General features: G+C 38.8%; 1 protein-coding gene and 1 long non-coding RNA gene across 2 annotated transcripts; one reads left to right on the top strand and one right to left on the bottom strand.

Annotated features, from left to right (window-relative positions):
* Window positions 1–4,402: 4,402 nt before the first annotated feature.
* On the bottom strand, window positions 4,403–97,622 carry RXFP1 (relaxin family peptide receptor 1). The gene is made up of 18 exons (XM_072974902.1): window positions 97,439–97,622; window positions 71,610–71,747; window positions 51,660–51,764; window positions 47,984–48,170; window positions 40,548–40,619; window positions 37,953–38,024; window positions 35,714–35,785; window positions 35,552–35,623; window positions 34,756–34,830; window positions 26,815–26,886; window positions 24,870–24,941; window positions 23,118–23,189; window positions 19,984–20,055; window positions 18,999–19,070; window positions 16,577–16,806; window positions 14,502–14,912; window positions 13,616–13,834; window positions 4,403–4,756 (listed from the first exon to the last, which is right to left on the bottom strand). Exons 1-18 carry the CDS (start codon window positions 97,485–97,487, stop codon window positions 4,455–4,457), a joined length of 2,364 nt encoding a protein of 787 aa, XP_072831003.1. The 5' UTR covers window positions 97,488–97,622; the 3' UTR covers window positions 4,403–4,454.
* LOC140700736 (uncharacterized) lies at window positions 85,021–87,275 on the top strand. Its single transcript, XR_012079347.1, has 3 exons — window positions 85,021–85,102; window positions 85,306–85,473; window positions 86,928–87,275. It is a non-coding gene; the product is annotated as an uncharacterized lncRNA (long non-coding RNA).
* Window positions 97,623–116,192: the final 18,570 nt, after the last annotated feature.

Genomic DNA, 116,192 nt, shown 5'->3' with positions numbered 1-116,192 from the left:
TTACATTTTTAGTACATATGTATGTTTCAGAAAACTACAAAATACTGTGCTGAAAGTAATATTGTCAATCAACTATACTTCAATTGAAAAAGTACTGTTTTGTGTTGGTAGTAACCAGCCTCCGGTTGGCCCCAGTGGCCTCCTGCTTCTTGGTATTCATGCCCTCAGGATAGTCTCCCTCCTTGACTGGTGCTGACTTGTGTAACTACCAGGATACCGATGAAATGCAGCGTGTGATTTCTGAGACCATTTCTTTTCCGTATGGACTTACAGGTATTACATATTTTGAGTACTAACTAATGATGTATTATGTATGTTTCAATTATCTTCTGTAGTCTGCAGTTTATCTTTGTGTTTGATTATAGAATCTTCTTGAATAAAAGTTTTTAGTTTGAATGTAATCTTACCAGTCTTTTCGTAACAGTGTTTTTTGGGTCGTGCGGAGGACATGTCATAAAGATACTCTCCTATCTGAGGTTTAAAAAGTTTGTTTTTAATGTTTAGGTCTTTAATCCACCTGAATTTATTTTTGTTTACAGTTCAGTGTTTGGCTCTTCAGTGCTTACTGTTGTATAGTTGTTCCTCCAAATACCTGTTTCAAATGCTACATGTCACTCAAGTACTATGTAAATGCCTAGTTCTGAGCTCCCTGTTTTGTTCTTTTGATTTATTTGCTTGACCCCATGCTAAGTTCCCTATAACCCCCCCTGTTTTAGCTGTGTCATAAGTGTGGTCTGTACTACTAGGGTTTTGTGTGTGTGGCTTCCTCTCACTGCCCACCTCCCCTGTATGTTTTTTTAAGTTAGAAAAAACATGTTCATTGATTTCTAATTTTATTTAATTGCCATCAGCTTAGGTGTACCGTTCTGGGGACACTTTTAGTTAATACCTCTACCAAGACTCGTAGCTGCTGGCGTCTGAAGTCCCCAGTCCCACAGTTCAGCTCTGCTTATAGTTTCTGTTGCCACGTGTGGTCCACGGAGAAGTTCATCTTATTTCCAAGAATGGCTTTAAAAAAAAAATCCCTATTAAAATTTCTTTTTGCTCCGCTTCATGGGAGAGGTTAGAAAAGAGCTCAAAGCATAAACATTTTCTTAAAGACTTAAGAAAAAAATTTTAAGCTTAGTAGCTCATTACCAGTTCTACACAAACCTCAGTGGACAGCTTACCATTCTGATGATGTAAATTTTTAAAAGCCTCAAGAGGCTGAAGTCAGTAAGTTGGAATTTTTAGCAATAATATAGTGTATTTGGTTTCAAAAATTCTGCGTATGAAATATGCACTATCAGACACTATGCTAGGAGCTGTATCAACATAATTTCATGTGACCATTTTAGCTCTTTGAGGAAAGTGATGTTATTCCTGTTGACAGAATAGAAAACAGGTGGAGATGAAATAATTTGCCTGAGAATCTTTGATGTCAAAATTCGTATGCTTGTTTATACCACACCTAACTGCCTAGCTCTTGGTTAGACTTATTAATATTCAAGGCTTCAATTTTATTTACTCTCCCCATACGTGACGGCTTATTTTACATGTCAACTTGGCTAGTACTCATGTATTTTGCTTAGACATTCTGGGTGTTTATGGGAGGGTGTTTTGGGATGAGATTAACAATTACATTGGTAGCCTGAGTAAAACGGATTGCCCTCCATAATGTGGATGGGCCTCAGTTCAATCAGTTGAAGGCCCTGAAACAATGGCTCTTCCTGTCTGATCACTTTGAATTTGAACATTGGCTTTTCCTGGTTCTACAGTAGCTTCTGGCCTTTGGACTTGAACTGGAACATTGACTTTCCCAATTTTGAACTTACCAGCCTCCATAATCACGTGAACCAATTCCTTACAATAAATCTCTTTATGTATATAAATATATATAGTTTTGTTAAAAGTACCACATTCTTCATGTGGAAAACTTATTGGTATCATGTCAAGTAAGAACAGAAAGGACTACAAGCAAGCTATATTTTTAACAGGATTAAATTTCAGGTAATTTATTTTAAAAGAAATCTATACAATTATGTAGTCAATAAATTTGTGTTTTTTATTCCAGTATTTCATGTTACAGACTTTTTTTTTTGGTGTATGTAAAACTACCTGAAAATGTTTGATTCCTGTGTAAATTTGCAAATTATGAAACCAAAAAATTTCAGTAGTTCAGAGAGTGAAAGAATAACTAGCTAAAAAGTTCATATCTGATGAACTGACCAACCACGTCAACAGAAGGCAAATTCATTCCTTGATGACATCTAGTTTCTCGGTAGAGTCAAAATGGATCATAGAGTAGAGTAAAACAAGCAAACCTTTTTTCCCCGAAGTTCAATTCCTTTACCAATGCATCCTAGGTTTTCTGTCTTTTTCCTTAACTGCTTTATTAACATATTAATCCACATAATGTAAAATTCACTATCTAAAATGTGTAGTTCAGTGGCTGTAGTATAATCTCAGGGTTGTCTGTCTACCACTCCAATCAATTTTAGAACTTGTTTTTGCCTGGGAAGATAGTTTGTACTCCTTAGGCCTCACCTTCCCAACTCTCCCACCCCAGGAACCTCTAATCTACTTTCTGTCTCTATGAATTTGCTCATGTAAATGGAATCATACAGCTATTTGAACTTTTATGCCTGGCTTATTTCACATTCATCATGTTCTACCATGTGTCAGAACTTCATCCCTTTTAATGGCTGGATAATATTCCATCATATGTATATACCGCGTTTTGTTATCTGTTCATCAGCTGATGGGCTCTTGGGTTGTTTCCACCTTTTGGCTACTGTGAATAATGCTATAGTGAGTATTTGCATGCCAGTATCTGTTTGAATCTTGTTTTCTTTGAGGTATATACCCAGGAGTGAAATTGCTGTATCATTTGGAAATTCTATGATTAGAGGAACCACCAAACTGTTTTCAACAGTGACTGCATCATTTTACATTCCTACCAATGTAGAAAGGTTTCAGTCTCATATCCTTGCCAATACTTGTTATTTTCTATTTTTTAAAAAATGTAGATAGCCCTCATAGTAGGTATGAAATGTTACCTCATTGTGGCTTTAATTTGCATTTTCCTAATAATCAGTAATATTGAGCATGCACATTGGCCATCTGTATATCTCCTTTGGAGAAATGTCTACTCAAGGCCTTTACCCATTGTTAAAATTTGGTTGCTTGTCTTTTTTTTGTTGAGTTGTAGGAGTTCTTTACGTATTCTGGATATTAAACCCTTCTCAGATATATGATTTGCAAGTATTTTCTTCCACTCTGAAGGTTGTCTTCACTTTTTTGGATACTGGTCTTTGATACACAAAAGTTTTAAATTTAGGTGAAGTCCAGTTAATTCATTTTTTCCTTCTGTTGCTCATACTTGTGTTGTCATTTCTAAGAATCCATTGCTAAACCCAAGATTTTGAAGATTTCCCATGTATTTTTTTCTAAGAGATTTATGTCATAGTTAAGTTGTTGATTCATTTTGAGTTAATTTTTGTATATGGTATAAGGTAGGGGGTCCAGATTCATTCTTTTGCATGTGAATATCCAGTTGTCTCAGCATCATTTGTTGAAAAGACTACTCTTTTCCCATTTGATTGTCTTGGCATCTTAGTTGAAAATCAGTTGACTGTAAATATGAGGATTTTACTTCTGAACTATCAATTCTGTTCTACTGATCTAAATGTCTATCCTTTTAGCTTTTCTGATTCATTCATTTGCAATACTTTTATTCTTTTTACATTCCCATATAATGGTGATCATTTAAAGCAAAAAGACAACTGGGCAGGAAGTGACAGAGAGGTGCTGTTTTGAGTTACTATCAAAGCATCTTCTCTCATAGTAACGAATATCAGTATTCACTCTTAAGTGTATGGAGACTTGAAGAGAGGTAAGATGGCTTCTTAAAACAAAACATCTATATTTTGCAAACAATCAGGCATTTTCTCTGATGCTAGTATTTGATTATTCTGAAACCTTAAATTTTTATTTAAAAGTGTCCATGATTCTTATGTTTGCTGATAAGCAAGACAGACAAAGCTCTAACTTAAACTAGGAGCTGCCGGTGGACTTTGTATATTCTTATAGTTAAATACAATTTAACATTGGAGATTTAAAAAATTCTGTAGTGTCTCCTCCTAGGAATTTACCGCAGTGAATACTCAGTAAACGAATGTGTGCATAGTGAGTACTCAGTAAACGAATGGTAAAAGAATGAATGAACCTTCCTGAAGTAGAATTCTCTTAATTACCTGTCCAAAATATGTACTAGAATATACACATTATCAATATAATTTATTTGCCTTTTTATGGGCATCAGTCATTTTGATTTTCCCCAAATAACCTCATGTCCTTGTAAGCTAATTTACTTTAGCCATTATTATAAATTATTTTGTGTCATTTATTTTATACTAATAAATCCATCATGAAGCATCCCACAGTGTTCTCGTAGAAATGGGTTTCAGAGTCAGTTATGAATAGGAATTGAGTCTAGTTGATTGAGAGATTAGTGACAATTCACAGGGGTCTGTGAAGAGAGCTGGCTTCATTAACTCAGAGGGCACCTCCTGCAGGGGCCACATCTCTACCCAGATGAACGATGGAGTATATGTTTTCTGACTTCCTTTGCTGTCAAGAGATCTTCTTTGTCTATAGTTGTACCAAAACTGATGGATCATTTCTTTGAATGGTCTTGTGGTCAGGGTATAGAGAATTGGGTTCAAAGCACTGTTGATAGGCAGAATAAAAATCACCACCCAAGAGGTTATGGTACCTGGAGGAGAAAAATGAAACACCTTAAATGTTTATGGATGTTTACAAGGTATAGAAACACCTTTTCCCTGTTTCTCCCTCAGCTGTCTTTTGAGTCTTAATTTTCCCCCTTGATGTCACATAATTAAATACCAAGTCTATATGTGTTTCCAGAATATATTTTTCCAGGGTGCCAGTGTTTTGAGGGAGGTGCTGACACTGCAAAAACACAGGTTTTTGCTAAGTAGCTTTTCTTGAATACACCAACAAAAGTATTCCATTAGATAGAGATATTTTCTGCCAAGTGATTACATATTAGTCTGATATGATTCCAGTTTAGGAAAAACAATGTTTAGCATTTAAATCATACTTTTTCAAATGTTTTAATTACTAGATGGTACATGTAGTATTTCTCAAAAATATGTAGGTATATCTCTAATAGATTTTTTTTCTACTGTTTGTTTGGTTTCTACTGTTTGTTTGGTTTTTAAACAAGTATGCATTTTTAGGCTTTTGACCAGATATTTGTTTCAGTAAAAACATCTTTGGCTAACCTTATCTTAAAATCACTGTAGTATATATGCAACTACCAAATGCTCAGATTTTTATTGTAATTCAGTGTATGCTATCTTCCCTCTTTATAACTTACAAAATGTAAGGCACTACCACCAACAACCATGGGATAAAGCAAAACTAAAATTGTATGTTTATAAATTTTTAAAATGTGATTATATATCGCATTATACATACAGTAAAGAGGATTTTACACTTTTTTTATCGTGGTAAAATATAAATAACATAAAATTTTCCATTTTAACCCTTTTTAAGTGTATAGTTCAATGGCATTTCATTACATTGTTGTACACCACCATCCCTCTCCTGAACTTTTTCATTTTCCCAAACTGAAAAGTGAAACTCTGTACCTTTAGACAGTAACTTCCCACACCCTCTTCCCCTCAACCCCTGACAGCACCATTCACAAACTTTTTGTCTCTGTGAATTTGACTACACTAGTTACCTCATATAAATGGACTCATACAACATTTGTTTGTGACTGGCTTATTTCAGTAGCATTGTGTCTTCAAATTCTATCCATGTTGTAGCGTGTGTCAGAATTTCCTCCCTTTAAAGGCTGAATTATAATTCCTTGTGTATATGTAACACATTTGGTGTAACTTTGTCCATTGATGGACACTTGGGTTGTTTCCATATTTTGGCTGTTAGGAACATGCATACATGAATATGTTTAATTCCCTGCTTTCAGTTCTTTTAGGTATATACTAAGAAGTAGAATGGCTGGGCCATATTGTAATTCTACATTTAATTTTTTGAGGACCCACCATACTGTTTTCTTCAGCAGTTGTGCTATTTTACATTCCCACCAGCATGAGTTCCAGTTTCTCCACATCCTCATCAATAGTTGTTTTTTTCTGTGTTTTTGATAACAGCCATCCTAGTGAGTGTGATACACACTATTTTTAAATATCAGGAGTGCTTTTATCATCTCTCACTCTGGGGTAATGTTCTCTAAATTGCTCTGTATTCTAGGAAGAAAATTTTCCTATGTTCTGAAGAAAGTGAAGTAACTATTTGATAATCACTTTGACCTGTTTTCTTTTCTGGTTGTCCCAAGCACGGGGTTATCAGAATTTCAACACTGAGCATAACTTATGTGAGTCGCTGTTCCTTTGCTCCCAGAGTGATTGTGTTTTTGGCATCTATGGAAAGACTTGGACAAGGCAGCAGCCACTGGCATGTGCCGGGGGATTCTGGCCCCACCACACCCCCACCCCGTGCTCTGGCTCTGGCCCCTCTGGCTCCAGTCCCCCATCCCCAAAGTAGCAGCTGCCAGTGTACCCCGGGAGAAGTCCCCTGGCTCACATGGGACTCTGACTCTAGCCCCTTCATCTCTAGCCCCCAACCCTACACCAAGGCAATGGCCTGGGCATGTTCCAGAAAAAGCTCTGCCCTATGTTTGTTTCAGACCCAGCACTCCCACCAGGGCCACTGGGCACACATAAACCACATAGGGTGCTCCCGCACGAGGACACATGGCAAAGCCAGAAGTAACTGTTACAACTGATTTCACAAGGTCAGGCAAGATGAGGAGACAGAGGAATATATTCCAAATTAAAGACCAAGATAAAGCCCCCCGCCCCCAACTCTAAAAAAAATGGAGATAAGTGATTTTCCTGACAAACAGTTCAAAGCAATGGTCATAAAAATGCTCACACAACTCGGGAAAAGAATAGAGGAACACATAACTTTAACAAAGAATTAGAAAAGATAAAAAAGAACCACTCAGAGCTGAAGATTACAAAAGCTGAAATGAAAAGTACACAAGAGGGAATCACAGTAGATTAGATGATACAGAAGAATGCTTAGCAACCCGGAGGACAGAATAGTGTAAATCACCCAATCAGAACAGCAGGAAGAAAAAATAATTAAAAAAAATGAGGCTAGTTTAAAGGGCCTCTGAAACAATAACAAGTATACTAATATTTGTATTATAGGGATCCCAGAACGAGAAAAGTGAGGGAAAGGGGCAAAAAAAAGAAACACATTTGATTAAATAATGACTGAAAATTCCCCTAACCTGATAAAACATATATCCTGACCCAGGAAGCACAGAAAGTCCCAAACAAAATGACCCCAAAAAGATCCACACAAGACATATTATAATTAAAGTGGCAAGAGTTAAAGAGAAAATTCTGAAGGCAACAAGAAAAAAACCCAAGAGTCACATAAAAGGGAACCCTTATAAGGAAGGCTACTAGCTCATTTTTCAGTGGAAATTTGCAGGTCAGAAAGAAGGTGCATTATATAGTTAAAGTGATGAAAGAAAAAACTTGCAGCCAAGGATACTCTGTCTGGTAAGGTTATCATTCAGAATTGAAGGAGCACTAAAGAGTTTCCCAACAAGTAAAAACTAAAAAAGTTCATCACCACTAAACCATCCTTGTAAGAATGGTTTTTAAGTGGAAAAGCAAAGGCCATAATAAATAATAAACTAGATGAAGGAAAAAAGTCTCACTGATAAAGGCAAATATATATTAAAGGCAGTGGATCAGCTACTTAAAAGAGCTAGTATGAAGTTTGAAAGATGAAAGTTGTGAAATCAACTATAAGTACAATAAATAGTTAAGGGATGCACATAAAGATGTAAAATATGACATCAAAACAAAACTCGGGAGGGGGATAAAACATAGAGCTTTTAGAATGTGCTCTAAGTTAAACCGTCAGGTTACAAGTCTCTCAGCCTCTCTCTCTTTCTCTCTTTAATGGTAACTACAAACCATAAATCAATAACAGATACACAAAAAACAAAGAGAAAGAGACCCAAACATAACACTAAATGAAATCATTAAACCACAAGAGAGGATGCTAAAAGAAGAAAAGAACAAGCAAGAGTTACAAAACGACCAGAAAACAAGCAACAACGTGGCAATAAGTACATACTTATCAACAATCACTTTAAATACAAGTGGACTATATGCACCACAAAAAAGACATAGAGTGGCTAAATGGATTAAAAGCAAGCGCCATCTAAGTGCTGCCTGCAAAAGACTCACTTCAGAGCAAAAACACATATGGACTGAAAATGAAGGGATGGAAAAACATATTCTATGCAAATGGAAATGAAAACTGGATTAGCAATACTTAAATCAGACAAAATAGACTTTACAGTCTATAACAAAAACCAGAAAAGGGCATTATATAATGATAAAGGGGGTAAACCCAAGAAGAGGCTATAACATTTGTAAACATATATGCACTTACCATAGGAGCACCTAAATATGTAAAGTAGCTTTTACTAGACATAAAGGGAGAAACTGACAGTAATACAATGATAGCAAGGACTTTAATACCTTTAATTAATACTTTAATTCACATCAATTGCTAGATCATCCAGATAGAAAATCAACAAGAAAACTGGCTTTAAGTGATACGTAATACCAGATAGACTTGATAAATGTCTACAGAACATTTCGTTAAAAAACAACAGATTATGCAGTCTTCTTAAGTGCACATACAACATTCTCCAGGAGATACCACATGCTAGGCCACAAAACAAGTCTCCAAAAATTTAGGAAGATTGAAATCATAATATCAAGCATCTTTCTAACCACAATACTATGAAAGTAGAAATCAATTACAGGAAGAAAACTGGAAAACACAAACATGTGGAGACTAAACAACATGCTACTAAAAAACCAATGGGTCAACAAAGAAATCAAAGAGGAAATAAAAAATACCTTAAAATGAGTGAAAATAGAAACACAATACTCCAGAATCTATGGGGGACAGCAAAAGCAGTTCTAAAAGGGAAGTTTATACTGATTCAAAGCTATTTCAAGAAACAAACAAAAAAATCTCAAATAGACAACCTAACCTTACACCTTAAGGAACTAGAGAAAGAACAAACAAAACACAAAGTTACTAGAAGGAAGGAAATAATAAAGAGCAGAGCAAAAATAAATGAAATAGAGACTAAAAAAAAAAAATAGAAAATGTCAATGACACTAAAAGCTGTTTTTTTTTGAGAAGATGAAAGATGGATAAATTTTTAGCCAGACTCATTAAGAAAAAAAGAGACAGAACTCAAATAAATAAAATTAGAAATGGAAAAAGTCAAAGTTACAACTGATATCATAGAAATACAAACAATCATAAGAGAATACTACTAACAATTATATTCCAAATTGGACAATCTACAAGAAATGTATAAATTCCTAGAAACAAACAATCTTACAAGAGTGCATCAGGAATATATAAGGAAAAAGGTATTCCATGCAAATGGAGATCAAAAGAAAGCTGGAGCCACAATACGTATAGCAAATAAAATACACTAAAATATTGTTATAACAGACGAGGACACTACATAATGATCAAAGGATCAACCCAAGAAGATATAACAATTGTAACTATATATGCATCCAGCAGAGGAGCACCTAACTGAATAAGGCAAATATTAACAGACGTGGAAGGAGAAATTGACAGTAACACAATTATATTAGGGAACTTTAAAACCCCACTTACATCAATGGACACATCATCCAGATGAAAAATCAATAAGGAAATACTGGCCTTAAATGATACATTAGACCAGATGGACTTAATTGATACATAGAGAGCATTCTATCTGGAAGCAGCAGAATACACATTCCTTTCAAGAGCACACAGAACATTTTCCAGGACAGATCACAAAACAAGCCTAGACAAATTTAAGAATATTGAAATTATATCAAGCATCTTTTCTGACTACAATGCTAAGAGACTAGAAATCAACTGCAAGAAAAAAAATGCTGAAACCGCAAACACAGGAGGCCAAACAATATGCTATAAAAACCCAGTGGATCACTTAAAAAGTCAAAGAGGAAATAAAAAATACTTTGAGACAAATGAAAATGAGAACATAATGATCCAAAACCTATGGGAAGCAGCAAAAACAGTCCTAAGAGAGAAGTTCATAAAAATACAAGCTTACCTCAGGAAACAAGCAAAATCTCAAATAAACAACCTAACCTTACATGTAAAGCAACTAGAGAAAGAGGAATAAATAAAACCCCAAGTTAGTAGAATGAAATAAATCCTAAGGATTAGAGCAGAAATAAATGAAACAGAGACTAAAAAAAATAGAAAAGATCAATGAAACTAAAAGCTGTTTCTTTGAAAAGATAAACAAAACTGATAAATCTTTAACCAGACTCATCAAGAAAAAAAGGGAGAGGGCCCAAATTAATAAAATCAGAAATGAAAAGGGAAATGATATAACCGACACTACAAAAACAGAAAGGATCTTAAGAGAATATTATGAACAACTATATGCCAACTTAGAAGAAATGGACTAAATCTTAGAGAGGTACAATCTTCCAAGACTGAGCCAGGAAGAAATAGAAAATATGAACAGGCCAATTCTCAGTAATGAGATTGAACCAGTAATTTAAAAACTCCAAAGAAACAAAAGTACAGGACAAGCTGGTTTTATAGGTGAATTCTACCAAACATTTAGGGAACAGTTAACACCTATCCTTCTGAAACTATTCCACAAAACTGCAGAGGAAAGAACACTTCTGAAGTCATTCTATGAGGCTAGTGTCACCCTGATACCAAAACCAGACAAAGATATCATAACAAAAGGAAAATTACAGGCCAGTATCACTGATGAATATAGATGCAAAAATCCTCAACAAAATATTAGCAAAATGAATCCAACAACACATTACAAAGATCGTACACCATGATCAAGTTGGATTCATCCCACAGTCACAAGGATGATTCAGTATCTGCAAATCAATCAGTCTTGTACACCACATTAACGAATAGAAGAGTGAAAACCATATGATCATCTCAATAGATGCATAGAAAGTATTTGACAAAGTTCAACTTCCGTTTATGATAAAAACTCTCCAGAATGTGGGCATAGAGGGAACATACTGAAACATAATAAAAGCCATATATGACAAACCCATGACTAACAGTATTCTCAATGGTGAAGAGCTGAAAGCACTTCCTCTAAGACCAGGAACAAGACAAGGATGCCCACTCTTGCCACTTTTAGTCTACATAGTTTTGGAAGTGCTAGCCACAGCAATCAGAGAAGAAAAAGAAAGAAAAGGAATCCAACTGGAAAGGGAGAAATAAAACTGTCACTGTTTACAGATGACATGATACTATACATAGAAAATCCCACAGATTCCACCAGAAAACTACTAGATCTCATTAATGAATTCAGTAAAGTTGCAGGATACAAAATTAACGTATAGTAACCTGTTACATTTTTACACACCAATAATGAGCTATCAGAAAGTGAAATTAAGAAAATAATCCCCCTTACAATCAAATCAAGAAAAATAAAATACCTAGGAATAAATTTTATCAAGGAGGTGAAAGAAATGTACTCTGAAAACTATAAGGCATTGATGAAAGAAAATGAAGACATCAAATAAGTGGAAAGATACACTGTGTTCTTGGATTGGAAGAATTAATATTGTTAAAATGTCCATACTGCCCAAAGCAATCTACAGAGTCAATGCAATCCCTGTCAAAATATCCATGGCATTTTTCAGGGAGCTAGAACAAATAATTCTAAACTTTGTATAGAACCACAGAAAAACCTGGAATAGCTAAAGCAATCTGGAGAAGGAAGAACAATGCTGGAAGTATCACACTCTCTGACTTCACACTATACTACAAAGCTATGGTAATCAGAACAGTATGGTACTGGCACGAAAGCAGATAGAGCGATCAGTGGAACCCACGCACTTATGTTCAATTAGTCTATAACAAAGGAGGCAAGACTACATATGGAAAAGAGAGTCTCTTCAATAAATGATGTTGGGAAAGCTGGACAGTTACATGTAAAAGAATGAAATGAAAACAGTTTCTCATGCCATACACAAAAATGAACTCAAAATGGGTTTAAGACTTAAATATAAGACCTGAAATCATAAAAGGCCTGGAAGAAAATAAGATGTATGCTTTTTGCCGTCAGTGTAAGCAGAATTTTTGGATGTCTCCTCAGTCAAGGGAAACAAAAGCAAAACTAAACAAATGGGACTTACTTAAATTAAAAAAAGCTTTTGCACAGCAAAGGGAACCATCAATAAAATGAAAAGCAGCCAACCGAATGGGAGAAGATATTTGCAAGTGATGTGACCGATAAAGGGTTATTATCCAAAGTATATAAAGACCTCATACAACTTAACATCAAATAAACAAAAATCTGTTTAAAAAATGAGGCCACCTGAATAGGCATTTTTCCAAAGAAGACATACAGATGGCCAACAGTCACATGAAATGTGCGCAACATCACTAATCATCAGGGAAATGCAAATCAAAAGCACAATGAGACATCCCTCACACCTGTAAGAATGGGTATCATCAAAAAGACAAGAAATTACAAGTATTGATGAGGATGTGGAGAAAAGAGAACCCTTGTACACTGTTGGTGGGAATGTAAATTGGTGCAGCCACTATGGAAAACAGTATGAAGGGTCCTCAAAAAATGAAAAATAGAATTACCATATGATCTAGCAGTTCCACTCCTGGGTATTTATCTGAAGAAAATGAAAACACTAGTTGGAAAAAATACATGCACCCCAATGTTCATGGCATTATTTACAGTTGCCAAGATGTGGAAGCAACCTAGATGTCCATCAGCAGATGAATGGATAAGGAAGATGTGGTGTATATACTACTCAGCCATAAAAAAGAAAAAAATCTTATTTGCAGCAACATGGATGGACCTGGAGGGTATTATGCTTAGTGAAATAAGTCAAAGAAAGGCAAATACAGTATATTTTCATTTATATCTAAAGAACAAAACAAATGTAACAAAACAGAAACAGACTCACAGATATAGAAAACAAACTAGTAGTTACCAGACAGGGGAGGGGGTGGTAAAATAGGTGAAGGATATTAAGAGTTCCAAGCTACCAGTTATACAATAAGTAAGTCACAGAGTTACAATGTATAGCACAGATAATATAGGTAATATTTTATATTAACTTTGTATGTTGGTAATCTATAAAAATATTGAGTCACTATGTTGTACACCTGAAACTAATGTAGTATTGTAAGTCAACTATACTTCAATACATTAAAAATTTAAAAAGAAAAGTGTATTATTTAAGACAAAAATTTAATTTACAAGTAACTCATATTAATCTAAAAATAAAATGGAATGGCTTAGGGAAAAAAAAGAACTGGACAGCTTCCTGCCAATAAACATTTTATTGATGAACAGAGCTTTAAGTATATATAACTCTGACTTATGCTTCTTGAGGTGAGTTAGTGTTAGGGATCATAAGTGTCTTTCTTAGAGAAACTCTGTAGAAAGAGATTTATTATTTCTTTACAGAAAGAAAAAAAATTATACCTGGTATTTCTACCTGAAGCAATGAAAGGAATTTCAGTACAAAGATGGGCATCCAACATAAAGCATCAGTAAATACAATAAAGAAAAACCGTTTGGCTAAGATCATCTCTTTTCTAACTTGATTCCGAACTTCAGTGGCTGTTAGGGCGCTTTGATGAACGCTGTAAAACATGCTTCCGTAGGAGAAAACTATGATGATAAACGCTGCCAAATTAATACCTATGAGGGACACAAAGTTTACTATTCATGAATATGAACATTTTCAAAACAAATAAACATTCTCTTAGCTGTTATTACAAAGAAGTTACAAAGACCACAATGTGTTTTCTGTTCTTCGTAAGAATGACTTAAGTACAAAAATCATGAATTAAAAAATTTAAATATCATTGGAGTAATAAACAATGATGAAATGTTTAATTTTAAAATGGCATATTAAAATTAGATTATAGCCATTCAGTGAATATCTTGGGCTTATTAAATTAATCTTCCTCGTATTAATTTTTTGCTAATTCAACTATTTTAAGTTTTACTTTGAAAATGTTTTCACAAGAGAAAACACTTGTTTGTCTACTCTCAAGCCAAAGAGTTGTGTGACTACTTTGAATTTGTTCATGTTATAAAGGCAGAGTTAAAATATATTTTGCTTAGTATTGTTAGAGTGAATGCGTGACAGGCAAGTGTTTAGTAGCTTGCCTAAATTAATATGATGAGGTGGTAATTTAGAAGACAGATCCCTTCAGGAGATTCTGATACAATCCACCCCAGTGTCGCTTTCGCTTAGAAGATCTGCGATAAAAAGCTGTAAACGTTAGAAGGCGTCATGAGAGTCCTACTGGGATGTATTCTAACATTAGAATGAAAGTGCTTATCAGACAGAATTTCTTACCAAGAAAAATTGCCACGGAATAAATCTGGGCTCCAATACTTTCTGCATCTTCTGAATGAAGAGGGAAACATACTCCATTGGTGCCGTAGTAGTTTTTGAAAAATTCCTTATTGCTCAGTGGGACGAAAGCCACGATGAAGCCAACAATCCAGATAAGAATCAGAACGGTGATGGTTCTGCACTTTCCAGGTCTCAGACATCGAAAAGGGTACACAATGCAGATGTACTTCTCCAGCGTCAGGAACGTCAGGAGCAGCACCGACACTTCCGTGGACAGGATGGCCACGGAGCCCAGCAGCTGGCAGTGCGGGCTCTCCGTCCACAGCTGCGCGTGCTTGTTGTACTCGCCTCGGAACTTCAGGTCAAACGCCCCGATCGAGAACAGGTAGATGCCCATCAGGCAGTCGGCACCTAGAGCGATCAGGACGTTTCACAGATTTAGAGAGAAAAACAGGTAAAATGAAGTTATCAGTCAGCAGTCATATTTTTAAGATTAGCTAAAAAATAGCCAAGTTTCTTCTGTCATGGTGGGGAGGTAGTTTTTATTCTAAGAATTTGTTTGTCGGTAAGGACCACTTCACCAACTCTCTTTGGTCCCCACCAGTAGAGGCCCTCTGCAGCTGATTGTGTAATCAGTTCTCTGCTTTTGACTAATGGACAGGTCTGTGAGAGCAGGGATCTTGTCTGTTTTGTTTTCCATTCTAGCCCCATCACTTGAAGTGTTGAATAAATGAGTAAAATGCAATTATGTTGAGCATCCGATTAGGGACAAGATGGGGAGGTTATAATTGGGTCCATCTCTTCCCCTGAGATTCTCCCGGCTTAACAAGCTAAAGGCATCGTTCAAAAGCCCAGAGGAGGTGATTCAGAAGTTGCTATAATAATGACTATGAATTTTGAAGTCTATAATTTAGAAGACACGACTAATGATGAAGTGCTTTGCAGTCAGTGTAGTTTTGCGGGACTTAAATGATTTACCCAGAGGTTCTCTCTGATTCTCTCTTCCCATTTTAACATCTTCCTCTGTCTCTTTAAACTTCTCCAGCCCCCAGATCAGCTGTTAATGTGATACACTTCTTGCTTAAAAAGCAAATACTACATATCAGAAAGCAGGTGATTTTTGTTTGTTTGTTTGTTTGTTTGTTTTAACATATAAGCATTCTACACAAAGATCCTAAAAATCACATCATGGCATAAATCATAAGGCTGGCCCTAATCTTCAAACACAGAGGCTATATTCTAGCTTTTATCAGAGAATTTGAGCATATTCAAAATGCTGTAGCTAACAGTACAGAGTAGTAAACAGTTTCTGAGTTCTGCTTCTTGGCTAGCTTGCAATGAAAAAACAGTTAAGACATTAGACTTTGAACAGGGTGCGGATAAGATGTGGAAGGGCACACGCAAGAGTAGAACATGGCATGGGTTGATGCTTGTTTGAAGGAGGATGGCTAAATCACAGGCCACTTGACCCAGACTGTACACCCCCTGAGAACTGGCTTATAACTTTAATCTATTTTTTTGTATTCCTCATTTAACAAAATACCTTGCAACCACATTTTCAGAACTTAAAAAATTTAACTCTCTTAAAAACACTTTCTTATTTAAATGTTTCAAATTATGAGTGGAAAAGATGCTAGCAGCTTAAAAATAACTATACGTGGAGTCAGTGTCTGTGAACTGGCTGTGCAAACAAGAAGGTAACAGCAGGTCTGGATGTGAAAATGTGGCTATGGAAGTTTCTCTTTTATTAATTGTAAAAGATTTTATATGCTTTAATAAAATATTATACCTTCAGAGAAGACAGAAAATGAACCAAAGCTTCTTTATGAGACAGAATTCATGAGTGGGAGCTTCAGTCATCTGTGTGAAGTGACTTGAGTTTTCTTAGTTAAAAAACTTTCTTACTGCTAAAGTAATTTTATTTTCATTGTAGTGAATGTGAAAACAATATACAAGCCAAGAGGAGAAACTGTAAAGATCTCATAATTCTGTTACTCTGTTTCCTTATTTTCTAGTAGCAATGCTTTTTATGTGTTTTGAAATGGTAAATTCCTCATTAGCCAGGAGGAACTCACAGCAGAGAGAAATGATGGACATGGCGTGCAGTCTGTTCTCAGATCTGATGTAAGGTCGCGTACAAATAACAAAGATGTTTCCAAAGCATGTGACTGCAGACACAACCCAGACAAACACCCTCTGAATGATGCTCGCCAGGAGATTCTCTAAAGATGAAATGCCATCAGTGTTCGGTTTGCAGCTGCGGACATGCGGGGTGTAGCCACAGTACTGGAATTTCTTAAAATAGCTGAGGTACAAAGAGAAGGGGAAAGAAGATTGTAAATTTGATTCAGTGTCACTCTACATGCATATCAGTTGTCTACATTTTCTCAGTAGAAAGAAAATGTCTTAAGATGTGAGGCGAGAAAGAGAAAGAAAAATACCATATGATATCACTTATATGTGGAATCTAAAAAAAGAAGAAAAGAGGACACTAATGAACTCATCTACAGAACAGAAACAGACTCGCAGACAGTAAACAATCTTATGGTTACCTGGGGAAAGGGGGGGTGGGGAGGGATAAATTTGGGAGTTTGAGATTTGCAAATGTTAGCCACTATATATAAAAATAGATTTTAAAAACCCACAAATTTCTTCTGTATAGCACAGGGAACTATATTCAATATCGTGTAATAACCTTTAATGAAAAAGAATATGAAAACGAATCTATGTATGTATATGCATGACTGGGACATTGTGCTGTACACCAGAAATTGACACATTGTAACTGACTGTACTTCAATTAAAAAAAAAAAAGACGTGAGGGATACTGCAGCTTGAAACTTAAGTTTAGTTCTCATTAACATGATTTTACTGTAAAAGAATATGTGAGAGCAGCAAACAGGCAAAATGAATATACAAATGTTAGGCAAGACTTAGAATATGAATCAACTGTTAACATGTGATCCAGGCAGCCCACCCAAGGAGACAGCTATGGGGTTCTTAGGGTTTGGTGTATGTGAATGCACTGTTACCGAACTCCTATGATCACTGCAGCTGACTGCTTTTTCACACTCAAGGGGAGAGAGTTAAGTTCTTTGTCCTCTGTGCTTCCATGACTTTCCTATTACAGAAGTTAATCATGTGATGTGTAACTACTTGCTAACATGCATATCTCTGACACTGGATTTTGGTACACAGTAAGGTGTTCAGGAAGTATTTGTTGAGTGAATTCTTTCACCAGCAGAGAGACCTCCCTTGTTAACAGTCACCACCTGAATAATCAGTAATTACTACTGTGTTACCACCAACACCCACACCGTTTTTTGAGCATCTTCTAAGTATCAGGGGCAACCCCTCACATCAACTCCATGAGGTTGGTGTCAGTATCACCATATGAGGAGATGAAGCTTCAATGGAGGCAAATTATCTGCCAGGAAATTTTCTAATAAGTGTGGAAATTAGGATTCAATTTCGATCTATTTGCCCCTAAAGCCATGTACTCTGGCATAAAATAGAAATGATGTTTATCGTATAAAGAGTTGCAGTAATACAAGGTAACTTGAGGATTACAGTATATCATCCTGCAGTTTCACTCTTGCTGCCTGGATCCCTGTATCTGACATGGCTTCTGCCCAGTTCAAGTCGCCTCCATGAGTTGTTTCTCGGGTTTTGTGAGCTATGCCATTTTCTCCCAATAAACTCTGCTTTGCTTAATTCAGTCAGAGTGTTTTATGTTGTGTGCAACCAAGGGAATTTTATAAGCATTCTCTCTGAGGAACTATGGAAAGCAAAAACAGTGTCCTCTGTTGGATTTAAAATACAAGTCAGATGATAGACTGGTGGTCGCTGACATGCCACTTTCTAAATTATTGAGAATTAATTACCTTGGCATGGAGGTCATTCTAATCCTGGCTATAAGATCGCATTCAATTAAAGAAAATGTTTGTAAAGCATGTAATCAATGGTGCGATGAGACACACTGTTTGAATGAAAGATTTTTCAAAGTTTACCCTTCTGTCCATGTACCCTTGCCCCAGTCATGCCCTGATGCTCTGGGCAGTTTTCATTGAGGAGGGCTTCTCTCTTCCTTCTTCCTTGTAGAGCAGTTATTTATCTATAATTATTTTATGCTGTCTGTATACACTCCTCTTTCATCTGGTCTCATTCATGCCACGTGTACAAACGACTAGCTCATCAGGCAAACATCTGTATTGGGAGTGGCTGCAGAGTGGAGGGGGCGAACGAGGCTGAGTGGGTTCCCGCCGCACTCCTGTTCTCTGCCATCCAAACACATCTCCTTTGACGCCAGGAAACTACGGAAAACTAAAGTCACCCTAGGCAACGTCAGCCATTTAAGAGTTAATCGTTGTTTAGGTGAATTAGTCCGTAGGAAATACTAGCAGATCGGATGCATTGGGTGTGGCGATATTAGCACAATACACGTGGAGACAGAAAAGATTAACATCGAAGTGAAGAACAAGAAAAATGTCTGCTTACATGTGAGAGAGATTCACGAGAGGTCTGAACATCCTATGTTGGATATTGGAAATTTCAATTCCTTCCAGGCTGCTAAAAATATCAAATTGATTATCAAAAAAACGTGTTGTGCAGGGTATAATAAAATGAGTTTTTGTGAAGGAAGATTTAATAAAGTGCTGTTAGTTAACACTCCGAACGAAACATTCGTACTCAATCTTCCCGAGGCACTTCCCCACCTCCTTTTTCATTCTGTTATTTATGCACATACATGTCCCCTGTTTGGGATTTTTGCTTCTCATAGATCGTGGCGCAGTAATACTCAATAAGTACTTGATTTTTTTTTTAACAAGTATACTCAGTTACAGTGCTCAATAAGTATTTGTGAAATAAATGAGCGAGAGTTATCTTCTAGACAATGTTACAATAGCAGAGGCATTTTACATTCTTGAAATGTTTCTAATAAGTTTTAAAAAATAAATTTTTTCCTAATAAAATGCCATTTTACTGAGGGAACATTTAAAAGAACTGAAGCTTATCTTCATAAGGCAGTTCTTAGATCCTAACAGAATTTGTGTGTGTGTGTGTGTGTGTGTGGTGTAGGTGCTGCAAGTAATGATTTCTATAATCTAGAATGTTGCCCCTTGGGATAACAATGGCTATAATACATTCTTAGATATCCAGTGCTAATGAAGGAGTGAAACGCATGCATGCCTGTAGAAGATCAAAGCGAACCATCCAACATAAGCTCCTGGTGATTATAGAGAATATAAAATAATCATTATCTAATTTTTGCTTATAAATACAGAAGATTAAACTAACAGCTATTTGTTTGTTTATAGCCCAGCAAGCACTCATCTTAAGTTTTTGTGGAGCTTAAGTAATATCCTGGGAATAAAGCTTCTGATTTGAGAGGATCCATAAATCTTATTTTACAGAATTTATTAGTTATCAATATATAAATAAAAATTCCATCATAAAACTATCCCCATAGGTTTATACTTACAGAGACTTGAGTTTGACAAGATAATCAAATTGGTTTGCTTGAATTTTCTGGATTGGGTTATAGGAGAGATTCCTGTTTTTTAAAAAAGGCAGCAATAGGTCATTTCTAGAAACTACTTGAGTAAAGAGGAAGGGTATCTGTTGACTTAGGGTTACCTTTAAACATTAACCAAAAAGGACCATACTGGCACTTGCCCCTATAGGGCTCACTGGACATTTAAATATAGTAATAGAGAAAGAACACTTGGACAGTGCATGGCCCCTCTAAGTGCTCTGTGACTGTGTCAGTAAGAGAGAGAAAGAGAGCCAAGACCACGTGAGCATGAAGGTGAGACTGTCAGGAAACAGCTCCCACCAGAGAGGCGGTAGGGTACCCAAAGGGAAGACATACCTACTTCTGGTTTTCTACCCTATAATCAGATGTGGTTTCAATTAAAAAATAATCCCATTTTGTTGAAATTTATATTAATGAAATCACATTGAATACGTTTTACAATAAATCATGCGAAGAGTGGCATATTGTATTAGCCATTTGTGAGACACAAAATGAAAAGTAAAAAAGGCTGTAGTTGGGAACAAAGAGGTGTAGATGGAGTGACAGTACAGCTGAGTTTAAATGGAGAAAGTTTCAGAATCTTTGTAAAACAACACCTTGAAACAAGGACTATTGATTAAAGGGGACTTCTCAAGGCAGGTTCACTTTTCAAGATTAGACCATTAGTTGGGAGGGAGGAGCTGCTGGAGGGTGGTGATTACAGACAGAAGGACAGAGAGGAGGAATGACAATGAAACATGAGTTGTGTGAAAGAAATGAAGGGGACCCAACCACCTGCGAATAAAAGGAAACTATCTTAGTATAACAAAGGTTGTATGTGAAAGTCCAAAGCCAACGTCACACTCAGTGGTAAAGGCAGAGAGCTTTTCCTCTAAAATCAGTAATAAGACAAGGATGCTGACTTCTGCCATTTCTATTCAACATAGTACTAGAAGTCCTAGCCAGAGCAATTAGGCAAGAAATCAAAGGCATCCAAGTTGGAAAGGGAGGTGTAAAATAAGCTCTCTTCACAGATGACATGATTTTATGTGTATAAAACCCTAAAGATTTCACACACACACATACCCACAAAAACTGTTAGAACTAATAAACTCAGTAAAATTGCCAAATATGAAACCGACACACAATAATCAATAATCAAATGCAACAACAAGCAATAATCAAATGCATTTCTATACACTAACATGAGCAATCCAGAAAGAAAATTAAGAAAACAATAACATTTACAATAGCATTAAAAGAACAAAATACTTAGAAATAAACTGAATATAGGTGAAAGACTCGTACTTTGTAAACAAACTTGCTGAAAGAAATTAAAGAAGTAACCAATAAATGGAAGGACATTCTGTGTTTATGGATTGGAAGATTTAGTATTGTTAAGATACCAACACTACCTAAAGCAATCTACAGGTTCAGTGTAATTGCTGTCAAAATCCCAGTATTTTTTTTGCATAAATAGAAAAATACATCCTAAAATTCCTATGGCATCTCAAGGGAACCTGATAGCTAAAATAATCTTGAAAAAGAAGAACATAGTTAGAGATCTCACTTCCTGATTCAAAACTTACTACAAAGCTGCAGTAATGAAAACAGTGTGGTACTGGCATAAAGACAGTTATAAAGAAAAATGGAACAGAATGTAGAGCCCAGGAACAAACTTTTGTATATATAATTTATAATTTGTTTATATAATTTGTACAGATAATTTTTAACAACATGCCAAGAAAGTTCAATGGAGACAGGTCGATCTTTTCAAAAAATGATGCTGGGAAAACCCAATAGACATCTACATGCAAAAAAAAAAACCCAAAAACAATGTGCTTACACCATGTACAAAACTTACTCAAAATGGATCAAAGGCCTAAATATAAAAGCTAAACTGTAAAACTCTTAGAAGAAATCATAAGAGAAAAGTTTCATGACATTGAATTAGGCAGTGATTTCTTGCATATGATACCAAAAGTATAGGTAACAAAAGAAAAAAATACAAAAATTGGACTACATCTAAGTCAAAAACTTTTGTGCATCAGGAAACACTATTAACAGAGTGAAAAGGCAGCCTACTTAATGGGAGAATGTATTTGTAAATCGTATACCTGAAAATGATTTAGTATATAAAATATATACACTCCTACAACTTAACAACAAAAAATCAAACAACCCAATTTAAAAATGGGCAAAGACTTGAACAGACATTCTGCAAAGAAAATACACAAATGGCCAACAAGGACATGAAAAGATGCTCAATATCATTAATCATTAGAGAAATGCAAATCAAAATCACAATGAAGTACCATTTCACATCAATTAGATTGGCTAGTATTAAAAAATAAACAAGTGTTGTTGAAAACATGGAGAAACTGGAATCCTTGTGCACTGACAGTGGGAATATAAAGTAGTGTAGCTACTATGGAAAAGAGTATTATGGTATTTCCTCAAAAAATTAAAAACAGAATTACCATATGATCTAGTAATTCTACTTCTGAGGCTATAAACCCAAAAGAATTGAAAACAAGTTCTTGAACAGATGTTTGCACCCCCATGTTCATAGCAGCATTACTCACAACAGCTGAAAGGTGGAAGCAACCCAAATGTCCATCAATGGATGAATGGATAAATACAATGTGATATAGACACTCAATGTACTATTATTCAGAATAATAATATTCAGAATTTTTAACACACGCTAAAACATGGATGAAACTTGAAGACATTATGCTAAGTGAAATAAGCCAGTCACAAAAGAATAAATATTGTGTGATTCCACCTATATGAGGTGCTGAGAGATGTCAGCTTCATAGAGACAAACCAGAGTGATGGGTGCTGGTGTGTGCAAGGGGGTGTTGATGGGGAGTTACTGTTTAATAGATATGGGGTTTCATTTTTGAAAGATGAAAATTCTAGAGATGGATGGTGGTGATGTTTGCACAACAATGTGAGTGAATTTAATGCCACTCAACTGTACAATTAAAAATGGTTAAAATGGTAAATAAATATACATATGCCCTGTACGTTTTATCACACTTTAAAAATAAAATATATTTAAAAATAAAGGTACAAAATTAATATATCAGTCTTACAATTGTGAGAGCTCCTTCAGATCCTTAAACACATGTGGTGAAAGATTTTCAATCTTATTACTTCCTAAATCCCTAGGGAAATAATTGCAAACATGTCATATTATTTTCTTAAGACTTTATCCATAGTTCTGTAAATTATTAGAAAATGAGAATACAACTTTCAAACAATGCTATTAGTGAGTTATATTAATTAATAGAAGTCAAAACTTTTAAAAAAGGGAGTGAAATGGTAAAAGATAAAAATGTTTTATCCCATATTATTACTCAGAGACAATACTTGATGGTATCTGATCTGGTTCTAATAGATACAATTTTCTAATTCCATTAATATACATGTTGTGCCTTCTTCCTTTCTCTTTTTCCTCTCCTTCCTTTCTCCCTCCCTCTCTCCCCTCCCCTCTTCCTTTCTTCCTTCCTTCCCTGTTAAAGTAGAAATGTGGTTTGGAGCCTTAATGTTTTCTTTTGCTTGGGTTTGTTATGATCTTCAGATGGAAGTGGATTATTTCAGGTGCCAGCTTCTCCCACAGCTGACATACACAGGGTCTCATACCCTTCTGGGGTGGGTATGTCACGTGTCACCTCCTGTATGTATAGGGATCAGGCTGCCTATCACAGTGTGACCTTGCAGCCTAGTTGTGACAAGATTTGACGGTAGCAGCTCTTGTGGTAGCTTTGACAGTGACAACTCTCATGAGAAATGCCTTGGATTCTTCTAAACGAGATAATCTTTCAACAGGCTGGAGTTCTCCAGTGTGATCAAGAGATACTAAAAGAAAGCCTGCGCACTTGTCCTCTCCGTCTCCAAGTCCTGTTAGTTGCCACAGGGGGAGGTAGGAGATGAGACCTATTTGTTACATAGCTTGGAGTGCTTATAAATCAGAAACTGGATTATTCAACTTTGAAGGGCAGCATAGTTTTAGACTAAGTTTTTCAAAACTAAAAATAACTAGCTAATATAATCAATATTATAAATGTCTTTGCTGTTAATGTTTTGTTTTCATATTGTAAACATGTAGCTCTGTCCACACTCCATCCTCTTTTCAGAAAACACAAAATCAAACTAGTTGCTAACCCAAACTTTAGCAAAAATCAAATTGAAGAAATTAATACTAAAAAATAAAAATTGTGTGAGGGATTTGCACTCCATCCATTGTCCTGCATATACTTTATTTGGACAATCAGCTGCTGTGAACTTGGACCACAAGGCTTTGGTGTATCAGAGAGTTGTTTTAATGTCCTTTGGAATTGTGTCATTGATCTTAAAAAAGGGACATTATAGATAGCTGTCTTAACTCATCTCTCTTTTCCACTATTACAGGTTGGAATGTTATCCATGGCAGGGTCTCATTTCCTCGCAAGATTATCCTTTGGATTCAGAATTAGCAAAGTGTTGTCTTTTTACCTGCTGGTCTCTGAATCATAACTTGCTAGGCAACTTAGAGATAACTCTGCTGTCCCTCTCTAGCAGTGGGTCAGAGTGGTGTAGGATGTATTTCATTTATGAATTTTCCATGACTTTATTCTTTCTCCACAGCTATGTTTCCTTTACCTTACTTTACTAAAATATTTATTTTATATTTTTCTTTTACACATATTTTTAAGCTATCAGAATTCCTTTGTGGCTCAAGGTGTATATACATAATGCTAGGAAAAGAAAAAGTAAATATTGCTTAAATGTATAAAAAATGTATAACAGGTATGAACTGAAATAATAGAAAGAAAATTCTTATCAATATGTGTAATCGAACTTACAATTCATGTAGTTTCTGGAGAGGTGCAAGCGTGTTTTCATTTAGGTAATTAATTTTGTTCTTCGTCATTACCCTGAAAGTAAAAAGAAAAATCTGTTGTAGCTTCTGGGGGTAACAGATAAATGGGTCATTGGAGAGGAGATTAGCAGCCTGCAAAAGCAAAGATAATTATATATGGCGCATTTTCACATCAAGATCCTTTGAAGTAGTAGCATGATAAATTACCCAGTCTAATTTTAATCTTAAATTTCCCAGATCTTTTAGTTATGATAAAAACAAAATATTTTTGGAATCTTTAAGTGAAGCAGGGAAGAACTCGGCAGAGGAAATAGGGAAGAACTTGGCTCTCGCAAATCCAGACTGTCACACAGCGAAGAGCACGGGGAGCTGTCTCGGTCGCCCCTGCCCTCTGCGGGGCACACCTCTCTAACAAAATGCTCCGCCGCCTCAACAGTAGCACGCATGCTCGTTTGGCGGTTGATGTGATTCAGGGTGGAGATGCCGGAGGAAGTCTAAGCTGGACCAGCTCAGAAGACCTCTCCTTTGGGATGTCAAGTCAGACTGTACCTCCTGACAGTTCATTGCTGCACTGATCCCATTTTATGAGCCAGCATAAAGGACTAACTCAGAAAAACTTTGAAAGGATTTCCAGTTTTTGCAACATCGTGGGACATGCCTGGAAGTTGGCCTCGTCCCATCCTGAAGTATTTATTTCCTCCCAGCACTCCAAGCCATCACCATTTTCTCCCAGTCTCCCTGGACCAGACAAGCTCAGGCACCTGCCAAGAGGAAACTCACAAATGACTGCTTCATACACAGGTTTCCTTGAAAACAAATACAAGTGCAACAGAAAAGAAGTGCTGCGGTTTCTAAATATCTGTTCGGTCTATGCCCTGTAAGTGCAATTCGGTTTTCTTTGGGTAATTACTATGAACCATTTTGCATGACTAAGGGAGAGAAGCCTGCATCTGAAGACTGCTTAACTCACCGCAGAAAAGTTCAAGCATTTCAGTGGTTTTGAGCCCGTTGGAATGGGCGAGGAGGGGGAGTAATTGGAGAAACATTATTGTTGTATTGCATTGCCTACACACAGGGGTTCTGTGCATTCTAGTACGATTTTCAAACTTTTCCCATGGTAACCTACAGTTAGAAAAATGCATTTTACATTGAGACATAACATACACCCACACAACCCCAGAGTCATGAAACAATACATTTAATTATCTCAGTTGCACTCTGAGATTTTTATTCAATGCAATTTCATTTAAAAAATGTGGCTCAAGACATAGTATATTGTTTTTATCATCCACTTGTGAATTTCGACCCACAGTTTGAAAAATACTCTTCTGGAAGAATAAACTGCAAAGGAGCAGTTGTATTTTTAAACTGAAGGAAGCCCCAGCATCCTTCACTTTCAGGAAGAGGCAACGTGAATTTAACATCAGCCAGAGAGGCATAAGGAGAAATTAGACTTGGTGACATCCTAAGGTTTATCCTGGTGTCCACAGTTACATCCTCAGGGATGTGAATACTCCGCAATTTTTCAAAATTACAATTAACTTCTCCCTAATCTTTGCAGTAATAATTCTTATAGTTTAGGACTTTAACTTAGTATTTCTCAAACTGAGATCCAAGGATAGATTCTAGGTGGCTTATGAGAAATTCGTTCCATTAAGTTGGGAATTACTTAAGTTTGAGGAAAACAGGTCTCGTATGATACAGTGTCATTGTGATGATTGATTCCTATATGTTGTGACTCTGTGGTTATGCCTGGTTTGAACTTCAATAATTTTGCCATTGTGCTTCAGTTTCAAAAAACTTCAAGCTGAGAGGGAACATTTGCTGTAATTACTTTGCATGTTTATGCTAGATTATACTCACACAAATGATTCATTTTGTTTGTAAAGAGATATAACATTGCTTCCAAAGGACAAAACATTACTTACAAAACAGTTAAGTTACTGCAGGAAATAAAAGTCAAATTTCTTAAATTATGGATATGGTTGCCTTCAAAGTCCCTGAAATAGAAAAACCAAAAATGAGAAAGCTAAGTTTTAATCATAGACAAATAAATTGTTTAAGAATTATTTGATTTCTGCTAAAATATCTTTTTTTCACATACTGTTTATTTCCTATAGATTCTCACATGGTGGCCACTTACATAACACCTGAAATTGTATAATATAATGCCTCTTTTGTTCTGTGTTAATGTAAAAAGGTTTTAAAAAATCACATTGAAAACATTTGTTATGGTAAATACCAGCTTTGTAAACAGACATCTGGTGGTGATCTGTATGAAACATCTGTCCAGAGTTAACCAATGGCGTTTTGCTAAGTGATGTGAATCTCTTTGCTACAGAGGATGCTACTGCCCAGACGATATTTAACCTCCACCTCCTTTGCCCAAACGCTCCGTAGAGAAATATTCTCAATAGCCCTGGACCACTGAGAACCCCTCCAGTTGCTTTAGTACATGGCCGCCCCAGCCAGGGCAGACGCTGTCCTTGGTGCTGCACTCCCACTTCAGGGCGTGCGTGCAGACCCTCCTCCAGGCCCCTTGCTGTGTGATCGCAGGTCACCAACAGGAGTCTGGTCTGAGCAGCAAAATCTGCCAGAAAGTTTATGTGTGATCGTCTCTTCTGCATGGTTACCACAAACGTGTTCCTCTATTGCCCATCTTTTATGGTATCGTTCGTTCACAGTGGAAGTTTGTAGAACAGGGTTAGCTGGGCTTAGGGATACACTTTCAGAAGTAGATGCTGGTCTTCAGTCTACTCAGTCTGCCCCCACACTGAGCCTACTGGTCACCATCCAGCAGAGAGCCATTCAGGAACAACTGTGACTAAAGTACGGGAGCTGAAGGGTGACACGACTGCTCAAATCTGTAAGGGAAACTTGAGGAGCATTAACAGAAGTGCCTGTATTCTGCTGGCCAGGCTACATCTGGGATAGTCAGTTCTGTTTTGGCACTGCAGTAAAAATAGATGCTGACAAATCAAAGTCTGTCCGGATGTAAGGGTTCTAGAGATCAAGTCAATGGGATGTCAATGAAATAGGCATGTTTATAACAGAGAGGAGCAAGCCAGAGAGCTATATTTTAAGTCAGGGATGGGTTTTTCTCTGTTGCATCAGATTGCAAAATTAGATTAACTGGTTAAAGGACCCAAAACATTTCAAATTTACGCTCACAGTCAATGGGGTCCGGAGAGTGAGCTTCCCACCGCTAGAGTGACTTAGCAGGGGCATTTATCGTAACTCAGACGTTTTGTAGACAGGATTTCTGTACCGTACGGAATATTGTATTAAAATGTTACACCTTGACTCTAGATCATCCTTCGAAAGAAAAACATCTATTACTCTATTAAGTTGGACACCTACAGTACTACTTTTTTTGGTTGTTAGGTTTGGCCAAGGCATTTTGGTCTCCTATAAATGGTATGTTGTCAATGACAAGAGACTTTCTTTCCCCAATTTTGTTGTTGCCACGAACCTGCCACCAGGTGGTGACGCTCGCCTAAGCCTCACAAAATAGCTTTAGGTGCACTGATATTCTTTTCTTGTTAACTACTTGTGAAACCTTTTTTTTTTTTTCCTGTTAAGGTAGCAAAAATATTTCAGTTGCTCTTAATTCACTAATTGGTAAAAATCACTAAGAAGCACAGCTTGAGGCATAAATTAGGGACTTTTGATTAAACTGTCAAAATTTAATGCTGAGTTTATTTTCGCCTTTGTGAATTTGCTTCGGCTTTCTTCCTAAAATTAGAGGTTTTGTCCCTGAGACGCAGGGGTCTGGCTTGCCGCACAGGGTTACCCGAGGCGTACGAATCCGCTGCTTGTTCCAGAGCTCCCAGCAATCTGGGACCTGAGAGCCTGTTTTGCTTACTTCGTGTCTGGCCCACTCTTCCAACTGGATGAGCCTCTGAACCTAACCATTTTATTTTCCCCTTTATACAAGGCAGAACTGGCTGAAAATGAAAAATGTGCTTGTATCTGAAAAACGATAACAAAAAACAAAAACACCAATAATCTCACCTGTTCCCTCTCCACTTCCTCTCTTATCCCCTGGTGGCGCTCTAAACATGCAAACCTCCCCTATGTCTGCTTCCTCACCTGCCTTCTTTAGACATCTCTGGTTCCTACCTCATAGAGAAAATTGAGGTGATGAAGGATGGGAAAGCCTTTGCCCTTCTGCCCGACATCTGTAACTTACCTGTATGTGCGTCTGGTCTCCTAGTCTCAGAGGAAGTTATGAGCCACCTCCTGCTTTAGGCTAATCCTGCGTGTCATAAGTTTGGTTTGTGAACGTATGTATCTTAAAATATATGATCAATTTTGGTGAATGTCTTTGGGCATTCGTCACTATCAGGTTTATATTTATTGGGATTTTTAGGTTCAGGTGCATACAACAGAGACCCAACTAAAACAGCATAGCTACACAAGAGCTTTTTTTTTTTTTCAATTAAAAAAAACTAGGGTTAGGTAATTCAAGGCAAGTCTGGGAATTTTACAAAGTTGTTAGAAACCTAAAATCTTTCATATTCACTGTTCACATGTCCTTGTCTTCATGGTCCAAAATGATGCTAAAACTCAAGCCATCGCATCCATTTTTTTTCTGGATGAGGAAAGAGGGGGAGGGTCTGCCTGTTTTTTTTCAAGGAGATTTCCTGGAAGTTCCACACATACTTCTTCCCCCTCATTAGTTAGGGCTCAGTCACGAGGCTCCTCTCCATGCAGGGAGGCTGGGAATGCAGTATTTTAGCTGGGCTCATTTCCCCAAGTAAACCGGTTCTGTTGTTGGGAAGGGACATCGCAGTTTGGTGTGGATCAATGTTAGCTTGTTAATTATGTATTTAGTTCTCCATATCCTCTTTTGGTTTCACTTATCTTTCATGGACTGGAAGAGGTGGATTACTATCTCTTACCACTGTGTGTCTATTTTTCTTTTTGTTTTGGTTGCTGTCTGAATCTCTTTGGGGCACATATACTTCTAATGTAATATCTCATATTGGAAACTGCACACTATAGCGTTTAAATGTCCTTCTTTGTACTGTTTAATCCAAATTGGCCAGAATTCTGCCTACTTGGCCCAAAATATATGATGCCTGTGTTTTATTTGTTTGTTTGCATCTACATGGCATACTTTTGAGCAGCGTTTTGTTTTTAATCCCTCTTAATCACTCATAGTTGCAATGTTTTGGTTAATAGTCCTGAGTTAGGTTTTACTTTATAAGCCAATTTGAAAGTCCTTTTTTTTCTTTAGTAGATGAATTTAGTCCACTTGTATTTATTGATATGACTAATATATCTGACCGTAACCTGCTATTTAAAAATATTATTATATTTATAGGTTGCTATGTTTATATGTATTATATAACCTATATATTATATAGATATTGGTTGCTACATTTATAGGTTAAAAATCTTTCAACAAATGGCTTAAAATTTTTACTTCTTCCAATATTTAAAAAGGCTGAATATTTTATTGGTTATCTTGATAACTACCCAATAGACTGTATCTTCTCCTTCTTAAGAGAATAACACTAGTACTCATTAATTTCCTATTAAAAGAAATGATGAAATTAGTATATATTGTCTTCCTTTCTGTTCTTCTCTCTCTCTCCCACCACAGGATTTTGATCAATTACATGCTATTTATTAGTGTTCACCTTAAGAATATCAAATATCCACATATTGGTAGATCTGTTAGTTTTAAATGACATGTCTTGACTCCTAGCTATTCTATTTTTATGGTTCTGTGGTTTCCACTTTATCCATTTTGAGACTGCTCACCCATCTAAGATTATTATGTCCTCTTGCCGAATTGACCCCTTTATCTTACATGTTATCTCTCTTTATCGCTGGTGATAGTCTTTGTTCAGAAGTCTATTTTTTTCTAATATTAACACAGTCCCTCCAGCTTAAAAAAAATTAGTGTTGCATTTCTTATCTTCATTTTACAGCATGTAGTATCTCCATTTTTTCTGGTTGCCCCAAGGTTTTTTCTTTATCTTTGTTTTTCACCAGTTTGACTGATTTGTCATTTTTTTTTTCTTTTCTACTTCTGCTTGTTTTTTTCTGAGGTTCTTAGATTTTTGGTTTATTGTATTCTATTAATTTTAGAAAATTCTTGGTCATTCTCTCTCCAGGTACTTCTTTGAAACTGAGCAGGACCCTGTGAGACAAGCCCCCTGTGTCCCCTGACCTGCCTCTTGTTTGTAGGAAAGCTTTAGCCTCCTAGGCCTTCCCCAAGTTCCAAAGAGAAGATTTAATCAGGAAAATGAGAAAATGCAGAAACAAAGAAAAACAGTCAAAATAATAATAGTTTAGCCATAAGACAAAGTCAAGGGCCTTTAATTCCTCCTCGGGGGCTAGAGATGATATCCTGAGCTGCATCCTTAGTCATTTTCAGATACTGAAACCCCCACCAGGTGGGAGAAGTTAACTTTGTGCTGACCACTAACACGTAGACCCCAGACTGATGGGAACCAGAAGGCTGATGAATAAGATTCCCAAAATACCACCCGGTTACCTTACCACCAATGAATCAGAAGAATGTTCACAAGCTGGTCACACACTCTGTAACCACCTCCCTCACCTTGCCTTGAAAACCCTTCCCTGAAAGCCATCAGGGAGTTTGTGTCTTTTGAGTATGCTCTGCCCATTCTCCTTGTTTGGCACCTGCAATAAACACTGTACTTTCCTTCACCACAACCTGGTGTCAGTGCATTGGCTTTACTGTGCATCAGGCGAGTGGACCCAAATTTGGTTTGGTAACATCATCTGTCCTGATTTCCCTCTCTCTCTCTTTCTTTTTTCTGTGACTCCTTTTACACATTTTTAGACAATCTTATGTTATCCCACAACTTCGGGATTCTCTGTTCTGTCCTTTTAATTCAAATGAGAGCTTTCTGTCGGCCTATCTTCAAGGTCATTGATTCTTTCCTCAGTTGTGTTCAGTCTGCTGCTAAACCTGTTGAAGTAATTCTCTGATTCACTTTAACAGCTTCCCTCTTTTTGCAGACATTTCCCATGTGTTCATCTATATTGACCACCTTTTCCACTAAATTGTTTAACTGATAAATCATTAGTATTTTAATTTTAATTTCCTTGTTTGATAGTTGTAACATCTGAGCTATCTCTGGGTCTGGTTCTGTTGATTGCACAATAATTTGACAGTGGAATGTTTTTCTTGCTCTTTTAGGGATGGGGCTTTCTCAGCGATGCTGTCCCCCATACCCCAGGTGCCCCAACCGAAGTGAGCATCACCCACTGCTTTGTAACAGGACAGAGTGCTGGGCTGGAGAGGTTTATCTGCCCCTACCACTGGAGCAGACAGCTTTCCCTTCTGATGCTCCTTTGGAAGCAGTAGATCTCTGCCTGGTCCCTGGCTGCAGGACTTTCTATCGCTCTTCTAGTGTCATAAAGCTTTTATTCATAAGAGGAAAGAGTCTAGGGAAGAAGGTGGGTTTGTGCCCCTGTCCACCAAGGAGGACTCTCTCTGGTTTCCTTACCTGTTCCCATCTTCTCTTGTGAGCTGGGGGAGACCAGAGGAGAAGTGGGAGTAGCTGGCTCCCCTTGAGTGTGGGTTCCCAGTTATTCCAAAATTTTACATGAGCCCACACTTAACCTTCACAGGTTTAATGAAATTTTAGCTAGTTTCTTTGTACCTGCTCCATGACAGTCAACTCTTCACCCTGTGCTCTGCCAAAGATGAAACGTGTATGTCCCGTCTCTCCTTGTCACTCCTTAGGATTCAGTTCACTTGCTTGCCTTACGACTGTAGCTCTCTGACAGGCTCGAGAAAATCCTGATTGTGTAGATTACAAAGTTCTTTCTCATTGGTAGAGGGAGCAGTAATGTCTTGTGACTTTCTATACCTTTAGCAGTAATGTTGGAATGTGGGATTGTAATATACAATACATACTCTTCTGTGACTTTTTCTTTATATTATATTTTATATTATGGTCTTGACGTTGAGCCATGTTGATTGAAGCGAGGAGTTCACTCATCTTCACTGAGCCCGCGTGTGTATCACATTTTATTTGTCCATCATTTCCATGGTTTCCAGGACCTTGCTCCATAATGTATCCTTGTTTTCTGTATTTTCAAATTCTTTATATCAGCTCCTTCTGCCTATATATAAACTTGCTTAGTCTCATCCTAAAATTAAATTTACTTTATTCTCTTGATCTTTAGCTCACCTTTCGCTATTTTCCCATCTGCTTATTTATTACTTATATTTCTTCCTTTTTGAATTTCACAACTTTTATTGTTGTGTTTATAGTTTTATTTATTGCTTTGAAAGAACAATAAAAAGTTTTAAGCACATGTAAAAATATATATAAATATATGAAATTTATATAAAAGGTTTTAATCTGTTGTCTGTCATATATCTTGCAAGTATATTATCCTGGGCTGCCATATGTCTTTTTATTTCACTTACATCTTTCCACTTAATCATAGTTAAAAAAATGTTTGCCAACACATCTATCAGATTTTCTAGTTGATACTTTACTAAACAAAATTCATGTGCAAGGTAGAACTATTGTAATTAATTTTTTAAAATGAATACTTATAAAGCAAAAAATAATTATTACAAGCATTAAAATTGGAATAATGTTCACTATCAGGAATACATGTGGAATGATTTGTTTTGGAGAGCTAAAATTTAAAGATTATAATTTTAGTAATGAAATTTTTAAAAGTCCACCTCTTTAGTAATAAATCCTAATCATTTTTATTTTAATCTGAAATGTACATATGACTGCCTTTTTAAAAGCAAAGGAAAGATTTATTATCGTACATGCGTAATACCTGCCACATTTGCTTCTGGTCTCAGTGCATGAATTTTTACTTGCTAATTTACTTATGCAAATATTGATCAATTTTACTTCATTACTAAGTTTGGATTACTGAGCATGTAATAACTGTTAATGATTGTTTATTTTGAGGAGGAGGTAAGTAAGTCTATTTATTTTTAATGGAGGTACTGGGGATTGAACTCAGGACCTCATGCATGCTAGGCACTCACTCTACCACTGAGCTATACCCTCCCCGCTTTGTAATAACTGTTAATGAATTCTTTTGAATCCAAATTTCATCACTACAAAGGCTACATTGAACCTAATTTGCCCTTTCCTTGATGACTTGGTTTGTCATCAGTGAGGGTACTGTACTGTCATACAAGATGCCCTCTGGACTTTGTAATGATTTGGGGGCTGTTTCTGTTCCCTATATGGTTCCAAACTAGTGTGTTTTGAATGACTGTTTTTGCTTTTTATAGCACTTCTTGCTCCTGCTTTACTATCAGATTGATAATTACTACTTCTCACTAAAGTCAACATCTCTAACTTTCCCCTCCTACTATTAATTTGGCACTTATAATGTGCTGTGAGCTTAGAACTCAAACAAACAAACTTTTGGGAATTTCCTACGAAATGAGAGACAGAGGGAATTTTCATAGGATACCAGATATGCAGTTTACTGAATTGTTATTTTGGAATTTATTTCTTCATGTTATCTGTGTTTTAAATAGACACATTTACTGGGTAATTGAGTTCTGCATAGGTAGAATGGTGCTAATCACCACAAGCAAAGCTACTATGGGAAAAATTCTGTGGAATATATTCTGTTGTGATGGGCTTCAGAAATCCCTGCCTCCAAAGTGTTTTTGGGTTCTTTTTGAGATGTTTTACTTTGGTGAGAGTTTAGAGGCATTAGTTTAGATAATACGGATGCTTAATAAAAAAAATCATGCTAAGAAAATTTGAGGAAATGTGACACAATATTAACAGCCATCCTTTGGAAAAAAACCCTAACATCCAAAGTAAACTAGGCAAACCCAGAACAGTCAGTTGCCTCCTGTAGGGAGAGAGACCGCAACTTACAGCCAGTGCAGTCTCGGCATGTGCTGGCAAAGGGGCTTGTTGGGCAGGCGGGTAAGGACGTTATTCATCAACGCTCTGAAAAAGAAGAGAAACTGAGGAGAGTCCCATTTCCCATTTCTTTTCTCAACTTACGTCAAACACGGTTTTATCACAATTCTTACAAAACCGTGAAAATCCACTAAGTTAGTTGTCTTCTCACTTTAATCTTTTCCTAGAAGCCTTGTCAGATTTCAGTGCATGTTAGTAGTACAATCAGACAAAGTAGCTGTCATGCGGAGAAAACAGTAGGTCAGCAGCTGGAAAGAGGCTGTGCCCTCCATCCAGTGAGTGGGCCGTCAGAAAGGAGGCGACTTTGAATGATGGCGGTTTTTCTTTACCAAAATTAATATAGGCAGGCTAGTACTGGTGTGCTTAAGAATATTCCAGTATAATATGTCAGTGAGGCTGTGTTCACTTTTGATGAACTGACATTCTGGAAGACAGAAGATCTTATAAAATGGTTAGAACCACAAAATAGCCTCATAGAATATGATTAGAGATGGTTTTTAGCTGAAAGGCCTTTGTAGGGCTTTAATTCCAAATTTAATGCCATTAAACTTAAAGCAGTAATTTTCTTTTTTTTTAAATTGAAGTACAGTCAGTTACAATGTGTTAATTTCTGGAATATAGCACAATGTCCCAGTTATATACACACACACACACACACACACACACACACACATTCGTTTTAAAGCAGTAATTTTCATTCATGTCTTTTCCTTCAAGTGAAATATTTGCTTACATTCTTAATACTTACAGGAGAATAAGAGAATTTAGTCCATAAAACGTTAGTGGGGAAATTCGATTGAGGGCATTATCTTCGATTATCCTGCCGGCCCAGAAGAAAAAATTGATTCATTTATATATTTTTTCGAACATAAAAACTAATACTATGAAATGCCACCAAAAATAAACATACAGCCATTCTAGTCTATGGAGATCTTCAAAAACACCTGGCTTCAAGAAGGTTATCCTGTTATGACTGAGATACCTGAAAAAAGAGAAATGACTCCAGTAAATCTGTTACCTTCCTAATAGTACAAGGAAAAGAACAATAGTCACCCATCTTCAAGTTTTTCACATGCTGTTCTCATCAGTCATTTTCCTGCCTTTGGTCTCTAAAAGTTCTTTAGCACTTACCTTTCTGTGTCTAGTTTTTAAATTCCCAGTGATCAACCAACCACCCATCAGTCAATCACTCTGTCTATTCATTTATTCATCAAATTATTTTTTTAATCAAAGTATAGTCAATTTACAATGTTGCATCAATTTCTGGTGACCAGCATCATGTTTTAGTCATACGTACACATACATATATTCCTTTTCATATTCTTTTTCATTATAGGTATTGAATATAGTTCCTTGTGCCATGCAATAGAAATTTGTTATTCATCTATTTTATATATACTAGTTAGTATCTGCAAATCCTTTACTCCCGGTTTATCCCTTCCCACCCCCCTTCACCCCTGGTAACTGTAAGTTTGTTTTCTATGTCTGTCTTTCTGTTTCATAATAAGTTCTTTTGTGTCATTTTTTTTTTAGATTCTGCATATAAGTGATGTCATATGGTATTTTTCTTTCTCTGTCTGAGTTACTTCACTTAGATGGACAATCTCCAGGTCCATCCATGTTGATGCAAATGGCATTATTTTATTCTTTTTTATGGCTGAGTTCAGCAAGCTGTTTTTGAGCACCTACTGTACAGCACTGTGCTAGGTATCAGATCCCTTTCTTCACGGGACTTTGGGTCTAGAAGAAGACAGCGTGGGAGCAGGTGATCACAGAGGGAAAAGAGATCGTATGTAGCAGAGGAGACACCAGGCTCTGCTGGGGGTTGGGGGTGCAGAGCTTGGAGGGGTGAGGAGACAGGAAGTCTTAACTAAAGGAGGCTCAGTTGAGAAGAGTCTTGGATGGAAACATGTCACTCACAAAGCCAAGCATGGTTGGAGTGATTCTGCACAGAGGAAGTGGCTTATGCAAAGGCAAGAAGTGCAAAGGGGAGCAAAATGAGGTAAGAGGTTTACCAGGGGACTTAGTGCAGCTTCACCACAAAGAGGCTGTGAGGAGTGAGAGAAGATAGTCACGAAAGACCACATTCTGTATGATTTCACTCATATGAACGTCTAGAATGGGCAAATCTATATATAGAGAAAGTAGACTAGTGGCTTCTTAGGCCTAGGGTAATGGATGGTGGCCAGCGGGGTAAGAGCTGAAGAGTATGAGGGTTTCTTTTTGAGGTGATGAAGAGCTTCTAAAATCAGTAGTTTATAAAACCACAGTGATAGGTGCACATATTTGTGAATATAGGAAAACCACTGAAGTTTGCACTATAAATGGGTAAATTGTATGGTATGTGAATTGTACCTAAATAAAGTGGGTTTTTAAAAAATCTTAAAAAGAAAACAGAGAGTCTGTGAGGAGAGATGGGAGACGTGCCGGGGCAGGCAGGGAGATGCTCTGGAGAAAAGGACACTGAATGTCTTCCTGGAGACTCTTTCCCCACCTCACTCACCCAACTTCGCCTTTCACTCTTCTGCAGAGCGAGCCAACTCTCTGTTCTATGGGGCTGACGCTGACCTCCTCTTGTGAGTTTATTTCTATCTCAACTTCTCTAGTGCAGCAACTCGCTGCTCTGAGTCTGCTGTCAGACACACTGGTTCCCAGCTTTGCCACTTGTTAATCATGTGGCCTTAAACAGTCAGCAGCTTCTGAGAGCCTCAGTTTCCCCAAGTCTAAAATGGAAATAATACGAGTACCTAATTTATTGGGCTGTTGAACATTTGAGGCCGTGCACATCATAAGCACTGGGTGCGTCTTATTAGAGCCATGTCTCTGTTCAACTTCTGACTTCAACTTCTTTCCTCTCCACCTACAATTCCTATGCAAGTATTCCTTCAAATTCCACTTCCGCTGATACATGGACCACACCAGTTTCACTCTTTTCTCCACCCTGACAGATCTTGGTGCTGACGTCCTGCAAAATTCCTCCTGCTAGGAATCTCCTCTTCCCGCATCAGGGTGACTTTGCCTGGGGGTGGCAGGGATAGTGCCTCCTATTAGGGCCACTCCCCCCCTTCCCTTGCACATCCGGAGACCCGGCTCAACACTTCCCCTTGAACACCTCAGGGAGCGGGGGAATTATTGGCACCGGTACTTACAGCTTGGTGAGACTGGACAGTCCTCTGAAAGCATGGATGGATATGGATCTAATCTTATTGTTTTGCAGACACCTGTGAAAATGATGATTAAAAGGAAAACATAATGAAACCGAGTTTCAGTTTTGCCAAATGAAGAGTCCTGTGGGTGGACGGTGGTGATGGGAGTACAAAACTGTGGGTGTCCTTAACGCCCGTGAATGTACATTTAAAAATGGTTAAGACTGTATGTTTCAAGTCGCATGTTTTTTGCCACAATTAAAACTTTTTAAAAATGAAAAAGGGTAGCCATAACAAAATAATGTAGCGAAACTGCATGTCACTTTGTTTTGCTATTAAGTTAGTGTATGATTAGGCTCGTCTTTATGTAGAAGTTCCTGTTATAAAGGTAAACATATGAGAGCTAAAATTTAATGTTTGAATTTTCTACGAGTGAAACTTTAGTTTAGTGCATATTAAGGCATTCACTAATCAAAGAGGCCTAGAGGCTTTGTTTTTCTTTAACTTTTTAACATTTCCTGCTGTAATTCTACAAACTTGACAGTGCTCGACACAGTGCTAGTAAAACTACAAGTATGTGAGATCATTAGGACTCTAAACCATATTCCATGCTAATCACAGATTGGCCAAGTGGACTTGAATTCTATTAATGTGATACCCAAGTCTTAACTCCAAACAGTGTTTGAGGAAACTCATCAGGAAGATAAATGACGAAAGAGAAAAACAGAAATAAAAAGAATCCAGACTGGAAGCATATAAATTAGCTTGGAAGGCCAAGCCAGAATGATGCGGGTTCACATAGTTCCCCGAGGTCACGCTGGGTGTTGGGCCTGGAGTTCACAGCAGGTCAGAGGAAACAGAACCCAGACACCAGCCACTGCATCACACGCACCCATTTAAGCATCGCACACCTGTGCACACCAGCCGCAGGTTGTGAACAGGACAAGGAGGGGCTTCGAGCCTGATTTCCTCTTCTGATGCAGGTCACCATTGTCCTTTAGGGTTTTCTGAGTTTTTGTATAATTTTTCACAGATTTTAGGAGTAATAAAGGATAAGCCCCTATGAAAGAAGTCTCTTAATCAGAAACTGCGACTAAAGGAGAGTCCCTATTTCTCCAACATGCAAGAAAACCTCACTTTAATTGTAAAATATTATTATTAAGTCTGTCATACACCTAACATGCTGAGGGTCCAATCGTGAAGGAGATAATGCAGCTTTCTCACTAAAGCACAGTAAAACTTTCATGGCATTCATTTATACATGAGTTTATACCTGAGTCGTTGTGTTCATTCATTTATTTCTAACTATGGTAATGATCTACTGAACAATAGACTATATTGCCTGGAGTTTGAGACAAACTACATCTCTAATAACCTATTAGAATTTTTTTTTTGTAATTAAGCTATTTTGATCTATTACTTGGAACAAATTGGTTGTTCAAGAATTAGTTCAGTGTTTGTTGTGTGAAAAATGCTAAATGACTGAATTCTGATGTTTAGAGTTGAAGTCCTAACCCCTTTTAAAGGATGTGGACATAAGGTGGAGCTGCAGCTCAGAAAAGTCCTCTTACTTCCAAAATCAGAAAACAGAAAGAGGAAGTATCTTGAAATTTTTGTATCAGGCCTGATTTTGAAAAGCTCTTCCCTGTTAGTCCATCAATGTCTACAAAAATGTTCTGAAAAGTCATTTTATTGGAATTTAATTTTCCAATATGAAACACTTTTCTGCAGCTCATCTGAGCTTTGAGAACATTTTATCAAAGTGGGTAAGTATTTCTTCTGATTCTACTCTGTTTCTGTTATCCTAAGGAAAAATGTACAGGTAGATTGTATCCACGTACCAGAGTGCTCTGGTGGTTTTTTGTTTTCGTTTTTTTACAAAACTAAAACCAATATAGACGTGCAAATGAAACCAGAAGTTTTGAGACATTTTCTAGATAGTGTGGTTCAGGCATTTCAACCCAACCGTTTAAGCACATGACAGTATGATTTAGCCACAAAGTTGACCTAAAGAGCAGGTAGCTGTCACCTGGTCTATTATGGATTCTGCAAGTACATAGATAATCTTAAACTGAAGGGAAGCTGCATGTCAGATAACTACTCAAGGGTGAAATAAAACTCAGCCAACAAGGCAGAAGTGAAAATGGAATTAAGTCCCCAAAACAACATGCTTGGAGGTTTCAACCCACAAGGACTTGCTCTCTCAGGTAGAGCTTGAATTTGCAAACATAGGAAAGCTCTTCACTATCTAATCTCGATGGCAGATCTGGTGAAAAGCCGTTACATCTTTCTCTAAGATGCACGGAGGGGCAGCGAGTGACACCTCCTGAGTATCTTCACCAGCGGGGAGTGTGGTGGGAGGATTCACTGCCCACGTCCTCCAGGTTCTTTGGGGGTAGGTATCTGAGATTTTTCTCAGATGGCTTTTAGAATTGCTCAGGAAAAAAAAATGTTACCTCGTAGTCTCCAGCTAACAGTGAAATAATCCCCAAAGAGGGATTGGACTTAAACAGTTGATTCTTGCAGAAGTGGGAAGAAACAGGTATGTCCCCTGCAAAAGTCAGCCAAGTTAATACCAAGAATTAAAATTTTTCTTACAGTTGCTGAAGATCATGGTACTTCTTGAAGCCATCACGAGGAAGCTTTCTTATTAAGTTCCACTGAAGTGACCTGAAATAAATGAGAATTTTGGTTCTTAAAGTTTTTTCTTTACTTTTAAAAACAGTATGAATAACTGTAAACTTTATTTACTTTAACACCAGCTCTCAGGAAACACTTTGCTTCATGGTGTCACTCTTGTATTCCTAATACCATTTAAAAATTTTTCTAACAGATTTTGAGAGTTATTTTCATTTTATTTATTTAAATTAATTAATTGTATTGAGATATAGTTGATCCACAATATTGTATTAGTTTCAGGTGTACAACATAGTGATTCAAAATATTTATGGATTATACTTCATTTATAATTATTATAAAATATTGGCTATATTCCCTGTGATGCAGCTCATTTATTTAATACATAGAAATTTGTATCTCTTCCTCCCCTGCCCCTGTCTCATCCTCCCCTCTTCCGTCTTCCCACTAGTAATCTCTAGTTTGGCCTCTATATCTGTGAGTCTCTTTCTGTTTTGTTATATTTACTAGTTTGTTTTATGTTTTAGATTCCACATGTAAGTGACAACATACAGTATTTGTCTTTCTCTGTCTGACTGACTTCACTGGCATAATATATTCTAGGTCCACCCGTATTGTTGCAAATGGCATTTTATCCCTTTTATCACTGAGTAGTATTTCATTGTGTGTGTGTGTGTGTGTGTGTGTGTGTGTGTATGTGTGTGTGTGTGTGTATTTAAAACATCTTTATCCTTTGATCTGTTGATGGGCACTCGGTTTGCTTTTATGTCTTGGCTATTGTAAATAATGACGCTATGAACAGTGGGGTACATGTATGTTTTTGAATTAGTGTTTTCATTTTCTTCAGATATACACCTGGGAGTGGAATTTATGGGTCACATGGTGGTTCTGTTTATAATTTTTTGAGGAACTTCCATACTGTTTTCCACAGTGGCTGTACCAATTTACATTCCCACCAGCAGTGTATGAGGGTTCCCTTTCTCCACAGCCTCACCAACACTTTTAATTTGTGTCCTTTCTGATGACAGCTATTCTGACAGATGTGAGGTGTACCTCATTGTAATTTTGATTTGCATTTCCCTGATGATGAGTGATGTTGAGCATCTTTTCATGTGCCTGTTGGCCATCTGTATGTCTTCTTTGGAAAAATGTCTATTCAGGTTTCTGCCCACTTTTTTAATCATGTTCTTTGTTTTTGTGATATTGAGTTGTAAGTACTCTTTATATATTCTATATATTAACCCCTTGTTGGTCATATCATTTGCAAATATTTTCTCCCATTCAGTAGGTTATGTTTTCATTTTGTTTATGGTTTCCTTTGCTGTGCAAAGGCTTTTAAGTTTAATTAGGCCTCATTTGTGTACTTTTGCTTTTGTTTCCTTTGCCTTAAGTTGCTGATCTGTTGATTTCAAAAGCATTTTAACACTCCTGCATTTTTCACTGTCCTCCCCCAACAACAATTGTTTTTGACATCACATTGTACATCTGTTTGTTTTGTGTATCCCTTAACCGCTAATTGTGCATATAAATAATTTTACTACTTTAATATTTCACTCTTCCCACTAGCTTTGTATGAGGTTGATTTACTACCTTTACTGTATATTTGCATTTACCAGGTTTTTCCTTTAGTGATTTTCACGTTTCTAGTTGGGTTGTGGCCTTTTCTTTTTTGCTTAGAGAATTTCCTTTAACATTTGTTGTAAAGCTGGCTTGATGGTACTGAACTCTTTTGGATTTTGCTTGTCTGTGAAACTTTTGAGCTCTCCTTCAAACGTGGATGAAAGCTTTGCCGGGTACAATAGTCTTGGTTGTAGGTTTTTCCCTTTGATCACTTTCAATATATACTGTGCCACTCCCTTCTGGCCTGTAGAGTTTCTGTTGAAAAATCAGCTGATAGTCTCATGGGAGTTCCCGTGAATGTTACTTTTACTTTTCCCTTGGTGCTTTTAATATTCTCTCCTTATCTTTAGTTTTCTCATTTTAATTACAGTGTGACTCTTTGGGTTGATCCTGTTTGGGACTCTCTGTGCTTCCTGGACCTAGATGTCTTGTTTCCCCCTAACCAGGTTAGGGATGTTTTCAGCTATTATGTCTTCAAATATGTTCTCCACCTCTCCTTCTGGGACCCCTGTAATGCAAATGTTAGTGCACTTGATGTTGTCCCAGAGGTTTCTTAAAATGTCCTCATTTCTTTTCATTCTTTTTTCTTTCTACTGTTCAGCTTGGGTGATTTCCTTTACCCTGTCTTCCAGTTCACTGGTCCATTCCTCTGTATCATTTAGTCTATTGTTGATTTCTTCTAGTGTGTTTTTCATTTCAGTTATTGTAGTCTTCAGCTCTGTTTGGTTGTTCTTTATATTTTCTAATTTTTTAAAAACTTCTAATTCTTGCTCTGTGCATCCATTCTCCTCCTGAGTTCTTTGATCGTCTTTACAGTCAGTATCCTGATCTCTTTCTCAGGTAGATTGCCTGTCTCCATTTCACTTAGTTCTTCTGGAGTTTTATCTTGTTCCTTCATTTGGAACATGTTCCTCTGTCACCTCGTTTTGCCTCATTTTCTGTTTTTATTTCCATGTACCTGGTAGGTTAGTTATGTTTCCCGACCCTGGAGAAGTGGTCACCAGAGCTGTGTGCTCTAGGGGCTCCCCCTGTGTGGGCTGCGTGGGATCCTGGGTCTAGTGCCTGCCTACTGGTGTGTGGGGCCAGGGTCGTGTCCAGGGTGGCTGTGGGTGCAGGAAGTCTGAAGGCAGACTCTGCTGGGTGAGGCTGTGTCTCCATACAGTTAGTTGCTTGGCCTGAGACGTCCTAGTCCTGGAGCCTACAGGGTGATGGGCAGGGGTAGGTCTGGGTCCTGATGCTGATAAACAGAAGGAAGACTCCACAATGGCACTTCCCAGCATCAGTGTCCACATGGTAGAACAAGCTCCTCAAAACCGCTGCCACCAGCATCTGTGTCCTCAGGGTGAGCTTCAGTTGCCTCCTCCTCTCCTGGAGACTCTCCAAGATGAGCAGGTGGGTCTGACCCAGGCTCCTTTCAAATTACTGCTTCTGCCCTGGGTCTCGGTGCATGTGAGATTTTGTGTGTGCCCCTTAAGAGTGGAGTGTCTATTTCGCACAGCCCTCTGGAACTCCTGAAAGTAAGCCCTGATGGCCTTCAAAGCCAAATGTTCTTGGAGCTTGTCTTCCTGGTACAGGACCCCTGACATGGAGCCCAATGTGGGGCTCAGACCCTCACTCTTTTGGGAGAATCTGCAGTTATAATTATTCTCCTGTTTGTGGGTTGCCCACTTGGGGGTGTAGGTCTTGACTGTATTGTGACTCTGCCCTTCCTACCTGTCTTCTTGTGGTTACTTCTTTCTGTCTTTAGTTGTAGAAGATCTTTTCTGGTAGGTTCTGTTCTTTTTCATTGCTGGTTGTTTTGCAGATGGTTGTGATTTAGGTGTGCTTGTGGAAGGAGGTGAGCTCAGGGTGTCTCTACTCTGCCATCTTGAGAACTCCTTCACAGTTCCATTTGGACTAAGTCTAACTATTGATCTTGTATTATTAGAGTTATTTATCTTTTCTTAAATTTAACTTAGAACATGGTTTAATTCTGACAACAAAGACATAATAAAACTGGGAAAAAAATTTTTCAGTTGTGTTCTCCCTTTCTGTTTTTATTTAACAAACAGAAAGCATCTCAGTTTTTGAGTGACAATAAAAATAGTGTTTTCTTGTTTAAAACACATCCAAGAACTTAAATAATTTTATATTCCTCAATATTTCAATTCTCACATTCCACTACTTTTGCTTCCTTTAAAAATTAGTTACAAAGGAAACTGTCAATTGGTACATACAATTGAACCATTTTTAATCAGTAAGTGATTCCATTGTGATTTCTAGTAAATCGTATAGAAAGATTTCCCCTAGGGTCACAATTTGATAGGCAGCTTGACACAGGCCAGGTTCACATAATTGTTGTTGCATTGGAAAGGACCTAACCTTTAATTTTTTAAGCAATGATATATGGTAGGAAAGAAATAAAACAAGCAAAAACCCCAAACTATCAAAGTTGGGGGGGTCCCTTGTATGAATCATACACAGTCTTTCCGTGTCAGTTTCTTTAACAGTGAAAGGATGGATTTGGACTAGATGACCTCTAATTACGTCATGCCTTGTTATTACCATCATTATATGTTATGGTGGAGCAGATGCTCATTGAGAAAAGAGCAACAGACTTCACTGTTGTGAGTCTGACTTGCTGTGGAATAAACACATGGAAACACTTCATCAGGTGAAGACAGTTTCATACAAAACTCTAACGATGTTAGCTGTCATGTTGGTTTTGGACCAGAGCTGCTTGAACTTGGCAATGAATCCTTCTTATAGAAAAAGAATTTCTCAGACTCCCTATGACACATTTTTGGAAACTAATAGGAGAAATAAATTGTTCTGGAGTCTAGAAAACTGTATTCTCAATGCGATTGTTAGTATTCCAAGGGGGTGAAAATTGGTTCTTAGGGAGTGAAAAATAATCTTACTTTTTTAATGGATAAAGAACAGACATATGTAAATAGAAACATAGTATACACACAGTATTAATATATCACAGAGGGGGACAAATAAATGTCTGAAAAGGCTTGGGAAGGGGGGCAATATTGGTAAGAAAAAAGGTTAAGAAACACTATTCTAGACTATGCATTCCAGTCGCTTAGTGATTTTTTAATAAATGAAGGTCAAAGTTTGATTAACTAGTAACCCTCTCTTGAAATGCCTGTTACCAGATGTTCTTTCATTCCTAATATTAGCGAACTAAAAATCCCTTTTTTCTGCTGATGAGTCTCAGTTGGCCTGGACCTTCAATTCTCCTTTATATCCAGTTTATATGTTTGTGTTGTATAAAGACAAACTGAAATATTTGAGTTTGATTTAAGGATGCTGATGTGCTCTCAGAAAAGTCCCATTCATTCATTCATTCATTCATTTTCTCAACAAATGTGTTGAATGCCTTCCATTTGCATACTGGGAAAAAGGTAATATCCTTGCCCTTAAGAAGCTTATACTCTGTTTGGATGTCAGATAACATACTTTGTTTTGATTGTCAGAGCTATCTCTAGTTTTTATAAAGAAAGCTCTTATTATTGGATTATGTGCTTTTAGTGATTAAATTCTAGGATCTACATGTTAGCTGTCACACAAAGCTAACATTTAGCAAGCTAGGCAATGTATGCATAATACTTTTACCCATTTGTCTCTTTTGTTCACTAGCATTTATATCAAATGTCTCAAAAATTATAGTTTTGAAAAATATTACTTGGATTATTGTCCTCTTTGATACTTTAGTACTTACTTACATATGAGTCAACTCGCTCATTTCTGGCATTTCCCTATGATAGTTCCTGCTCAAAAATATGGTACAAGCTGAGTAAAAAAAATGATATTTACTCTTACTATATTTTCTGTAAAGCCTAGAGTTCCATTTCTCTATGGAATTGAACAGAGACACTGATGGGAGTCAGTGTTCTGCAGATAAAGGTGGAAATGGATAACCTGGATCGAGCCCTTCAACCCAAAGCACAAGAAAATGCTATTTTTCAACAAGAAATAAAGTGTAATAGACATAAACTCCTGAGCTTGAGTCCCGCTTCTCCAAATGCCTGTTGGAAATTTCCCCTGAGTGACCATTAATCACCAAATGAAAAAACATCTAAATTGGAGTTCAAGTGCTCCCCACTGTCTGTCACCACGTCTCCCCCACCACTTTTACTCAAGATGGAAACCTTGGAGTCATCTTCAGCCTTGCCTTCTCCCTGGCCTTTTGTAGCCAATCCTTCATGAAGATCTGAACCAGTTTTTTTCTTTATACCAAGGGCTGTAAGCTCGTGGCCCACAGGCCTGTACACACCTCTCTGTGAATGTCTGTCTGCATGAATTTATGTGTCTGTACGTGTTGAGCCAGGACAGTTTTTAAAACTGGAATCAGAATGCCTTTAGGTAGGGCTTACACTCCCACCCTAGTCATCATCATCTCTACTTCCATTCCTCCAGTCCCCTCCCTCTCTTCCTTTCTTCCACAAAGGCGAATTAAATTGTTGAAGAATGGGTTCAAATCTTACTTGTGGGAAAATGAGAAATGCTACTATCAATGTATTCATGGATTTGGATTTTCTAGTAATCTGACACAAGCAATGTGGGTGGTAATGTTTTCTTCTTTGAAAACCAAATGAAATCCTCACACATTTTTATACCCAGCCATTCTAGTCAGTGTTTAGATCATGGAAACTCAGTGGTACCTCAGATTTTTGCAGGGGGAGGGGATTATTTTTTTCTAGTAGGACTAATTACTAAGAAAAAAAGCTGTGGTAAGTTGAGGGTAGGACAGAATGCCGTCTTAGTACAGGTGGGAGTCTCACCTCTGGAAAACAAGTTGTCATGGCTTAACCTGCCTGCTCTCCTCATCTCGTTACCAAGTTGGGTAAGTCCCCCAGACTCTGCTAATTTGATGGTACCTATGTACAGGAACTGAGCTGAGACTCTTCCCCACCCCTTGTATGTGTTAAGCACGTGAGTTGCAGTGTTATGTGGTTTGAGTTGAAAAAAGGCAAGTCTTGCCAACATTTGTAGCCTTAAAGATCCCTCCTACTCTGTCCTCATATATACAAAAGTCAGAGCCATAAGACACTAAAACCTATGGAAGAAAACCAAAAACTCAGCAAAAATTGGACTAAAATGTTTGTCCTTTGCTAATGTCTTTTGAAAGTTTCAGCCAAATGTCTGTTTGTGTTGCTGAAGTTTGTTAAATTCAAATTAGTATTGGATCCATAAACTGCTTATTATGAGGATAATTTTCTCTTACATTCATACGTTTGAGTTACTTCAGGGAAAAACCAACATCAAATCTCGGAGTCAAAATGTGATTCAGAAGAGGCAGATTTTAAATGTGAAGTTCTGGAATATTTTATCCAACTTGTTTTACTTGCTTCATATTTTTATTTATACATGAGTGTATTACAGTTTATTTCCGATAAAGTCAAAAACTTTTCACTTTTGACACTTTTCCAATAAGTGTCAATTCTTGTAACAAGAAAGCTCCATATGATAGTTTGATTGGTAGCCTTTTTTCTTTAGTAGCACATACATTCGATTGCATCTTTTGTTTAGATGAAATATGGTGGTACTAAATACTCTGTAAGATTGTTATGAGGAACTAAACAAGCAAATGTATAGAATAATTTAGAGTAGGATCTATCTTTTAATAAACGCAAATAAATGTCAGCAATCATTATAGTTGACCAAGGAACAATGATACCATCTTTGAATGACAGTGCATTGGTAACAATGACAATTAAGCCTTAGTTACAACACATTTTACAGGTGCTGTTCTGGCAGTCAGGGTGAAGCCATTCTTTTCTACTTACATCAAAGTCACGTTCGAAGAAACTGACGGAACAGCTCGTAAATTGGTCTCATCACAGTTAAGCTCTAAACCTCGGCAAAGACATTGCCCGGGCACAGAACCGACCACTGAATAAAGAGGACGTAGTGAGGAATGGGGATACCGAGGGACCAGGAACAGGAAGGTAATGAAAAGAAAGAAACGAAAAGCTATGAGAAAATTATATACAAAAGTGGGTCACGTAATGTAAGCCATTTAATGTAAGCCATTTGCGCAAAGCTTTAAATTAAGGTTCCAGGGTTTTGCTTTTAATTTAACATTAAAATGATGCTAGAACTCTAAGATAAGGAAACATACACAGTTACCAGTTCATGCATTTTTTTTTTAATAGCTACCTGCTCTTCTCCAGTTGGTGCAAAATAATGAATGACGTCATCCTTTCTGACTTGTCCTCGGAGAGTAGCTGTGCCCAAGGTGACATGACAGTGTGTGATGGGCTTTGTTGTTCATGTTAAAGCTGCTGCTTAAGAATAAATACTTAAGAACAGCTTTAATGGAGGACTAAGCCATTTTTAATTAGCAAGAAAGGGAACTAAACTCTGAACTCATAGTGCTGGTAGAATTTTTTTTTTTTGGAAAACTCAGGAGTTCTTTAAAAGATTTTTAGTGATCTGCTTTGGCTTCTGCAGGGATGTAGAGATGTCCACAGCTTCACTTATGGAAGCAAATACTTTTTATGCTGAGCCCTTCTGTTCTCGCTGGTGGGTGTTGGAAAAAGAGGGACATTAGGACGCATGCTTTGGCAGTCTCGTGGGGCTATCATGATAGTCTTAAAAGATGTGATCTGATATTTCTAAAGTCTGTTAGAGACTTGCAGCGGTGTGTTCATACAGCTAAACAGTGAGGTGGGATTATTATTCAGTGTGATGGACCGTCTGATTCCTGACTTGACGGGACTGGACCTTTACTGCAAGCGATGAGGTGTACCTTCCTTCTGCTTTTACCTGCAAGCCCTGCGCTTCACGCAGGGGCTACAGACTCGGATGTCTACAGGGGCAGGCAAAGCAGGCGTCAGCTGTGTCCAGATGACCCGTGGAACAGCTTCTCCTGACCATGGCCATGTGTGGCCAAGTCAACCAACATCCTCAAAGCAGCCAGAAAGACAATGCTTTGTATGTAATTACCTACTTAAAAATAAGAATAGCTAACTAAAGCATTGTCACTGCCAAGAAGAGATTCCGGTGACAAAGCTGGTGGGTGGTGGTAGTGAGCACCTTGGCACCAGCTTTGGACACAGTGACGTGACCCTTTGCTCAGATCTGAGGCCACAGATGTTTTTCCTCTCCTCCGAAATAACTCTGCAGACTCCTTACGGGACCATGAGAGCGCAAGAACACAACCGGGGTTTTCTGTGTTTTGTAAACAGAGGCTCTGCCAAGAACTTTTAAACAGTTTTATGGTTGTAAGTGACCATTTTGGCAAGGATCGCTGAAAGCTATTCTGTCTCTCTTGGTGAAGTCATGTGCTGATGTGACTGTTGTGGGGAAGAAAAGGGGAGGGTTGGCAAGGAAGATGAAGGTCCTGTGAGGGACAGTAAGAGGGCAGTGAAGTCAACATTAATTCCGGTGTGTTTTTCCTACTTCTATAGACTGAGTTGAGATAACCCACACATGTGGATTATGGGGTTACTTGTGACGGGGAAAAATGAACAAGATAACACCTACATACCCAACAACAAAACAAGGATGAAGCAAATTATGCCCCTTAAAATATGTATGGTATTTTGAAAGGTTTGTAATAATATGGATACCTGATTATGCCAAAATGCTAACTGAAAATATGATAAAAATGGATGACACAGAAAATTGCAACTGTGTTGAAATTTTAAAAAAGATGATGAATGCTGGTAGCTTTTAAGAGGTGAAATTACAGCTGAGTAAAGAATTCTTGACAAGTCTCTGTGCTTTCCAAACTCCTCACATTTAGAGTGTATTAATGTATTCGTTAATGATGGATATGTTTTCCATGATAACTGTTCTTGGGAAGTGACTTTATAAATGTGAATTCCATTCATTCTTTCATTCAGTCAAAAGTTATTGGAAGCCGTTCTCACTTTAATTTCCAATAAGTCCTTATGATAATCTGATTTAAATAAAGTGATACAATAGGAACCTTAATTTAAGTTTCACTCTCCCAATTTCACACTAGTCTTTCCATTTTTACACTGCTTTTAAGCTTGAAAACAGACATTTAATTATTCATTACCACCCCCCAATCTGTCTTGAAAGAACTGTAATTAGAATTAGATATTTGTTCATTACAAAAAATTGTTTAAAAAATTGCGTTTGTAATTTTTGAACCATCATTTTTGGTGCAACTGTATTCTGACGTACGTATACTTAGGACTCACTTCTCCCAGAGTTCAGGATCGGGCAAAAATTTATTTCTCTTGCTCACTTGATCCATTTCCCCCCCTTTTGTTTGTTTTTGCTTTGCAAACCGGACTATGAAAGCTATGTAACCCATTATTTTCCCTCTTTGACCTTATTCCTCATTACTCTTCCCTTTCACCATGGAATTTTTGTCTTTTACGTCACGTTAATAGTTTAAGCCTGTTAGTAGCCATATTTTTATCGTAAACTGCCTAACAGCCTTTTGGGAATAGGTGAAATATAAAAATATTTTATTGAATTTTAAGAAATGAAAAGGATATACAAAAAATAAGAGAGAAAATGAAAACTACATTTTGAGATAAAATGGTTTAGTCCCTTAGTTTTTTGCATTATATTAGTAGTTAAATTATACCTGGTAACTTTTTCCTTTCTCAAAAGCTCTTAGCTTTTTAATGATCAAGTAATTTGTTCTTCAGATTTTGACAATAAGACAGCGTGAGGTTGAGACAGATCACTGAGTAATCTGAGAGACTCGCAAGAGGGACGTATACCCCCTTAAGTTGGGGAGTGCTCCACTTTTTATTAGTCTCATTTGAGTAGAGAGGACAAAAGCTAATAAAAGTATTTTTAAAAAGCTATACTTTACGATTTGTGGTGGAACATAAAGGGAAAAATATAGTAAAGGATTCTTTCCCCCAACCCCCGCTAGTGTTAAAATTACAGCTTCAAGACACGCACTTACATTTGAATACTTTATTAAAATGGACAAAATTTATTTAAGAGGAGTAATTTATATAAATCTTCCTGATCTAAAATATTATACTCTCCCACTTCCCCCCAGGGTTTTTGTAAATTTTTGGTATATGTCTAAACATAGTAGGTTACAATTAAGAAGGCTTTTTGGTAGCTCTGAAGTACGGTTTAGACCCCAGAAGCTTTTTCACTTACAAACATTAAAATCCAAGCAGCTTCTCTGATCTTCTATTTTCAGTTTTCTTTATGTCAGAGTTTCTTTTAAATCAGTGTTTCTAGTGATTGTGAAAAAGGCCCTGCAAAATAACAATGCTGACTGCTGACATTAATTGTTTTCACAACAATACCTGGCATGATTTATTACTTTTATAATTATGATCCCTGAATGATTTTTAAATAAAATTCTCAAATTGAGGCTGCATTTCTAATAGAAAATTATAATTTTGCAAATAGAAAACTATAATTTTTTTTAATGTTGGATCTAACTTTGAAGAACATGGTGTCTTACAATGAACTCAGAGGCAAGGACTCTCAGCCCCTCTGGTTACTTACGGCATTCAGATGTTCTTGCCTCAAAGGGGTACGGGGATGTCGTAATAATTTTGTAGTAATTGGCAAAATATTTGTCAAGTTGCGCAGACCATCCATTGTTGTCTCCTAAAATAAAATCAGAGAGCAGAAAAGTTGAAGAAAACAGAAATATTCTGGGGTGTTGGGGAAAATAGGTCCCCCTTAAAATAGGTGATGGGCCAACTTAGAGAGGGAAACATCACCTGGGGGCTTGTCAACACTGTGAGTTGCTGGCCCCCACCTGGAGTTGCTGATTTCATAGATCTGAGATGGAGCTCCTCGTCTCCATTTTTAACAGGCACTGTACGGGATTCTTCAGCAAGTGTTCCAACCAGATTTCAACAAACAGCACTTTAGATGTACTGAGACCCAGCGCACTGTTCTTAGCCTATTAATTACGGTTAATTGTCTTCAATTGTTTAACCTGATATTGGAGATATATTAACGTGGATAGATAAATGGCCATGATTGTTAAATAGGAAAAGAAAAAAAGAATAACATGACTGGCAGCATCTCATTCTTCTTTTCTTTTTTTCAAAGGCATGGTGGTATTGCTAGGTAGTTAGATAAGTGGGGGCACTGGGCAGACAGGTGGAGGAGAGAGAGAATGGTCCAGGCGATGGCATGGTGCCCACCTCCAGCATAAGGGGACTTTACTTCGTCTAAACGAGTGCCAGCAAGAAACTGGTTAGAACCCGACAGCTGTGACTGCGCGGCAGTGACAAGGACCTAACCGGACATGACCCAGTGCTCATTCTATTATAATTAACACTGCCGTTGAGCCCCACCATGGGTTTCTCTGTGTGCCTCGTGGATAAGGAAATGCGCAAAGCGGGACAAACATGACTGAGCACTCCAGGGGCAAGAGCTGTCAATCAATCAAGAGACCACCTCTGAGCAAGGGTGTAAGGGAAAGGGGACCAGACAGACTGCCTCTTTCCCTCCCTTGGATCAGCCGCCTCCTGTTCTTGGAGGTGCACCTTTCCTTTTCCTAAATAAATCCTTTGCTACACAATGCACTCTGTCTTCTGTCTGTAGTCTTGTCTTTCAGGTGAGACAATGACTGGGGTCTTTTCTTCACCTTTTGGGGTAACAGTATCACAGATCGCATTGAGTGTTTATCCTCTGAGCCCTTACGGATTTTCTCATCTATATTTTCTGATTTTGATATTAAACTCTTGTATAATTTTTTTAAAATAAAATCAAACAAATAATAGTAAAAGTCTTCACTGAGTTGGGGGAGAAAAGAAATTTTTTCCTCACAAAATTCCTCATGACCTTTTCAGTTATTTTTAAACATGAGACCATGAAGCCATTCATGTGGTGGAGTGGACAGTGAATGGGGAGGCAGGACCAACTTCCCTGTATCATCTACAGATGGCATAAGCCTTCATCCCCCTGCGGTGTGGGGGGCGAGTTTGAACATGACCCTTTCCAGAGGTTCCAAAACTTTTTCAGATTGCTGCTAAGACTCTTTAAGGATGCATAAATATATAAACAGATGATAGAAATGATTAAAGTTTATCCTTCTTCCATAACAGTATTAAATCTAGCATTGATTTTATGAGTTGTTTCTGCACATATGTATAATTCAAGCCTGAGACTGAGACCAGGTATGAAAATTTTGTTCAGTTTGCTTGGATTTGGTGAACTTGACTTAATCATATCCATGGTTTTAATTCTTATCAAAGGACTTCAAAATTATGTTTTTAGCCTGCACTGTATCTACTGTGTAACATGAGATCAGTTCACGTGTTGCGTTGGTTGGGGCAGCTGGGCCAGTGATGGTGTGGGCAGCCGTCAGTCTCTGGATGGGAGCCCTGGTGCTGAGTTCCTGGGTCCCCTGGTACCAGTGGCTGCGGCCCACCCCTCCAGCCCCTCTGAGAATTTTCTAAGTATCTAGTTTCTGTTTAACAGACCTAGAGTGAGTTCTCTTTCTTGAATTCAACCCTGATAGATATAGAGACTGACTGAATTGTTGAATTAAAATGTTGTTTAAGTGTGACTGGATTTTTAGTTAGTTTTCAGAGCCCAGGTGGAGTCTCATGATTTAGAACAAGGCAGTGTATTTTTTTTCCTGAACCCACGAGCGTGAGTGTAATTTAGTTCCGTGGTCTCACTGCGGTAACATGGGTGATGCTTTCCCGAATTTTCCCCCATTTCCAAGTGGATTCTGGGAGTGGGGTCCATGTAGACCGCTCAGCTCTCCTGGGCTCTAGAAACACCTCTTTGTTTCCTTGGTTGTCAAGTTTGAAGTTTACAGCGTTTGGATTGTCCTCTTTTCCTGGGTTGGCTGAGTTTGTTGACTTTTAGGGAAGTTTTTACTTTTAAAAACTTAGTTCATATCTTTAGATACAAGAAAGGAAAATTCTAGGAGAGACTTAAATTCCCCCGTTTTAATGGAGAATTTGAATATTAGCACTTAGCGCTGAAAGGACTAATATTCAGCAAGTACCTGTGTTATTACTTTATTTTATCCTCATAGTAACTCTATTTGGTCATTATTGTCAACTCTACTTACAGGTTGAAAAACCCGATTCTGAGACATTTAAGTGATTTGACTAAGAATCAGGATTATTAAAAATACCTGAAAATTAAAATAAAATTATTTAAATCTTTTATAGGCCCCAAAGATTATTTAATCAGTTTATATTCTGCCTATACAATTCCAACTTTTATGTGACACTGCCTTTAAATATTTAGCTGTTACTGGGAGGGATAAATTAGGAGTTTGGGATTAACATATACACACTACTGTATATAAAATATATAAACAACAAGGACCTAATGTATAGTACAGGAAACTATATTCAATATCTTATTCTCTAATGGAAAAGAATCTGAAAAATAATATATATATATATATATATATACACGTATAACTGAATCACTATGCTGTATACCAGAAACTAACACAACACTGTAAAGCAACTATACTTCAATTAAAAAATTTAAAAAACATTTAGCTATTACTGTTACCTATTTTTCTGTTGCCTGTTTCATTTTCATTCTAGAGGCTCTTACACCAGCATTGTGTGAATTACCCAAAAATGTATTTAACAACCAGAAGCAGTTACTAACTAGAATTTAAGTTCGTCATTATCGTTATCCATAGAATCCATGAAAGTATTGCCAATCATTAAGGTATTACTAAAAAAGTTTTTTAACAAATTAATTTTTATGCTAATGTTATGATTTTTTTATCCATTTATAAATGCTGCAGGTAAAACATGTGAGCAGGAGAAGTCATTTGGCTCTGGATATGTTGAGGAACCGATTATTTTTACAAGCGAGGTTTTGTGTATCTGTAGGGCAGAGGTGAAGAGGGTCCGAAGGACTCGACCCTGCAGGCTGCCGAGGCCTTGCTGGGGGAGGAGGGGTGGCGTTCACGGTCACGTCCGTGTTCCTGACACAGCTACCTGGACCTGAGAACACAGCGGTGGCACTTCATTGTGGTGACCGTGTCCCAGAGCCAGGCCTGTTTCTGCGGGTGGCCTTTCCTGGCTGCTGTGACGTTCGTGAGACAGGGAGGCTGGCTGACCTCCAGAAGTTGTTGCTTCTCCTTCCCTGGTTCTCCAGCAGGCCCTGTATGCAACTGAGCTTTCACAAGTGAACTGGTTGAATTTGTAGCATTTTAACCATTAATGGACGGTACGGGGAGCGGGGGAGGTTATAGCTTAGTGATGGAGCACGTGCTTAGCACGCACAAGGTCCTGGGTCCAATCCCCGGTGCCTCCATCAAAACAAAAATAAGTTAAAAAACCTAATTACCTCTCCCTCCCCCCAAAAATTACAAGTTAAAAAAATTTAAATAATAGATGATGCAGGGCTCAAAACTGTGGGCCTTGGTGGCCTCTCCTGATCCTTCGTTCCTCACCACCTCTCTCTTGTCTTTCTGTCTAAAAGGGGCTCACTCTGCATGGCATATTTGCAAATCTTTGGTGCAACAGATCCAAATGGTGTTGTAATTTACATTCCCATCTCCTCTCTGTCTCTTCCTTAATCCTGTTCTTTCCTCTCCTTTTCTGCCCTGTTGTACCTCAACACACACACGCAGTTGAAAAGCCAGGGTAAGAAGGAGAAAGAAAGGGGGAATTTGAGAGTCAGAAGGAAAGGGGACAAGACTGCTTGTATTTCCCCAAAGCAGACCACATATTTTGTGGGGAGACCCCTTTTTAAACAGCAATGTCTTCAAACAAACAAGCTCTTTACTAAAGGGTATTCACCTTCCTGCCTATCTTCCCAAAGCATTCTCTCCTTCCCACCCATGACTTCCTCTCACCAGAAGGCAGGAATACAGAACATAGGAGATGTGGCCCAAACTGCAAAGTTGGAAAGTTAGCTTTCTTAAAAGAACAGCTTTTGGTATGTGTGTTTCTATATTTTAAGCCCTATATCCCTCATATTTTAAGGACGTAGTGGGCAGTGAGCGGGAAGACTTCATCCTTTAGTAACGATCCCACTGAAACTGATTCTCCGATTTTCCCTGAGGAATCACAGAGCAGTACATAGGGCAGGGTACTAAAGAGGACACTGTGTTAGGGGACACGGCTTCTAGGGGTGTGGGTAGTGGTATATGAACAGCATTGATTAACTCTATATATATTTTCCAAAAACAGTTTTTTTCCTAAAAAAGCTAAAAAATGATATAATGATGCTGTGAATAAAAATGAATGACATAGACCAAGAAAAATCCTGTCTTACCTGTGGCATGAGCTCAATAAATATTTGTTAATTCAATAAATGAATGAATGAATGAATAAGTGGATGAATGAATGAATGAGTGGGTCTCGGCCCTCCAAGACACTTCAGAGAAAACCCAGCCTTCCTCATGCAATCGTAAAATTTGGGAACTGGGACACTTAACCAGAACACAGATTTCCAGGCTCCTCCGCTGGAGATTGTGATCTGTTTGGTCAGCACGGGGAGCGGGGAACTGTATTTTCCGCAAATGCGCCAGAGGAGTCTTGCAGCGAGTTCTGGGAGAACCGCAGTGTGGGATTTTCTCCAGCGCAGCTCTTGTCACATGGCAGTGGGGGACAGTATCAGAAACATCCTGGCAATTGGAGGGAGCGGTTTTTTGTTGTTTTTTCCTTACTAGAGTTGCTGACTGTTGAGGGTCAGTCTGGTAGTCCAAACACTCGAGATTAATGGGAGTGGTCCCAAGTTTAAGGGCATGCACATACCTCTTGTTACTCTTATTGTAACTTGCTTCATACTGTACTGTTTAGGGAGGAGGGTAATAGCTCAGTGGTAGAGCACACACTCGGCATGCAGGAGGTCCTGGGTTCAGTCCCCAGTACATGCTTTAAAAATAAATGCTATGCCTATTAACATATATATTTTACCTCCTTAAGAGAGTCTGACAGAAATTAGTCTTTTGACCTGTGTATTTTTATTACCTCAGTGACTTCTAAAGCATTTTAATAGCACAAGGGATTTTTAGGGCAATGAGATTATTCTGTATGATACTATAGTGGTGGCTACATGTCATTATGCATTTGTCAAAGCTCATAGAATGTACAACATCAAGAGTGAGCCCTAATGTAAGCGATGGACTTTGGTTGATAATGTGTCCATGTTGGTTCATCGATTGTACCAAATATGCCACACTGATGAGGGATGTTGAGGGTAGCGGAGTGTTTATGTGTGGGTGGGGAGGGCTATGTGGGAACTCTGTATCTTCTGCTTAATTCTGCTGTGAACCTGAAACTGCTCTAAAAGAATAAAGTCTATTAAAAGCAACAACAACAACAACAAAAAACGAAAAACAAAACAAAACAAAAAACAAAAAGAAGTACTTTTAATATAAAGTATGGCTGTTTACTAGCTCTCACAAAGTATATAAAATGGTAAATCTTTATTTCGTCTGCACCAAGTGTTAGTTATAATTGAGTTTAATGGAAAAGTGGGTTAGACACACCAATCTGAATTCTAGAGAGGGCATCACTCTCCTCTGCACGCTCAGACTCCCTGGCATTGGCATTGTGGAGGTGGGGGGCAGGGGGGTGTCAAGGGATGAGGTCTGGGTGGGAGTGGGAGAGGTTCGAGTCCCTCGAATGCACTCCATGCTTTGTTACGGTGCTATATTAGGGTTTCCTCAGTTTCCCAGGATTCTCCTTGAGAAGAGAGTTCTGTGATTAAATATCCTTGGGAAATGCTGCATCCTGTGGGTCCCCCTTTGGAATTAATAATGCATGCTAGTATGAGGAAAGGGAACTCAGGCTTAAAGAAATATCTTTAAAGTTTGTGTAACCCTGTTTATATGACATATTTGACCACATTTTGGGAAGTGTTTGCTTTTGCGTTTGTACGAGAAATAGCAGGTCCCATAGGAGTGGTTTTCAAAGTGCAGATTCAGGGCAGGTAGTATCAGCATCACGTGAGGACTTCAAAGAAAAGCAAATTCTCGGGCCCCACTCCAGGGGCTGTTTAATTAGGAACTCTGTAGAAGGGGCCTGCATTCTGTGTTTTAACAAGCCCTTCAGCCACTCTGACTCCTACTAAAGTTTGAAAATCACTGCTCCGGACTAACTGATTACTTTCCAGGTGTTCTGAATTCGGTAATAAAATTGTCTGCATTGGGAAGGGGATCATTTCAAAATTTTAACAGGTGTGACATTCATCTATGGGTTAAAATGCTCGTTTCTGGGCTCCACCCCGCCCTCCCCTGCGGCCTACCCGCCCCATCAGGGATCAGTGTTTCTGGGGGTGGGGAGCAGGACCCGGTTTCTCTCCAGCCGGCAGGAGGCTGCTATGCCTCCCAGACATTCGCCCTTCCTGGGTTCCTTCGAGGTTTGGATTTTGAATATTCAGAAGCCGAGGGACCTGTGCCTCTATCACATGCCTCTGTAAGAGAGGATGGCGTGAGGCTGTGTGTGAAAGGGTCTGCACTTTTATCAGAATGAAGGCATACATCCTATTGCTGATTGATGAATGAATGAATAGGTGGTTAATTTCTAATTGGATTAACGCGCAGCGGAGGTATTTATTCGATTCCCAGCACCTATTCTGGGGACATAGTGAGTGGAGCATGTTTTTCTCAGAAAGTAATGGTCCCCAGAGTAGAGGTGCCCTGGGCCATCAGAAGAGACCCTGGGGTGTTGCCTGGCCTGGCAGAAAAGTCATCAAACCAGTAGTGTGAGAGCTCCTTGAATCTGAGTGACAGCAGTCGTCTGCTGGACAGAATGCATATGCCTCTTTCTGGTTCTTAGTACCTTTAGAGGCAACTCTTTGAAGAAGTGGAAGGTGTAACATTATCCTGGGCATATTTTAAAGGCAGTCAGGGCCAATACAGAAACTTCCTTTTGTGCCCTATTCTGTAGGGAGCCTTCTGAGTTGGAAGTCTTTGTGCCGTGAACTCAAACGTCATTTACGCGTTGTTGGATACAACAGATAAACCTATGGGGTTAAAATGAGGTTTGTCTTTTATAAAAAAAAAGCCAAGGCTCAGCTCCTTAGGTATTTCCAGTGCTATTTTGAGAATAATAAATAGAAAACCAGCAGTTTTTGAACATACAATGCATAGTTGTGTATTAATACACGTATTTATGACCCGTGCTACTTTTCCGCCTGTGTTTTTAACCTTAAAAGAGACGAACTGTCACCTTTAATTCTAAAATGAGAACAGCTAAGTTCTACGACGGACTATCTGGCAGTGCCTTCATCCTGACAGCTGTGTGAAAAGCTGTATTGAGGAAATGAAAGACCGTTTAGCATTCCAGAATTTTAAATGCAGGTCCAAATCACAATTAAAAGGATCCTTGAATACACTTCAGACAGTTTTACAATCCTATTAAAAAGCGTATATCCTCACCATCACACCCATAAAAAAATACTGTTTACCTACTACTCAGAGATTATTAGTAAGTGCCAGCCAGTGACAGGCAAATATTCTGGGGTATTAAAGTTTTCTTTTTTTGTTTACATTTTTATTGATTCATAATCATATAATCATTTTACAGTGTTGTGTCAAATTCCAGTGTTCAGTACAATTTTTCAGTCATACATGGACATATACACACTCATTGTCACATTTTTTTCTCTGTGATTTATCGTAACATTTTGTGTATATTTCCCTGTGCTAAAGTTTTCTTTCCTTTGCATTCCTTGCACTCAGCCTTTTTCCTATGCAGGAGACTAGAATTATCCACTTGCATTGCTTTGGGGAAGGGATGATACAGCAGTCTGCAGATAAAAAAGGAGTCGAATTCTAAGTATTTGATTGTTTCAGCATTGGCATAGATGTGGGGAAAAAAAAGAGCTGGGCTTTGCTGTTTCTAGACTGGACGGGAGAGCTGGACCAGAGACGCGGAGGGGAAGGGTCTTCCTTCCCTTCCCTCTGCCTGGGCGGAACCAGGGGAAGCCAGAAGCCCCTCACCTTCACTATATCCACAAAGACCTTATTTCCATATTCTAAGGTTCCTGGTGGACATGCATTTTTAACAGACACTAACATAATACATCACCCAAAATGTACTATAAGAGGTTTCTCTCTTTCCTGTGGATCAATGAAGTACAGATGTGGAAATAGTGACCTCCTCTCCCTATAGGCAAGGCTGTGAGCGTGCAGAGCAGGAGTGATGTTTAGAGCCTCCCACGGGGAGCCCCTGAACTTGGGTCTTCATGTTAGAGGGATTTAGCCTGCCTCCAGCAGGGGGATGAGGCTGTGCTGGTGTGACCGTGATGGGACCCTTCTCCATAGAGACACCTGTTTACAATGCAGAAGGAGGGGTGCTAGCACATTCTAATCTGGAAATGCAAACGTTCCTTTTAAATAAAAATCTGGATGTAATCAATAAATTCCGTAGCATCTGAGAATTTGATGCTATATTAATATTTAATTTTTACTATTGAGTTAGAACTCAGTTTGAGATGGACAAAAATAATTCATGAACTCGAGTCCTTATCTTTTTGTAACCAGGTTCCTTTGGTATTTACCCAGACATATTCTCCCAAGTATCTCAGAGTTTTAGCTGGAAAAGTGAGAAGTTCCTCTTTTTTCTATTTGTCACTGTTGCACTAAACACTGCACATATGACTGTTAAAGATTTTTTTTTTTTGGCCTCTATTCTGATGGCATCTGTGATAGTTCTGGGTACAGATAAAAAATGGGTTAGTAGCAAAAATGTTTTTACCAAAGAATTTTGAATTTCTGGACGGCTGTGAGGATTTTATGTTTTATTGTTTCCTGTTAGTGAAAATAATTTTACTAACTTGTGATCAGATAATTTGTTCTGTGTTGTTTCTACATTTGTGAATTTATTGAATTTTTATAGCTTAACGTATGTAAATTTTTATAAATGCTTAAAGGAATTTTTGAAAAGTTGTTTTTATTTTGAGGGTATTGAATTCAATATCTACCTGTAAGTTCTGTGAGATTGTGCCTTACGCCTTTATATTCTTACTTATTTTTCTGTCTCCTTAATCGATCGTATGCTGAGCTAGGGATTTTATTGTTGTCGTTTTTCTGTTCTACTTGTACTTCTGCAGCTTTACCTTTTTGAATTTTAAAACTGTTATTTGGTGCATAAAGGTCCTTGAGAGATACAAAAAAATGCGTTAATGATATATGGCAAAATCATTTGGGAGTTATATCAAACCACGTAATTCAGGGAAAAAATTGTATATTTCCATATTGAGTTTATCAGTAAGGATCAGATTTGTGAAAATGCTGCAGTCAGTTTTGACCAGGACTCCCCTAGTCTGGAGTCCAATCAAATGTAAATGATTCCTGTGATAGAATGAAAAAGATGTCAGCTCCAGAGTAATAGACTATGTATTGCCCAAATATTTAAGAAGGAACGCGATCTCTGTGAACTCAAATAGAAACTTTAATCAAGCTTTAATCAAACTTGATTAAAACTTCAATGATTTTGATGTCTTATGTTTTTGTTTGAGATATTTTATTTTTTAATATTTTATATTATTTTTTTTATGGATTTTCAAAGAGAACTGGAAACGTAAGACTACTTGTTTCAAATGTTTGTGATGATACAAAACTAACAGTTCTTTCTAAATATAATTAGTTTATATTATAGGTCAGTACATGGGGAGTCAGTTTAATTTATTTGACAGCGTTTCATTTTTTAGTGACTTCCTTAAATTTTATTACCGCTGTTTCCATTTGACTTATTTCTCCACTTTTATAATTATTATTAGTGTCAATATTTAAATAGTTTAAGGGAATAAGGAAGAGGTTTTTGGAGCTTTTTTTCTAAAAGGTCTAATTAAGAACAAAGTTCCCCATTTCAGAAAAAAGGTTTTTTATTTGACAACATACTAAGCTGTAAATGATCACTCTTAAAGTGATTTTTAGCTGTGGGTTCTTCTTTTATTTATGTCTAAGATATTATATTCTACATGACTGCAAATATATTTAATGTTGCTTATTCAAATATGCGTGAAGGTTACATATTCTGAAAAGAGTCAATTTTCTGACTTAATTTAATAAGCATCAAACCAAATTTAAATATGGATGTCTTAAAAATGAACAGCCCAGGGAGCATAAATTATTCAGATACCATCAAAAGAAGGAAAAAAGCACAGCTGGTGAAGGAAATTAAAGGAATGAGAAGCCAGAAGAAATAACTACATCTAATACTTTGTATCACCTGGACTGTGCAGGCGGCGTGAAATTCTGACATTGTTTCTGGGAAGTTCCAGCCTCCTGCCGCACAGACAGCAGCAGCATCTCAGCTGCGCATCTCTCAGGCTTTGGGCACAGCTCCCTCTTTTGGTGTTTGATGACTGCAGCTAGTAGAGTGTCAGTTCTTCTTACAGAAACTAAATAATTTGATAATAATGGAGTCTGTTGTTACTGTGTTGTAGGAGCAGGTTAGAATGCTGGCACGCCACGTTGAAATCCCGATTCCAGTTTATTTCTGCTGTGGCTACTGGATCGTGTGCCCTCCTTATTTTCTGCTCACACGGGCTTGGGTCAGCGGTTCTCAATGTCTAGTGTGCACTTCTTTACCCTTTCTTGTTTACTGAAGTATAGCTGATTTACAATGAATGTTAGCTTCTGGTGTACAGTATGGTGATGCAATTATATATATTCACTTTTCATATTCTTTTCCATTACTGTTTATTACAGGATATTGAGTATATTCCCTATGCTGTACAATAGAACTTTATTGTTTATCTGTTTTATATACAGTAGTTAGTATCTGCTAATCCCAAGCTCCTAATTTATCTCTCTTCCATCCCCTTTCCCCTTCCAGTAACCATGTTTGTTTTCTATGTCTGTGAGTCTGTTTCTGTTCTGTAAATAAGTTCATTTGTGTCTTTTTTTAAGATTCCATATAGAAGTGATGTCATATGGTATTTGTTTTTCTCTGTCTGACTTACTTCACTTAGAATGATATCTCCAGCTCCATCTATGTTGCTGCATATAGCCTTATTTCATTCATTTTTATGGCAGAGTAGTATTCCATTGTACATATATACCACAACTTCTTTATCCAGTCATCTGCTGATGAACATTTAGGTTTCCATGTCTTGGCTATTATCAGTAGTGCTGCTGTGAACATTGAGGTGTGTGTGTCTTTTCCAATTAGAGTTCCCTTTGGATATATGCCCAGGAGTGGGATTGCTGGATTATATGGCAACTGTACTTTTAGTTTTTAAAGGAACATCCATACTGTCCTCCATAGTCGTTGTACCAATTTACACTCCCACCAACAGTGTAGAAGGTTTCCTTTTCTCCACACCCTCTCCAGCATCAATTATTTGTGGACATTTTAATGATAGCTGTTCTGACCAGTGTGAGGTGGTAACCTCATCATAGTTTTGATTTGTATTTCTCTAATATTTACCAATACTGAGCATCATTCTAAGTGAAGTAAGTCAGACAGAGAAAGACAAATACCATATGACATATTGGCTATCTGTGTGTCTTCTTTGAAGAAATATTTATTTAGATCTTCTGCCAATTTTTTGATTGGGTGGTTTGTTTGTTTTGATATTGAATTGTAGGAGCTATTGGTATATTTTGGAAATTAAGCCTTTGTCGGTTGCATCGTTTGCAAATATTTTTCCCAATCAATAGGTTGTCTTTTCATTTTGTTAATGGTTTCCTTTGTTGTGCAAAAACTGATTAGTTTGAATAGGTCCCATTTGTTTATTTTTGCTTTTATTTCTATTGCCTTGGGAGACTGACCTAAGAAAATATTAGTATGATTTATGTCAAAGAATATTTTGCTTATGTTTTCTTCTAGGAGTTTTATGGTCATATCTTATATATAAGTCTTTAAGCCATTTTGAGTTTATTTTTGTGTGTGGTGTGAGGGAGTGTTCTAACTTCACTGATGTACATGCTGCTGTCCAGCTTTCCTAACAACACTTGCCAAAGAGACTGTCTTTTCTCCATTATATGCTCATGCCTCCTTTGTTGAAGATTAATTGGCTGTAGGTGTGTAGGTTTATTTCTGGCTCTTTATTCTGTTCCATCGATCCATATGTCTGATTTTGTGCCAATACCATGCTGTTCTGATTACTGTAGCTCTGCAGTGTTGTCTGAAGTCTGGGAGGGTCATTCCGACGGCTTTGTTCTTTTTCCTCAGGATTGCCTTGGCAATTCTGGGTCTGTTTATGGTTCCATATAAATTTTAGTATGATTTGTTCTAGTTCTGTAAAAAATGTCCTGGGTAATTTGATTGAGATCCTACTAAATCTGTAGATTGCCTTGTGTAGTATGGACATTTTAACAATATTAATTCTTCCAGTCTAAGAGCATGGGATATCTGTCTGTTTTTTTTTTTAACTCATCTTCCGTTTCACTTATTTGTGTTTTATAGTTCTCAGCGTGTAAGTCTTTCACCTCCTTGGTCAGGTTTATTCCTAAATATTTTATTTTTTGATGTGATTTTAAAGGGGATTTTTTTTTCACTTTCCCTTTCTGATATTTCATTGTTAGTATAAAGAAATGCAACAGACTTCTGTATGTTAATCTTGTATCCTGCTGCTTTGCTGAATCTGTGTATTAGTTCTGGTAGTTTTTGTGTGGAGTCTTTGGAGTTTTCTATATATTTCTTTTTCTTGTCTGAGTGCTGTGACTAGGACTTCAAATACTGTGTTGAATAGAACAAGAACTTGTCTTGTTCCAGATGTTAGCAGGAAGGTTTTCAGCTTTTCACCATTAAATATGATGTTGGCTGTGAGTTTGTCATAAAAGATTTTTATTGTGTTGAGATATGTGCCCTCTATACCCACATTGGTAAGAGTTTTTTAAATCATACATGGATGCTGAATTTTATCAAATACTTTTTCTGCATCTATTGAGATGATCATGTGGTTTTTGTCCATTTTTTGTTGATGTGTATCACATTGATTGATTTGCATATGTTGAACCATCCTTGTGACTCTGGGGTGAATCCAACTTGATTGTGGTGTATCATCTTTTTTAAAACTTTTTAATTTATTTATTTTTATTGAAGTATGATCTTTTTTATGTGTTGTTAGATTCAGTTTGCTTATTTTTTTTTAACATTTTTTATTGATTTATAATCATTTTACAATGTTGTGTCAAATTCCAGTGTTCAGCACAATTTTTCAGTCATTCATGGACATATACTCACTCATTGTCACATTTTTTTCTCTGTGAGTTATCATAACATTTTGTGTATATTTCCCTGTGCTATACAGTGTAATCTTGTTTATCTGTTCTACAATTTTGAAATCCCAGTCTATCCCTTCCCACCCTCCACCCCTCAGTTTGCTAATATATTGTTGAGAATTTTGCATCTATATTCATCAAAGATACTGGTCTGTAACTTTCTTTTTTGGTGGTGTCTTTGTCTGGCTTTGGCATCAGGGTGGTAGTGGCTTCATAGAATGAGTTTGGGAGTGTTCCCTCCTCTTCAGTCTTTTGCAGGAGTTTGAGAAGAATCAGCGTAAGCTGTTCTTTGCATGTTTGGTAGAATTCCCTAGTGAAGCCATCTGGTCCTGGACTTTTATTTGCAGGGAATTTTTTTAAATTACAGATTCTATTTCACTTCTATTGATCACTGTGTTCAAATTATCTATTTCTTTTTGATTCAGTTTGGTAGGCTGCATGTTTCTGGAAAACTTGTCCATTTCTTCTGGGTTGTCCAGTTTGTTGTCATATAGTTGTTCACTGTCTGCTCTTACGTCCTTCTTTGCCTTGCTTTACGAATTTTGTTTTAAAGTCTACTTTGTCTGATATGAGTATTGCTACACCCGGTTTCTTTCCATTTCCATTTTCGTGAAATATCTTTTTCCATCCTCTCACTTTCAATCTATATGTGTCCTTCACTCTAAAGAAGGTCTCTTGTATGAAGCATATTGAAGGCTCTTGTTTTTATTATCCAATCTGCCACTCTGTGTCTTTGATTAGAGCATTAATCCATTGATGTTTATGGTAATTATTGATATATATGTTTGGATTGCCATTTTAAACCTTGTTTTCTGTTTGATTTTGTATTTCTCCTTTGTTCCTTTCTTTTCCTTTTTGTTTTTCCTTTTGTGGTTTGATAGTTTTCTTTTGTATTACGCTTGTGTTCTCTCTTTTTGTTTTTTGTGAACCTATTGTATGTTTTTGATTTGTGGTTACCCTGTTTTCCAAGTATGTGAACCCACTACTATTCCTACTTGCTTTAGACTGGTAGTCATATAGGCTCAAATATATTCTATATTCCCCACATTTTGATGTCCTCTCTTATATCTTCATATTTATCTTTTTGCTGTACATCATACTTATCATTGTTTTCACATTTTTTTGGTTTTTAAAAATCTGTGTGCTGGCTTATTTAAGTGATTTACTTTCCAATTGTGATATTCTCTTTCCTATAGATTCTTGCTTCTTTTCTATTTAGAGAAGATCTTTCAATATTTCTTTTAGGATAGGTTTGGTATTGCTGAACTCTTTCAGTTTTTGCTTGTCTGAGAAATTCTTTATCTCTCTTTTTATATCTCCTTCTATTCTAAATAATAATCTTGCTGGGTGAAGTATCCTAGGTTCCAGGACTTTGAATGTATCTTGCCGCTCCCTTCTGGCCTGTAATATTTCTGTAGAGAAATCAGCTGAGATCCTTATGGGAGGGTCCCTTGTAATTAACTATTTTTCTCTGGCTGCCTTTGGAATCTTCTCCTTAACTTTTAGTTTGTGTCCATCTGAATGACACAAGGAGCTCACAGAAACACCGTGGAGCCATTGGCTGCATTTCTGATTCAAAAGGGCTGGGATGGGGCCTGAGAACCTGCATTTCTGACAACTTCCTGGCCGCTGACGGGTTTGGTCCTGAACTATATTTGGAGATCTGCTAGTCTAGTGAATTTCAGGAGAGTTATGTGATTCCAGCATATGAAGACCAGAGACAGTTTACATAATATTTGTCACAAAGATATGTCTTCATAAGAGTGGGTTATGATTTTCCTCATATTTCCAAAATTGGACATGGGACTTTTTTAAATGTTGACAATGGCAAATAAGAAAATTTTTAAATGATCATACTCTTTTTTGTCTAATAAAATTTTAAACATTAATTGCTTTTCAAATACCATGTGTATTTTTAATAATTAGTATTAGTTAATTAAACAAAGTGTCGTTTATTTGCCCACATTTAAGGTATTTATATACACCTGTAGCTAGAAATTGTTATTCAATCTATGCTCTAAATATTTATTTTTCATTAAAGTTAGTGGTCCACACCATTCCCTGCTCATGTCAGAGACCCTGAAGATGACATATAAATAGGACCTTGGGGACAGATTGCTTACACTACCTTGTCTCCGCTTGCTTCATACTTCCCTTAATACCTACAAACTAGGACTTCCCTGGTTTGGAGTCCAATAAAATATAAACAGTCCCTGGCATAGAACTGGAAGCTGTGAATTCCAGAGTAACTTCCAAGTATGTAGTCAATAATCTGATCTGCACAGGTTTATTGCATGCCTGGTAAATGACAAGCATTTCTGTGCAAGTAATTTATTTAATCCTCATAATGAATGTATTATTCCAATTTCACCAGTAAGGAATGGGATTTAACCCTAAGAAATGATTCACTCAGGTCACAACAGACAGAAAGAGGCACTTCGAGGATCTGAGCCTGAACCTTCTGATGCCTGGTTGAATCTTCCTACAACTTTGTTTCTATTTTAAAAAGAAATCAAAGAAGGTAAAGAAAAGTTATTATTCGTGCAATTATTTTTTTAAACTACTCACAACATACTGATTTTACATGAATGAATTTGGAGTGCTAATTGGGAGAAACTGATTCCAACTCAGGATGAAATAGTGTTTGTTTGTTTTCATTTTTAGATTTCTGTTTTAGCCAATGACAGGAATAAGGAAGCTTTTTGCCTTTTAAACGCTCTAAACCTTTTGCAAAGCTGATAAGATACGGACACTTTTCTCATTGAAAAGGCACATCTACACAAATACACAACATTTTCTAGTTTTCAAGGGGTTTACAGAGCCCCCTGAAGAGTTCCTTGATTCTCAAAGAGGCCCCTGACCCTAAGGTAAAGACCACCTTCCTGGGCTGCTGAGCCCAAGTGTGGGGAGGGACGGTGGGAATCTTTTAACAGCTACGTAAGATTGAAAAGCAACTTCTTGGATTTTTTTTTCCTTTGGAAGTAAAGGTGTTAAAATCTTTGTAACAACTAGCCTACCACCTTAATGAAGTGAGCTAAATAGTAACTAAGATCTCACTTATAAATATCGTGGTGAGCTTGGTTTGAAAGAGGAAAGGACAGAAGACTAGATAAGCATGATACAGAGGGCGGAATTGAGAGAGATTAAGAGAAGGGACTGGGAATGGTTGGAGAGGAGGAACAGAAGTGGGAGGCAGGTGGAAACGAGACGGAGAGGCAGGGAGGGGCCGGCCTGAGACCTGCAGAGAGGGGACACCCTGGAGGAAGAGGAAGGCAAAGAGGTGGGAAGTAAGAAACAATTATGGAGCGATTCTCCTCCACCCTGATTTTTGTTCCCATTAGGGACTGTTTCCACAGGCATGATGCCCATGCCTGTCATCAGAATTCAATTCTAAGTATAAAGCAATAGACCCTGACGTTTTCCCTAGAGTTACATTCTTTCTATTAAAATCCACCAGGATGCAGAGTAATGAATGTGCTTAACAGCCAAATATAGAAATCTACATAATTGATCTCCCCCCAAATAAACCGTTTAGGAGATGTGGGAAAGCTTACCCACCTCCTGAATAACTACCCCAGAACCAAGAGGACACACATACACACACGCACACAGACACACACCCCTACATACACACAACAGTACAAAATCAAGACTGTAGAAAAATATTTCTTCAATTATCAGCTGCTGTTTCAAGACAATAAGTGGACAGATGAATCATGGTTGCTCCTGGAAATATTTAAATTGCTTAACAGACAGAATTTCCTAAGGTCATGCGGCTGGGAAGCCTGAGTGTCTGGGAGTTAGTGTTTGTGGGAAGAGCAAATATAGCACCAACTGTGGCAGAATTAGCAAGGGTGGCTGCAGTCTGGACTCCCTCTGCCTGAGCTCCTTGCAGTTGACATGGAGGTCCTCTCAGCAGAAGAAGGGGGTGTTTCCCCTGCTGGGACAGGGCTGGCCTGGTGACTTGCTTTGGGAGGGATGTGGTGGCAGTACCAGTGCCCCAGGCAGGATGCCAAAGCTGACCCTCAGATCACCGCCGAGACACTGAGAAAGCCCAGCAGAGGCCAGCAGACTGTGCAGCCGATCTCAGCTGAGCCCAGCCCTGGTGGCCAACCCCCGGAATCCGAGCTAAGCCACTGAACCTGGAACCCAGCCGCAGGTGACTGACACACCAGCCTGCATTTACAGAGAGGGCGATTATCTGTCGGGTGCTCAGCTCAGCATCTTAGACACAACATCTCAGCGAGTCCTCTGACCAGCTCAGGGATACAGGCACTCTTAATTATCTCCATCTCACGGAAAACTCCCCAAAACTGATGCCCTGGTCTCTGGAGCCTGATGGCGAAACTCTAACATGTGTGGCCTCCATCGGAATTTGCTGCTTAGTGGATCCCAAGAAACTGGGACAGCTGGAAGGATTAGGACATTCTGGAGGGTTCCTCTTGTTACTTGGTCTCTTTAAACTTAGCAGGAAGGCAAGACTTCCCAAACCTTCTTCCCCAAGAAACTACTTCTGGGGCTGAGTGTGCTGTCCTCCCGGGTTCCACTTCCCACTTCCTGTTTCCTGCCACCATTGCAGTTGGTGGGGAGCACATGTCTCTCTCCAAAAGTGCTGGCAGCTTGGGGGGGTAGGTGGTTGGCAGTGGGTAGGACACTTGCATCTTAGTTTTTAAAAAAAAACAACTGTGTAGTATTCATAATATATTCAAATAATATATATATATATATATATCTTTCTTTTTTTATAAAGAAGAAAACACACATACATGGCCACCCAAATCAAGGGCCAGTGTAGCTTACTCCTGAGTTACCGCCACCCCCAGAGTCCGTGCTCCAGGCCGAGCAGTGTAATTCCTTCAAGGCAGTGTCTTAAAAAGTCTGTGACGCTTGAGGGAGTGATGACAGCGAGGTGTCTCCAGGGCATCAGCTATTTATGCAGCCCTTAGAACTGTTGTTCGTCTGTGTCCTCCAAAAATAGTACTTTATTTCCCCATGAGTACGAAATCTCCTTATTTTACATTTATTAGCCAAAGCCCATTTTTTTTTTCCCCAGTGAGTCAGATCCAGCCAATTCAAGTTCTTTTATACATGTGGGTCTTTTGAGGCTTCAGAAATTTGAACAAAATCCCCACTGAAAGCCAAGTTTTCCCAGATATTTTCATTGGCCAGACGCCCCGCTTGTTGGCTTAATAAGGTCATGAATAGGGCTGTTGGTTAAATGACAGGTCAGCTGGGCTTCCTGTTTCTTGTCCTTGTTAAGAGGTCTCATCTCTCCTTCATGGCTGTAGTGAGCAGGAGGCAGGAAAGCAGAGCGGCTGACACCTGAGCGGCACCTGCTGCTCGCCAGTGCACTTCTAATTCTTTATGTTATGTCTTCCCAAGTCTCTTGTGCCAGCTTCAAACCAGGCAGCCTGGCCCGGGAGCCCGCATTCTGCTTTAAACCATTCTGCGGGTTGAAAACATGACTCTGTCCCAAAGCCACCCCTTCCCTGAAATATTGCCTGTGATACTAATACACAAAAGAATGGAGATGTGTATATATATATATATATATATATATATATATATATATATATATATGTAAAATTTTTATCTGAGTATAATTGGTTTACAGTGTTGTGTTAGTTTCTGGGGTACAACATAGTGATTTGGTTATACATATGTATTCTCTTACAGATTTTTTCCATTATAGGTTATTACAAGGTACTAAATATAGTTTCCTGTGCTATAAAGTAGGACGCGGTTTGTTTATTTTATATATGGTAGTGGGTATCTGCTAATCCCAAACCCCTAATTTGTTCCTCCCTACCTTTTCCCCTTTGGTAACTATGAGTTTGTTTTCTATGTCTGTGAGTCTGTTTTTGTTTTGTAAATAAGTTCATTTGTATCATTTGTTTAGATTCCACATATGTGATATCATATGGTATTTGTTTTTCTTTGCCTGTTCACTAAGTATAATACTCAAGGTCCACCCACATTACTGCAAATGGCATTATTTCATTCTTTTTATGGCTGAGTAATATTCCAGTGTGTGTGTGTGTGTATATACCACATCTTTTTAAAATAAGAATGGATAATGAAATAAATGTAAGATTTCTTCAAGTGCCCTACGTTTCGTATTTCAACTTCATTTTCTCTTTTACATTTCCCTTTGTTCTGAGCTGTCTCAGGGACTTAACCTTAATCTTCCCGCCCCTGGTCCTGCCATGACTCAACCCCCGTCCTTCTGCCCCTGGTCCTGCTGTGACGTTAGCCTGGTCCCCTTGCCCCGGTACCCCTGCCCCCCGGGCCTGCGGTGACCCCGGCGTCGCGCTCACCGCAGTTGTCCTCGTCCGCCCGGTTCCCGCAGTCGTCCACGCCGTTGCAGTGCAGAAGCTGAGGCAAGCACTTGGTGGTGTTCCCGCAGGGGAAGTAGCCCAGGGCGCACGGGGCATCCTGCCCACTCGTGGGAGCGACTGTGACGAGGGAAGGGGAGAGGGTCACACAAGGCACTGCTGAGACTGCTTCCCCCGCCTCTGCAACCCCGGTCCGCCCATCCCTGCGGGTGCCGCCCTCCCTGCCGCAGCCCCAGCTGCTCCCTCGCCCGACGCCCCCGACTCTCCAAGACCCGCCACCCCAGTGGGTGTTCTTTTCCGTGTCCCCGGAAGATGTCCCTAGAAGATGCCAGGAGTCTCTTTCCTCTGCCTCTTGTCAGGTTTCCCGCCAGGACTGTCCCCGCCATCCGTCTCCTATGAAATTCCTGCCCATACTTTACAGTTGAGCTCAATTCCCCTCTTCTCCAAAAATCTTTTAGCCAGTCATTTAAAACCTCAGGACTTTTTTGCATCCTGACTGTTGGCGCAGAATCAAGGCTCATCTGGTTCTGGAGGAGGAGGAAGAGGAAGGATGCCAGGAAGGCACCCTGCTCACTCACAGGTGGGATGGCTCCTCAGGGTGAGGTTCTGTGCCAGACTTTGTGCACAGAGCGCTGAATGAAACAGAGTTCCTGTCCTTTTCACACTGTCTTCTTTCTCTTAGTGACAAGCATTAAGGTTCCTCCATGTCTTTTCATGGCTTAGTAACTCACTTCTTTTCACTGCTGAATAATATTCCATTGTCTGAATGTACTAGAGTTTATCTATACATTCACCTAAGGACATCTTGATTGTGTCCAAATTTTGGCAGTTTTGAATAAAGCTCCCAGTAACATCTATGTACAGGTTTTTGTGCAGATGGATATAAATTAACTATGCCATTTTAAAACCTGAGATTTATATAATTTCAAAGATAGAGGGTAGAATCCAAGATAATTCTATTGCTTAGTATCCTTACCAAGTTTATAAATCTTTGGGACTTTCAAAAATAATCGTCAATTTTAAAGAAATAAAAACAGAATAGTTTGAACAGTCAATAATGCTTATTGTGTAAAAACGTATTTGTGGTCTATCATCAAAACATAAGAAGAATAAAAGTGGCTATTTCCTTTGTAAGATACAGTGGGACATTCTAATACAGGGAAGTGACATTTCTCATAAGGCAGCAATTCACCTAGGTCAGGTTTTTACTGTGCTTGTTTCAGAGCACATAATTTGATGAAGGAAATAGTCAAATCTATATACTAAGAAGCTTCTTGTAAATAGTGTTCTCACTTGTGAAATTACTTAAAAATTATCAATCTTTTCTCAAAACATTGATTAAAGCAAAGTCGAAACAAAGGATTTGTATGCCCCAGGATGTCATTAGTAGAACATCACACATTTCAGAGACCTGAAGTGTGTATCTAAATAAACTGATCTGTGTTGAGACTGACTTTTTTATTTTTATTGATTATTTTAAAAGCAAACTTTAAAAAGGGTTAAAAAGGGTTTCAGAAAAATTCTTTGGTGAATTGTCAGCCTTCAGCCACAGTGCCTGTTTGAAGATATTTTAACTAGACATACCTGCCTGTGTTTTCATGCTGCTGTTCTGAAAATTCTTCTCTGAGTAACTTACTCTTAGGAATATTTTGCTTTTATGTACTGTCTTTAAAATTTCTATTTAGAAGCAGATATAGTTCGTTAATGATTGTATCATGCAATTAAGTCCTATATTTTCATAACATTATGATTCAAGAAATATTTTTGAAATCTTAAATAGTAAGTGATATCTTTCAAATAAGTTTTTTTTTTTATTTCGAGATGATCTCAAACTTAAAGTTGCAAATATAGTATAAAGAACATTTTTCCACCGTTCTTGAACCATTTGAGATTAAGTTCCTGACCAGATACCCCTAAAAACTTTGGCATGTATTTCCTGTTAAAAAGAACATTCTCCTACAAGATGGACATTCCCCATACTAGAACCATCAAGATCAGAAAAGTAACATTGATATCTTGTTGCCTTTTAAAGCTCAGAACCCATTCAAGTTTCACATATCACCCCCAGAACATCCTTCATAGTAAAGGATTCAGTTTACAATCACTCCTTGCATTTTGTTGTCACAGTTCTTTAGTTTCCTTTGAACTGAAATCATTCCTCAGTCTTTCCTCATCTTTCATGTCCTTGACACTTTCGAAAATTGCAGGTGAATTACTGTGAATGCTCCCGAATTTTGGTTTATTTCATCATAAGCAGATTTAGGTTATGCAATGGGAGTGTTTTTTTTTTAAACTAGGACCATTTATAACTCCAATATGTATACAGAAATGTTTGCCTAAGTTCTGTTGAAGCTAATATTGCTACAGCTGTAATACTATGCTTATAAACACTAGTTCAAAATTACTGTGTTCATCAGCTTGGCCTCATTATTTTTATTGATTGGTTATAATAAATACATTTTATAAATGTGTTGAGAAGTTTGAAAGCCATCGATCACTTAGCTTCCTTCTTCAGTTACATGCCTTGGCTTTTCTGTCCACCAAACTCATTATTCTATGTATGACAAGCAGTTGCCTATTATAGAATTCATATAAATTCAAGGTTTCTCAAACTTTAAAAATCTTTCCCTGGTTTTGATGATCAAATATATTTTATAAATGCATTTCTGGAGATTCTGATATATTTCTCAAAGAGGTAAACATATATCTTGCAAAAGATTATCTTTTGAAAAAAATATAATTAATTTATAATATATTAATTTCAGATGTACAACATGGTGGTTCAAAATATTTATGGATTATACTCCATTTAAAGTTATCATAAACTATTGACTGTATTCTTTATGCTATACAATACATTCTTGTAGCTTATTTATTTTATACATAGTACTTTGTACCTCTTAACCCCCTACCCCATCTCATCCCTCACTCCTTCTGTCTCCTCACTGAAAACCACTAGTTTGTTCTCTGTATCTGTGAGTTCCTTTTTGTTTTGTTTTATTTGTTCATTTCACTTTTTAAATTCCACATGTAAGTGATAACACACAGTATTTGTCTTTCTCTGTCTGACTTTTTTCACCAGGCATACTATCCTCTAGGTCCATCCACATTGCTGCAAATGGCAATATTTCATTATATTTTATGGCTGAGTAGTATTCCATTATATATATGTACCACCTCTTCTTTATCCAGTCATCTGGTGGGGGACACTTAGGTTGCCTCCATGTCTTGGCTATTGTAAATAGTGCTGCTATGAACGTTGGGGTGCATGTATCTTTTCCAATTAGTGTTTTCATTTTCTTCAGATATATACCTAGGAGAGGAATTTATGGATCATAGGGTAGTTCTATTTTTAGTTTTTTGAGGAACCTCCATACTGTTTTGCACAATAGCTGCATCAAATTACATTCCCACCAACAGTGTAGGAGGGTTCCCTTTTCTCCACATCATCACCAGCATTTGTTATTTGTATTCTTTTTGATGTCAGCCATTCTGACAGATACGAGTTGATACCTCATTATGGTTTTGATTTGCATTTCTCTGATGATTAGTGATGTTGAACATCTTTTCATGTGCCTGCTGGCCATCTCTGAAAATCTCTGTTTAGATGTGTCATTTGGCTCTAAATAAAGAAGACTCAATGATTAATGATTTCTGGATGTCAGGCCTAAACAGGGGGAAAAAAGCACTTTTCCTCTCTCTGTTTATGTTCCTCTCAGATGTGGGTGGATTTGCAAACTCACACGCACCAAGCTTTGAAGCACATAGGAAGGAGAGAGCAGAAGAAAGACAATGAATTCTTCATTTGAATCCCCCTTTTTTTACTTATTTTAAAATTAAGTTTATTTAGTCCTAAATGCCATAGCAAGCTCTTTTCAGATGAAGATTGCATCAGTGAGATAGAAAAGTTTAAGAAAATGGGATTTAGTGCAAATGTTGGTCGATGTATTTCTAAATAAGTTTTTGAAGGCTTTCTGACCACAATAAATGAAGTGTTAAATGTATCTGGATACACAGATGCACTGGGAATTTGTCGGGCAGTGGGACCAGGAAATTAATAATTTCAGCAGAGACTGGGTAGCAGTAGGCTCAGAACTGAATTACAACACTTGGCAGAGCTCTAGAAATGCAGGGGACAGTCGATGATGGTGACAGCGTGGTGGCACTGGCTCTGTCAGCATGGTGTAAGTTCATACGTAATATTGGTATAAGTGCATCTTGCTTTGAGAGATACTTGGAACTAATTTTTTATGACTACAGTTGTTTACTTTGAATACTCTCATCTCATACAAAAGTCACTCATAATATAAGAAATTTTGTAAATGATTTTTTTAAAGCACCCTAACTGAAAAATTACTCCAGTGCATAAAAATTCAAATAAATATTAATGAAAAATTGAAGCAATTGGGGAAAAATGCTTAATAATTTTAACTGCAACAACAGAAACATTTTTGATGAAGCACTTCAATCGCTTCCTTCTCCTGGAAATCCTTTGAGATCAAGTGGATGGAAAAACAGGGAACAGTCACATATGCTGATTGCCAAGTGAGACACAGTACTGAGGGAAAATCAGTGCCTTTCTTTTTTTCTGCCAGAGAACAAATTATTGTCATTCCCGTATGACTAAATATGTGTACGTGCCTTGAATGCACTTTGTGGGGCTGTGGGAGCTGTCATACACCAGAAGGAAAAAATGGTGCAGACTTTGTGCAGTGCCCTAGCTTTCTCTTCAACTTAATTGGGTCCCCATGTAATTCAAGGGCCAAAACTAAAAAGCATGAAGCATTTTTACAATGTGGTTTTGAGGAAACTGCTCTGGTTTCCATATAGTAAGGTGACTACGCTGTGGCTGTCTGTCATCATTTGGTTGGGGGGAGGGGTCATGATTTGACCTGAGTTATGCCCAAGTGTTGAATCCCTCCATCAGAACTAAAATCTTAAGGGTTTCAATAAACATTTCTGGAAGCTACATTCCTAGTGATTTATCATCAATGGAATAAAACTTAGCTTTGGCTTTTTAATAGACCTTGCCTGAAACACACAAGCACTTACTATTGCATCTAGGGAAATCATTTTCTGTGGAAAACACCAACTCGGTGAAATTATAACCCTCATTCTGTAACAACATTAAATGTTAATGTGGAAAATGTTACCATGGTTACTGTGGAATCAGTGCAGTCACTGCATTAAAGGCAGCTCTGTATACTTACGTTCAAAATCAAGGAGGTGAGTGTACTCGGTACGTTTCATTGTTTCTAGTGTTTCTGAATAGCTAAGACTTAGGCAAGCACTAAGAGAAGAGTTCCACTGGATTCTACGACTTATATCCAGCCTTTGAGATCCCTTTTATAATCAATGGAAAATGTGCAATATTCCTATTTTCTTGGGTAACTACCCATGGTATCAAAAATATAGAGGAGGTTTGCTAAGATACTTTGTTAGGAAGTAAAATTAAAAATAAAAAAACAAGGGAATATATCCAGAGAAAAATCTAATTTGAAAAGATACATGCACCTCAATGTTCACAACAGCACTATTTATAGTAGCCAAACATGGAAGCAACCTAAATGTTCATTGACAGATGACTGGTTAAAGATACATATACATGTATCTTGTGTGTGTGTGTGTGTGTGTGTGTGTGTGTGTATTATAGAATACTACTCAGCCATAAAAAAAGAATGAAATAATGCCATTTGCAGCAACATGGATGGATCTAGAGATGATCATACTAAGTGAACTAAGGCAGACAGAGAAAGACAAATACCATATGATATCACTTACATGTGGAACCTAAAAAAAAAATGACACAAACGAACCTATTTACAGAACAGAAACAGACTCACAGACATAGAAAATGGAATTATGGTTACCAAAGGGGAATGGGTAGATTAAGAGTTTGGGATTAGCAGATACACACTGCTATATATAAAACAGATAAACAACAAGATCCTGCTGGGCAGCACAGGGAACTATATTCAATACCTTATAATAGCCTATAATGAAAAAGAATATGTATATATTATAACTGAATCACTATGCTGTGCACCAGAAACTAACATAACACTGTAATCAACTATATGTCAATAAAAAAAAAAGAAAAACCATACAAGAAACAAACAAAAAAACCCAACAAAAAAACCCACAATGGCAAAATTTCCCTATATTTAACCCATTTATTTTATAATTTCTATCTTAAATGCTATCAATAACTATTTCAGATATCCAAAAACAAAACAAATAAAAATACCAGTAATAATTGAGGGTTTTTAAATAAATATATGGTGTAATTATAGAACTATACACTCTTATATAGATATTCAGTTCAACAGTTTGGAAAGTGAGGTAGATATATATCTGCTAATATAATAAGATATTCAATGCATACCATTAAGCTACAGAAAGTATGTTGAACAATAGCCTATATAGTTTGATCTTATTTGTGGAAAATAAAGGAATATATAATACTGTGTTTATAAAATTCTGATATATTAACTAGAAACTGTTACCAGTGGTTGTCTTTGGGAAGTGGGACTAATAATGGCAGGATAAAGGGGAGATTTTTCTCTTCAGTTTATATCCTTAGGAAAATTTGAATTTTTTTTTTCAAAGTGAGTATTCCCTTAATAATAAAAAATGATCTGGAGCAATTTACAGCTAATTCAAATGCATGAAAATTTGGTTTCTTGGCTACAGATGAAAAAACACTGATTTCTAATTTGCTGGTTTTCTTCAGACCTTTAGTGACAGGCCAGTGGTTCTCAATCAGGGGTGATTTTGTAGCCTAGGGGATATTTGTCAAAGTGCAGATATGTTTTATTATCATGACTTGAGGGGAGCTACTGGCTTCTTAATAGATCGATTCCAGTGATGCTGCTTGAATATCCCACGATGCACAGGACAGCTCCCCAGACAAAGACTTATCCATCCTAAAATGTCAACAGGGCCCACGCTGAGAAAGCAGGGGCGAGTCACTGGGGAAGCACCAATGGGAAACCCCCGTGTCAGCAGCTTAAACACGTGCTCACTCTCAGGACAGGCAATTCATTCCTTCTGTGGCTGTTTGTCTTCCGGTGGAGATTTTCTAGTTGAATTCATGAGTTCGGGGAAGTGGATGCACATTACCCGGCAGGGGCACCAGGGCAGCTGCTGTAGCTCTTCAGAGGTTGTGACACTGTTGTTTTGGCTGATAACTTGGGGAAGGATTTCAGCCAGTAAACTTGGGGAATGGGTGATCCTCCGACGCCAGAGGTGATAGTCAAGTTTGCTGTAAGGAATAATTTCTTAGCTACAAGGACTATCAAACAACAGACTGGCTTACTAAGACAATCTCTCCAGGTTGTGAAAAAACTGGATAGATAATTTAAGTATGTTCTGCCAAAATTAAAGGAATCAACCCCAAAATATTTTCAGGCTGTTTGAACTAGTTCCATCAATCTCTGAATAACATCAACAGATGTTTAAAAGAAGCACATTTTAGACTTCAAATTTGATATTTTGAGACGTGCATACTCTGAGATACACAAAAATCCTTGAAAAAGTTCAATTGTCTATACCTCAATAAAGCTAGAAAAAAATAGTCCAAAAAAATCCACTGTCCTGACAAAATCCAAATGCTCAATATCTCTTCATGATGGTTCCTTCGTCCAGCTTCTCATTTTAAATCTTTGGTTAATGTTCTTTCTCATAGCTTGTGCTGGAACATATAAATCAGACACTTCGTTTCCCAAGAATGATGGGAACTCTTGGGAATGCTGGGAGTCTCCTTGTCTGAATTTCATGCCACGCTGACTGCAGACCTCACCCAGAACTGACCCAAGGACAGAACTGTTTACAGCCCCAAAATGCGCAATGCACACTGCTGCCTCCTTCCAGTAAAATGGGAGTGGGGGTGGGGGCACTTAATGCCACTCAGCAGCGTTTCCCTCTTCCATATGCTCTCCCATCTCCTAGATGAGCACTTCATTCCTTCTCTCCTCAACCCTCCACCCCCCTGAGGCCATCCCAGGAGCCCCACGGCGCCCTACGGACCACCCTTGTGCACTCCGCCTCCTCCGAGCCCTCTGCTCCAGTCCCTCTCCTGAGCTCACCTCCATCCCTCTCACCTGCTCAGGACAGAGCCAGTGATTCTCCCTCCTATCTCAGCAGCATAAGGTTTTACCTCTTTCTTAGATCGTGCCCAGTAGCCTGAAACAGGCTCTTGTGTCTCCCTTCTTAAAAACAAGACAAAAGAGAACACATTTCATTCCCCCTGCTAGGTGCCTCCTCATTTCTCAACTCCCCTCTAAAGAGCAAAACTTGTCAGAAATTGTATACTGGTGTTCTGATTCAGTTTTGGAGTGTTTACCACTAAACGTTTAGAGCTCTTATGAACACAAGAGTAACTTTCCTTTGTGAATCTTTGTTACCATGTTTGCAACAGGGAAGAACAAATCTGACACCATATTGGGTGTTTCTTTTACCTGAACCTGTGTATCTATTGCTTTTGCTACAAGTTCATCACTAAAGGGATGTGCCTAAAAGCTTAAGTTATACATAATGGTCCATTGCTGGGAACCCTGCCTCCCAGGTAATGAGCATTAAGCTAAAATATCTTTGTTGAGCGCACAGGAAGCATCCTGACCAGGCTGACCCAAGAATGACTGCAGGAAGGAAGAAATGACACATCTCCTCTGGAGTCTGGCTGGAACAAGGAAATGTTTGCAACAACTTACCACCTTTTTCACTTTACCTCCTCACCTCCTCCTCTTTGATCTATGAAAGAAACTAGCATCCAAATCCAGGCAAGATAGTTCTTTGGGACACGAGTCCACCATCTTCTGGGTCTGCTGGCTTTCCAAATAAAGTCACTGTTCCTTGTCCCAACACCTTGTCTCTTGATTTATTGACCTGCCCTGCGGTGAGCAGACTGAGCTTGGACTCAGTAACATGCTGGGCAGGACAGTGATGCCTTAGGGCCTTTGAGGCAATGGTGTCCTATAACTTTGACCACAGACTCCTTGGCTTTAAGAGTTCTGTCAACTATTTATGGTTTTCCCTCCACAGTTCTCTACCAGCTGTCATTCAACTGTCATTAATTTGTCTGCCTCTGTCATGTCAGTGCTGCGATCACCATTTCTAATTTATTACTTGAATCTGCTACGACTGAAAATGCAGATGCCCAGACACGACATGACTTCTGTGTAAAGAGGGAACAACTGAGCTATGCGTGTGGGACTGAAAAAGGACACACTTTCCTTCTTTTCTTAAAATTTAATTTAATTTATTTTATCTGTGAAATTTGAATGTATTTGAATATCCCAGCCTTAATGCACAATTAACCCAAGTCCATTCCTTGATTTTGAAAGCCTCACCTAACATGGAGATGGCACTTCACGTTTCATCTGCTCAACATTGATAGGTGTTATTACTGTTTTTCTGGGATCAGTGGCCTTCAGTTGGGTGAGATGTTATTATCAACATTGTGTAGGGCTTAGTATTCCACTGTCATGAAGGCCCAGCGAGCACTTACTGGATAAGTGCACTCATTTCCCACCACATGGAACAGCTGAAAGTTCTAAATTTTGTATTCACCCATTTCTAGTGTATGCCTCAAACTACGATGAAGCTCCCTCCTTGACTTTCCAGCCATCACATTGGATTCCTGCTCCGTGGTGTGACAGCAGCAGTTTACCCATGACACTACTGGTACGGCTGAGACGAAAAGACCCCAGGTCAAGGGTGGGTGTGCATCTTAACAGCTCACTTCCACCAGCTCTGTCTCAGCCGTGTTCCCTTCTGGATTCTCTCACGTCTGGCTAAGAAGTCTGCAGTGGCTTCCTTTTCATTACACTTTAGCCTTTCAGGCAAAGCATCCCCAGCTGGCCACAACCTACTTTCTTAAACCTCAGAGTCCATTACATTACACTTTGCACTCTGATCAGTCGTTTAGTTCTTTTCTTTTCCTTTCACGTTTTTGGGTATTTACTGTATCAGTCACTAGCACTGAGCACTTTACATACCTTATTTCATTTCATCCTCAGAACAACGCCATTGCTCAGTTAGGAATACCATCACGGTTTTACAGTTTAGAAGGTAAGGCACAGAGGAGTGAATTGCTTGGGGATCCCAGAACGAGAAAGTGGCGGGACTGAGAGTCAGACTCTGTCTGATTCTGATTTCAGAACATGTGTTCTTAACCACTCTGCCTCCGCTAGTCCCCCCATATTGCCCTGCCTGCGAGCCGCTGAACAATCATTCACACTTCTGCCTCCCTCTCTTGGCTGGTGATAGTGTCCTGCATATTATATTTTCACCTGGGTCTCACCCTTCACGGTCAAGATCAATTATACCTTCAGGCGGACACCCTCTCTGACCATGACGCTGCCGGTGCGGCTGAGGAGAACTGCCCCTCTGTTGGAATCTTTCAGCGCAAGGACGAGATGCTGGCTGCTTTACTGGTGGCTGCTTACTAGCTAGCAAAGTCCAAGAGGCCCATTCAAGTCTGCGGTTGCTGACCCTGAGTGGCTGACGGCTGACCTGCCCACTGGTTCCCAGCTCACCAGACCGACACGTGGGTGGGACGCTCATCTGTGGCAGGTTAAGAGGAAGCACCGTTCCTCTAGAACTAGGCAGAGAGGCCGTGGATGCTCGACTGTTTTCCTTCATACTCCTCTCTCCTTTCAAAGAAAATCCCTTTCACGGCTCTCTGGTCCTTACAACTCCTTTTAGGGATAAAGGACTCTCTCGCCCCTCTTCCTCCCACACCTGCGATCCTCCCGCAAGGCGGCCTCCTCCCCACTGCGCTCCCGGGTGTGTGGACTCCCCTCATCTTCACTTCTTTCCCCACAGAATCAGCCACTGTCACTTCTTAGTGGCAATGGCCTCCCCCTCTGCCTCTTTCCCACCTGTTCTCCTCACAGCAGCCAGAGGGATCGTTCAGAAATAAATTAGATCACAAAAATGTCCCCTCGCAGATCTGTGAGCGTCCCGTGGTTCTCAGCATAAAAGCCGAACTTCCTACCCTCCCCTTCTGCCCTCCCACGAATTGACCCCTCCTATTCGCTGGCTTGGTTTCTTTCCACTTTTCTTGCCTCGCTTAGTTGGGGCCACACCGACTGTCTTGTGGGTGAGCTACGTGTGGTCTTGCTTGAAGGTTTTCGGGTAGCTGGTTCCACCCACCTGGATGCCTGGATTGTTCTCCCCTGGGGCCCTGGCTGCTTACTCCTCATCATTCAGGCCCCCCTTAGACTTTGGATCACTCTGTCTGAAGATTCTTCACAATCCTTGCCGGTTACTATCCTGTGACACTGTCCTTTTTTTTTTCTTCTTCACAACGCTTTCTACTGTCTGAGACATTTTATTTATTAGTTTACTTCTTCTGGGACTTAAATATCACCGCCAGCGTGTAAATTCCCTTACTGAGGGTGCTTTGTTATTCTGTCCGCGATTGATTTTCAGTGTCTGTGTTGGTGCTGGGGAATATTGTACGAATTCAAAAAAAAAAAATGAGTTCAAGGAAAGAAAGAATGAATAATTGTCCATGTATCTGAAACATTTAGAATGGTCTGTTATTAAATGGATCTGACTATTTTTCCTTTTAATTCCATTAGTTCCTAGTTCATAGGTTTTTTAAAAAAAACCTTTTATTGACGTATATACAGTGACAGTGCATCAGTTTCTGATGTACAGCACAATGTCCCAGTCATTCATTTACATACATACACTCATTTTCATATTCTTTTTCATTAAAGGCTATTACAAGATATTGAATATGTAGTTCTCTGTGCTATACAGAAGAAACTTTTTTTTAATCTACTTTTATATATAATGGCTAACACTTACAAATCTCAAACAACCAAATCTACCCCTTCCCACTCCCTTACCCCCAATAACCATATGGTTGTTTACTATGTCTGGGAGTCTGTTTCTGTTTTGCAGCTGAGTTTACACGTGTCCTCTAGTTTTTACATGGTGGTGCTGTGAAGATCTCTTTAGTAGCCATGGCATGGGACCTGTACGGAGGACTAGCTTTTCAGTAAAGCTGGTGGTGGAATAATACTGTTTTTACCACAGCTGTAGTTTGTCATCAAATGACGGTGAAAATCTGAAAGATTGGATTTTAGATTCACAGTCTAGAATATGCATCTGCATTAACTGCATGAATAAACATTTATTTTCCTAGATTAGCTAGGTTTCTTTAAATTGACATGAGATTAAATTAGCATAAGATTTACTTTTCGGGGGAAACAATAAACAAAACTTTGTGCTTTCATGTGCATGGAATTCTTTCCGTCCACCTGTGGAAACCCTATTGCGTACACCAATATTGCAACTCCAGAATGTATGTAATTTTCTGACTATGTTATTTCTAGAGTTAGTAGAGTTTCCAAATGTGCATTTAATTTACACCAGAAAGTAATTTATCCAGTGGAAAGACATCCCTTAGTCCAGCTGAAGGTGAATCACTTTTTTTTTTCATAAATGTATTGAAAACTATTTTTTTAGTGTTCTGTGACCTGTAGTTAAAACATTTCTAGTTGTATCAGAAGCTATTAGCATGTTTTTTGACATAATGTGTATAGTATTTGAAAAAGAGCCCACTTTCAGTCATGTATCTCTTTTAGTTCATTACCTGAGTTAATAATTACCTGTGAGAATGATATAATGTATTCTTACTTTAAAGATCTGGGCAAGCAGTTTCTCTAGATGGTGTGACCACAGTTCTGCACTTTTAAGGGAGATTACAAATGTGCTGAGGGTTGAAAGTGTCTTGATGCATTTTCAATGGGAATAAACAAATATCTTCGCTTGTATCCACTTGACACGATAGGGAAGTACAGCTAAATATTTGATAATATATGTTTTGCAAATTCTCAAGAGTTCGTATTTTACTAATGTATGTCGTTCTAATTATTATTTCAAACCCCTAGGCTTTGTGTTTATAATTCCTGTTTGTCCAATGCCCCATGCTTATAGGATATAACCAAATATACTTCTTTCTTGGTTATTCCTTTTTAACCCTTTCCCACCAATATCAGGCAGTTGGACCGTACTTTATTGCTCAGGGAAGGGAGACCAGAAAAGAACTTTTCTAGAATGGTCAACTGCCAAAAACAGTCAACTGCAAATCCAGATGCCTGAGAGACAGAGAGATTTTTTTTTTTAATTTTAATAAGCTTTTTTGAACGCTTGGCTTGAAGATCAAGACCAAAGACTGAAGGACACAGGGCATTGAGTTTTTCCACAGCCTGTAGAGGAGGTTAAGTGTGTTGCCCTGACCTTGGTGAGAGCTACACGTGAGAACAAAGCATCCTGTCCCATTGGAATTTCAAGCTCCCTGGGGGAAGGGAGGAGGTGGGAGTCAACAAGGGTGGGGGCGTTACCCAAGCAAAGGTGATTCTCCTCTTAGATTCTAATACGCAGCCCAAGGGAAGGGCACGACTCTGGAAGAAGCCTATGCTCTGGTTGGTGCGAGAGGCCGGGTGGCAAAGGGAGAGGTAAGGCAGAAATGGGGGTCTCAGTGAGCCCCAAGTCTCCCTTGGTCCTTGACAGGGGAGGAAGGACTTCGGGGTTTTCTTAGGCTCGCGGGAGAAGGCTGGCTGGGAGCAGACAGTCCACGGGAAGTAGCCTTGTTGCTTGGGTGGGAAACATGGGTTTTCTGGCCTGGTAGCTGGAGAATGTGAAAGCTTTGCATGCTTAGTAGGTACTGATGCCAACACCCAGAGCAATGAGTGAAATAATCCATGAGAAGCTGGCAACAGAAGTAGATATTCAGCCCTCTACCTGCCCCTCCACGTGGATGTTTCAGAAGCTGCCTTTGAACTACTGGGCGGAAGCTATTGGGCGGAACCGGAGAAGGGCAGACCAAGTAAGAATTCTTCAGTGATTGGTAGTATTTTAAAGAAAAAGTGCCTGATTTTTAAACCAAGCTACTTGGAATGAGCAAATTTAAATGTCCTGTTATTTTATGTAGAAGTTGTGAACGCTAAGTTTAGTCATAGAAACATAAAATTTTTCTTTCTTTCTTTCTTCCTTTCTTTTTCTTTCTTTCTTTCTTTCTTTCTTTCTTTCTTTCTTTCTTTCTTTCTTTCTTTCTTTCTTTCTTTCTTTCTTTCTTTTCTTCTTTCTTCCTTTCTTTCTTTTCTTTCTTTCTTTTCTTTCTTTCTTTTCTTTCTTCCTTTCTTCCTTCCTTTCTTCCTTCCTTCCTTCCTTTCTCGCTTTCTCGCTTTCTTCCTTCTTTCTTCCTTCTTTCTTCCTTCTTTCTTCCTTCCTTTCTTTCTTTCTTTCTTTCTTTCTTTCTTTCTTTCTTTCTTTCTTTCTTTCTTTCTTTTTTTCTTTCTTCCTTTCTTCCTTTCTTCCTCTCTTTCTTTCTTTCTTTCTTTCTTTCTTTCTTTCTTTCTTTCTTTCTTTCTTTCTTTCTTTCTTTCTTTCTTTCTTTCTTCCTGCCTTCCTGCCTTCCTGCCTTCCTTTTGTTCTTTCTTTCATATGAGTGTTAAATTAAGAGAACAAGGAGGCCATTATACTGAGGTGGCTCTAAAGCCAGGCTCAGAGGTAGGCAAACCAAAACCAAAGTCCATCAAGGCCTCAGGGTTATGAAACCCAAGTGCTAAGAGTGACCAATCAGAAACAGCCAACAAGGCTTCAAGCAATCAACAAAGTCAAATCAACAGTTTCCTTGCTTTACTTTGGTAACTTTCTCTCTCTGTCTCCCACTCTCCCTTTTCAGGTTTGGAGCTGCCCAATTCTAATCCATTTTTGCTCAAGTTAACTATTAAAAATTTTAACATGCCCATTTTATCTTTTAATATGAAATGTGTGGCCTAAAAATATGAAAAATTTCTATGATATATGCTATGCTATCTGGTTTCAATAGGCTTAATATTAATGATGGAACAGAATTGTTTAAGTGCAGATCTGTGTGACGGTTTGTAACATTTCCTTCCACCCTCAAACTCTGTGGCAAAGAATGCTGGCTGGCAGTTCTTTTAACCCTCTTCTGTGAACTCCTCCCCCACTGTGTGCTTTCTGCAGGAAAAAAAGGACAAACTTCTTTTTTTCCTCCTGAAAAAATTAGTCAGAATAGAAAAGAGACTTTGTGCCCAAGAACAGCAGAGGAGGATGTAGCATTAGGGGTGAGGGCTGAATGATAGGGAAATAAGACGCAGATGGGATCCAGGCAGCCTTGGACCAGAAAGAAATCTGGGGGAAAAGAGGCAAGGCTCCAGGGAATGAAGAATTACAGAGAAGAGGAAAGGACATGGGACTTAATAAAATTCCTGTAGATCTGATACAATCAATGGACTGTTCTTTAAACCTTTTCAGAGGCATGGATAAAGGTGAATGACCTTCATGTATCCAAGGGAACTCTAATTCAAAAAGACACATGCACCCCAATGTTCACAGCAAAACTATTTACAACAGCCAAGATATGGAAGCAACCTAAATGTCCATCAACAGATGACTGGATAAAGAAGTTGTGGTATATATATACAATGGAATACTACTCAGCCATAAAAAAGAATAAAATAATGCCATTTGCAGCAACATGGTTGGACCTGAAGATCATTATATTAAGTGAAGTGGGCCAGAAAGGGAAAGAAAAATACCTTATGATCTTACTCATATGTATAATCTAAAAAGAAGACAAATGAGCTTATGTACAAAACAGAAACAGACCACAGACATGGAAAACAAACTTATGGTTACCCGGCGGGGAAAGGAGGTGGGAAGGCATAAACTGGGAGTTCAAGATTTGCAGATACTAACTACTATATATAAAACAGATAAACAACAAGTTTCTTCTGTTGAAGAAAGAACTACATTCAATATCTTGTGGTAACATATAATGAAGAAGAACATAAAAACGTAGATGTATGTTCATGTACGACTCAACTATTATACTGTACACCAGAAACTGACACAACATTGTAAACTGACTAGACCACAATAAATTTAAAAAAAGGTGAAAGCCCTTGTTCTAGATGACTTTCTTAGATCTGAGCCCATTCTAGGACTGGACCACATATAATTAATGGCTTTATAACAGTTGCATCATCCGCAACACATACATGCCTTTCCCTGTTCCCTCCGCTGCCTGTACCTCAGAGCCAGCTAGGTGATTTCACTGTGTTCTTCTTTTATCTCTGAAGGCTTGCACTCTGCAAACATTGTTTATTTTTGTTCAATCCCATGTGGCCTCAATGCTTCCTTTGATTCCTTCATGACACACTGCCTTGTTAAATTCCATTCCTGACCAGTACCACATTCAGTCTCCATTTATCTATCCAGGCATCCATGATAACTCTTCCACAGGCAAACTGTTGAGAGGATATAGTCATCTTAACATATTTGGCCTTGACTTATCTGTTTGCATGTTAATTTAATAATTCTAGCCTGTGTGCCTGCATGTCCGTCTTATGTGTCTGTCTTCGGTCTGTACTTAGAGGGGAGGGAGGACATGTACTTAATTTATTCTCCTAGGTAATCATGATAATGGACCAGGAGAGAGTATGGAACTTGCTACATCTATTAGCTTAGAAACTTTGAAAAAGATGCCTAAGAGAACAGCAGCATGCCAAGAAGATTTGTACAGATTTTTTTCCATTAAAGTGGACTTGATGGACAGTTGATTTGCCCCAGTAGTTCACGTCCAAACTGGGGATGGATGCTCAGTTGCTGAGAAAAGTTATTAAACGTCAACTAACAAAATAATCCCTTTTTCCAGGGAGCAGAAATTCCTGTGCTATGAGCTCGGGACAGCAGGGGTAAGGACTGCAATCAGGAGGGCAGAAATAAAAATCTATATTTAACTCAGCCAAGCTTGCCACCTCTCCTGATCTCAACACAAAGAGGGGAGGTTAAATGGAGGTTATGAGGAGCTGACGGACAGCGTGATGGGTGATGTCTTCACGTCTAAGTTTGAAATGTGTGAGAAAGTAGGAACATTTATAAACCATGAGGCAGTTTTGCAATTTCCAGCAAATCAGCTGCAACAGAGAAAGCACAAATGGCAAATATCTGGACCACTGAAAATGAGTCCAACATCTCCAGTCTGCTCTGGGAAAAACCTATTAAAATACCAAAAGGCCGGGGTAGGGCGGGAGCAGCTGAGGATGAGAGAAAAGGGAGACAAGAAAGATGTGGATGGGAGTGGACATGGGAGTGGCCATAGTGGCACGTGATTGGCGTTCTCAGTGCTGATGCACCTGAGGTCTTAATTAGTTATTCTCATTCATTTATAACTGTGATGTGTGTCCTGTATAAACTCTTCCCCAAAAGCTGTGTGGGGTGGCTTCTCTGACCTCTCTCAGCAGAGCCAGGCACACACATTTAGACACGCTGTTCAGAATTTGTCAATTCATGTCGATTTGCACATCTCAGTCTCTAACATTTCAATTTTCAGTCTGTAAAGTCAGGTTTATCTTTTTAAAAATGGCTGCAACTACAGAAGTCATGCACGATCATGACTTCCTTACATGGAGTATTGGAACCAACTTACTAAATATTGCAAAAATCAGCCCAAAATGTCCATGAATAGCTGCAAAATGGGGCTGGGTGGGGGAAGACCTGCATACAGTGTGTTTAATATGCAACTGTCCTCTAATTGGTGAGGAGGGGATCTTAGGGAGAAGAGGTGGGTAGAAATAAGAATTCTGATGACAAAGTTTGGAACCAAGAGGGGACAGTTTCTTTCACGTAGATTTTGTCCGGAGGGGTGGTGAGATAGACTAAGAAAGAGAGAAAACCATTGAGATTTAAAAGGAGAAATCAAGTGCGAGGGGAGGAAGGGGACCTGGTTGATTAGAACTGGGTGTCAAATCTGGGCCCCCCGGAGGCCCTATGAGGAGGAGCTGCTGGAACTCCACGTGGAGGGATGAGAAGGGAGAAACTGACCACAGAGCAGGGTCAAAACCCCAAGGCAGTGGGAACATGGCCAAGGAGATTCATACACAGTGTTCCCTTTATTTCAATGCCTGGAGCCAAAATGCAAAGACAGCCTCACCCTGCCAGGTGAACAGGAAGTCGAGCCGGCAGAGAGAATTTACTACCAGCGTGGGAGTTATTTGCTAGCAAATCATGAATGGCAGATACCTTTGGGTAGCATCGCACGGCAGTGAAGTTGGGTTGCCTGGCATCTGTAAGCCTCCTTTAAATCCCCAGGAAGCTGTAAAACACATGACTCCATCTCAGGAAATCGTGTGTGTGCCAAAGTGGGGCAAAGGAGGAAACAATGAGTTTGGGGGGCTCTACTCTGTATGAGCAGATCTCAACTGTACCTCCTCCCCCTCCTGTACCTCAAGTACCAGCCTCAGCACAGGCACAGAGGCAGAAGACTCAGTATTTTGGGGGTTGGGGAGGAAGGGGGTATAGGAGAGGTGGAGCACATAGGTATTTGGTGCCTAAGCTACTTCCGGGCATCTAGGGGAAAGAGGCACTGTCTTGAAAGGAGAGGCAGAGAGAGTCTGAGAGTACAGATGCCTCCTGGGAAGCAGACGGTTTCCTTCCTCCTGTCCAGCAACCCTCAGTGTCCCGCAGCCTGCAGCCCACAGCCTCCCCCGCCTGGGTGGGATGCCCCAGGGCCCCGTGCCTTCGTCTGCACAGTGCGTGATGAAAACACTGCATCTTTAAAGATGACGTAGTTGTCTGGGGAGCAGCATGGGCGCGAGGAACGTGGATGCGAAAACACCCACTGGATCTGAATTCACTCTGAAAAGTATAGGAGCCCCTTTCTTGTGGGTTCCTCCGGGCCTGACTGCAGGCCTGGACTCAGGAAGGTGTAACCAGGACCCCTCTCTCCTCTGCCTAGTCTCTCCTGGGTTGTAAGAATGGTTTAAAATGTCGATCTGCCAGACAGGTATGTGGAACGGGATGATACCAGCGTAGCAGATCAGCAAATCTCAATTTTTGAGGCTAGGACTGTGCTGGATAATAAATGTATGCGAATAACCTTGGTCTAGGTTCTTTGACGGTTCACCCTCTATCCTTCTTGCGAGACTGGAGACCCGCTTTCAGCAGTGAGTAAAGATGGGGAGGGCACAGCTCAGTGGTGGAGCACGGGTTCTTACTCAGCACTGGGTCCTGGGTTCCATCCCCAGCACCTCCATTAAGTAAATAAATACCGAATTACCTCCCCCTCTCCAAAAAAAAGTGAGTAAAGGATAAGGAAGCTGACAGCAAAAGGGAGCCCAGCCACCTGGCCTCCGTCTCCTCCTGGGCGAGAAATGAGGGCGTTGAACTCTAGAAGCTTTATGTTGAACTCAAAAAGTCTAATTTTATGAAACTTAAATTAAAAAAAAATACTTGAGAGACAGAAGAGGAAACTGTTTAACCAAATTGCAATTTACTGGTGACTCAGACAGCTGGAGGCAGGAAAAGAGACTTCATATAATTTTTCCTTAAATGAATTAGATAAGAATCAAGAGAAAAGACTGTTAGGAGACAATAGTACAACTAAATTTTTTTTAATTGAAGTACAGCTGATTTACAATGTTGTGTTAGTTTCTGGTGCACAGCATAGTGATTCAGTAATACATATATATATATTCTTTTTCATATTCTTTTTCACTATAGGTTATTACAAGATATTGAATATAGTTCCCTGTGCTATACAGTAGGTCCTTGTTGATTATCTATTTTATATACAGTAGTGTGTGTATGTTAATCTCAAACTCCTAGTTTATCCCACCTCCCCTTTGTAACTAAGTTTGTTTTCTAGGTCTGTGAGTCTTTTTCTGTTTTGTAAATCAGTTCATTTGTGTCATTTTTCAGATTCCACAGATGAGTGACATCATATGACATTCATCTTTTCTCTGTCTGACCTACTCCACTCAGTATGATCATTTGTAGGCCCATCCATGTTGCTGCAGTTTTTTTTTTACAACTAAATATTTTTATCAATGAATTAAGTCATGTCATTGAATGGCCTCTCAGTTCAAGCTCACACTCAACCCTCTACCAAAGACAAACAAAAAAATGACTTAAAATCTCAACTGCCTTCTGGAAAGGGTGAATCTCATTGTTAAAGAGTACATCAGTTATCGGCTGTCCCTCTCTGTAGCCAGTCCCGTGGGTGGGCATGGGACTGAGTTTGGAGGCAGGAGCTCGACAGGAGAGAGCTCTGGGTGGTCCTTCATGACAGAATGAGAACTGAAGCCCCTGGGGCCACGTCAGGGTGGGGGTGGGGGACAAGCTGAGGAGGAAGGCGGGGGAGGAGGGGGAGAGGGACCTGTGCACAGACCAGAGACCAGCGCTCCACGTGGCCTGGAATAGCCCTTGAAAACGGCCAAGGGTCCCCATCCCCAAAGATCATTCTCACATTTTCAAGAGCACTGATTATTTTAAACAGATATATTCATTATAATAGAAGATTTAAGAAATAAGGAGACTCTAGTTAATTCCAATAATATTGAAATAATTGTAAAATAAATCTATTTAACAGAAATCAAATCTCCGAATTACAATAAAATGCACCTATTTTACAAGAAAATAGCAATTTCAAATGCAAATAGCCAGAGACCCCACTTTATACTGTCCTTTTCCCCCCACTCAACATTTATCTTTGCTGTGCTAGAGACTAATACCGAAATTTGAAATACACACAACTTGCCCCTGTTTAGCTCCAAAGAAGGGAAGGGCTTCTGGTTTCAGTGATGGACCCTCGTGGTTCTGGTCAGGGTGACGGGTGGAGATGCAGAATTGAAGAGGATGAGAGAGCACTGGATGGCTGTGCGTAAGATGGGAACCAGAGCCACTGGGCTGTGGAGGAAACGAGGGGCCAAAATACCCAGGAGGAGGGAGAGGTAGGCTCAGGTAAGAGGTAAGTCACTCGGTACTGGCCCTTCCTCTGTGTATAGCTCTGGGCCGGGGGCTGCAAACAAACGTGCTTCCCGAGCAAAATCCTAGAGGCAATACAGGTTGAGTCTAACTTTCCTTACAAATTATTTAAGCATGTGTCTCCATTCATCAATTTTTGGCACACACTGAGAATGTATGTAAAGCAGATGGTACCAGCTCATAGGAAAGATTTGTAAATACCACCTGGGTGGATTTCTCAGACGCCCCTGGGATGGGGAGGGCCTTGCTCTCATGGAAACTTTGTTTTTGTTTGGATTCACCAATGACCTTGGGCTGGTCAATATTTCTCTATTGCTTAATAACTAAAATGGAGAAATATGTAACTTGCTGAAGGATCAGTAGGCTAGATGAGCGGTCCTGTTCTGGTCCCTTTTAATTCTAAGATACTGTAGCTTTAGAAAATATTAGCACTGAATCAAGTTTTACTAGCACAGGCCTTCCAAGGACACAGACTTGGACTGAAATCTCTTTTGCAAGACCTCTTAAGGATGATGCCAGGGATGTGACTTAATATTTCTCATTTTCTGTTTCCTATTTTGTAAAGTAAGAATATCACTTAAAGTTGTTACTGGGATAAAGTCAGATGATACTTGTAAAGCATTTGGCACAGTTCGCAGTCCACGGAGAGCTCTCAATAAATGGTTGCTATAATGACCACCACATCCATAACCACCAACACAGAACTTGGAATTAACAGGGTGCAAATGCTCACAGTGTGTTTGTTGGGAGATTTTTGTTACTGTTTCAGTCTCCTTACCAGTAATGAGTCTATGCAGGTTTTGTTCATTGATGGATGACTGGGTAAAGTAGCTGTGGTATGTACACACAAAGGAATACTACCCAGCCATGAAAAGAATGAAATCCTGCCACATAAGACAACATGGATGGACGCTAAGTGAAATAAGTCAGATAGAGAAAGTCAAATACCACATGATTTCACTCATATGTGGAATCTACAAAAATAAAACAAAGAAACAAAATAAAACACAAACTCATGGATATGGAGATTAGATTAGTGGCTGCCAGACAGCAAGAGGGTTGTGGGTGTGAAACGGGTGGAGGGGTCAAGTGTATGGTGACAGATGGTAACTCGACCTTGCGGTTGTGATCGCTCTGTAGTGTATGCAAACGTTGAATTATAATGCTGGACACCTAAAAATCATACAGTAAAAAAATGCTTATGGTTTTTTCAGTCGAAAAATAAATCTTGCAAGAACACCCAACTCCAGGCATTTCAGCTGAACAATTTTGTCCTAATGTGTAATGAAGCTTGCAGAACTCCTTAGTTCACAAATATAATAATTTGTTTTTCTTTATTCAGATGACAATGATGCATTTGCACAGACTTGCTCTTTTTTTTTCTATTTGAACAGTAAAAATATGATTCCAAATTCAGAGGAGGGCAGTCCAGACTTGTGAGCAACCTTAAAACATGGGAGGTGAGATGTTAGACGCGTCCGTGGTCTGTGTATTGGCAAGTCTTTTCCTCCAGCTTTTGGAGGTGGGTGGATGCGTCGTGTTCTAATGGTCTGCTTTTCATGTACTAATGGTCTGTCCAGGACCATCCCCCCCGCCCCAATCTTGGTCCAGGCCAGTGCCACGACCTAACGCAAATACCAGCTGGCGCTGTAGGTATCCGCGTGAAATCTAACAGTGAGGACCTTACCAGCCGGGCCAGTTCTTGGGGAAATACTAAAGGGAATCAAATTTATATTTGAGCCCCTTCTATTTCCTACTTCCTTCCTTGTTCCCTGCCTATCCAAAGCATTGGAGATGGGGAGGGGACAGCTCGGTGGTAGAGCACATGCCTAGTATGCATGAGGTCCTGGGTTCAGTCCCCAGCACCTCCATTAAATAAATAAATGTATAAATAAATTTTAAAAACATAATTACCTCCTCCCCTAAAAATAAAAAATAAACAAACTCAGTGTGTTAAGTGAAAGGATTGATTTTTCTTGATGATACTGGTTAAGGGCTGAGTAAAGCATTTGCTGATAAGGACTTGTGATACAAGAAGTTGCCAAACGAGTGCAAGGGGTCCCCACAGACCATCACCCAGCTTCCCCTCGTGGTGCAATCTCACACAACCATAGGACATCATGAATACTGGGAAATCAACATCAGCACAATACAGCCAACTGGACTATAGACGGAGGAGGTTTTAAGAATAAAGAAATCCTCAAGGCTAAAAGGAAATCTTTTTTTCCCCCTGCACCTTAATGTGGCTCCTCTCTGTGTGCACCTAGGTTTTTGCCCTGTCTCACTGTTTGATCATTCTTGAAACGCTGTCTCTTCTCCACTCTAACCCTTCAGAGCAAGGGTCATGCTGCTTTTTTTTTTTTTAATTGAAGTACAGTCAATTACAATGAGTCAATTTCTGGTGTGCAGCACAATGTACCAGTCATGCATATACATACATATATTCATTTTCATATTCTTTTTCATTAAATGTTATTACAAAATATTGAGCTTAGTTCCCTGTGCTATACTGAAGAAACTTTTTAAAAAATCTATTTTTATATATAGTGGCTAACAGTAGTAAGTCTCAAACTCCCAAATTTATTCCTTCCCACCCCCTTTCCCAGTAACCATAAGACTGTTCACTATGTCTGTGAGTCTGTTTCTGTTTTGTAGATGAGTTCATTAGGTAACTGTCATTCAATACATACTTTTAGTTAAAAGGATGACCAGTAATTGCTTAGGTCTATAGAGGGCCTTCTGTTTTCAAAGTCCTTTTGTACATACTATCTACCAAGAATGTTCAAGGTCTAGGAGAGAGAGCAGGGACTAAGGAAGCCTTCCAATCTTGGCACTTTTTAGCTTGAGTCTTGTGACGAGGTACTGAATGTCCTGGTCTTGCCTTCCTCATGTGCTTAACTGTGTCCGTGTAATAGAGTTGTTGTGAAGATTCAAGGAGGTAATTTACCTAATAAAGAACCAAACACACGGGCTCTGGGACGTAGACAGGGTCAAAGATTTTACGGCCCTTTTACAAACTAAGGCTCTCAGTCACTGCGGGAAATTACAGAGCAAGGACATGGTAGTGCTGTTAAGCACCTTAAATCTCCCAGGAGAGCACAGTGTCTTTCCTGGGCAACAGGAGAGTGGATTGAAAAACAAGACTATCAACAACACCCACGGGGTAGTTACAGAGATTTAAGACATTGTCCTTATGTAGTTGACTTCTCCTTGGCTATCTGCACAGGAGATCCTCTCCTGATGTGGGGAGCTTGGTGATGAGATAAGCTTGCAGGTAAGTCATGGGTGTGGGTTGCTACTTTGGGGGCACCTATCAACTACTGGCACCATCCCACCCGGTGACAGCATGTAGCCGGGAATCCGACTTGCCTGGCTGGGAGGCGTGGAAGAATGAGAACTCAGTGCCCTGGACTTACAGGACATTACCAAAATCTTTTAAGGATCCAAAAGATAAATGTGGAAAGGGTTTTGGAGGGCTTTGATATCATCATCTTCATCACTATTATCCATTTTCTGCTCATGAAAATAAATTTTTATGGACAGGAGAAAACAGGGAAACAGAATTTTTTTTTTTTTTTTTTTTTTTTTTTTACTGAACGTGGACCATTTTTACCAAATGGCTGGGAACACATTAGCCAAACTGCCTGTCAGCTTGCCCTGAATACCTTCCACCCTCCCCTGAACCCCTCACACTAGGATGCTCCTCTGCAAGTATTCCTTTGACTTATTCAGTCTGCTCACTTCATTGAAATGGAAGAGGAGATGGCAAAAGATGTTCTGGATTTATGAGGCTGTTGGCTGCAAGTGTCAGCACTTGGATTCTATTAGAAACCTGCGATTTTTGATGTGGCTTACGATTTGACTTTGCACCCTCTAGTTGGAAGATGGAAGTATCAGCAATAAGATTAGAGCTGGAGAAAGCTGGAAACTAGGGTGTTTCTCCAGGATTTGGCATCATTTCCTCGGTTTGGATGCTGTCTCCCCCTTTAGACCATTAAAATAGAGTGTACTCGAAGTTAGGAAGAGAGGAGATAAAGGAAAAAAAAAATCACTCTGGGGCAGTACATGCATTAGAATTGGGAGGGTTAGGTTTGCAATTGACTCCCAGACATTCCTCCGTAGAATGTCTCCTTGTAAATAAACTTCTGCAAACTTTTAAGAGACAGAGAAATGTAAACATGCTTGTGAACTCCCAGTCTGTTGAAGCTTAGTGATTCCCAGCATCATAAGGTATAAAAGGTTCCCAGAAGGTTTTCTTTCTTGGTTTGCTTTGATTTTTCTCATCATGTATTACCTGAGAAACAAAAACATCTTATTTCTATTCACCTGATGTTTGAATAAGGTTTAGTGCTGAACAACTCCTTCCTTTGATTTAAAAAAAAAAAGATTTTCTGAAAAATAAATTAGGGCACACACACAGAGGAGGCAAAAAAAAATCACAATAGCAAAAGGAAAACTTGGGCTCCTCGTGTGTCTGTGGGGTTTCACTGCTTTGTGCTTTCCTTTGTTTTTCTTTCCAGGAATAATGAGAAACCTTGCTAAATAAAAAAGGAGTTTTCTGAATGCATTTCCCCGGGAGGAGGGTCACTTACGATACGATCACAAAAGACCGGGCACAGGAAGGGGAAGAAAGGTACAGAACCCCCCAGGATATGTGAGCGGGGCACATCTTTGGAACACAGTCTCTTTAAGGACCACTCCTCTTGAAATAAACCATGACTTATAAAACAGTCGTTAATACCAGTGAGACCTGCTGGTTATTCACAAGCACAGGTTTACACGACACGTTAGCCTTGCTTAACTCTTGAGTTGACAGTTTATCCCAGTTTTTAATTTAAGTACCAGAAATGTGTCAAGAAGAATGATTCTGAAGGGAGATGACAGTTTTATCAGAAGGAGCATCTGTATCTTAAAAGCATACATGTAAGAAACACACATTTGTACTTTTGATTATGTCATAAAATCCAAAGGCATACAAAATAAACACTGAGCATACTTACAGTATTTCCCCAAAATCAAGATGTAGAAGAAGACAGGACCAGATGGCATTTCCTTCTCGCCGGGAAGCAGGTTAAGGCAGGTGAACACAGCCAGGTCCTGGTTTCTGAGCCGCGTGCAGGCGCGGAGGTTGTGTGCTATGTCCGTCTGCGATCTGAGCAGCTATAAACCTGCCGTCCCTTCCTCTCTCACCGCCTCTCCCTCTCTCTTTCCATTTCCTCTTCTCTCCTTTATTCCTTTCTCTCTCCCAGAATCTCCCCTCCCCACCCTCCTTCTCTGACAGCCTTGATATCCCTTTTCACACGCACGCACGCACGCACGGACAAAGCTGAGCGGGGATGAAAAGTTTCAGGCAGAGAACATGCAGGCTCTTCTTGACTCCAAGCACTGTCCTGTTCCCCTGCCCTGCGACAGCTACCGAGGAGCGTGTGTGGGAACACTGACAACCGTCTGAACAGATCAAAGGCAGCTAGAGGGAAACGGATCTCAGAGACACCTCGCAAGCCCAGACTGCTTTTCCCCCTAGTGACTCGCGAGGAGGGGAAGGGCAGAACCAACGGGGCAAGATGCCTTTGTGCGATGAAATCTCAGGCAAGATTTAAGTGTAACGGCAGCCGTCTTTCATGGTCTGTCTGGGCTGAGGCATTTGAATGATAGGACTTTGTTCAAAGAAAGATCTAGAGGAAGGAGGAACAGATCTTCAGCGTTGTCAGACTCGTGAGTTCATTGACGGTGGAGTAAAACCTTCCTCGGTTTGAGTCTGTGGCTTGAGAGCTGCGGAGCTGCTGATTCTGGGCTGAGCCTTGCCTCTCCAGAGGGAAACACCTCTGCAGCCAAGCAGCTGTGATGCTCAGCAGAGGGCACACAGGACGTCTGGCAGAGGTCCTAGTGCACGCAGGTGATTACTACCTGGCAGCCACTCATCTGACGATGATTTTGATTATTTTTAGCAGTGGGGGAAAAAGTTTGCAAATGCAAAGAACATTCGCATGGAATGCCTTTGCTTTAAACCAAGCTCTATCATTCTTATTTTGCACTATGATCATTTATTGCCAGAACCAACGAGCAGCGTTTGGACATGAGAGATTTGTTTATGAGGTTAATGTCTCCTACCCACAACACATGTAGAATCTATTTAAATTACGTGACTTTATATTACTGATGCCAACCTATTTAGAAGCCTATTTCTAAATGGTGGCTAAAAGGTTATAGTAACACTACTTTCCTGTCTTCTTGTAGGAAGAAAGGAGACAAAAGGAGACACAAGGTAGAGGAATCTTCACAATTCCTGATTTGCTTAGCAGAGGTGCTTAATGAAGACACCATTCTTTTGGTGGAAATGCTTATGGTTAACTGAAGTTGAACACTCATTTAATGTTCAATAAGTGTTCCTGACATGTTTACTGTTTATAGTAACACTTGAAATGTTTTAAGTAGTTAATAATTTTCTTAGATTTATTTTAGAAACAGTGTTTCTGGGATGGATGCCCAGGACACGTCCTGGGCGTGTCTGAAAGGGGGACCTAGAAGAAGCTTCTCAACATTAACGCTGAGGAACTTGCTTTAGGAAGTGTTTGGCATAAAGCAAGCTATTGAGGGGGAGGGCAAAGCTCAGTGGTAGAGCACGTGCTTAGCATGCATGAGGTCCTGGGTTCAAATCCCAGTGCCTCCACTAAAAACATAATAATAATTTAAAAAATAAACAAGCCTAATTACCCCCCCAAAAAGCTTAAAATAAATAAATATAAAGTTTTAAATAGTAAGCTGTTAATACAGAGATTTTCAAAGTAATCTTAATGTTGTTGTCAGCTTGGAACGTTTTGCCTGAGCTGATATAAGGGACATGTATGATTTTGCTAAAACAGCTGTTTAACTGGAGGAAAAGTGTTAGACATTTGTTTTTATCAGGATACCAATTCTTTCTTCTGGCAAAGACAGAGAATTGGGAAAACTTATTTTATATAGGCGTGTTGCTGGAAAAACACCCAGGAGTGAACACAGGGTCCCCCTACCATACATTGTATGGGCACTGTTTTTATTTAGGGCCAGAGAATTCTTTATTTGAGGTGCTGTCTTTTGGTTTAGTGGCATCCCTGGCCTCTACCCACTGGATGTCAATAGCACACCCTTGCTGCGACCATGAAGGATGTCTCCAGACATGGGCTGATGTCCCCTGGGGGGCAGACTTGCTCCCGGTTGAGAACTGCATTGTAGCAAAAGACTCCCATGAACAAAATTTAAGTACTGATTTTTACCAGCTAGTTAGAATTCTTCTTACCTACATTTAAAGGGCGTTTTCTCATTTTCTGGTTTCACAGCTTTGAAGACATTTATTAGAGAGTTTTCAAAACAGACATCTGTCAACCTGCACCGTGGGCCCCGGAGGGTCTGTGATGTCACTCCCTCTGTCTGGCTAGGCACATCCGGGTTTCCACCCCGCATCTGTTGCTGACATGGACTAATGTGTCAGCATTTACAATTAACACATTTTCTTATCTTGAAACCTGTACTTAAAACTTTATTGCAACTCTCTGAATAATTTAAAAAATTCTTCTATTTGGAAAGCACTTCTGAGAACAACCCAGTGAGTCAAGCCAGACGAACTTGACTGTGCTCCATAGATTCAAGTTTCTAAGTGGTTTTTCCAGCCCACGACCACTGAAATTCACCACGATGTTCTTCAGCATCATAGCTAAAGGTGACACAATAACCCTTGAGGGCTTTTGCCCATGCTTCTGAACCTACTGGCCACCATCATTTTCAGCAGTAGAAACAGTCCTGTTCTTAAAGGTTTGTTTGATTGTAGACCTGGGCAAGTCCCAGTGAAAGAGGCTGGAAAAATCTCAATCAGGGCGTCACGATGTAGAGATATTCAGGTAATGGTGAGCCACCTGATGCAATTAGGATAAGAGATTTGCAGATACACACTAATATTTATAAAGTAGACAAGGTCCTACTGTATATAGCACAGGGAACTATATTCAATACCTTAGAGTAACTGAGAATGGAAAAGAATCTGAAAATGAAAAAAAAAAAAAAGAATAAGTGCAATCCAGGAGCTAAAATGCTTGCTGTTACGTTGTTTATCCTCTGGCTGCATTTCTAATTGACAGCTGTCAATCAGGCAACACTCCTGCGATACCCATCCTCTCTCAGCCACCCACCAGGCAGTTTTAGCTGTCTCGATTTACCGTTAAACAACTCTGGAGTGAAACGACTTCTGGGGAATGGTATCAAGCAAAATGCACAAACTGCGACAGAGCAACAAGTAGGGACAGGTATTTCAAAAGACACCGTGTACAAATTCTAAACAATTTTGCCCTCGGTGGAAGTGATTAGAAGTTTTTATGTCCTTTCAGCAGAAAATCAGCGATTAAATGGTAAACCAAGTCCTGTGTGGATTCATGTGTCACCTTTGAGGGGTATGACTGGGACGTAACAGAATTAAGTTATCCTCTGGAAAGCTGCCAGTGTGGAGAGGAGGAAGATAGGGTTAGCAAGCTTAGCGCCGTCTGTCTGTCTATCTGGTATCTAATCTACCTAGCTAGTCTGTTATCTACCTATATATCTGTCATTTATCATCTTACCCAGTAAATACCAGTTGATGGCATTTGTTAAGTGCAAATTCTGTCTAGAGCTTAGTATTATTAATCTTGCTGTCCTTGGTTCTCTCAAACTATTGTAAGTGAAGACATTCAAGTTTCAGGCTCATTCCACCCAGATTGAGCCCACCTAGTTCAAGACAGTGTAAGGGAGCAGTTCTCTGCAGCTGGTGGAGCCAGCGGGTGGGACCTGGAGACTGGACGCGCAGTGTCGCGTTTGGACCACCTGCGCGCCCGGAACACCCGTCTCCCCTCGCTTCTTCCCTGCAAACCCACGGCGCATGCTCAGTCATCAGACTGTCTGGCTGCAGAATTCCGGCTTGAGTTCCCGCCTCCCTGCTGCCGCAGGAGCCCTCCTCTAACCCCTGCTCACTTGTCCGGGATTTAGCTTGCTGTGCCTCCGTGGGGTCAGCCGCACAGGAGATTCAGTGCTCTCGGCCCTACCCTGGGAATCCCGGTCTGCGCGATGCCTCTGCTCGGCTCACGGGGGACTACCTGATTCACGCGAGGGCCATCTCCTGTGTGCCGGAAGGAAGAATGAGTTAGAAAAGTAAAGGAGGCTTGACCCAGTAGCGCCAGTAGGAGATGGAGAGTTGCTGCCCAATTACGCCACTGACGAGACGGATAACCTCCGAGCAGTCACTGAAAGGCTCTGGTCCTCCCTTGGAAATGGTAGCGGAGAGCCAGGGGTCTTCAGTCGTTGGAGAGGGCAAGACATTAGGTTGACTAATTTAGGTAACGAAGTAGGTATAAACGTGGATATTCACTTCTGAGCAACGAGTTGGTACAAATCAAAGAGATACTGACAAGGAGGATGAGTCTCCTGACCGTTGGGTGCAAAGATGAGCAACGACAGCGGCTGCAGTCCGGACGCGAGGCTGTTGTGTGACAGATGGAAGTCAGCTAGTGTGGTCCAGCGTGTCTGCAGACAAGCCACTGCCAGAAAGAACACGGCCTTAGTCATGCCCAATTAGGAACACATGTTGGCTTTAGACAGGTATGTCCAACAGACGGACAACACCAGGCACCTGTGCGGTTTTCCAGGAGCCATATTTAAAAAGGTGAAAAAAACAGGAGAAATTAATTTTAATAATAATTTTATTAAACACCCAGTTTATCCTTCCATGTCTCCTTTCCCCCCGGTAACGGTAAGTTCATTTTCTATGTCTGTGAGTCTGTCTCTGTTTTGCAAATAAGTTCACTTGTGTCCATGTTTTTAGATTCCACATGTAAGTGATACCCTGTGGTATTTTTCTTTCTCTTTCTGGCTTACTTCACTTAATATGATATCTCCAGGTCCATCCATGTTGGAAAGCAGAAATATTTTGCTGAGCCGTGCTAATGAGAGCTGCAGTCTGCCTTTCTGACCACCTGTGGGCATAATACACTAATCTCTTCTCCAAGGGAAACACCCCCGAAGTTATGTGCAGTCACAGTGTCAAGCGCACAGTTCAGGGTCTCTGGGTGACGCCCAGTAGGTGGTTTCGACCTGAGGTCTAGTGGTGGGTTCTCTGGACTAAACATCTATGAACTACGAAGACAAGCTGTCTGCCTCCGACACGTGGTGGTGGTCCAGGAACAAGATAATGGCCATGAACACTCTCATTAGAAAGGGGATTGGTATGGGAAATGCGGCAGACAGTCTGCAGGACTTCCGAAATCCTGCTGGGCAGACTAGTGAGGCTCCCCGCCCCGGGTTGGGGGGGGATGCTCCTTAATTAGGCAGAGTCTGCACCCTGGGAGGGACTTCCCAGCCCCTTGTCTGGTCTGCACTAATGGAGGGTCCTTCTTCCTCATTATCGGAATTCTCCGCATCTAAAGTGGATGTTGGAGAGTGTGCCCTCCAGTGTCCTGGGGCTGAGCAGAGGCCACAGCCTCCTCTTTGGCTTCAGTTGGTTGAGTACCGCCAAGGTTGCTTTATAAGCGAAAAAATCGCTGTCTTTTTTTTTTTTTTTAAATTAAGCTCAGGCTAGTGGTCCTTGTAGCAGTACGACTCAACTCTTATAAGAACTTTGCTCTGTTCTTATTTATTTGGTTCCAATTAGTTTCAGTTAGTTTCTTGTGTCAATAGGCACCTCTATAGTTCTTTTCTCAAAAAAGTTTTGTGAACTTAATTCCCAGGTTGGCTGTGCTGCTTTTCTTGCCCCCGCTGTCCCCCTTTCTCTCTCTTTCTCTCTAATGATTTATTGCAGGTGACCTGAGTCTGTGAAGTTTTGCTGACAACCACTTCCTTCGTCTTTTCCCTTGGTCCAAGTGAGAGGATTTACAGAACCACACTCTTGGTTTCGCCTTTACTCTCAGATATTTTAGTGCCTTCAAAGATTTTTAGCAGTGATTGTAATAGCCATCACCCTAATTTAATCCTTACTGCAAGGCTGATTTTGATTGACCTTTGTTGCTAAGGGAATTTTTCAGTTTTATCTTGCACTGGTTGTGGTTGAGAAGCACACGGTCCTAATTCTTCAAGTTCTGAGTTTCTGGACTCTAGTTCCCTTCATCTATTTTTTTTGCGAACTGGCAGCACCCCATACATCCTCCTCCGTTTCTGGGATCTCTTGTCCCAGGATTATACGCTCATTAGGTGTACGATCTGATTGCCAGGTTGTCACTGGTCACAGTGTTGCCAAATCATTTGCCACTTCTTAGCATAGACAACTATCCTCAGCTTCTGACAATTTCCTTCTTGTCCGCCACCTGGCTTTTAAGCCAAATACCAGCTATGTTCTGTTTGTGGTTATGACAGCACACCGTATCTAGCCACCAATTTCTGAATCAGCCAGTACCTAGTAGGTTGTACTGCAGTGAAAAGCTGGCCCCACAGAAGTTTAATTCTTATATTGGGGTCCCTCAGGGACCCAAGCAGGTAAGATTCTATCTCTTTTTTGCATTTTTTTTGATTTACAATGTTGTATTAGTTGCTGGCGTACAGCGTAGTGATTCAGTTATACATATACACATGTTATTTTTCATATTCTTTTTCATTACAGGTTGCTACAAGCCGTGGAATTTAGTTCTCTGTGCTGTACCTTGTTGTTTATGATAAGATCCTATCTTGATACACATTTCCTTGGTCCTTGGTTGTGGTGGGGAAAAAAGGAAAGGTGACAAACCACACGCCAGTCCTAAGCCACAACAGACAACAGAATACAGTGAAGCTTTTTGACTGAATGACTAAACTGCCAGCTGAGGAATTGCCATTGCTCTCCACCCCTTATCAGCTCAGTCATGTCCACAGTTAGCATCTCTCACTTCTGACAAGCCAGACCCCGTTTTTGTATTAGTCAGGACTCACTGGGTGCAAGTGACTTAAACCCAGCTCAGCCGAGGGCATCGGTCTTTCTGCATCTGTCTCTGTTTCTGTTTTGTACTCCTTTACTCCCTCTTTCTCTCTTGCTCTCTTTGATTTTTGTCTCTGTTTCTCTCTGCTTTATTACTTTAGACGGGCTTTCTCCATGTGGTTGAGATGATGTCTTTTGGGAACCGCTGGTTCTCACCTTTTCAGGTCTGTGGCCCGTGATCCCCAAGGCAAGGCTAGATCGCCTGCTCTATTTAGAGAGCTACTGGGGCAGGCCTCCTACGGTGGCTTTTCAAGTTGGCAGTTTGGGAAACAAACCAGTCATGATGCGAGAGGATTGCAGGGGGAAAGGATGTGTGTTTCATTTTCAGAAAAATGGATTTTTGAAAGTGATTAACACTTGTCACTGGGCTTTGTACCAGGTGTCAAACAGAAGTCCAAGGGGTCGACAGAAAGATCAATCTCTGACCGGAAATAAAACTATTCTATCTTTTTAAATTGTGTACTTTGGGAAAACCTGTCTTAGGAATCTGTGAAGGAATTTTTGGAATGTTAAATGTTCTCTTCAATCTGCAGGACAGGGAGCAATGGGAGAAAAGACATTAAGTATACAAAAGACTAATTTTACGTTGCCTTATTTTTTCTGGGAACAAGAAAATCTTGTATTTGAGATGGAATATTTGAGGCCCAGTGATTTCAGAAAGTCCTGCTATGAAGACCTGAAGCCAGGCTCTGTTGCTGGAACCAAACCTGACTCAGTTGTATCTTTAATTCCAAGCTAAACACCTGTTTGTTCTTAGATCACAGAGAATCTTGAATACAGTGAAGCAAATGCCTCTTTTTTAATTGTATTACAGTCAGTTTGCAATGTTGTGTCAATTTCCAGTGTAGAGCACAATTTTTCAGTTATACATGAACATATATATATATTGTCAGATTCTTTTTCACCATGAGCTACCACAAGATCTTGTATATATTTCCCTGTGCTATACAGTACAATCTTGTTTATGTATTATATATACACCTGTCAGTATCTACAAATTTTGAACTCCCAGTCTGTCCCTTCCCATCCCCCACCCCCTTGGCAACCACAAGTTTGTATTCTATGTATATGAGTCTGTTTCTGTTTTGTATTTATGTTCATTTGTCTTTTTCCTTCTTTCTCTCTTTCTCTCTCTCTTTCTTTCTTTCTCTCTCTCTCTCTTTCTCTCTTTCTCTCTTTCTTTCTCTCTTTATTTTTTAGATTCCACATATGAGCAATCTCATGGTATTTTTCTTTTTCTTTCTCTTTCTGGCTTACTTCACTTAGAATGACATTCTCCAGGGACATCCATGTTGCTGCAAATGGCGTTATTGTTGCCTTTTTAATGGCTGAATAGTATTCCATTGTATAAATATACCACTTCTTCTTTATCCAGTCATCTGTTGATGGACATTTAGGCTGTTTCCATGTCTTGGCTATTGTAAATAGTGCTGCTATGAACAGTAGGGTGCAGGTGTCTTTTTGAAGTAGGGTTCCTTCTGGATATATGCCCAGGAGCAGGATTCCTGGGTCATGTGGTAAGTCTATTCCTAGTCTTTTGAGGAATCTCTATACTGTTTTCCACAGTGGCTGCACCAAACTACATTCCCACCAGCAGGGTAGGAGGGTTCCCTTTCCTCCACAGCCCCTCCAGCATTTTCCATTTGTGGACTTTTGAATGATGGCCATTCTGACTGGTGTGAGGTGATACCTCATTGTAGTTTTGATTTGCGTTCCTCTGATAATTAGTGACATTGCGTATTTTTTCATGTGCCTAGTGATCATTTGTGTTTCTTCCTTGGAGAATTGCCTGCCCATTTTTGGATTGGGTTGTTTAGAAGAGGTAAAATTGTCACTACATGCAGATGGCATGATACTATATATAGAAAACCCTAAAAGGTCCACACAAAAACTACTAGAAATAATCAAAAAATTCAGCAAGGTAGCAGGTTACAAGATTAACGTACAAAAATCAGTTGCATTTCTTTACACTAATGATGAATCAACAGGAAAAGAAAGTAAAGAAACAATCTCCTTTAAAATAGCACCCAAAGTAATAAAATACTTCAGAATAAATCTAACTAAGGAGGTGAAAGACTTATACATGGAAAACTATAAAACATTGATTAAGGAAATTAAAGAAGACTTTAAAAAATGGAAAGATATCCCATGCTCTTGGATTGGAAGAATCAATATTGTTTAATGGTCATGCTGCCCAAGGCAATCTACAGATTTAATACAATCCCTGTCAAATTACCCAGGACACATTTCACAAAACTAGAACAAATCATAATGAAATTAATCTGGAATCACAAAAGACCTAGAATTGCCAAAGCATTACTGAAGAAAAAGAAAGACGCTAGAGGAATAACCCTCCCAGACTTCAGACAATACTACAGAGCTACAGTAATCAAAACAGCATAGTTTTGGTACAAAAAGAGACATATGGACCAATGGAATGGAACAGAGAGCCCAGAAATGAACCCATAAACTTTTGGTCAAATACTCTTCGACAAAGGAGGCAAGAACGTAGAATAAAGACAGTCTCTTCAGCAAATGGTGTTGGAAAAACTAGACAGCAGCATGTAAATCAATGAAGCTAGAACACTCCCTTACACCATATACAAAAATAAACTCAAAATGGATCAAAGACTTAAACATAAGACAAGATACAATAAACCTCCTAGAAGAAAATGTAGGCAAAACATTGTCTCAAATACATCTCAAAAATGTTCTCCTTGGCAGTCTACCCAAGCAATAGAAGTAAAAGAATAAACTTTAAAATGAAAAAAAAAATGAAAAAAAGCAGGAATAAACAAATGGGACCTAATTAAACTTACAAGCTTTTGCACAGCAAAGGAAACCATAAGTAAAACAAAACAACCTACAGAATGGGAGAAAATTTTTGCAAAAGATGAAGCTGACAAAGGCTTGATCTCCAGAATATATAAGCAAGTCATACAACTTAATAAGAAAAAAAGCAAATGCCTTTGTGAGGGTGTCTTGTAAAAAGACTTTAATCATCACAGGAGTAAGGAATATTGCCAAATATCATTCTGAATCCTGGTGAAATATTTACCAAACGAATTTACATACTAGCTTACTTCATTCAAATATACTACATAGTTCTTAAGGAATCTCCACGTTAACATATGGCTTCTCCCACTGAACTATGAAAAGTGATTTCTACTGTATAAATAGACTGCGGTGTCCAGCTAAACAGGTTTTCTTTGTTTAGAAGCAAATGATACCAGCAAGAGTTACTGCATGTCTAGTGTATAAGGTGGTTTGTCCTTGTTGAGTTCTGAACTTAAAATACCCACCTAGGCTATTTAAAAGAGGTCTCAGAATTTTGCACTTAAATTGTGTGACTTGAGATTTAAGTTGAAATTATCTGTTTGGTTTGTTTTGGGGGTTTTTTTGGGGGGGTAATTAGATTTATTTATTTTTTAATGGAGGTACTGGGGATTGAACCTAGGACATTGTGCGTGCTAAGCACACACTCTACCACTGAGCTGATCTACACCCTGATCCCTTTAAGTTGAAATTGTCTGATTTGAAAAGCTCTAAATGAATAGACAGAGAAAGACAAATACTGTGTGATATCAGTTATACGTAGAATCTAAAAAAGCCAAACCTGTGAAAATAGAGAATAGAATGGCAGTCCCCAGGGGCTGGGGGTGGGAAGTGATGTTTAAGGATGCCAGCTTGTAACTAGGAGATGACTAAGTTTTGGAGCTCTAGTAATCCACAGCATGGTGATTACTGTCATCTATTACTGTAATAGATGCTTCAACATGGCTGAGAGACTAGATCTTAATGTTCTCGCCATAAGAAAAGAACTGGTAAGTATGTGACATGATAGAGGTGTAGCTAAAGCTACAGTGGTCATCATATTGCAATATGTAAATGTGTCAAAACAAGAGTTGTTCACCTTGCACTTCTGCAAACTCTCCTTTTCTTTTGAGTCATTTCTTATTTGTCAGCCAGTCAAAGGTAGAGAGTATCAAGAAGTGAAATAAAAACAGTTCAGTTAGTTTTGTGCAGTGTTTGAACTGGTTTGATAAGTATTAATGTGTGAGCTGCAAAATACAAATCATGTAACTTTGATAATTTTTCATGCAAGGTAAATACTCTTGTATTTGTGAAAGCAGCATTACACAATATAGAGATGGACAGCAAAATGTATGCTCATAATTTAAAAAATTTTTTTTGACTTAGAACAACATTAAGTAGCAAATAAAAAACATTGGGGGTGGGGAGAGAGAGAGAAAGGGAAAGCCTTTATATCTTTTGTAGCTTAAAATATATTTTTTATGACATCTAGTTGATTTACAATGTTGTGTTAGTTTCTGGTGTACAGATTCAATTATACACATATATATTCTTTTTCATATTCTTTTCCACTATTGGTTATTAGAAGATATTGAATATAGTTCCCTGTGCTGTACAGTAGGTCCTTGTTGTTTATCTATTTTATATACAGTAGTATTTATCTATTAAGCCCAAACTCCTAATTTATCCCTCCCCCTTCCCCTTTGGTAACCATAAGTTTGTTTTCTATGTCTATGAGTCTGTTTCTATTCTACACATAAGTTTATTTGTATCATTTTTTAGATTCCACATATAAGTGATATCATATGGTATATTTGTCTTTCTCCATCTGTCTTACTTCACTTAGTATGATCATCTCTGGGTCCACCCATGTTGCTGCAAATGGTATTATTTAATTATTTTTTATGGCTGAGTAGTATTCCATTACACACACACACACACACACACACACACACACACGCACACACACACACTACATCTTCTTTATCCAGTCATCTGTTGATGGGCATTTAAGTTGCTTCCATGTCTTGGCTATTATAAATAGTCCTGCTGTGAACACTGGGATGCATGTGCCTTTTCAAGTTAGAGTTTTCCCTGGATATATGCCCAAGAGTGAGATTGCTAGGTCATATGGTAAGTCTATCTTCTAAGTTTTTTAAGAAATCTCCATACTGTTCTCCATAGTGACTGCACCAATTTGCATTCCCACCAACAGTGTAGGAGGGTTCCCTTTTCTCCACACAATCTCCAGCATTTTTATTTGTAGACTTTTTGATTATGGCCATTCAGACTGGTGTGAGGTGGTACCTTGTTGTAGTTTTGATTTGCATTTCTCTAGTCATTAGTGATAATGAGCATCTTCTCATGTGCCTCTTGGCCATCTGTATCTCTTCTTTGGAGAAATGTCTATTTAGGTCTTCTGCCGTATGTTTTTGTACCTTTAATGGCACCCTTTTCCCCCTGCTTTTTGAAAAAGGAGTCCTGACATTTCGGTTTGCACTGGGACTTGCAAATTCCATAGCTGACCCTGTGTTTGTACCAACATCAAACTCTGCACAGGTGTCAATTTCCTTTTCCCTTTCTTGGCTGTTAGGGGTTCATACAGGAATGAGGACCCGGCAGCCACTTTGAAAATATGGGTGTCCCCCTAAGGACTCATTCAAGATGAATCTTTAAGAAATGCATCACTTTACAAGCTCTTTCAATGTCAGATTGATGTATTTGTTACATCTGCATCTCAGAAGGTGAACTTAATACTTTAAAATCTTGACTCGAGTGCTATTCTGAATACCTGGGAGCAGAAGTGTGACATACTTTGCCTAAGATGGGAATTCTTGTCTCATAGTTTATTCATAGCAAGTATCAAGCCTGGCTTAATTATTAAAATTTAGGAAATATATCTGTATTCAATAATGTAATTTTCTACAATTCTGAGAAATAATATATGTTATTGCAGGGGGAGAAGCATCATGTTAGCATTGCTGAAGCAACTTCACATTGTGTAATGATTTTAATGCTGTTGTAACTCAAATTGGCAGGTAAAGCAGACTTCATTTCCCTCCATAAACATTTATAGTCCAACTGCCTTAGGACATTATGTCTTGCAGTATCTGGCTCATAATAAAGACTTTTGAAATTGCCCATTTTATTTGGCTTATAGCATTTTTTGATAACTGCCATGTCTATTCTTACCTAGCATTAAAGATTGTAGAATAAATGGGTGAATATCACATAAATAATAATTATTTTTATTAACAAAAAAGAAAACTGACTAATGGGTAGAAAATTCAGTGACTAATCCTTTAGGTAATTTATGGTTCAGTTATCTGCTTTGTTTTCCTCCTTTTCCCCTGTCTTCTACGATGACCCTCTGTCTGTTTTTATTTGCAACATTAGGAAATAGATAGGGAGATATTTGTTCTCCTGTTTGGTTAGCCATTCAATGAAAAACGTTCATAGACCAACTGAATCTAATCTGTTTCTGGAACAGGAAAGCTAGACACTATGTTTTAAGAATTGCAGATGGTCCCTAATACCCATCAGTTGAATAATCACTCAGTAATTATATTGCTTTCCTTACATCCCAGGCACTGGGAACTCGAGGTTCCTGCCCACAGGGAACTAACTCTCTTTTAGTGGCAGAGACATACAACACACATGCATGTGTATTTGAGCTCAGCAAAGAGGGCAGTGCTAAGAATGGACATTAGAGCCATATCCTGAACGAGGAGATGGGGCATTCTCCCACTGGAGATGCATCTTTCTCTTCTCCAACACTTGTTGTCTCTCTTCTTTTTGATAACCGCCATTCTAACACATGTGAAGGTATCTCATTGTGGTTTTTATTTACATTTCCCTAGTGATCAGTGATGTTAAGCACCTTTTCGTGTACCTGTTGGCCACGTGTATGTCTTTGGAAAAATATCTGTAAAGATCCTGTGCCCATTTTTTAACTGAATTGTTTGTTTCTTGCTATTGAGTTGTATGAGTTCTTTATATATTTTGCATATTAACCTGTTATCAGATATATGATTTGCAAATATTTTCTCCAGTTGGATAGATCACCTTTTCCTTTGCTGATGGTTTCTTTTGCTATGTAGAAGCATTTTAGTCTGATGTAATCTCACATGTTTATTTTTACTTTTGTTGCCTTTGCTTTTGGTGTCACATCCAAAAAAGTCATTGAGAAGATTTATGTCAAGGAGATTACTGCTTAGGTTTTCTTTTAGGAGTTTCATGGTTTCAGGTTTTATGTTCAAGTCTTTAATCCATTTTGACCAAATTTTTGTGTATGGTGTAAGATAGTGGCCCATTTTCATTCTTTTGCATGTGGCTGTCTAGTCTTCTTAACACCTGTTAATTTCTCTAATGATTAGTGATGTTGAGCATCTTTTCATGTGCCTGCTGGGCATCTGGATGCCTTCTTTGGAGAAATGTCTATTTAGGTCTTCTACCCATTTTTTGATTGGGTTGTTTATTTGTTTGTTTTTTCTGATGTTGAGTTGTATGAGCTATTTTTATATTTTGTATATCAGTCCCTTGTCAGTCACATTGCTTGCAAATGTTGATGCAAATGTTTTCTCTCAGGGAAATCCTTTTTCATGAGAACTGACTGGGCTCCTGTGCTCCTCAGCAATCCCAAGTCAGCAAACTCATTCACTTTCTGAATAACTGTGATCTCACTCCCACACTGTTAATATTCAAGAAAGAGATTAAAAGGTATAGACAAAGACAAGAGATAACAAGTGTTGGCGAGGAGGTAGAAAAAAGGGAATCCTCCTACACTGTTGGTGGAAATGTAAATTGGTGCAGCCACTAAGGAAAACAGTATGGAGATTCCTTAAAAAGTTGGAAATAGAACTACTATATCATACAGGAATTGCACTTCTGGATATTTATCTGGAGGCAAAAAACACTAACTTGGAAAGATATATGCACCTCCATGCTCTTTGCAGAATTATTTACAATAGTCAAGATATGGAAGCAACCTAAGTGTCCATCCATGAGTGAATGGATAAAGAAAACATTATATATATATACACACACACATACATGATATATATAAAACATGATATATACAATGGGATACTACTCAGCCATAAAAAGAAGGAAATCTTGCCATTTGTAGCAACATAGATGAGCCTTGAGGACATTATCCTAAGTGAAGTAAGTCGGACAGAGAAAGACATATATTGTATACTTTCATTTGTACATGGAATCTAAAACAAAAACAAAAACAAATCCCCCTTCCCAAATCTGCCAAGGAACTGAGGTCATAGATAGAGAGCAGATGGGTGGTTGCCAAAAATGAGGGTGAAGGGTGGAGGGTTGATGAAATTGCTGGTGGTGAGGAAGTCAAAAGGTACAGAATTCCAGTTGTGAAATAAATGTCATGTGGATGTAATATACATCATGGTGACTAAAGCAAATAATATTGTGTTGAGAATCTGAAGGTTGCTAAGGGAGTAAATCTTACGAGTTCTCATCACAAGGAAACAATTTTGTATCTACATATGATGTTGATTGTTAAGTAGACTTCTTGTGATCATTTTGCAATACAGACAACTATCAAGGTCTTATGTTGTACACCTAAAACTGTTATATGATGGTACATGTCAATTATACCTTAATTAAAAAATACTGATTTTTCACTGTTTTAAGAATAAAACAGCAGTGAGTAATTAGACACCAGTACACTGATAATACAATGATAAACAAATGAACTTATACACATTTTCGATCATTGGTTTGTTTGGGAATTATTCATTCATTATTTCATCAAATATTTTTTTTTATGTCCCATTTTCTGCTTCTGGGATTGCAATTACCTAAAATTAGACCTTTTGATATGTCTCTCATTCTGTTTGAAAGTTCTCTTAGAAGTCTATCTGATTGCTAAATATCTTCAAATTAAAGTACATCTGGAGATATAGGTTGATATTTATGAGTATTTCCTTTTTTGCTTTGAGTGTTAGAAAGCTGAAAAAAACCTGACAAAGTTAAAGCTCAATCAGAGAAAATATGTTTTGCTTATATGATTTCTTCCCACACTTATATTTTCAGTTTCCATTTTGTTAACATAATTAAATATTACTATTTTGCAAGCCATCTGTTATTATTTTGTGAGAGCCACAGCATAATAACTATGTAGTATACAATAAATGCTTTTGAAGGAAATGAAAGAGCTTACCCCAGAAAAACTTACAGAAAATAACTTCTAAATGCCCAATGCATAAAATCTGTGAAAACTGACTCACCAAAAGAAATATAGTTAAATAGTCATCCAATGAGTATAATATGTTTTAACATTTTGACATTTTAAATTGAAGTACAGTCAGTTACCATGGGTCAATTTCTGATGTACAGCAAAATGTCTCAGTCATATGTGTGTATGTATATATATATATATATATATATATATATATATATATATATATATATATTCATTTTAATATTTTTTCATTAAAGGTTGTTACAAGATATTGATTACATTATTCCCTGTGCTATGCAGAAGAAATTTATTTTAATCTATTTTTATATATATAGTAGTTAATATTTGCAAATCTCCAATTCCCAAATTTATTCCTTCCCACCCTCTTTCCCCTGGTAACTGTAAGATTGTTTACTATGTCTGCGAGTCTGTTTCTGTTTTGTAGATGAGTTCATTAGTGTCTTCTTTTTTCTTGTTTTAGATTCCACAAATGAGTGATATCATATGGTATTTTTCTTTCTCTTTCCGGCTTGCTTCACTTAGAATGACAATCTCCAGGTCCATCCTTGTGTGTTTTGAATTATTCCATTTACTATGTTAGATAAGAGATGATCCTGACCTTGAAAGCATTTAAAACTGAGAGAAGTGCAAAACTACACATAAATAATAATTTTGTAATGAATTTGTGATGTAAGTCATGGTGACCTCTGCTTGTGTAGACAGGAAGGAAAGCCCTGTGGGGCACAGGGAGGAAATGGTGAGGAGGTGGTATTTGATGTGGGTCTTAAGGAATGTGTGAGATTCTGACAGATGGGGGAAAAAGCTAACAAGTCACATGGTGAACTGTATTGGAAGTCAGCAGAATCTGGGGCTTGGGAGCAGACTAACAGCATGAAGTGGGTGGTTAAGTTCACAGAGGAGAATGTGACCAGAGGAGGGAAAGAGGGCTCCACAGAGCTGAATCCCAGGAACACCCTTGCAGGGGCTGAGAAGTAGCAGAGAGTTTAAAAGCTCTAGATCAAACATATGGACCAATGGAACAGAATAGAGAGCCCAGAAATGAACCCACAAACTTTTGGTCAAATAATCTTTGACAAAGGAGGCAAGAATATATAGTGGAATAAAGACAGTCTCTTCAGCAAATGGTGTTGGGAAAACGACAGCAGCATGTAAATCAGTGAAGCTAGAACACTCCCTTACACCATACACAAAAATAAACTCAAAATGGATCAAAGACTTAAACATAAGACAAGATACAATAAACCTCCTAGAAGAAAATATAGGCAAAACATTGTCTCACATACATCTCAAAAATGCTCTTCTAGGGCAGTCTACCCAAGGAATAGAAATAAATGCAAGAATAAACAAATGGGACCTAATTAAACTCACAAGCTTTTGCACAGCAAAGGAAACCGTAAGTAAAACAAAATGACAACCTACGGAATGGGAGAAAATTTTTGCAAATTAAACCAACAAAGGCTTGATCTCCAGAATATATAAGCAGCTCATACGACTTAATAAGAAAAAAACAAACAACCCAATCCAAAAATGGGCAGAAGACCTAAACAAGCAATTCTCCAAGGAAGAAATACAAATGATCAATAGGCACATGAAAAAATACTCAATATCACTAATTATCAGAAAAATGCAAATCAAAACTACCATGAAGTATCGCTTCACACCAGTCAGAATGGCCATCATTCAAAAGTCCACAAATGACAAATGCTGGAGAGGGTGTGGAGGAAAGGGAACCCTCCTACACTGCTGGTGGGAATGCAGTTTGGTGCAGCCACTATGGAAAACAGTATGGAGATTCCTCAAAAGACTAGGAATAGACTTACCACATGACCCAGGAATCCTGCTCCTGGGCATATAACCAGAAGGAACCCTACTTCAAAAAGACACCTGCACCCCAATGTTCATAGCAGCACTATTTACAATAGCCAAGACATGGAAACAGCCTAAATGTCCATCGACAGATGACTGGATAAAGAAGAAGTGGTATATTTATACAATGGAATACTATTCAGCCATAAAAAGATAACATAACACCATTCGCAGCAACGTGGATGCTCCTGGAGAATGTCATTCTAAGTGAAGTAAGCCAGAAAGAGAAAGAAAAATACCGTATGAGATCGCTCATATACGGAATCTAAAAAAAAACCCAAAACATAAATACAAAACAGAAACAGATTCATATACATAGAATACAAACTGTGGTTGCCAGGGGGACAGGTGGTGGGAAGGAACTGGGATTTCAAAATGTAGAATAGATAAACAAGATTGTACTGTGTAGCACAAGGAAATATATACAGGATGTTGTGGTGGCTCACAGTGAAAGAGAATGTGACAATGAATGTACGTATTGTCATATATAGCTGAAAAAATGTGCTCTACACTGGAATTTGACACAACGTTGTAAAATGACTATAACTCAATACAAAAATTGTTAAAAGAAAAATAAAAGCACTCTAGATCTATGCTAAGCCAAAAACCAAAAGGCATCAGCTCTCACAAACACATTGTTTACAGTGGGTGGCAGGGTGGTGGTGGTGGTGGGGTGGGAACATTTGCAGTAGCAAGCAGGAAGACCAGGCAATTTCTCCTGGCAGCAACATCGGTGTTCCAGGTGGATCCATTGTCTTCAGTACCAGGTAGTGGTCCTCCACAGCACACGTGGGCTGATGAGTTGCTGTTGGATGGTCAGTTTGGGCTGCAGCTGACTTTGTGACAGAGCAGGAGAAATAGACACAGAAATGAGAAATAAAGTGAGACATGTAGGTTGGGAGTA

The sequence above is a fragment of the Vicugna pacos genome, chromosome 2 (assembly GCF_048564905.1).
Source record: "Vicugna pacos chromosome 2, VicPac4, whole genome shotgun sequence".
Taxonomy (NCBI): domain Eukaryota; kingdom Metazoa; phylum Chordata; class Mammalia; order Artiodactyla; family Camelidae; genus Vicugna; species Vicugna pacos.
This window is presented reverse-complemented; position numbering and strand designations above follow the sequence as displayed.

What these genes read in the sequence shown, in the direction of transcription:
- RXFP1 (XM_072974902.1), bottom strand. Translation starts at nt 97,487, where the DNA reads ATGCCATCTGGTCCTGTCTTCTTCTACATCTTGATTTTGGGGAAATAC. An exon ending in GGCGGACGAGGACAACTGCG is followed by an intron (nt 51,765 to 71,609) that starts GTGAGCGCGACG and finishes ATTTTATTTTAG; the next exon opens with GAGACAACAATGGATGGTCT. An exon ending in TCTTCGAACGTGACTTTGAT is followed by an intron (nt 40,620 to 47,983) that starts GTAAGTAGAAAA and finishes CATTTATTTCAG; the next exon opens with GTCACTTCAGTGGAACTTAA.